General features: G+C 39.0%; 2 protein-coding genes across 8 annotated transcripts in view; one reads left to right on the forward strand and one right to left on the reverse strand.

The window, feature by feature from the left end:
- The window catches only part of CDK1 (cyclin dependent kinase 1), a 7,495-nt gene extending 5,849 nt beyond the window's left edge, over nt 1-1,646 (forward strand). For both annotated transcript variants that reach the window (XM_021400128.1, XM_021400129.1), the window contains one exon: nt 1,354-1,646. In XM_021400128.1, the coding sequence (XP_021255803.1) occupies nt 1,354-1,470 (117 nt within the window). In that variant the 3' untranslated portion in view covers nt 1,471-1,646. The remainder of the gene's footprint in view (nt 1-1,353) is intronic.
- RHOBTB1 (Rho related BTB domain containing 1) lies at nt 24,392-73,258 on the reverse strand. 6 transcript variants are annotated; one of them, XM_021398872.1, is made up of 12 exons: nt 73,071-73,247; nt 68,876-68,970; nt 47,217-47,418; nt 46,728-46,831; nt 35,952-36,137; nt 33,280-34,247; nt 32,749-32,867; nt 30,474-30,624; nt 28,717-28,805; nt 27,153-27,258; nt 26,462-26,670; nt 24,392-25,006 (listed from the first exon to the last, which is right to left on the reverse strand). In XM_021398872.1, the coding sequence occupies exons 3-11, from the start codon at nt 47,406-47,408 to the stop codon at nt 26,501-26,503; spliced, it is 2,085 nt and encodes a 694-aa protein (XP_021254547.1). In that variant the 5' UTR covers nt 47,409-47,418; nt 68,876-68,970; nt 73,071-73,247; the 3' UTR covers nt 24,392-25,006; nt 26,462-26,500. The 6 variants fall into 6 exon arrangements, with proteins under 6 accessions (XP_021254547.1, XP_021254545.1, XP_021254544.1 ...); XM_021398870.1 differs by lacking the exon at nt 73,071-73,247 and adding exons at nt 70,906-71,057; nt 71,132-71,304 and having other exon boundaries at nt 24,392-26,670; XM_021398869.1 differs by having other exon boundaries at nt 24,392-26,670; nt 73,117-73,258.

Below are 144,179 nucleotides of genomic sequence, written 5' to 3' on the forward strand. Positions count from 1 at the left end.
TAATGCAGACAAAAAGTAATTGTGATTTTAACACCATACTAATCTCAAAGCATATTGAATTACGTGAAGTTTTGCCTTGAGTTAAGACTAAACTTTTATCTCCCTATAGCTGCCTACTAACAGTGGCATGGCTCCATTTTGAGGCATCTGGAATCCATTTAAATTTTCTTTAGTCCTGCTTCAGGCTTAAGTGATGTAATTTTAAAGGCAACAGAAATGAATAGCTTGCTGTTGCTTTAGGAGCATAGATATGGCAATGAAAGTGTTTGTACTTCTGTAGACTGTCAAAGATGGAAGCAATATTAAAACAGCTATTTTTAAGAAGAGGTAGTATACTCACTGATTATTTGAATTTGAAATATATTTTCCTCTAGTAAGGACAAGTAAAATGGAGAAGACAGTCTGCAGGGATTTTTGCTAGTTTTAAGTAAGCTTTTAGCATTTCAGGATATTTTAGCATGATGCCAAATAAAAACTTAAAGGGTTGTCCTAAAGCCGTGTAACCTATAAGGCTTGGAAAGAGGACTGCACGATGTCCATCTGACTTAATTATGTCTATATGCAGGCATACAGCTGTACAGTTGCATGGGGTAGCTCCATACTTGTGCAATCTGGGCAAAAAGAAGACAATATAAACTGTAGGTGCTTTTTTTTTAAATGGATAGCAAAGCAAGTCTCTTCTTTCTTCTAGAAAGTTTTGAGGGCTGTTTTAGAGGGTATGGCATCCACTGCATTTTCTCTCATTGACTTCATTATTGAGTTCTTCAGCTGAATAAAGTTACTTTTTGAAAAGAAATCCACGTTTTAGAACTGTGGGTTTCTTCAGATCCATCTGCTTTATGCATGCAAGTATGCTTCTTTCCTAACCAGGACCCTGTAGCTCAACAGTTGCTGTGTTTCAACTGTGAACAGCTGCACGAAGCTGAAGATAAGCAGCTTCACAACAGTTTCTTCAGTATCAGTGTAACAAAACAAGTGTAGGAACACTTTTCCACACTAATATTTCAGTCTTCAGCGGCCTAAGGTTTATCAGCTTCCCTTAACTGAGAAGCTGAGACTAATAATTATTGCCACTTGATAATTGGTCCTGGATTTAGTTAATCGCACACAGAAATCCTGATACAGGTGTGGGTTTAATAGAAGGATAAACAGTTTTTCACTTTGAGATGTTAGGCATTAATACCATTCTCACTTGTAGGTAGAAATAACTTCTCCTTCTATGAGATATCGTGGAACATAGGGGAAGAACTTATCTCTAGTTATCTGATTATTGCTATGGTTAAATATTTATCTACTTAACACTTACTCCCTCATGAAATGGGTACTCAACGTTTCCTTTCCTTTTTCTTCCAGAAAATGTTAATTTATGATCCTGCAAAAAGAATTTCTGGCAAAATGGCCTTGAACCATCCATACTTTGATGACTTGGACAAATCTACTCTTCCTGCTAATCTGATTAAGAAATTCTAAACCTTTGGACTAAATCAGAGGGAAATAATTGCAATTACTTTTACTATTTTCTGTCTGTAACTTTGTCTGCTTGCCTTAAAATTGTGGCTTTTTAGTTTGTTTTGGTTTGTGTTACCTAAATGTAAATATTAATCAACTAATGCGGTGAACTTTCTATAAATAAAACTTTAAATCTAGCAAAGGACTGAACTTCTTTCTACACTCCTATGAAAGGACAGTCTTTTAGAATGGGCTGGTAAGTTACTGCTCGTCCACAAAAGCAGGTAACTAAAACTACTAAAACTGTTTTTGATGCAACTTTTCTGAAGTTCAGCTGTTTAATTGCTACACACAAATGAAACGTAAGACTTATGTTATGCTGAATGTGCCAAATCTCTTCTAAAATGAGATGCTTCAGTAATGTGCAATTCAAAAAAAGGAGATAGCCAAACGCAGTCTAGGGTTTCTTTTTCCGAAGGTATTTGGATAGTCTTTATGTTTTTTCTGTTGCCATGAAGGCCCAAGGATTTATTTTGCATTGGTGTGCTAACTTGTGAGTCAGCATACTTCTAACTCCTGGAATGGTTAAGGTGTGTGCTGTTAAATTCTACAGCAGAACTGTCTATTTACCGATGTGTAGTTAACCGATGTGGCTCCTTTCAGCTGCTAGCAGTAATGCAATTCTTATCTGATTGATCTCATTAAAGGCAGGGGCCCCTAGATTATACTGAAAAAGCTGACCTCATCACATAGGAATATTCAAGTAAATGTTCATTTCATAAAGCAGTCTTGTTAAATTTAATAATCTGAGATGCTACATGTCTACAGACTCTTCCATGATTAAATGACAAGCTTTCTAAATCTCTGCAGCATTTAAATTTTACAGGTGAGTCTATTATAAGTCTCAACAAAGTTATTATAGTAATAAATTATTTCTAATTGCTACCTTTGCTCTTGGCTTTCACATACATCAGATGGAACACGATGCTAGATTGGGAGAAGAAAAGCAGTGGAAGGCTCTTGTGGATACATTGAAATCACATAGTTTGATAGACTTCACTGTAGTTCTCCTAGTGTTATAGCTGCTGTAATCTCTAGTTGTAGGACTGTACATCTGTCAAGTTTTATTGGATCTCAACACCGTGGAGCTCTTACACATGCTGACTTGCAGCCAAGTGTGGAATAGTAATGAAGGTCTCTATGTTTAAGTCAAGCATGTGAAAGGAATAATACAAACGTCACTATTTTTGAGTGGTTTGCAAATCCCGTCCTACAGATACTGAGGAGTGGGTCTTTGAAATAAAAGCAGTGGAGGCAACATTCTGTCCATCTGATGTTTACTTCCATGTATTTTTATGAGCAACTGAAAGAAATAGTGCTGGACCTAGTTTTTATTAACCAGCTGCATTTTTAGATGTAAATACCAGTTGGAGGGGTGGGGTAGTTAGCACTGTTTTCTGCAGAATGATTCTTAATCTCCGGAAGTATCTGGATATTGTCACAGTAATTGAATCTTTTGGTAGTAGTAAGTCAAGCAAGAAGGAGAGACTTCTTAAATTTCTTTCATAGGAAGTTCTTTCTTAATTGTAGGTGGAGGGGAGGAAGATTACTGTGGCTGACTAGTATTAACATCAGTGATAAGGTGTATTTTCAAGGCAAATTAGGGTAGAGGTCTCAATTGCTGTCTTTTGAGTGCAGTAATTTGACATGGGCATACAGGGATAGTATTGCTGGTGCTAATTGATTACACTAGAGTAGAAAAAGGAGAACCTGCAGAAAGCACTAGTCAGCAACTGCTCTGAAAATCAGAAGATAAATATTTGTTTAAAGAGACTATCTTAACGTTTGTCTCTCTGTAGTGGACAGACTCAAAGTTCTTTATGGGATGAGAGAAAGACTTCACCTAGGCAAACTCAGATTTTGGTACTAAAATTGCTGAAGAAAGCTTCTTTTCAAACAATAACTTGCTATGAGCCTCCAACTTCGGTGTTGTGAACCCAGGCACCGTGTTATGACTGGTGTTGTAACAACACATGCAGAGTTGCAACGGTAGCTGTTTTAGTGCTAGCAAACAGGACAGAGAAATGAACATAATATCATCCATCTCTATCTGAGGTTAGATGTAGCAGTGAGTATTACGCCCAGTGACACGCCTCATATTAATACCTGTTCTGAAATACAATGCAAATTTATTAGTCATGCTGTCTAGGCCTAATATTTAGAGGGCTTGTGATGCTTGAAGCATCCAGCTACCTGAAACTTTACACCGGTAAAAACCAGAGTTGCCTTGCCCTTCTGGGTTTTACCCCACTGTGGCTAATAACTGGTAGCTCTATTGATAGTGCTGACTGTGTAGTGAGAGAAGTGAATCGCTGCACTTCTGTCCTTCAGCTGAGGCCATTGTAGTGCTTGGCAGGATTTCACTAGTTCATAATCTTTTATTAGCGCATTTAGACAATTGAATGGTACTAAACTAACAGTTGTTGGATGTGGGCCCAACATGCAATAACCAGTATATTTTTCATTGCCACGGATAGAGTGATTACTTGAAAATAGAAAACACTGCTTTTCCTGAAGTGACTGTTTTCTTTCCCACAGAGCGTGCAGTAGTCTCCGTACTAAGTTACACAGTAGTTACTAAGTGCCAACTTGCTACTATTACAACCTAATGCAGGGCATAGATTAAAGTAACAAAGTTGAATTTGAAGTTATTTTTAAGGGCTTCTATAGTGATAGTGAGAGCCTGCTGAAGACCCATAGGTTTGCAACAGGTTTCTTCTTGCTGGAAGAAGCAAGGTGGCAGGGAGACTAAAAGAGCAGTCTGCTCTTGGTTGCAGTAGTTTCATAACCTTCTATCCATGTTACCTCTGGTACTATGGCAGCTGGCCAGTGTTTTCTCTTAGAGTGCAGTCAAATCCCAGCAGGGAATGTTACTTAACTTTCTGTTTACCTTGCTTGTATTCTAGCCTATTAAAAAGTAACATGGATCAAAAAGTAGGGGTATATAAGATTGGGATCAAATTAGCTTTATTATTATTTCTAAAGAAAACTTCTAAGTACTCTCAGGTGTTGTACTCTCCAAAACATCCAACCTATGCTACTGGATACTTACAGACTGAGCTCAGATACTTTTATTTTACTTGGATATAATAACATATCCTCACTGAAATGAATTACCTTCTTCTCCTTTGAAAATAATCGATTCTTAAAAATGGAGATTTTACCGGGAACAAAGAAAATGGCAACACTTTACTTTTTAATCCCTTGAATAGGACAATTACCATAAAGCTGCTGTACAGGGAAACCGGTACCTTTCCATGTGCAGGTGTCAGGGTCAGAAGGGTCCTTCTCGGGTCAGTTCCAGTGCTTCCTTTGTGCTGTGGTGTTCAGTGAATCCATTATCTTTAATAGGGACGGGTAGAGGAAAGTTAGCTGATAAGTCTGTGGCAGGGCATGCTTAACCTGCTTCAAACAATGCTTCATTTATATGCTGTTCTTTTTCAGTGATTTATCTCCTTGTGGCCATTTTCCTATCACAGCTTGTGTACCTTTACAGCTCCTGCAAATGGATCAGTGTCGCTAGCTATCTGTTCCGCAGATTACTGCCACCAGACATACAGAACTCATCTCTTCCTGCATTTTCCTTTTATCCAGTTTCTCTTATCACTTTTTGATCCATAGCAATTGTATTGTAAATTTGATATCCCTCTTCCTTGCTTGTTTTCTTGTCCCAAATATTTTCTGCTATCATACATCAGCTACTTCTACAGCCATGTTTGCTTTTGAAAATGCAAATCTATTTTTCTCATACAGGCTCTTATTAAAACCTGTTGGCTGTGTGTCGTGTTATACATTTTACTCTATGCCCAGTAGTTTACTATAGTAGGAGTAATTTTGTAAGGAAAGATAAAGGCAAGTCCAGGGAGATAAATACCGAGTTCTGCCTGCTCATTGGCTGGAATGCTCTGCACTAGCTTACCCCATCTCGGTATTGGTCAGGAGCGGAGGAGGAGAGAGGTCTACTGATTTAAGCCCTATGGTTCAATGGTAGTGGCTTTCTCCTCGTTTGTGAAGAGAGAAATGAAGAGTTGGAGGGATCTGAAGGAGGAAGTGTAATGAGTGAGAAAAGGGTATTTGTAAGAAAGTAGGATGCTGCTTAGAGCATGAGACAAAATAAGTGCAAGGAGCAGAGAGAACCCCAGAAAAAGAGTTGAAATCTCAGTGGGAACCAGGAAACTTCTCACAGAGGGGAAAATTCCTTTTCGCTGCTCTGAAATGCAGAAGCTCCTCAGAGTTGAGTCTGGAACTGCTGCACCAGCTTTTATTCACCAGCCTTATATTTGCTTGTCCAAGTGTGCCCCTGTGCCATCTTTACCCTCCAAGAAAGAGATGGCTGACCTCTGCTTTAACCAACTAACTTGTTCACAAAGCAATGTCTGTTTAAGTCTCGGATCTGACATGACTGTTCTAAGCATGGTCTGCAAGTTGCAGTTGATGTATTTGCAATCTGCTCTGGCTATGCCAGGCCATCTGGTAATGCCTGACTTAAAGATTTCCCCTCCTAGCTATCCTATTGGACCCAACTCAGAAACAGGAAGGCTAAGCATGCTGTCTCATCCCTACCTGTGTCCCTCAGTGTGGACTACAGTTGTACCTGGAGTGTTTGATAATCGCAGCCTTAGATAGTACAGATGTTAAACTTGTATTAGCACACATGTGATAATCTGTCAGCACTAGGAAAGGGCTATTCTCAGTTTGAGCTGTTAAAGAAACAGCTTTAACATTTTATGTAAGTACAGTAATCAGAACCAGAAGAGTGCACGTACTACAAAGCTGAATTCACTGAGACCCTGTTCAATTTGCTGGAAAACTAGAATGCTACCTGCTGCTTTATGCTGAGCTGGTTCCAAAGGGAAAAGGTATGGTAATGATTGTGTGACAAGAAGTAGTAGGCTAATGATTAAAAAGATTTTTGTTAAATGAAAATACTGTGTACTTCTGAACAATTAAAGTTAGAATGTCCCTTATGCGTAAGTCAGTTTCTGACCGAAGACTAAGGCTTCTGTTAAGTACACCAAGAGAGCAGCTCAGGGACATACCAGACTTCTAGAGGCTGAATAGGCAGTGCCTTGGGCCAGTACTGCTGGTAAATATGCATTCTGTGCAATCCTGCATTGCTAAAAAAGACATTTTGGCACTTTGTTGCTGTGTGTAGATCTGTTGTCAAAGTCTGTATAATTTTTTTTTTTCATGAGGGAGAGAAAATCAAGTTGTTTGACACCTTAAGAATAATGCAAAGTACTTCCTCTCCTATTTAGCCTTCAGAAACCTGAATTTGTACTGAGACATGCACTAAAAAAAAGGCTCCTTTGCTCCTGTAGATATTGAAGGAGGGAGTAGGCGTAAGATTTATATTGGCCTAGAGAGGACAGGAAATGCACGTGCTGGGGTCATAAACCATGTATGAGAAGGTATCTATTCAGCAAGGTTGCAGCTGCCTTTGCTGTAATTAAAATTAGACAGCAAATAAAACCTTCTTCTGTAGCAAACGGAGAATTTTGTGGCTTTCCAGAACATGGAGTTACCTCTGAAAACTCAGCTTTGAATGGCAGTATTTCCTGTGTGGTGTCCATAGGCATTCATGAAAAAGACATTGCACTGCTACTGGCTCTGCCTGATCTTACTTGGTATCAGGTTTTTCAAGGCCAAGTGAGAATAGCTTGTTATAGAGCCCATACTTCATTAAATCTGAGTCTGTTTCCATCTAAACTCCCTCACCTTACTTTCTGACAGACTGTATCAATATTTGGAGACAATGTAAACATTTCATATTACTTTGACTATCAGTTGCTCTGATTTACATCTGCTATATCAATAGCCGATTTGGGGTAATGACTCTCGGTTTTGTTTGCACTGTGTGTTCCTGTATAATGTGCTGTTTTCCTCACGCGTAAATATCAGTGGGAAACAGAGTGTTCACCTCTGTTGCCAGGTCATATTTGTCTTTGGAGTGGTCTGTTGGATATTTCAATATCTTCTCACTGTGTTCAAATCAATAGCTGCAATCTGTATTGATGCTACTGCTAATTGATTAATTGACTGATCTCAAACATACCTATCTGTTATCGGTGGCTGATTTGGAATGGAAGAAGTGGCAGTGGCAGCTGGTCTCTCCCAGCTGCTAAAATGATGAGTAAATCATATATTTGAGGATAATTAGTGGCTTAAAAGTGTTAAATTTCTCCAGTTGTTTAAGTTAGTACAATTCTTTCTGCTGATCTCTGTAGAATTTAGACTGGACTACTGGCAGAAATTGTTTAAGAAAATATTTTCCCAAACTTTTTTAAGTGGCAACCTACTCAATTGAATTTTTGCGAAGTCCTGCCTACAATTGACTAATTATCCAGTATATGTTCGGTAATGTGTTCCTGACTGAGTCAAAACTTGTGATTTTGCTACTTTCCAGCATGGATCCTTAATCCTAAAGAGACATGCTTTTCCCACAGCAGCTCAGACTCCGAATGCCGCTAAGGGAGCTCCCCTCAATTTAATTAACTCTGCATCTATTGCTTTTCTTTAAGACATTAACTGGCAATTCCGTCTTTCAGAAACATTATTTTTGCCTTTAAAAAAATGAGAGATTTTGTTCCTGTGTCATTCAAAGCCATTATTCCTATTTCTGTCCTTTCCAACTGCCTTTCAGTGCTATTTTTTCCCTGTTATCTAAGTCTATTGACTTAAGAGGTAGTAGAGATGGAGCTTTTAGAAGGCCATTCTCCTTGATGGTGATGAAAGGAAGAACACCATGGGCAAGCCAAGGGCTCTCTCTGCCTTGTTTCCAACAGAGACTCAAGATGAGGATGAGGGTTATCTACCCGAGGCGGTTTTCTCGTGTGAGCGTTTTGATCTGGTAATATCAGAGAGCTCAGGCTCTAAAATGCTCCCAGCTGGTGGCATGGAGGGATAAAAGGAAAGGTCAGTTCTCTTTACCCTGTAGCCTTTTTCTTAATGGATCATGCTGCAAACAGCTTATTGCTGTGACCTAGCAGGTCTTCAGCCACCTGTGAGGATCAGAAAGGATTTGACTAGTTGAAGGAAGGCAGGGGAAATCTTAAGGACCTGTTAGTGTCCCTCTTCATGGATCAGCTTTGATTGCTTCCCATGTGACCTGGATGTTTTTGCGTTATCTCTGTTCAGTAGCTCATCACTCAGAGAGCGAGTCCCTGAGCTTCTATGCTCCATTTCAAGCCTTGATGCGTAAACCGTGGACAGTAGTGTAAATATTTCACAATATTTACACAAATATTTCACAAATATTTCACATAGTTTGCTGAACAGTGCGTGCCCTGGGCTCTAGCATACCGAGTTCTGTGTTAGAACTGTGCCTGACACCGGCACGCTTTTCCCCTTAATGCAGGCTTCGGAAGATTCTTTCAACTCACTGGCTGGAAAAAAGCGGGGAAGGGTTCTCATCTATTAGATTTCCTTGATCTGACAGGAATTACTGCTTCTGTAAATTACCTCATCTGTCTCAAAATCTCTTCTTGAGATGTGCTGGGAGTACTGACTGGCTGGGAAGTTAATAGCTCCTCAGCAACCTTCAGGAACAAGCAAAAGTTTTACAGAAGCAGAAGTGTTTCAAAAAGCAAAACAGTGTAGAACTGGCAGACAGCGGAGGATTTGTTTTGCGTTCTCCATAAGGAAAAAAGTATGGGGAAGCCTTTCTTACAAGTTGTTTCAAATACTTCAGGTGTGACAATGACAATACATAGTAAAGTCTTGATGTGTATTTCATATAAAATTGTATTTTTACTTGAATTATTTTTATTACTCGTTTGTCTTCTTGGCCACGAGGTGGCACCATGGGACCTGAATACCAAAGCCACACTGCAGAGGGGGAGGGTAGAGAAGAAAAGCTATCGCTCTAACGGCTGCATGAAAAAATTGAAGGGTATTTATTTTCTGGTAGGCAGCCAGGCTGAAAATACTATCTGAATTGAAAGCCTTTCATGAAACATCTGGGCAGTTAAATTTTGCTAACTTCAAAGATGTCCAGTACTGCACTGACATACTGATTTCTTTCTTTAGTGAAGAACCTCATAGGCTAACACAAAAAAAAGCCTCTGTAAAACTGTTTCATGCTGAAACTAATGATCGGAATTACTTTTCTTAATAACGTGAGTACCAGAGAAATGCCAAACAATATAGTTAGGCTACACCGAGCCAATAATCAGTCTCAAAAGTCCCCAACAGTTGTCCATAGTGAGCAATTTTGCGGTGGATTTTTTTGAAACTGGCAAGCTTAATATCTAGATTTACCACTCTGTACTTTGTGTGTGCAAAATTGCCCATTTTTTGTTCTGTAGTCTGTCATTTCCTAAGCTTATAACACCGGCATTAAGGTCTTGCTTTTATTTATTTTTACAGCGTTCTCCTAAATGTAAAAGCTTGTCTAAAAACAGAACTATGGAAAATGCTACCCAGATGACTTGATCACTGAGGCACGGGATTATTCAGTCACTTGCCTGGTAAAACTGACCCCAGTATTTGTGTATGAATCACTACATCTTTTTCCTCCCACAGTGTATACATACACAACTAGCACAAGTCTGCACTAATAGTCCTGCTCACTGAGCTGCTTGAGACAGGAACGTGAGTGATAATTTGCTGGGTGTACTTTGACAGTTATCCTTGGGAATGGAAAAATACGCCGATCACTTCCCAGTTCTCATTCGTGTGCTTACAGGATGGTCTAGGTAAGCATGCATTTTACGTGTGGTCAAAGAGCAGAAATATATGTTAATATACATGTGTTTATTCTTATGAGATGTGGCCCTATCAAAGCACTTGTTATAGAAGTAGAAAAATGTTAATGATGCCTCTTTATAATGGAGCTTTTTTACTGAGAGATACATAAAAATCACATACAACATACTCATCTCCTTAACATCAGTTCTAAGGACAGAGATCGAGTGCAAAGAAAAACATAGTCTTCAGTAAAACCTGTCATTGGCTTAACTTGGACTCACCATAGATCATTCTTCAGCTCGTAGAAACCGTGCCAAAGACAGGCTGTGCAATTTAACTCTTACTGCTCATCTTTGACAACCCAGCTTATAAGCCAGGATCCTCGCCAGTAGGAACGCTGCACTGCACAGCTTTGCGTATTCAGTGAGTGACAAGTATCCTCGTTCAGAGGGCAGCGTGGTGAGGAACACAAACTCAGATTTAGGGCAGAAGTACTGCAGACGGAAATAAACAACACTGTGTTTGAGGAGCTCAAGACATTATTCAGCTTCTAACTAAAAGGCACTGAGCAAGAACTCTAAGGAAGATGGCTTGGTTTGTTTGTTGTTCATTTGCTTTTCCTCTCCTTATGCAGAAATGATGAGATGCATACTGTGTGTGCTCCTGCCACGCACAATAAAAACTAGGCTGGTCTCTTCAAAGCTGAGCAGAAGACTAGAGGAACAAGGTGTAGCTTCCTTTGCCCTCCTGTCAGTAAGAAGAGTAATGTATCAGCTCTGATCTTATGGTCTGCTACAATAGAACAAACACTTTCTATAGAACAGTAAGTTTCAACATAAAATTCTCATGTAACGCCATGTGGTATGAAAATACTTTCTTAGCTAAAAATAGACTTGGCTTAGAAAAAAAGTTTATAGATAATATTAAGCCATGCTTGTTCAAGTTTTTCCTTTTCTAGCTTTGAACAATCATCAACTGCTTTAATTAGCTCCCAACACCTCTATATTGTTATTTGAACTCAAATTACGTGTGATTATTCCCTATAGTTTATATGCCTACCGGTTATTTTAAAACATGACGGTGTTTTCAAAGCAAAACATGCTGTTTTGTAATCTCTGTGCAACCAAGCAGCATTGAAAAGTGTGTTTGTTCAGGTTCTGTTGTTTCTTTGATTTGATCTCTTTAATTTCTAAGCTAAGAGCAAAGGGATTGCAAATTTATTGAATATTTTGAAATCTGGGGAGTACTTCCCAGCTGATGAAATCAATACTCGTAGCAAATGCAAATGTGGAGAAGCCCCTTCACTTCTTGAAGATTTACCTTAGCTGTGAACTTGTCTGTCAGTATTTTTAGCGCCACTCCTCCCGTGAGCTTCACACAAATGTGCTTGTTTCCCTGCAGGCAGCCACAAGCTGGGGGAAGCTAAAGCAAAACTGCAGGCTCTGGGTCTTCTATCTGTAGACTACACGTGCCAGTTTTGCTCCTAAAATGTGATTATCACCTTTACAACACAAACCAGACCTGAAATGTCAGCACAACTGGAAACTAAGCTGTTCAGCATTACCTCCAGCAGAGAGCAAAATAAGCACATTCCTGCAGTAAGATTTACTATGGACGGATTCAAATTTCACATCAAACAAATCTACCAAGTGACAGGTCACAAGACATGCCTTCAAAATACCGGGGAAAGCAAAGCTTCTTCAAAACAGCCAGATCAAGATTTCTGGGGCTTGGTATGATTGGTTGAAGAGCCTCACAGTGTGCTATCAGTGTAGTCAAACCAGCTGCCAGGTGAGTAACTAGTCCATGTTCAGCAATGGTTATTCTTTCAGTCATCCTTTGTGTTTGATTAGGGACTGTCTTGGTGTTTATTTCTTAAGGCCTATCCTGAAAACATTCTGTTACTTCATGTATCTTGGGAAAAAAACAAAACAAAACGTGCCACTGCATTTCAGTTCTGCTTTGTTAAGATTGTGGAGGAACACAGAACACAAAACAAATACACAGACCCTCCTTTATGAAAGGCATAGTCACATGAAAAGGTTATTCTGGGACTTCCCATTACCACAAAGCAGCTGGCCTGTACTAGGTGATAAATGCCTTAAGCCTATGACAAATGAGAGGTAATCCCAGTTTAGTCCTTATCCTCCAAAATTAAAAAATAAAATAAAGTTCAAATAAAATAAAAAAACCAATCTGACATAAGTAATTGAGCCTTCAGAAAGTTCCCTGACCAGCGGGAAAGTTTCTCACCATCTGGCCCTACGATTTCAGTATGACAGGCTCACAGCATTTGCCATGATTTTGACAGTGCTTGATTTTGCTGTTGTAATAAGCTGGTTTCTAAAGCACAGTTTTTTCTGTTCAGTAAATCATCCTACAGAGGCCCAAAGGGTCTTTCACCTATTCGGAAGTTAAACTCAACTTTTTGGGTTTTACCCACATGACTGTGGAACAAGAGTGCCGTTCAGAGGAATTTCAAGCTATGCGTGCTACATGTAAGCAGGAGGAATCAGTTGTGTCAGAACTATTTGACATTAAAATAAGTAAGGGTTTATTATTACTTTATTACAATTATTTTAATGATTTCTGGCTATAAAATTATGGGCTGTGTGATCACTATTGGCCCCATAAGACTTTCTGACCAGTTACAAGAACTAAGCTAAGACACAGATACTGTCAGCTTAGTGTCCAGCAGCCACACGGGATTATCAGTGTCTCAGCTTTCATTTAAAAAGCTTCCCGTTTCATTTTAAAGTCTCCAGGTCTCACAGAGGGACCAGAAGGCCACACCGAGGATAGTAACCAACCGCACAAGCTTCTGGCTTCGCTGCCTGAATCTGCTGCCAGGACATGGTCACTACCTTGTGCTAAGTACCTCAGAACCCCAGACAGCACATGCCCAGGAACCTGCAGCCCCACACCAGCTCCGGTAGGGGCCTGGAGAGGAGGAGGGAGGTTTGGCTCGGCTGCCCCTATCTATGTGCCCTCCCAGTGCTCATGCTCTGAGGTTCCTGAGCAACCCTCTCCACGCCACTGCCTGTGACTCGCATTTGGCAGCAGTCGTAGGCACAGAGGGGCTGCCCTCTGGACAAATCCATACAGATCTCTTTCACGCATTACCAACCACCCTCACAGCTGGAGACAAGCAAAGCTACGGCATGAATGGCGTTCGCGCAGATCAGATGCCACATTATCTGTGCATCCCTAGGGCCTTCATAATGCTGAGGAAAACATAGTGCTCCAGAGCATCTCGGATGACCAGAAGATGTGGAGGTCCCTAGTGTTTTCTCCATATACTTAGTCACAAGCATACATTCCTTATGAAAACATACAATTCCTTACACTTTTAATGAATGTTGTGTGTGTGACAGATAATTAAAAGACTACTTCCCCAAGGAAGCCATGAACCTGTCACCCGTAGGATAGGTCACAGTACAATTATGAAGGGATGTTTTCATTTTTATGTTGTACAAAAACCAGTAAAACTGAAACGCTTTTTCCGCATACTTTGCCAGCTAACAGAGCCAAGAAAAAAAAGGTTATGCTTGAATAAATTCAGGAAAACTTCAGTTAGAGATTGAAGGAGAGGCAGCAGCACACAGAAAAAGATTAAACAGAACAATTTTTTCTGGTCAGCAAAATGACTGTGCCTTTTTTTCCTTAATAACTTGTTCATTATCCTCTTAGCGATCCAATCCTCAAATTTTATATAGGGCTGTAGCAGATAACAGCTTACAGAAGGATATCAAAGTTTGTGAATAGGTCTCCGCTAAGAAATAAGCTTAAAATATTTTTAATTTAAACTTTTTAAAGAAATAGCTGTTTTACGTGGCAGAACGAAAGCAAGAAAACATTAATACATTTAGCATAGCACAATTTCAGCAGATAAAGGATGTAATTAAAAAGCAATGCTACACCTGAAATAAATGTACTTTCCTAGTAGGTTAAAACCCACTGAAATAAAGGCTGGAGGAGGAGAGATAGGGAATGCTGCAAAGGTTTCTGGGGGACAGCAGGGCTATAAAAGCTGAAGTAGCAGCAGCTGTGTAGATCACTTCAAAGCTGGAGGGGATACAGCAGTACTTAGAGTACTAAAAGGTGATGCGCTTCACATTTGCCTGGTTTAAATTGATATTTTGTTCTGTTGTATAAGAAGTTTTAAGTTAAAAAGAAAAAAAGAGATATCTTATAAGGGCTACAGGAGCCCTTTTTACTTTGCGGGGGATTTTCCATTGCTAGACAGGAGGTAGTGTTTACACACAAGTAGCAATTAAGGTTGATGTTTGCTTAACCTTTCTGTTTGCTCACAGATTGAGCTAAGGATTCCTTACAGTTTCATTTGCTCTGTTTTGGCATCCAAAATTGTGGTCTGCTAGAAATCTTCTTCTGGCTTTGTTGGGGTTGGCCTTGTGCAAGTTTATGACGCTGCAGGATGCCCCTAGTAAGGAAATAATTGTAAGCTCCTGCCTTCTCTAGATTTCAGTCTCTGTTCCCTACTGCTATACTACGTCATTGTGCAAAAGAAAAAGGTATTTAAATAAGGAATGAGTAGTAAAACATCTAATAACTATAGAAATGAGTTGCTATGGGGGACAAATCATAGCTTGGCATTAATAGCCAGGAAAAAAATGTGCTGCTCAAAGATATAGAAGGTATTGTTACTGCAGCCTTGTGCAACAGCTGAAGATAAATAGGTGTAGGGATCTCTGTGCAGCTGATAGATGCTCTGAAAGTAATGCCTCCTGTTTTGCTACATTATCCCATGATTATCAGAGGCAGATATCAGTGGAAGGGAGGATGAAGTAAAGGTGTGGAATTGACTACGACCATATATGGAAAAAAATGGGACCCACTGACACTCATCAACATTTGCTGAATGCTTCTGGGAGACCAACCAGTGGATGTGAGCACAGTGAGGTGGTGGCTGGTGTGTTTCAGCAGTGGCAACAGCAATAGTGGGTCACCTCTGCTGGTGCAAACTCTTAGGAGTCCGGTATGCAGGCTGTTGTTCATTGCTGGTAAAAACACATAGCTAATGGTGGGGACTATACTGAAAAATCATGTTTTGTAGCTGAGAATTTCTCTATTGAACAGCGCTGTTGTGCACTGTACAACAATATCTGTTGTAGTTTTCATGGAGATAAATAGGAGGCATTACACTTGAAGCGACCTACACTCTTTCAATTAGCTTCTGCAGAACACATTTATCTATTGCTTTTTCCCTTTTCTGTGGTATAATCTGCCTATTTCACAAAGGTGTCACAGTGCTAAATTAATCTTAGTAAGATGCTTTTAGAGCATTATGTCATACTACAGAAATATTGCAATTAGCCACTACTATTGCTTGAATCAGACTTTCAACAATCTGTTCAGCTTTTATTTTAGTTCTTTTGATGTTGTAATGCATTATTTGACGCTTTTCCTGTCTCCTGTTTCTGGCAACCTTTAAAACCCTCTTCAGGCAGGTGAAGAACCCCAAAACATAAAAATTGAACCTTATTTATCAGGAAACGTGAATGCTCTCGTAACTACCCACAAAGCTATGCAGTAGCTAGCTATGCAAAGGTAGAATTGATGTGAGGTAGGCTCTAATATGTACAGCTCAGGAGAAAGCAAGGCCAAAAATACGCCATCTGTGTGACTGGCTTGCATCCAAATGCAATGAGTATAAAGGTTGTCCTAGCAGCTCACCTGTGATAGTGCTTAATGAGCTGCTCCAGTGCTTTTCTGCAGCTGGAGGTCAGAGGGTGGCTGTGCAAGAAGAGCTGTGTGCATGCATGAGGCTTGCAAGCACCCTTCTCAGCTAAAGCAAGTGTGAGTGAATGCAGCAGAGGTGGCAATTATGCATCGGTGGCAATTATGCATCTAAGCACAGGCCTCGGTTTCTCCTGGGGTCACCTACCACCTTCTGTTGAGCCTCACTTAAATATAAGCATTTTCCTTTTCCCTCTCCCTAGTCCAAAAGACATTGAAGTACACATCATGTTTTCAAGGGCTCAGTTTGCACTGACAGCAAGCCACTAACACAAGGCAAGGATGAAAGACACTGCTCTCCCTGAACTTTATATCCTCAGTCTATTTTTAGGAAAAACAGTGGTTTTCTTGATAACTAGCCTAGTACTGACAGAGACGATGTTTACACAAGTGTTCCCCCTAAGGCTTGGGTCTTCAATTAAAAGCTGGCGCTACACTTCTGTATGAGCACTGTTCTCAGCTGAACCTGGGTATTTCCCAAAAGGCATTTATGGTAGATGTAACAATGTGCTTTGTGTGACTGCAATCTGCTATCAGCCTATCTAGGAGTAGTTGCACCTTCTTTGTCACAGGAAAGTAAGGGCTGGCCTAGTCTGGCAGCTCTGACTGTGCCTCGCTTTGTCCTACCTGAATCTTTGCATGAGCTCTCAGCACTGACGGTAGTACTTGTTCCAAACTAAGTTTTCCCTTTACTTTGATGTGAGTGTACCCTCAGTCATCTATAATCACACACAATGCCCAAGCTTTGCTACATAGCTTAAGAAAAGCTTAAACTAAATCAGGGAGGAGGATTTATAGAGAGGGGAAAAGTGGGGGGAAAGAATCACCGCAATTTTTAAAGGCAACTGTGTACAGAGCCTAAACTGTCTTTTTAGGAAATATATTTAAATATAGATCTTTTATATAAATAAAGAGATGTAACTTCAACTAAGGACATGAAGCCAGAAAACGAAATAACTGAAGCTCTGAGGGACAGCTGCACCTTGCTGTTTGAAGGGTTCTCAGCTGCTCTGGACAGAACTGAGAAGCTTCCACTGCAGGGAGGATACCAGGCCCTCTACCATCTCTCTGAAACTGAGAATTGGAATGATGTGGCAGAAGTCAGCAGGTTTGAAGTCTCATTTCTAGGTGAAAAATTGCACTGTGAAAGCGAAAGCTACGAAAATGCTGATCCACTAGCCAGCAAAGAACTCATCAGAGACATATAAATACAACTTCACACACTTTAATGTGTGTAAACCATTCAACAAAATAAATTATGCTATACTAGCAAAGTGGTAAAAGGCCTTAAGAAAATTGAAAAAGCTTTTAATAATGAAAGATCATTCCCTGCACAATAGGAGAAACGTATATTGCACTAAGTGTCAGAGCTTTGTCAGCCTTGTGTGCGAAAAGAATGAGCAAAGTAAAACAAAGAGGGTGGGCAGAAGCAATAGCTGGACACAGCCACTGGCCTGTTCAGCAGGGTAAGCACTACACCTGAAGACACATCTCCCTGCTACTACTGCTCATCGATACTTTTTAACACGCTACTGTACAGATGTGGAATTAGAAACGGATTCATTTCCAAAAGGCAAAAGAGCCACCCAAAGAGCAGTGCAGCATAGCTGATTCTGAGTGTCACAACACCAAATCTACCATACTGCTTAGGTGCTTGGCTAGAGTTACATGATTCAAGGCGCTTTAAAATCCCTGGCAGACATCTTATTCGTACTGTGCTTTATTGTTATTTAGCATCACCCAAAATAATGACTGGCTGCAGATTGTGGGGACAGGTCTCATCATTCATTACACATACTGGGCAGGATTAGTCTACCTCTGTCCCAGGAGATGGTGCCTGGTTCTGACTCTGCTCAAAGGGGCTTATATTTTGCAGTCTTTCCATCTGTAACTGCAATCACTTTATGGATTCGGCCTCATCTAGTAAACTAATTCTTTGCACAGAACACTGCAAGAATGCAACCATCTTCCACTTACAATCCCTCTGCCTTCCCTCTTTCACCTTCACAGGCTGAGCCTATGCTTGCCATCAGCACGTAAGTGATGAGTTCCTGAACTGACACCAGTTAAAAGACCAGACTGTTCAGACACTGCCCATCGCACAGGACAGAAAGTAGCAGACAAGTATTTCTACATGGAAATAGGAGCCTCACTAGGGTGGGTCACAGGAGCAGCCACAGTAGATGAGTGCTCAGCTGTTCCCTGATAGCCTTTCCACCCTTTGTGAGTTTGGGCTTAGCCTATTTGTATTCCATCCCGGGCTGAACATTGCCCTTACTGTAATACAGATGACTGCTTTCTTAGCAGGCAAAAAAGACTTCTACCTCTTCCTGAGGAGCCCTCTGGCTTCCTAGTATATGCTACTCTGCATAGTGTCTGCAAATGTGCAGACAATTCAACACAAAAATAGCGAATTATTCATGAAATGTCAAGTGCCCAAATCAAATATTTTTTGACTTGATTAGCATTCACTCAAATGCTGTCAAATCAGAAGATGAAATTATAGCTGTGAATGGACAAGGGGAAAATGTGGCTTTATTTTATTAACAGTTAAGGCTAAAAGAGAATTCAAAGAGAAGATATCTTACATTGATAGGTCCCTGAAAGGAAATAGCAGTAGATGAAGCAGTGGAGAGGGAGCACTTAGCTTATACCTGATAATCCATTCAAGAACTGAATTGATTATCATTAGCTGTGCACCTAAAGGAGAGAGATCAGAGGTAGGTATTGCTTGTCCTGGAAAAACCACTTGTGTTTCAATTCTGCTGCTGCAAAGTAAAGAGCCAGTATGGTAAAGCTTTAGGATAAACATCCAAGAGATGAGAAGTGTGCTACAGAACAATGGACTCCCATGACTGGTGAAGAGAAGGCTGGATAGTGCCCAGTCTGCCAGGGTGTTGTGAATGAGCAATATTGCTGTTCAGTGCAGATGGTAGTAAATGCACGCTGAAGTGCTGCATGTTGACCTGCAAAAAGTGCAGGTGAGTGAAGGTTTTTTTTCCCCATATGTGCTGCCATCAGTGACACCTACATTTATTATTGGTGCTCACTGTTACACGGACTGCTGTCAGCAGTAGAGCATCAAGAGATCTAGCTTGCACCATAAACGGTTTTCTGCCAAAATGGCAGGGAAGCATCCCTTTTAGATAGCTTATTGCAAAGGACCCCGTGAATAGGTGGGGAAAGATCCCTCTGAAGCTTAAATTCCTCATCCGGTCTTCTTTTAGAGCATAGAGAATGGCAGTGCTAGGTCAGAGCAAGGATCCGTGTATCCCTTGCACTGCCTCTGAAATCTACAGAAGGAATAGCATGATTAGTTAGCAGTGCCTCTTCTGAAAACTCCCAGCATTTGTTTGACTCAGGGAACTGCTCAGTCAGGCATAGTGTCTGTGTATTTATTAGCATCAATAAATCTTTCATCCATGAACCACTCTAGATTTCCTGTGAACTTGTTTAAGATCTCTGCATCCCCAGTGTCACGTGGTGAGATCTGCAGCTTGACTGCTCTGCATGGGCAGCCTGGCTGACGAGGACTCAAAACCAGCTTAGACAGACTGGGAATGCAAAATACTAAGCTGCTGGATTTCTACTTGGTGTCTGTGTACTAAGATTTAACAGACTAAGTTTTTGAAGCTTGAGGGGAAAATGTAGCTGTAACTCAAAGGTCATCTCCCTGGTATGAGTTTAACCCATATTTAGTGGACTGGGAAGGTGAGGAATGACTCCTTGGTATTTATTCCTAGAGAAATGAAAAGCCATGGAGCTAGATGAGAACAGCAAGGTCATCAAATACTGAACCTACAGGCACTTGCTGCAAAAGCTGCAACTACCTTTTACAGGTACATGACGCATTTGCTCCTTGTACTGCTGCAGAACCTCTTCCCAGAGCCCTACAGCAAGCTCAGACCAACACCACCTATTGCAGCATCTTGCAAAGAAGTGGTAGATGGTGAATCACCTCATGATCTCTAACAGACTGTAAGGCACTGTTCTCTTTGCTCCTCTCCTCAGCAAGAGGCAGTCAGTTCTACCTAACAGTTAGGACAAGTCTGCCTAGCAATCCCAGTACTGATCTTCAAAACTTTCATTGTGGTCTAATACATGGGAGATGCCTAAGAAAAGAAAGGAAGACCTTAATTACCCAGTTAGCTTTTGATAATTACCCAATTATCTTTTAATGTAGTCATTTTTATTTTTTATTCTTCTGATCTTAAATTAGTTTCAACAAAATAAACTTTGCTGTGACTACAGCAAACAAACTCCCCATAGAATATAAAAGCTGTGAGAAGTACAGACACTGGTCCCTATGGCTCATTACCACTGCTATTCATTTTCTATCATTAGTAATCTGAGAATTAAAAGCATATTCAGCTGCGAGTACAGTTCTCCACTCAACGCAGCGACTTCTGGAGATGCGCTCTCATCTGGTGGGTCAGACATCACTTCAACGTCCTCCAACTTTTCTGCCCTTGGCCAGCTGAAATCAAATAGAAACAAAGCTAGAGTGGACCTGCCTCAGCAGGTGAGTCTGAGGGAAGCAGGAAAAGTTCTGTACCCAACCCTACTGGAAAGCAGAGATAAATCTTACTCTCCACAGATGAATACTGAGTGTGCAAGTATTTACATTTGATTGATCATGTTTTACAGAGAGCTGTGTGTTTTACTGACTGCTGGACTAGTGACCCTACGTCACATCCCTAGCAAGTCAGTGTAGCTCTTCCTGCAGAATTTGCTAGGCAGGAATAGGGACGATTCAGTTTCTCATGCGCCTGAGAGTCCCTGTGGGCTCCTCTTTATACTGCCAGTGGAAAATGCATCATCATCTAATGAACTCTTTTTTGTTACGTGAGATTTGTTAATCATCTGAAAAATAAACCCAGATGCCCCAGAATTGAAAATGCACATGTGAATCAGAATGGGAATCCACAAAACTTTGCAAGCAGGCTGTAAGCCCAACTGAGGACCCAGGACAGAAGCCTAAAGAATGACCTTTGAAATATGAAGAGCGTGAGCTAATGTTTATAAGGTGGTGGGGAATCGCATCTGATCATCTGCTCTGAATGTCCATCTTACACTTACAACAAAAATGCAATTTTAATCAGATATTCCTATGCTGCTGCTAATTATGTTTTGTTTTTTAACCCTTAAGGGTATTTTGACTGCTAAGCACTAATACCAGGAGTGCCATGTAATCTTTATTCTACAGCCTTAACTTAAAAATAATTCCCATGGGGAATAAAGCATCATCTTTTTTCTTTTTCTTTGTTTTTAAATGTTAAGGCCAATTAAAAATCCTCCTTGTGAGGTGTCATCAACTGGCTGCTTATCTAAACTTCAGAGAAGCTGGAATGGGAGCTGGGAAGAGACACTCCTCTAGTGTGGCTACTCAGGCCTGTAGAATACAGTAGGATGACACCCAGATAACTAATTATCTAATGGTGAAAGCCACTTTCCTAAAGCTGAAAATCAAAGTTGGTACCTACACGGGCTCCCCTCTTCCCCAGTCTAGAATCTTCATTTCAGGTACCATATACTCTCACACCACTGGTACCTGTGTGTTTGCAACTCACTCTCTGACTCAGAGTTTTTCAGAAGCTGGTGAATTTTTCTACCTTGAAATTCCTGAACAGGCAAATCCCTGGAGGTCATGGAACTTTGTTCTTCTGCTATGTGCTGTCCTGGTGATGGAGACCAACTGGAGATCCTTTGTATATTGGGGTAAGGACTTGCTGTTCTGGAATACTCTTTCATGAGACAAAAATAGATATCCTGGGTGGTACTGGGCTCCTTTTCAAGGCCAAAGGACAGACTGTGGGGTTTCAGTGCAGTACGGGAAAGGATTTGAGATGAATCAGCATTATAATGTTTTCACTGTAATGTGTGTACGGTGCATGCAGGACCTGTAACTGGGCACATCTACAGCTGTAAAACAGCCCAGTAGGATGTTACAGTGATTGTGACTGCTTGCAGATGAAATAGTAGGATTGAACAATTGTAAAGGAGCCATCACAACTTTGTTCTATGTTAAGTGCTCTCTCTGAATCGCATCTTAATCTTCTCACTGGACTTCCTTCAGAGTTCAGATACGTTAGCATAACTTGCACATCTCATGTTCAAGTTTCCTTCATAGACTTCTGCAGCCTTGAAAAACTTCTCATATTTCTACCAAGAAATTCAAGATTTTCATGTAAGCAGCAGGGAGAGATTTAGTTTCCCTGTATAGATATACAATAGTCTCACTACTCTGGCTGCTAATGCAAAGTGAATCTTGACACAGGTTATACTCTTTTACCTGAAGGCAAAGGCATGTGCTAGCTGACAATGAGTTATCCTGTTGCAGAGCCTGTGGGATGGTAATTATTGCTGCTAACACACTTCCATCCTGCATACAGTACACAGAGCAAATTTCAGTTAGCAGATTTTGAACAAAGACAAGTGGTAATGCGTAAATTCATTAGGTGGCAATTCAAAGCCCAAAGTGTGCTTGTAGGATAGCTCATCGATTTCAATAGGAATTTTTCCTGCAGGAGAAATAGACTCATGCAAATACTGTTATATCATTTTAATAGACCAAAAATCTAAGGGGATTCAGGAGTGGCAAGCAGCCACCTTAGGGCATCTCTGCATAGTACGTGCCTTGGACTCCAGATAAGAACCAATAAATGCTGGCTTATCTGATGACAAAAGACTGATCTGGAAAAAAAGGGACAGAATATAGACAAAAACTGTGGCTTAATCTGACAAAGTCAGCAAATCTCTTTACTAAACTGCAATCTTTTTCAGCATGGAAGAACTGAAATATTTCACCATTTCTTGGAGTTTAGATACCAAAATTAGCTCTATTTAGTACAGGAGATGGAAGACTTGGCCCTCAGAGCAGGATTACCAAGATGCCTTTAGACAGACTCTAAGTGCTTGTTACAGGAACATGGGGAAAGCCCTATATTTTACAAATCAAACACTTCAAGGTATAAATTGCTCTGTGCTTGATGGATACCTGTAGATAAGTTGGTGAAGAATTATGCCAATAAACTACAGTGCTGCTCCTCCCTTAACTCCTTTGGCACCATCATGCTTTCAGTGCTCAGAAGTTATGTCCAGGTTTCCTCTTCCATGAGGTAATCCTTTTTAATGTACCCATTTATTTTGTACTATCTTGCTTTCCTTTGCAAACCTTGAGACCTCATCTGACTAAAAGACAAGGACAATTATATCTTCAGAAAATGAAATTAGTGAGTTGCAGCTGAAGTGTGGTCAATCTTTTATTACTCACAAAATGCTTTATTTCTGGCTCCTGGTGTGCTATATGCAGGTGGGAAGCTGCAAACTCTGGCTTGTGCGGTGATACAAGTTCTCTAGGCCAGACCTTACTTGCTTGCAGAAGTTCTTGCTGTCTTAGGAAAACAAACAGAAGAATGCTGTTTCTAAGAAATAAGCTGAGTCTCTCCAGAAATAAAAGCTACACAACTTTCTCTAAATGGCTATATATAAACATGTATTTATCATTGGGGATTTTACCTATACTTTTTAAACATATTTACGTGTGTGGGGTGTGTGTGTGTGTGTGTGTGTGTGTGTGTGTGTGTGTGTGTGTACACACACATGAAAGGCCCAAAGAGCAACAATTCTGATTTGATCCTTCCATGCTACTGGTTTAGTCAGAAGCTTCATATTTTTAGTCACTGCTTCTTGTATTGAGACCATTACCTTTTCTAATGGTAAACTCAAAAGAATACAAAATTGCTTCCAAAAACATCAAATTTCTGACATTAACATTCTTATAAATTAGCACTTTAGAAAATATGTACGTGTGCTAAATGCTTCTACTTTTCAATGCCCTTTGTATTGCCTAAAAGCTTTAAGAAAAATCATAAATGCTGTTCTTTGCATTATCTTTTACCATAGTCCCATCACCTTTCTCACTAATATTGATCTTAATATCTGTATTTGGGGACACAGTTGCTGAGAGGCCACTGAGAGGTAATTAGGGATTCTGTACAATGGCTGACACCTCAGAAGCAAGAATATAGGAAAAACAATGTCTGTAGAAAACTTAAAGCATTCTGAAAACCTCATGGATTTCCTGCTGTTTACCTGCAATTTTCTCCCCCTGTCTGTCTTGACTACTTAGTTTCATATCCCTTGGGCAATATCATGGTAATTAAATAGTAGAAACCACATGGAAAAGTGGCAGGAGGTTTTTTGTTATCCTGTTGAACAGTAAGTGACAAGCACCAACCCTCCATCGTCCCTATCACATACAAACACTATAGGACTTCCCTGTCACGTTCCCAGTCATAAATCCTAATATGCCTGCAAATACCAGCTCATCAAATATCACTGAATGATAGCACAGCCAAATGCTTACAAGCAGCTCCAAAAAGCATGGTAAACTTTTTAGAAATTTAGAAAGCTTCTTCAAAAAGCTGAGAGACCATTTGTAACTAAACAGTTTATTAACTTTTTGCAAAATAAAAAACACAAAGTAACCACCAAGATTAAAGGCCATAGACAGCATTAACCAAATGAACCAGCCACTTGGTTATAGTAGCTGATAACTAGCACAACTGGATTTTATTGCATATACCTCAGGTTCACTTATATATCCTTTAGTTTGGCAAGATTACAATCATACAGTAGCTTTGGTTGTGTAAAACCTAGTAGTAATACTTACTCAAAATGGCTAATGTTTTATGACAACAAATACTTCTCTCATCTTTGCCTTGACATCTCTTTCTCATTCTTTCTTCTCCACAGTTTCCATCATCACTGACCAGGAATTAAGGAGGCTGTGTTTGCAACTATCATTTATAGCCCTTCTTTATCACCGTATGGCGATGAATCTTTTATAGGGATAGGAATCTGTCGCTTGCTTGCCTTATAGAAGTCTGTAGAGCAGCATCTCTTTCCACGCTAGGCAGCTTCTACCACCCTGCGGTAGCATCTGCCCAGAATTATTCCAATCAGAACCTAAATAGGTAGAGGTGTATATGGCTTTCAGTCCAAAGCCTTTCCTGACCTACAGCATGGGGGCGTGACTGTACTGCCTTGCCTGCGAATACAGAAAATAAAAACATAAACAGCTTTTCACATTGGTATGCTGAGATGCCAGCACAAAAAATATTAACAAACCTAAAATACAATACCTAACTTAGTTACAGAATTGTGCCTGAGACACTGTGCAGGGTTGCACGTGTAGGTTCTATAATCTATGTATTTTACTTTTGGTCTTTTAAAAATGCTTTATTCTTATGTAATCTAGTATAACACTGCAGCTTTAGAGCAATGGATGATAAAAAGTCATAAACACACAGCGTATTTGAAAACACTGGAGCCTTTCTTTTTTTTCCCCCTCACATCACTTTTTCTGCCTTCATTTTGCCCCCAGCTTTCTGAGAATATCTATTTCCAGAGGAAATACATGACCTACTTAAACAACCTAACATTTTGAGTTCTACCTGGGAAAAAGCTACAAAACAATTTGGATCAAACTGAAGTGATAGCATGTGAAGACCATTCTTCGCTTACAAAAGGCTATAATACTAGATAACTTAGTTGTTTTTGCAGCCCTTTCATATGCTTGCACCGAAGTAAATAAAATTGAATTCGGCATGAGGAATGGCTTCATGGTTAAGATCGCACTGAACAAGGTAACTGCCGTGTAGTAATTCAAATGCAAGCAGTATAACTGCTTTCTGTATTCAGATCCATACTTACAAAGATATAAATTAATAAGCCCTTCTAAATGGTTTTGGAAATATCCTCTTTGATCTAGACACTTAAAACTTGTGAATACTTAGAATCACTAGATTTCATATGGCTCGCATAGTCATAATTATTTGCGCTTACAAGGCAAACATTAGAAATACATTTGCCTGCAGTTGAACAGGTAATTATATTGCCTATTATTCAGCTGATCAAAGATCAAGCACTCCATATCTTGCAATTATTGGATCTTATTCTAACTTTTTACTTTACAAAGGAGGAATACCCATCTAATTATGTTACCAAATGCACAGTACTTAGTTAAAAAAAATGACAAAACCAACATTTATACTAGGCAGCTTGATTTTTTGTTAAGATGACTTTTTATGAGATAGATACTCTAAAAGCTGTTTCTTATGATTGAGGATTCTCTATTTCACTGTACTCCCATAGTAAAAATAGTTAAAATCTAATACAAAGCTGCTACATGGTTTTGTGGTCTGTAAAGTAAAATGATAATCCAGAATTTTATCTGAACAAAATACACTAGACAGTATAAAAATATTTCCCAATTGGATATTGAAACATTAATGCTCTATTATTATTTATATAAAAAGAAATGTAATAATGGTAGACATTTATCTTCTTACTAGCCAAAAATATACATATGACTTTGAGGAGCTGTTCCAGGCTCACTTTCAGTGGGCTTGTGCTTTTGACCCTAGCAGTAATAAATGCACAGATGTGGAACAAAGTTTCCTGAAAACTTGTACTGCGTCTTATTTCTGACAATAAGACTAACTTCTGATACTGGTTGTGAATTTCCAGTTCTGTGCTTTGTTCAGGCAACTACAGTAGAGGAATTCCAGAAGCACCACTTCCGCCTTGAATGGTGTTTATTCAGTGCAAAATCTTCCTTTTCTCTTTCTTTCTTAACTCGTTGGTAGTGATCTTCTTCCTTTAAATACCACACAGGTGGCCAGCGATGCCTCTCAAAATATTCTTGATTATCTGATTAAAAAGAAACAAAGCCCCAAACAAACCAGTAAATTACACAAATCCCAGAAATGCCTTGATTGTTTGCAGAAAGCTATGCAGCTAATCATTTATCCAGTCTCTGTGTTAGCTCGCTTATCAGAAATTCCCCTAGTTTCCTGATATGCAAGAAGAGTTTGAAAGCAGCCACACCTGAGAAGGGTCAGATCACTGAAGAAGTGTAAAAATGCAAGCCCTTTACAGAGCCTATCCTTAATTGTGAAGCCTGTAAATAACTCTGTTCCTCGTAGCATCTCTGAAATAGGTAAAGAACATAATGTTTGCCTAGGAATCAGGCTAATGACTACGACCCTTCTTTATAGATTAGAAGAACGTATAAATGCTACGCGTGATTGTGCAGAGGTTCAGTCTCCCAGCTGACCTATCTTTGTGTTGAATGGACTAGAAGGGGAAAAAGAAGGAGAGGCCTCATGAAAACTGAGAAGTGTTGCCCATACCTGAAGATTTAGCTTTGATCTCCTTGCGGAATTTGGAGCAAACACTGTTGTAATTGGTGCAGATGTAGTGCAAGCACCAAGCTGCCAGCTGGTTAGCATTGTGAAACTGTAAAGAAAAACAAGAAGCTTATTCAGTTTCCTGAGGTTATCATTCATTCTGCAGTCCCAACTAAGAACCAAAGCTAGTGTGATCCCCTGTGAATTGTATCTGGCAGTACTCTCACAAGCGTACAGGGAAGCTTTTGAGGCTGAATTCCCCTCTAGATCTTCTAGCCCTTGTCATACTTTTCTGCTGGAGCACACGGTGGCCCAAAAAGCTTATAAAGAGGTGTTTATATATGTTGCGTTTATCTCACAAACTGCATTTGGTTCCCCTGAACCTGAGGCATGCTGGACCTGACTTTTCCGTTACATTTGTAAAGATGAGTTATTACAAAGCCTGCTCTGAAGTAACTTGCTGTAAACCTAGCTTCACTAGCAGAATTCAAGCATTAAAGAAAGCTCAATACAATACCTAGTAAAAGCTTCCTATAGCCATAAGAAACAGCTATAATGCAAATCTAGCTTCATTACACATGTTGCAGTTTTGGCACTGTCTACTACGATCTCAGGTTGTAAACGCATCGCAGTTGCATGTACACGGCAGCGAGGATATCCTAACAGTAGTTAAACTTCCTATTTTTTTTTTCCTTTCTTGAAGACAGAAAACACCCTTCCTAAAACTAAGTGAAGTAAACTGCCTTTTCCTGAAAGAGGTTCAGTGTTGGTTTTGCAGCAGTACTAAAAGGTATTGCCAGAGAGGCATTTGAAAGCAGCTGCAGAAATCTTGCATGGTGGCCAGCTTCTGCTGTATTTCAGTGCATCTTAAATTCCAGACTTCAAGACAAGCTGGAGCCAGACTCATCGCTAGTGTGAAATCAAGAAATAATTAAAGTTTCTTTTTAGCTTGTACTACTGTATCTGGGAGATTGCTACAGCATTCCCTTTGGAAAACAAAGGTGTGAGATTTAACTGTGAGTTGGGGGCTCTTTGTTTTCGTGGTTTCTGGGACTCAGGAAACATTGAAATGTGTCTGAACAAAAAGCAGTAATATTTGTACCCACTCTGAACGATCAGAGGACTGACTCTGAGTAGCTAGGCTAGGTGTTAAGTTGAAGAATATAAAAACTTTTGCTGCTACGCTGTAGGTCTAAACATCTACAGTAACTCAACAAACTGGAACCCAAGAACCAGCTACCATTGCTGATCTAAACTGCTCCATTACATTACATTTCAAATTGCTACGGCACAGCCATGAAAATGAAGAGCTTGGAAGCTCAATGTTCAAGAAAAACTAAAACTTTTATTTGAAACAAAATTACCCCCAAATTACTTTCATAGGTATTTCATCTCCAAACTAATGCAAAAGCCTTCTTTACAACTGAAAACAAAACTGAAATTTTACTGTCAGTCACTCTCAGACTAAGGACTTTGAGTTTCTTAAGTGTAATGGTCAGAACCAATAAGAGCTAAAACCAAGCGCTACAGTTGGCAAGAACATCTTTAAAGAACAGTGCGTACTAACCTGAGCCAATTCTAAACAGGACAGTACATCTCCATCTATTGCAATGCCGCTCATGGAGGCTTTGGTCAGCTCTTGTACTGCATGCTGTTCTGTTACAGGAGAAAACTCATTACTTACATGGGAAACAGTCACATTTTGAGGTCAGATCATCTGCCAATAATAAAGATCCAAGAAGCCATGTCCTTTCTCCTTCTAGTGTTAACTCTAGTATTGTGCAAGTGGCACATTCACTTAGGTAGCCCAAGCAACTTTAAATCTGAGCAAAGTCAAATTCTGGCCTTCACAGTTATGGCTGGAGATTCTGCATCACTTGTACAGTATCTCTTGCTACAGTAGAGCACAGTCTATATCAGTATTTCCCTCTTTGCCTCAACTGAAATAATTCATTTCTGATTTCACATACAATTGCTATCTCTTTCTTACAGAAAATGAGCCTGCAACTAATAATCACTCATAGAAGTACAAAATTCAGCAGCCACCTGTCTCCTTCTGGCAGAATGGATAGGGACAAACTTCAGTATAAATTAGAAGAATACATCAGCTGTCTCTTTTGGGTAGTACAAAAACAATAGCCAAGTTTTTGGCAACAGCATACTGGCACAGATATATTAACGAGTCTACTGACAGCACTAATGAAGAAAAATTCACATCAGACCCTCTCAGATTATTTGTTTCTGTGGATCTAAATGTGGGCTGACCTTCAAGAAGTTACTTCAGGAGACTCTCCGTAACCATTTCCTAGAAGCATAAACATCTTAGAGGCTGGAGTGTTTGCTGGGACATGTGAGCTGATTTGGCCCTTCTGGGTTAAGTTGTTGGCAAGAGTCTTTGGACTCAAAATTTTTTCAAAAAGAATTAAATAGAATGAAATATTTTTAATAGTAAATGCATGCTTATGCTTCAACCACTTAAAAGAATAATCAGGCAATAAAGACTTGGTCTGTCACAACCAATGAAGACAAGATACGCATTCCTGATGCACAACTGAAGGAAAGCTAAGATTTGGTACATGTTTAGAATTTGCTAATTTTTTTTTTTCCTATTAATACATGTAAGCTTTGCTTCACTTGTCTCTGATGGCTTTGGCCTTGGCCATGTCTTCATAACAACGTCAAGTTATACACAAAGAAAAATACATCCCAGAGGTCTGGGGTATGCACGGACTTAATTTTAAAACTAGAATAGTAACCTACTCTGTCATTTTTCTCTAAATATTGGTAGATGAGTTTCTTAGTGAAATGAAAGTTTAATACCCATGTACATAAGAAAATATCCAACACTCATGGGCAGTGAAAAGAGATACTGACAGTATTTCTAAAAAGCCCTCAACATCTTGATGATTTCTGAATCGGTTCAGTTACCCTCTTCGAACAGAAATGTATAATGGAGCAAATGGAGCACTTCATTTATTACACAACAAGAAGTTCAGGGTCCATTCTGTTTTCAGGTAAATTATTAACTACAGAGAGGATACTATAAACCACAGGCACTGTATTAAAGCAAAGGGAAGGTTTACTCTTCCCATTTTTAAAGCACAAAATGCTTCAACGAGCTGGTTTTGCACAAAACTAAAAAAGGCAAGAGGAAGACAAATACATTTTCATATGAGAAAACATGAAGTTGTACAATAATTTTCCTGTCAGGGGAAAAAAATACTTTCCTCAACATGTGAAAAAATCCTGTGCATTCCAAAATCATTAAGGCACGTTTAAGCTGTTGCAGAAGACACTGCATTGGACATGGTTGCAAGTCCTTACCTGCTAGAGCAATCAGATGAGGAAGGCAAAACCTATTTGCCAGTGCGATTAACTCAAGAGTGTCCAGTTCTTGACTGGAGGATAATTGCTTGGTGTACAAGTAATCTAAAACAGCTTGCATGGAAGTCTTATTTATGTTGGGCAGAACTACCTGGAAAAGATATACAAAAAAAATCTCCAATTGCGGATTTTTCATATGAAGGTCATATATCACTTTTGCCACTTTGCTGGACTGTCCTTTTTTCTCAAGTCATCTTAGAAACATAAGGAAAATATTTTTCAAAAAAGGAATTTGCCATTAAAGTTCAATAAGCTGCCAACCAGCAAGTTTACCTCCAGAGTCAGACCTTTTGTCAGTTTAAATACAGACAATTCCACCAATTTACTGGAATTGGCTCCATATCAAACAGTGAATCTGTGCAATGCTTTCTAGCCTGCAAATGGACAGCTTTGTTAGAAACATAAAATCTACAGAGCACTTCCCATGCCAAATCTCCCTTGGTAGACTTCTTGAGGAATGCAATCTATCTGCTACTGGCAAGGGATATTCTGGGGAATCTGAGAATAATAGAAACCAAAGGATAAGAAAGCAAGCAATCAACCAACTATCAAAAAAAGGCACAACCCCCAAATCAGAAAAAAAAACCCAAACCCAAGAACCTTCTTAGTCTGTTTCAAAATAACCAAATTATCCAAGTAAATGGCAGTTGGGAAAGGATCGAGAACTGAAGAAACGAGGCAATGAAAATGCAAACCTTTTCTGCCACACACGTAAATCAGTGTAACCACTGTGCAATGAAACTCTCAAGACTGGGACAAAAGCTATTTAATTTTTCACCAGCACAACCCTAAATCCTTGTCACCACAGGGATGCCTTAAAAGAAGAGAAATTAGAAAATTTCACTGTAACTTATCATTGTAGCATCTCAACTGCAGTTTGCATACATGGTCTTTCCCCCATGGTAAAACTGATTCTTGTGGGTCTCGAGGTTGTGGCAGTCAACACCCAAGCTAGCTGATCTCTTTAATCAGCAGTTTGTAATTTACATCTTCACAACTCAATAGATGCTGGCACTCAAGAATGCACTGTGGTATTCTGAAGATCTTGAAAGCAATCAGGACATAAATCCTGTTAGAATTGAATTAATCATTTTCATGTAGCTAGCTGTTAACTTTGGGGGCTTGGAAATTTTTCAGTCAGCTCTGTCTGGATGGGTGGGATTCAAACTCAGATTTGTTAGAGCTAATGCATGCTCTCATTCATATCAGATGCTCTGGGAAATGTTCAGTTCTCCAAGTACGAGCTAATTGTAAAACTCATTCATTATTAACATATTTTGTTAGTGCAGAGAACAGTAAATTCAGTGAATGAATTTATAGAATGTTGTGCCTCAAGTGGAGAAAAAGTAATAAGTAAAAAGTAGGTAATTTTGTTTTTGTAAACCAGTTGGAGAAGAAAATTTATACCTACATGTACTTAAAAACTTCCAAATTCATAACTGAACACTTTAAACTCTACAAAGTGGAAGCTAAATATTTTAAATTGGAAAGATGAGACAAGACTTAAGTTTATCATAAGAGTATCATGATAGAAAGGCCAAGAAAATTAAAACAAAAAACAAACCCCAAATCAAATCCTAGTTACAGTAAGACACATGGAAAAAAATGCTAGCAGAGTGTTTAGAATTTGAAAAACAGATCATGAAGACATCTGAAAATATACAGCTTCTAGGAAAAAATCTTAATTCAAAGCATTGAGATCTTTTATACTGTATAGTGTTTTACTCAAGAGAATAAGACAACACAGTAGAGAATTCGAGCTTAGCTTTCTGCCAAAGTACTGTGAAGCCAGCTCTCATTTCTAGTTTAATACTGTGTACTTTTTAACATTTTTCCTTTAATATTCAATGTCTCCTGCCCCGAGTATTCTTTGAAACGTTTCTACTTGCATAAATACATATTCACACATCTTTATTTCAACTTACTTCAAAGAAATTAGACATTCATATTTAATTTTTTCAATATTTAGTATTTTAAATAGGATTTCAGATTTTAAGCACGTGCTCCAGCATTTGGAGGAAGTCTCATGCCTTGCAAAAAATATGTCATCCTTACCTAGGCATCATAACTTAGTGCCTTAAAAAGAAAAGCATCCTTATCTTCAAGGGAAAAATAAAGAATCATTCCAGGGATTATTGTAACCATTCAAGTAACTACAGAATGATGCTTCCATTGCCCAATATCCATCAAACATTATAAAAAAGCAGACAAATACCTCACTGTTCAAGCTTTCAATAAATGATCCTCCAAACATAGCAGACATCCATTCACAGCTACAGATCAGTAGTGGCTTGTGGGCATTTATGGTTCCATCATCCAATTTAAATGTCACATCTGCCACAGAAACAAAGAAATAGGCATGCTGCAAGTCTGTTTTTAAAGTGGAAGTGCCTCAAGAATGTACATATCAATTACACACTGTTAACCAAGGACTTTTCTCCCTCCTCCAAGATAACCTTAGGGTTTTACACAGTTAAGCAAAAATAAAACCTTAAAGCCTCACTTAAAAGGGAGATACTGGGTGTGCAACACTTGGGAGAACTGAGCCACTTATTTAAAAACTTCTGAATAGACCTGAAGAAGTTAAACTACAGAATCCCAAGTTGACAAAGCTGGCTGTGAGTAACACTCTAACTTTGTTCTCATCTCTCCTCTCAGAACAACGCAAGCTTTTGAAGTCTGTGAAGAGACGGTAACATGAATAAGAGAATTAATACTTTGCCTGTTAAAGTGTGTATTTACTCACCAGAGAACGTTCCTTTGCAAAGGCACTCTTTTATCCGATTAGCTTTTCTGACATGAAATGCTTTAGTAATCTCTTGATTCATGAAGGCTTCTTTATTCATAATATTCTCCACCATCATTCGCAAATCAAATACTTCCAAGATCTCAGCAGTCTGAGCCAGTCTTGTGAGATCTTTTTCATTTTCATCCAGTTTCCCTGTGTATAAAAACTGCAGAACAGTTTTAAAAGGTCCAGCCTGCACAGAGGAATCCATTTTTACCACAGTTACAGGACACATCCTATCTGAGACAGGATTCACTTGCATTTCCTTATGCATACTAACAAATCCCTTACTCCAGGATGACAGGGATCTTGCTGCAGAAATTGTTTCACCAGGTTCGGGTTTGAGCATGTTTAAAGAATCAGTACTTTCTGGTGCGGGAATTTTAACATCAGCAGATTTCAAGGATATCTCATCACTGTCATAATTTGTCTCAAGGTGACTTGTCAGAACATCTTTACTTGTGTTTTCTTTATTGCACTGTGTTCCATCCAAGTCTGAACTTTCCTCACATTCCATTAAGAAAAGGTCATAAAACTTTGAAGAGGAGGTAGCTAGGTAAATTTTGTGAGCAAAGATGCAGTCCTGCTCCTGGAGAACAAACATAACATCTGCACACAGAGGGCTGTCCAATAAATACCCAGCTTCGTTCATGCTCGGTACAGGACATTCAGGAATTTTGATAACCGGAGGAGGGGCTTTTGGAGGTAGGAATGGAGCCTGAAGCAAAGGTTTTTGGACCTTCTTCAAATGAGATTTCCAGAACTGCAGATGTCTTCTGGAGATCAGGGCAGCTCTAATTGCATTGTCAAACACATCTTTAATTCCAAATTGGTCAAATACACTGGTTTCATAATACGGTATCCCAAGTTCCTTGGCAACCTCTCTGCCTTTTTCTGGTGGCAAAATGTCTCCTCTTTTTATCGGCCTAGGGTTAAGAAAAACAGAGCTCCTCACACTATGATCACTACAGAGTTACTCCAGAAAGCGCAGATTTTTGCAAAATGTCACAACACCAATTCTGAGACAAATATAATTCAAACAAATACACAGTATAAAAATAAGTGCACAAAACTCTTTGGAAATCTACAACCACTATACCAGAGAGTTATACAATAACATTCTGCTCAAGTTCGGTGATGTCTTTACAAGTAGCTATGCTACTAAAAATATATACAAAATCATTTTCACAAAATGGAGCAAGTCCTCTCTCTACTAATCAGAAATTCACAGTAGGAAGGGCTGAGAAAATGCTTGAGCAGTCTCACTGTTTAAATAAAAACCTCCCCAAATCCTCTTCTGCTCAGCTATTCAACCAGTATCTTTCTTTGTATTCATCCTTCAAGCTCAATGGGAAACTCTCATGACAGAGAAATGCCACAGATGTAGCTAAATACAAATAGAGAAATATTTCTTAGGCTTATGCATTTTAAAGAAAATCACAGTAGCCTACGACAAAATTACAACAGAATAAATGCACCAAGACATAGGCCCCATTTTGGCTGTAGAATCATTCTGTAGGATCTCACAGATTTCCAGAGCAGCTCTAGTACACGATACATGTAAGCAAATCCGAAAAAAATCTGGGCTAGGATCCAGTTTCCCAACAAAAAAATCCAGAAGATACGACCTCAACATTGCGTACCATATTGGACAGACAACCTGGCACAGACGTAGCATGCTCCAGACAACAGTCCACTGTTGTTGCCAGTTAATAATCAGTTCAGGTGGCAAAGTCTGTGCTAGACATGCAGAGTCCTAATTCAAACTTTATTAATAGTGAAATCTTAAAGGAGGATTAGGCTAGAATAATTTTGAGTTTTGAAAAAAATTTCCTTTCAAAGAGCCCACCTGAAAACCCAGCTCACCCACACAAAGAGGAAATCCAATTAAAAAAACAAACCTATGAAAATCTAATTGCCAAGTCAAGAATTTGAACGTAAGGCAATGTAAAGTTTTACAAGAATCCACATAATATTAATTCAGCCCTTTTATGGTAACAGGTTACAATAAATGCTTTAATTATATTATCACAGATATTATTTCCATGAATCTGGTCTCATTCAAATTCTTATAAAATAGCAAATCTAGAAGCAAGATGTGGCCTTTTTAATTTTTTTTTTTATTATTTTTTTTTTAAATCTGGGAAAAACAAAGCTTCACTAAAGAAACTCCTAACTCTCTCAATCTCCAATTTAATTTGGAGCAATTTTTTTCTGGCATGATCTAGGATTATGTTTACAAAAGAAAAACCCACTGAAAATTAAGATACATGAATAGAATCTATCTGTTTAAAACAGTATCTGACATGAAAGATAGGGTAGGACATGACACACATTTGGATGGAGAAAGACATAAGAAAACCCCCAGAAATCATTATTATCTATATTATAGTAGTGTCCAGGCACTCATGCAAGTTTGGATGTCCAATATGAAAAAATATTGCTAGAAACATATAACTGCACGTGTTAAGGAAGTAATGAGCCCTAACAACAGAATTAAGAAGAAGCAAGCACATATATTATAATTTTACAAAAAAAAGGGGGGGTGGGATGTCATGCTCTGTTTTTTCTCTTTGAAAGGTATTATATTTGATTTACATTTAAAATCCTTATTCTTGTTTAAACTTTACCTTGCCAAGGGCCGTCTGGCTCTGTTAACAGCCTCAAGATCTGCATAGCGAAGATCTAGTTGGCAGCCCACCAGAATGACAGGTGTGCGAGGACAGAAGTGCTTGATTTCTGGATACCACATCGTTTTCACATGATTCAGGGAATTAGGATTAGCAATTGAAAAGCAGAGAACAACTACATCAGACCTAGAAAGGGAACACGAAGATACCAATTAAAACCCAACAAGCACACTTTCCACTGCAACTTCACACCTATTTTCATCACTCCTGCTTGAAGCTACTCCACTCTATGCTTTGAAAAAACACGCTGACACTAAATAACAGAATACACGTTGTTCATGCAAAGGTTTGATAGAAGCTGTGCGTTTAATCACAAAAGCATGAGAGCACAAAGCCACATACTTAGGAAGCACTGCCCCTCTATGCTGAGAGGGATCTCTGCACGTGTAAACAGAGCACTAAGAAGAGAGACAGAACTTGCCGTTTTCTACTTTTACACTACAGTTGTCCACAGGCTGTCATTGCTTGCGATTGCTGACTGGATACCTAAATGCAATTCAAGATCACCAGTGCTTAGGAATTAGAAAGATGTTACACAGAACTCCAGAAAAGCCACACCAGCAGACAGACCTCTTCTGAGCTTGTCAGAGAGGAATATCTTTACTACATGCTTTTAGATAATGAGGCTGTATCCTCCGTAATGCACAGCAGTGCTTCCAACATCTTTAATAAATAACCTTTTAAAAGGATTAATTACCACAGAATTTACAACTATGGTCACTTCTACAATACAAGCAAAAATGAATGTTATGAAAGAAAGGGCAATACTGCACAGAACAAGACAGTACCTTAAATCAGTGCAAGCACAAAAACATTTGAGAGCTTTTACAGATTTTAAGAAAAGACAAAATATTTCAGTAAGTTATAAAGCACAAGTATGAGGATTAAATTTGGGAGTTCAGCCACCAAACCATTTGCCAGACCTAGCACCCTAATGCACAGAAATGCTTGAGCACTTGTCTCAGGGCATTCCTATCCTAGGGCAATTCCTTTACTTAAAAACTAGGATGGGATATTACAAAGCAGTTTTCACGCCTCTGGGTCTCTCATGAAAGAAAAACAAGAGCAACAAAAATAAAAATGAAAAAGCAATGTTGAATTGAAACTCGAAGAAAAGATTGGGGGGAAGGGACATTTTGGGGTGGTAGAGGGAACTTATTAATACAAAGCAGTCAGCAGAATAACCTCAGCAACACTATGTCTACCTCACTTCTGTTACTCTTTAATTTAGTACAAATATGTTGTGTCTGTAGCTTGCATAATATATATAGAAGGAACAATGAATCCTAGCATTTGCCTTTTGAATAATGAAATACCTCTTCAGTACTGCTGCTCTCTATATTACACAGAGGGCACAGACATACCCAGCGGGACTGCTTCTAAAAATAGCTGCAACAATACAGGTACTGCATCGAGCATAACTTTCATGCAAGAGAAATGCACCAGCTCCAGATTTGTACCTTATATAAACTACAACACGTCTGTCATATTTAGAGACAAGGCCTTTTCAAACTGGAATGTTATCTGCTAAACAGAGAGAGGTAAGTAGCCAATACATGGGTCTTCTATGTAACTGAAGCAAACACCAGTCCAATTTAAACTTGCTCTATTCAAGGTCACATAAGAATAAAACCTAGTCTCCAGAAGAAATTTGCTTAGATTCTAGGAAGGAGTAATCAATGTATAGCTACAATGAAAAATTTCTTAGACATATTCTGATCTGCTCAATTGCTAGCTCTAACTATAACTAAACAGTCTGTCTTGTGATCTTCAGAAATTGATACCTAAGCCAAGTAATTGCAGCCATGAGTACTCAACACTCCTGACTCTACAAACCACAAGATACATATCACATCTCTGCAAACCAGAAGTGAAGAGAACTCCGCAGGAGCTCCTAGGCAGGAGATGACAACAGCTGCTGCCAGCGCTGCTACTGACCGGTGCCAGGGTGGCCACAGAGCTGGGCTCCTGAGACGAGCCAAGGGTGACCTGTTTCCTTGGCCAGGACAGCCCCAGACTACTCAGCAGACCAGACCCAGCACAGACCTGTGGTTGGGGAAATTATTCTTACGGCAAAACATTCACACCAGATGTGTGCCCAGCTTGCTCTAAACATAGCTAAGGACAACGTACAGGAGACTTCTGTGGACAAAGAAAGCATGTCATAAACATTCTGGGATGCACACATCTACAAATGTAGGTATTGCTTCAATGCATTCAGTGGTACATGTTCGAATGTGAACAAGAACTTTTCATGAAAGCAACTACCCCTTTTAAACTTCAGAGAACAAAAAAAAAAACCCTCTAGAGAACCACTCCTATGGCAGGAATTAGTACATGGAGGGCTGCCATCCTGGGAGCTCCTAATGTCTGAGATACGAACTTTATCAGATGTAGAGACAGCAGTGCAAGTCACTGGAGAAAAGCAAGTACTGAAGAACAAAGATATTTTTAAATTAGCAGTGTCATGCTTCAGCAGTAGTCAAGCTACAGGTAACTACTGCACCCATCTGAAGCTTCTTAGCAATCGCTACTATCAGAAACTCCCAAGGTGGGGGAGAAAAGGCCAATATATTAGCTATGTGACAAGCCTTTCTGAAAGAGCTGTTAGAAGCAGCAGGTAAAGTAACGCTTTCTACATAAGGCTGTTTTCTGTAACAGTACTCAACTGGCTTGAGACTGATTTTTGAAGACGCATCTGCTTACATGCTAAGTATGTTCCTGAGCTGTGTAATGAGGTGCACTGCAGGTATATACCTACACATCATGCTGCTGAGTCATCTCTCAGTGACAAACTACTACATATTTTCATCTTACTTAATACTTTTATTTTAGACTGAATTTCAAGGAAACAGCAATATTAAATGGCATCTCAAATTCTCTGGCAAGTGTGCTTAAAAGTTTAACATTTTGTAGTCTGAAACTAGAGTTATAAACTATGGTGATGTCTGCAGATACTGTAATGTGGATTTATGTCTTCATTAAAAAACAGGGTGCCTTCTGAAATGTACATCCTGCATTACCTATGAAGAAGTTCCCTCTAGTTTATAATTTACAAGATACTGGGAAGAACTGCTGCATGCAAGAACTGCTGGTTGTATTTATAGGATATCATTTGTCATATAGTCATGGAATAATACTGTTTGTTTTGGAAAGAGGAAGAAATAAAGCTGAGGAATACAGGACGTGAAGAGGAGATGCATCTGATCCGGAAATAAATGCAGGGAGTGGGAAAGAAGACAGAAGAAAGGCTGAACTGAATTGCTATGCTATCTTTTTGTCTCTCTAGAAGACAAGTTAGAAGTACGCATTTTATTTTAGAGAGCTTAATTGAGACCCAAGAGTCAAATCTGACAGAATCCGTTTAAGGATAGACAAATTATATTTTGTTTGACAAGAAGGCTGTTACACCTATTTATTCAAATGAAACTTTAAGAATAGACTTGATTTTTTTTTTCCTTTATCTAGATATCAGCTTTCTCTGAGGAGAAACAAGTTCAAAATAAGGGAGTCTATTCTAAGAATTTTAAAGAGCAAGCTATATTGCAGAGGTTCATCCAAACTGCTAGAATCTTTTGACTTTACCTTAACAGCTAATCTTTACAGGTTTATGTATCAAGAAAACATTGTTTTGCAGTTGCTCCTTATGTCCTCATTTTTTTTCCCTACATGTCCCATAATTTTCCCCTGGAGTTCCTCAGAGGACCGTGCCACAGCTAAACGTATCAAATTTGAGACAGAATTGGATATTGCATAGACTTTCAGCCACATGAATGAAAAGACTGTAGGACAGCCTGAGTGCACACATCAGCTTCTGCAAACATAGTAGGTTCAGGATGTAGAAGACTAAGAATTAAATCCAGAATCTCATTTATGGCACAACAAAATCCTGCTGTATCTCCGTGTCAATCCAGATATACTTTGAAGAGAGAGATTCACTCAATTATACAACATTTTGTCATGCATGCATCTCACAGAGCTGTAAAAAAAAAAATTATGCAGACAGCTATAAGCAAGACTAATAACATGTTTTAAGTGGAACTCAGTTTTAGTAAATGCAGCTGCAGCCATCATATGAAATGAGAAGAAATTCTTTAAGTGACTGGTGAGCATAGCAAAATGACCTGAAAAACAGGACTTACGTGCACACACTGAAAACAGATGAGACAATAGGAAAGCTAAAATGCAGGGGGTGCCTAGCATGTGAAGAACTGAAGGTATCCAGGTAAGGCAGGGCAAGACCATGCAATGCCCTGGATGTGAGCAGGAGAATCAATTAGTTCCATACTTTACCGACAGCAGTGAAGCTTCTTAAGTACTGGTGTAATGTGCGAAACTGTCAAAATGCCCTGAAATATATTTAGATTTTTTGATGAGTAGCATGCATATCTATTTCTAAAATTTCTGTAGCATCATGTTTAGTAAGAAACAGAAGTCATAAGAAGACGATAAATAAACGGTTAGTAAAGTTGTATATTTCAAGGCTGTGGTTCAGAAGTGGAAAATTTTCCCAAACATTTTTTGTACATCATAATACAAATGTATTCTTAAATGTAAGCGTTTAAAAAAATCTCAATTTCCTTTGAGGTACTCATGGGAAAAGTAGTGGTGCATGTGCAATAAATGGAAAAAAACAAATGTTTCAATATCACAAAGAATTAAGATACCTTATCCTCCATGGCTGAAGCCTGTAAGAGCTATTCTTAGTGTTCAAATGTCTGAGCAGCAATAGTGCTAAAAAGAATGGCAAAGTTGTTTGGAACAATGTAACAAAGGGAAAGCAACTGAATTTTTAAATTAAAAGTACCTCTTAGAGAGCCTGGGGATTTGGATAATTTTATTGTTGGCTATAAGAAGTAAATTTACCTATAAATCCAGTTCATCATTTGCATAAAATACCATCTTAGTGCTAAATAGAAATCTGTAGATGAAATAGGCCGACTGCAAACTACCTTAGTACTATTCTGGGCCAAATTTTGCCAGTTTCAACTCAGTAAAGTTCTCCTCGGAATACGGTATTTTTGTACTATACATATCCAAAACATATACTGTGCACATCCACAGGAACAGAGATACTGATTACTTCATTCCTAACAGAGGAATAAAAATTCCATGATAAATAGAATTATAGAGATAGTTAATTGGAGTCTGAAATTCTTAATTTGCAAAATCAATGTTTATAAAAGTAAGACACAAAGCCTGAACACCAAATCAAGGGAGAAGGCTGGAAAAAAAAACAACCAGCAATATCATAAAAAAAAAAAGGAACTGATAAGGATTTAGCTAATAATGTTTCTGTCAATTGACTGCTGCCTTCGGATGGAAGATTAAACAATACAAACTCACAAAACAATGAACAAATCAGACACAGAGGGAAAGATGAGATTTGCAAGCTTATTTAGTTATTTTCTGTTATATTTTCTCTAAGTAGGCAGCTTGCAGATGAGAACTACATGCTATTTGTCTATGGAGAATCAACAACTTCTGTCAAGGATGCTGCAGCAAAATAACAGCAAGAACAAATGAACCCCTTCTTTACTCCCACACCATCCTCTTTAAAAATACCAGGAAATAATGCTCTGTTAGAAAAAATACCAAGTCTAAAGGAGGTAAGAAGAGATTTTGCTGAAATATTATTTGAATCAATGAAATGTAAAAGAAAAAAACCCCTAAGGATAGGGAATGGATGTGAGTATAGAAAACAAACAGAAAAATAAAGATCCAAAGCAAGATCCTAACATTCAGTAAAACTGATTTTTTACAAGTGCTAACAAAGAGCAGCAACAGAAAGCCCAGGACAAAGACAGGCGAAAAGTTTAGAGAAGAGAGAATTACAGGGTCTGGTTTGCATCCAGTATGAGAGTACCTTCTGAAGTCATGGAAGACATGAAAATTGAACATTAACAGATGCTAGTCAGACCTTTATCTCTCTGGAGAGAAAATACTTTTTTTTTTTTTGCTTTCTTTGAGCTGTCACCAAAATCAGCATGTTATTTATTACTTAAAGAAAAAACACACAACAACAACAAAAAAACCCATAAAAAAAAACAGTAACAGTTGTTGTCAGGAAGTTTAAACTTGCAAGCTGATGTCAAGAAGTTATTGATAAGTAAAATCCATTTAAAATATTTATACCTGGTTGTGCAAGTGGTTTCCACATTCTGACATATGTATACAGAGATTCAGACTAAGCACCTTGGAGTAGAACTCTATCTAGTAAATATTCACAAAGAAATAATTCACAGAGATCTAGATTTCTGCAGAGTCACTTAGCAGGTTTAGCATTTCTCAAAGATTTTGCTTCTGCATTGCAGTCCTTAGGATACAGCCCAAATACCCTCTTCCCATTCCCTCCCCCAGACAGTGATTTATGAGAGCAAGGATAAAACGGAAAGATACGTAAGACAGCAAGTAATATTTGATACACACCTTTTTACTCCAGTCAAGGAGAGACTTGAAAGCTTTGAAGCATTACGGGTTTTTCTCTACTCCAGATATGTATGTCAAACTGAGCCTCAGACCCTACTAAAAGTTCATTTGGTACACATCCTCTTAAGGAAAGGAGGACTCCTAACAGCAACTCCAAGCTCTTTCTACTCACAGTACAGAGCCACGGTGGTATGCAGAGAAGACAACTAGTAGATCTGTACTGATTTTACTGCTTTAGGTACATAAAGCAAATACTTTTATGTTGAGTGGAAAAGCCTCAAACGTTAGCGTACATAATGAAAAAGAAAAAAAAATAGAGCATATATACTCCATATCAAAATAAAATCCCTTGAAAATGTGATCTGTCTATGAAACTCTAATTATAGTGTTTCTCAGGCTGATCAAACTCAAAAGAAAAAATATTTTGTATCAAATATCAAAAATTTTCTTTACAGTTCTTCAGAACTACTTGATGAAGAACCTGAATAGCCTATAAATCACTGTAAAGTACAGCAGAGGTTCAAAATTTTGGTAATTGAAGATGATTTGAAGATACAGCACGTCATTTTTTAATGGCAGCTAAATATTACAAAAGGAAGCAGTTAAGGCAAAAAAAACAAAACAAAACAACCACATATCTGAAAACAAGTGGATTCTACACCAGCTGACCCTTTGTCAACAAAGCAAAAGTCTTTTCTAAGTGCTACTCTTGCAAAGACGCATCTCTGCGGCTCCCCTCCAGCCCCTGCCAGTAAAAGACCAGGAAAACGTACGTGGAAATAGGATCATTATTCTACCATAAAAACAAGGATAGCAGAATTCCTTGTCTTGAGAAAAGTGTGGGCTTTTATTCAAAGCATTTCTGAAACTTTACTCCTCTGAGCAAAGTAGAGGAGCTGCTGGCTCATTCCCAGCTTAGGCACAGACAGCGAGTAACAGATGATCGAACTGATCTAACTAAAGGCACCGTTACATGCAGTGAAGACACCTTCACTCTAATCTTGCCAAATTTCCTGAATGCAAATAACATTTTACATCAAAGCTACCTGAGCTTTGTTGTTACAGAAATGCTATAATCACTGCTTTTTTAAGAAAAACAAAAAACAACAACAGCAACAAAACCCAGAAAACAAATTAACCCTTAAAGAGATTGGCAGAAATCTTCAAGTATCACTGATAAACACCTACTCTCATGGACTCATTTCAGCAGTGATCAAAATGTGTATTTCTATGGATTCAATTACATGGAAGTAACCTGCTAAGGAAACTGTAACCACAGAGGAAAAGATGAATGCACGTGTACCTCTGGATATATACAATATCCACAAAGCTTATGAAATCCATTCACAACAGAGGAAATACTCTGAACATATTTTAAGAAGCTCTGTCAGTAGTTTCACAGAAAGGCTCATTCACATTTGTAAGTCACGAGGAAAAAGCCATTTGCTGCCCAATCTGTATGAACAGATTTTGTTTGGTCTACAGCTCATACTTAAGTTGCAAGTAAATAAATCATCCGGGCTGCATTAGCTGACAAACCACACTCGTAGTATTGAGAATAAATATTTGATCAAGACGGAATTAACTCTTGATTATACAAATGAGATTTGTGCTCATGTTTACACATACTAGAGCTGCATGTATCAAAAAACTTTGTAAGTTATTAATCCAAAATGTGCTTGAGTATGTTTACATGAGGGGGGAAAAAAGTGCAAGCCAATCTTTTTCCTGTTTTGCTTTTAGAACTAATTTGAACACAGCAACAAGTTGACATCTATTGAAAATCAGACTGGACAGGATAGAAAGAGAACCCTGACAAACTGAAAGAAGTGTAAATAAAGATGTTTTCTTGTCTTTAAACATGCAGTTTTGTGTCTCCCAGGGACACTGGTAAATAATAGCAACCTCCCTTCCCCTCCTGTAATTTGCCAGGATCTGTTTCCCAAAGCTCCTGTAGGACTGTGATTTCTATACTAAACACCACACAGTAGAGCACAGACTGGATCTCAGTCTCCACAATTTTATTTTAAAGGATGACACTGTAAATATTAACTATTCCATCCTTGGTGGTATTGAAATATGTTTCTTTCTTTCTCTCTCTCACACACAAAAATAGTTGAAAAACATTCCTTTTGCCAATCTTCTTTCACGTTTCTATCTGAAAAATAAAGAATTAAGAAGGATTTATCTTTGCCCTAAGTCCTCTTAACCATTTGCCATCATTTATAGCATACCTATTTATGTAACATTTTGCAAAACTGTATGGAACAATCTTTTCCGACGTGCAGCAAGTGAATTAATGACCTGCTGGTTCTTGTTACACCATGTTTAGAACAATTAGAGGTCTTAGTTGAGTGCTTGGCTGAAATAAATCTTCCCTTGCACAAGGAGCACATGCATAAAATGGTTTTGTAGGGAACTGAAGGTCTATCTCATTAAATAATCTTTCAGACAGTCAAACACTGAGTACCTCTAGGTGTAGCCTTGAGCAGTTTGGCATAAACTGTTTACTGCAAGATTTGACTCAGCTATGAGTAGACTGTGGTTCAATGTAAGTTGACTTAAAATGAATTCCTATAAACATGGATATTCAGTATTTTTATTGAATGGTTAAATGTTTAGAAATGCCAAAATAGATAAAATGTTAAACAGCTGATTTAAAATGAAACACTGGTATGTGTATACATTTTTCAAGTCCTTGATCAGTGTTTACAACTGCGAAACTTTAGAACTGAAATTACATTTATAAGATAGCTTGTTTAGAGTTTCCAGTGATTTACTACATTGTGAGACTAGCAAAACCACTAAAGGCACAGTAAGTTTTCAGAACAGTCTTTTGAAGCTGATCAGGTATAACAAACCTGACTCTACATACGCTTAGTTCTGCTACCATCACAAATGAATCCCTGCGTTCATATGCTTAATCACATGAGATCTCCAGTTGTTCATGTCTTCCTTGGTGTTTGCAGGATTAGACACTAAGTATGCTGTTTTTCCCCTCTCCCATCCTGTCAGCAAACACTGGATCAGAGTTCAGAACATGCCTGATTTTGTTCTCTTAATCTCTAGTAATCTTCTCAGTGGCACAGTATCTGTTGCAGAATATCAGGAGGCCACACCAAAGAGGAACGTCAGAGGAATCATTCAGTTAAACCCATATTTATCAAAGTAGGCTCCATACACCGCCAAATGTTAAAACATTATCTACCCACATACTGGAGCAGCACTGCGTATTCAATCAGGGCTAACCTTAAAGTCATACACAGACCTTATTGACAAATGGTATGGGTTCTGTACCCATGTACTGCTGTGGTGCTGCACCTTAGCTCCTTACGTAAACAAAATTCAAGCTAATTCATGAAAGCACACTACTAACATAGCGCTATGTACAAAGGATTGTTTGTACCAACTGCTATACAGTTTTGTACTGTGAAAATTTAACCACTGAATTCAACCAGCAGAACCCTTCTGCAGTGATTCTGAGGGATGAAGACAAGACCATAATCTCCCATAGGTGCTCATTTCATCAGGTAGTGAAGGAAAAGTAAGAATGTTTTGACAAAATGGAATATAAAGATAGAACAGACACTCTACAAAGGGCATTCCCAGTCATTTAAAAAAAAAAAAAAGAAGGAAGTTAGAGAAGGTGAAAAATCATGCGAGGATTGAGACCTTGTTCAAATGTTAGTTAAGGAAAAAAACAAAACTATTCAGATTCCATCTTCTTCAGCTAAATATTTGCCCCATGGAGGTAGTCTGTTGTCATTATATATGCATACAGAAGTACCTCACCTTTCGTGGAATGGTCTCTGCTCATTTGGTGTGAGCTGTCCATTTCATGTGAGCTGTTCAATCAGCGTGGCAGGTTTTGTTACAAGAAATACTCCAATGAATCCTAGCAATGGTTCCCAATATCTCTGCTTGTTATTTCAGCAGTAAGTAGGCAATTGCATCATATGCTGCTTAAACAGGCAGGAAATGCTGATGTTCAATTTTGTAAAACCATGATCTTACTTTTGGAAATGTTCTTTAAAAATTGAAACAGGACATTTGTTTACAGAGCTTAGGAGGTGTTTCAAGGAAATATTTTGTAGTAAAACTATGCTGCTTTTAAAATATTTACCTGTTTTTAATCCTTGTGGTATATAATCCTCTTTGCAGTAGGCAGGAATAGGAATACCCTTGATTGTTTTTAAGTCCTTGCTTTTCAAAAATCAAGATCTGCAAATTTTTATGCTCTAGATTTTAAATACTCCTTGTAGTAAAGTTTAGCTTGGATCAACTTACCTTCCATAAGCAAAGCGCCTGTCTTTGTGGTGGTCCCCAAATGTATCCCACAGCCTGAGAGAAACACTCACTTCATCCACAACATCTCGTGAGCGTTCAAGGACCTAGAACAGAACACATCTTAAGTTCTCTTCCTCCATCGACAAGTACATTTCTAATTTGCCTTGTAAGGAGATTCAAAACATGCTTCATCAAGAGTCTATCACGTGGTTTTCAGTGAATGCTACATTCCATAAAACACAAGCAGTACATGTATCTTCTAAAAATAGTTTTAATTAAAGAAAACAAAAAACAAAAAAACCTCACACTTTAGAATGACAGACAGGGAGATGGCAGCCCTCCTTGCCTTCCAGACCATGGCTGCAGCAGAGACCACATATGTAGTATTTCTGAGCACACTGCTGCATTTTGACAGAGATAGGCTAGCCAGTAAATATTGGTGCAACCTCGCAGCATATGCTCCTTATTCTGTAAACCTGTAGTCCTTACCTCTTGGCAGACACGGTACTGATCAATGGCCCAGACCGTCGGTACATGAGTTGCCAGCAGCTGATACTGAGTCAGGGTTGTATTGCATGCTCTTGCACAAATTAGACGAGTCTTCCCCACTGCGTTATCTCCAACCACCACACACTTGATAGTTTCAACGTTGGGTCTTTCGTAGTCCATGTCAATGTCCATTTACCAAAAACTGAAACAAGACAGTTAAAATTGTTTTCTACCACTGCACAAATAGTGTTATTTAGAACCAGACCCTTCTACTTCTTCAGAGATATCTGAGGGAGACTAAGTCTCAAGGAAATGTCTGTAGTAAGCTGTACCACAGCAAGCCAGCCGATCCTTTAAATACTGCACAGTTATGCAAATGCAGGACTATTTTGACCACAGTCAGTTTGTGCTGTTCACATGCTATTTTCACTTTGGTTTCTGTAAACAAAGCCTGTTTGCAGAAGCCAGATCTTGGTGAAACAAGGACAGCTAGCACAAACTTACCTCTTGCTAATACTTTTTATGCTAAGAAGGAGGAAAGACTGGATATCAGTGGATTTAACCTGAAAGATTCTAGTACAAACCTGCCTTCTGTAATCTTGCCCATTTGGGATTTGATTTAGGACTCTCCAAACAATATTGCTAAGACCAAGTCACACAGATGGTTTTAGTTTTATGCACACAATAAAATTGACTTTGTAAGATTACTCCGGAGACTCTGTTCTCTACAAACCACAACTCCTATTAATTCCTGCATGTATTACATGCTTTTAATTTTCCAAGGAAGTTTGTAAAGATGGGGGAATCTAATGAAAGCAAACAGTCCTGTAGGAACTTGCAAATGTACTCACATATACCAATAAACTTTTTTACATGATACTGGAAAGTAAAGAGAATGAGGTTTTTGAAGATACAATCCCGATTCTGATAGGTATTACCGAAAACATTTACTTAAATATTCTTTGGCAATTTATTGATTAAATGCTTGGGTATGAATGTAAGATGGAACAGAAGAATATTTGAAAGACTAAAATTAACGCTGCCTGTTTTCTACAGCAGTCTGTCATTTTCAAATAAAGGGATGCAAGATCAGTTTTTGATTTTCCAATGTTTAATTGTCTCTCTTCAGCAATCTGGTCTCTGCTGGGGAATGTATTCAAGGAGGAGGAAAAGGGAAAGTACAAGGCACAAATATGTTCAAAAAGACTTGCCTAAAAGCTATTTCAGCAATGAAACCTGCAGCAGTTTAACTGACAAAACACAGGTCACCATCTGGAGTGATGATGTCTTTTTTTTCCTGAGAGGAAAAAGTACAACAGATAAATTACTGTGTGTCTTTGTTTCAACAGCTTTTTTAATACTCGTATCTCATTTGTTCCTAAATATAAAATACATATTAACTGTTAGGCTACTTAAAATATGAGCTAGAAACTGTTTTTGTGGTCATTTTTCATTGTGTCAGAGGCACTATGTTCTGACTTAAGAAAAATCATGTTTACTAGTTAGGAATCAAACACTAATTTTAAATGTATTCTTTCATTTAAGTAAGCAGAGAAACAAAAGTCAGTGTTAGGACTAAATGTTATCCAAACGTTTAAAGTTTTAAGCACGGACTGCAAAAGAAACCATATAATGGCTATGACATGGTTATTTTAATCAGTATTTATGTGGCTGTGGGGAATTTGAGATTGCAGTGACAGCTGTACAAGAGTGGGTTTATGCCACTGTGGTGTCACTGCAATATGTTTTCACAGACATGGAATGCTTCAGGAAAAGCCGTAGCATTGACCAGCTCATAAGAATACATTTTAGAGAGTTGTCCTATACTAGTCTGCAACACAGGCCCAGAAACACTAGAGCAGATCATGTGGTTTCAAGCATACATGCACAGTATCCACTTCATGTAAAACCTAATGGCCTTGTGATACTATGCTATGTTGGCTCAGAAGTTTTAGCTGATAAGGAATGAAAGCTATTAAGATACTGTCTTTATCCCTTCTTTTGAGTTGTGACCTGCATCCTGAAAGGTGAATAGCCAGGGGTTAAAGGACTACAGAGACTTTCCAATTACTTTTGCCATCCAACCACAGCTGCTTGCTGCATGCAAATCCTCATGAGGCTGACACCTGGGATGGATCATGGGCTTTGTATGATCACAATGAATCCAAGTATAAGAAACCTAGAATGAGAGAACTCCTTTTTCCTTCCACCCATCCCTTCCAAGTATACAGCTACGATATAAACAAAAGAACAAATAATATGGTGTTTTCCACATTACAGAAAATGACATTATTTGTACACTGCTGCCTGAAAGCCAGGGCCCTGAATGAGTAGCAAAAAACCCTGAGAGGTTTCAATATGCAATCTAAAATAGTTTCATTTCACATCTGAGAATAGAGAATAATCCCCAACATAATATATGGTATTAAATTACTTCATATTTTATTCATGTATGGACTAGACATCACAGATGGAATGCGTTTACAAGGCTGGAAAACAAAATGAAGGCACATGGCTAGCCAGTGTGTCTAGCTGGTTTTAAACTACCAAGCAGAGAGATGCCCAAGCAATTTTTCCTCTAACCCAATACTCCATTAAAAGGCTGTTATTCCAGTTAGCTTTCTGTAAGAATCTGATTTTAAAATTCTTCAGGAATTTTAAATGGCAGTTCTGCAAAATTACACTACAGTTGGGCACAAAATATGTATGAAGTACAGAGTTGGGAAAGCAATTTAAAGTAGGAAAATCTTAATGAAGATAACAAGAGAAATCAATGCACTTATTTGAGAATCCTAGAAAAGTGACACACAAAAAAAGAAATTTAAAAATGAGTTGTTGTTTTTTTTTAATTTCTGATATACTTACTTATTTAATAAAAGCAAAGTTATCATAGAACTCCGACACAGCACGCCTGAATGCCCTGTTGTAGATCAATGGCAGTCTAACGAAGATATTTTTAGTGTGACTCAATAGTGCACGGGACAGAGATTAAAATAAACTGGGAATAAAAACAATACTAAAGCTTTGTGGCTCTGCTAAGAAAAGCTCTTAAAACCACTCCAGTCGATATGGAGTACCTCATACTGAAAATGAAGATCATTTTTAATATTGTTCAGTAGTTTTCAAAAGGTGAACAGAAAACAGGAAAACAGGAAAGAACTCCTGAAGAGACTAACGGAAATAAAGCTGACCAGAATCTCCTGGGGTACAGGAATGGTCATAGACAGGAGTATGTACAAGACCTTAAAGATACAGCCACGGTCAGTTTGGTTTGTTGTGTTTTTAAGATATCCTCTAGGTTGGGCTTATGTTAAACCTATTATATAACCATCCTGATTAAAAATGCTAAACATGTATTCGCAAAACTTAAAAATAAGTAAATCTAGAATGAGCTCTGAAAGGCTGGTAACATCTGAGAAAACCAACTGGAGCTAAAACAAAACTGGTTAGGCGAGAGCAATCAAGCTTACATGAAGCTTAAGAAAAAAAACAGCGTAACATTCCAATGAAACACTAGTCAAAACCAACCTGCAACCTGCAATAGTTCAGTTTACCAACAAAAGAAAATAGGATAAAGGAAGAGGAAAGTTACTGGAAGTGTGACCGGTCTCACAGAGGACACTGGCAAAAAAGCCACAGAAAAACTGAAAGATGAGGAGCACAGAGAAACCTAAAAGGGGAACCACCAGATAAAACACAGCTGTTCCAACAAGGAAAACAACAAGGAAAGCAGTGAAAGATTCTACTCCTTAAGCTAGTTCTAAAGAAAGATGAGAAGATGGATGGAAATGAAAAAAGATACCCACAAGAATAACATAGGTTCACTAAAACCTCTTAGGATGTTTCTGTTTTTACACTGTCACCTGTGATTATTTGTGTATCATGGGAGACAGAGGCAGCCAAAAATCGGCAGATGTGAGCAGACTCAGGATCTGAGATCAAACCATTTAATTAGTTAACTTCATTAGCAGGAAAGAACTATTCTAAATAAAGCTGATTTATTTCCAAAGAAGTGTAAGGTTACTGTCCTGGACAAAGAGGACAAACACTTACGGACACTAATTGCTTCCTCTGTTGCTCCACTCAAATTGCTGAAGGGTACTTGCTTTTTTGTTTAATTTTTCTCACTGTTGAGCCAGTTGCTTTTATCATTAAATACAGTTATGGTTATTATGGCAAGCAGATCCTTCTGGCTAGTTAGCCCCAGTAAAGAAATACTGTTTTCTAGAGAAATTTTCTAAAAATTCTCCATCTGTAGATGAAGCCTATCAGTTGATCAGCTAGCGTACTGGGGACACAACAGACACACATCAGCAAATCTCTCTCTCTCTCTCTGTAAGCATGAATTTAAAGTATATTTATGTACAAACTATAACTAGACCTTAATCATGAACCTGTCTTGATTTACAAGTATAGTTTAATATATTTAAAGCTATAATTACATTTTTCTCTGCTGGAAAGGAAGTGGATGACAATCCAAATCCAATAGCAAGTTCCCTGTAAGCCAGCCCTATAAAACCCTATGTGGGATCAGGAATCCACCCGTACGGATCTCACTACCTATGCAGCTAACTGCCCACTTTGAAATATCTGGATGTTTTACATCATCACTTAACTCATATAAAACATAGCCAAGATTGAAAGAACAGTAGCTAATTATCAGCTGTTTTTAGCAAAACATCACAGATAAATCACCAAAAGTATCTGCAGTAATCAGTGATTATAGAGTGACTCTGCAGATGTTTACTTCTTAGCTCTGTGCTTAAGCACGTCCAGTAAGACTGAGACAGCATCTGAAAACAAGCAAGCATGTTACTTAGCTCTCACATTAAGAGTAAGCTCTTAAGCTGAAGGTTCAGAGTGACAGCATTCAGGACCGTGACTACTCAGTAAAGTTTTAAAGTCATTCCATGGGAAAAATAAAAATCAGTAATTCCAACCTGGCTCAAGTAAACTAACCAAACATGCAAAACAGAAAGGCCTTTACACAAACGGGTGGTCAATCAAAACTACACCATCATAATTACTACAGGAATCTAAAAGAAAGAGACACTGAAATCTACACCACTTAATGTGGATAGTGTAAGTGAAAATTATTTGAAAAACTCAGGCCAATGGAAAGGTGGTAAATCCACCAACATTTATTCCTGAAAAATAGACTTTTCTGAAAACACTTCCATATTTCAGCCAAGTCTAAAGACATATTTTTGAACACACTTTTGAAGTGACTCCCTCACAGAGTCATTACATAACAAAAGGAGTATCAAAAAATTCACAACAGTAAGCAATGATCTCCATCCTCAAGTTACAAAGTTACTCCTGTAACCATCAAAACTGGAACAGGGGAAGCAAAAAGGAAAGTTCTTCAAGCAGCGAAGTCACTACCTTACAGTGTAGAACCTCAAGGCGCCAGCATGTTGGCAAGGATCAAAGAGCGCCTGAGCTTGAGCAAGCAAGTGGAATGTATGTTCTCAGAAAATAACCTGCCATGTGTTGTTTCAGAATATAAATGGATTAACACGCATATGTCATGGGAAAAATCAGGGATATTTACTGTTCATTTCTGCAAGGGCATACCATTCACAAACAGCACTGATCGGGAAAGAGTAGGGGGCAAAAAGGATGGTTTGTGGCTTGGTTCAATTTAATAATGAGGTGAGGGCCTCATCAAGTATATTGGCAAAATAAATCACAACATGATATGAGATACAAGACACGTTATAGCAGCTGCTGAAAGATTATCACAAAACATTCTTAACAAGGTATAAATATTACTAAATTGCAGATGAACCAAAGGAGCAACTGCTAAACCAAACACAGGAAACCTCTGTATCATTTCAGCATCAGGGAACCAAATGGTGACAAAGGGTAACAAGATTCAAGGTGAGATCAGATAACTAGGTCACCAGGGGACATTATTCTCATCCAGGATGATGAAGCATTGCCCTGTTCCATTATTTGAAGTTCTGTCAATTTACCTTGAAGGTGCTCAAAGAATAAACTGAGAAAGAACAAACTGATATGGGAGCAAGAAATTCATGACTAAATGCTGATTAGGGCCCTTTATCAAACCCAAAATACTTGTGATAACGCAACACCTTTTAAGCACTTTCTTGGATAACCAAAAAACAGTGATATTCGTGAGTCCCCTGAAATGTGCAGTTCACGAAGGACTTGTCTGTGTGTTATACTCACAGACATTCAAAGACAATATAGAACCAAATGCAAAGCTCAGCATCAGACTTGAACTGTGTCAGTCTTCTAACAAGTTCTGGAAGACTTGAAGTGCAAAGTCAACAAGCTGATTACTCTGAGCAGATTACGTATTACTTTGACCTGTGACATACATTGCAATATCCTCTGCGAAGAGATCATCTCTCTAGAAACTAATCCATACAGCAGGTGAAGGACACTTAGTCATTTCAGAAGGCAGGTATCTGGGATGATACTATGCTGTGGATGAGTATGCAATAGCGCTACCCCTCCTTTCACCAATTCTTCCCAGTCTACCTCAAGAACAGGCCACGACGGGGAACAGTGCCTTACTGCCCTTTTGTTTCTTCCGCTTTACTATGCAGAGATGTAAGGAAGGGTGACCACACTGGACCCAACCCTGTAAAGAGGGAAATAGCTGATATACTATTGATTAATGCCTCTCACATAGTCTTACAAATGCATTTTGTCAGGATTCAGGATACACCTAGCTCCAACTGACTGCTCTTTCCCTTTACCAGAGATTACAGCAGCAGATGTAGGCAGTGTCCAACATCTAGCACTGCTGTGGGTCCTGCATAATATGGCATATTAACACAAACTGAAGTCAGCTGCAGCTAATGTGATTGAAAGTGCATGAGAACTGAATAACTGAAGAGCAGACAATACCCATTCGGACCAGGTGGTAACCACCACCAAAAAGCTGTTACCTCATAGAGCAGCCACATATAAAATACTGCTGTGCACTAAATCCCTAGGCTATTCCTCCTTCTGCAGCAAAAGATTATGTTTCAGAAGCAGATTAAGGGTGCACCTCCACTAGCACTTTAGTTCAGACAAGAAAACATTTCTGAAGCAAACATCCCAGGCATTGTCATTATGGCTAGGTTTACATCAGGAGCAGCCAGAGTACACAAACTGAATTCATTTCAGATTAATCTGAAATGGAAGATAAGCTGCCCACCACTAACAAGTAAGCATTCAGTTCCCACCTGACAAAAGGTAATCTGAAGCAACCTGTTGTTGTCCTTGAAACATGTGCTGCATGGACACTGGGTCCTCGGCACCAACATTTTCATCTCCAGATCCCCAGCTACCACACTACTTGACCCCTTAATACAGATAGAGCATCAGATGCCCTGGCTCCTTGTTTGGTGTTTGGACCAGTATTTGGGGCAAAGCTGCAGCTGAATACTCAGCAGCTACAATGCTCAAGAGTACCTGGGATAAAATATAAAAATCGGGATTAAAGGGAGAAGCGTCACTGAAGAAGCCTGATTCAACACTACTGGTTTTCATGAACAGCATGAAATCCCTGGTTTTACTCTTATGTACTTAAGAGCATTAAACTACAGATACTGTATTAAGGTTACTACTGATTTTACACATTATAAAGACAGGTGCTGACACTGTATGCTCTCTTTGTTATGTTAATCTGAGCAGTGCTCCCAACAGGGAAGAAGGGGGAAAAACAACAAAATAACTAACTCGAAAGAGAGACATTCTCCCAACTTTTGTACATTTCTATGGGGAAGTATTTATCATGTTTTGCTAGAACTACAAAGAAAAATATTCCAGAGATGCTGGTGACTTTCTACCACAGGAAGCTGTACAAGAACTCACTTCCTGTGATTTTTTCCTTCCAAAAGAGAATCGTGCTCTCATTCCTTGAACTTTAGGTGGCATTTCTCATATGTTTTGTTAATCAGTGATATTTTGGAAAGATATTTTTTGTGATTTTATTCACTCTCTCATGTGATTGCTACAAGGAAACTATAAAAGGTGAATGAAATCTCTAGATGACACTCTCTCTTTCACTTTCTCTCCACCTAACCACCGATTAGAAAAGTAAATTCTTCCAGATAGGAGACTTTCAGATAAATACCACTTTCAGATCCTGGCTCAAGTTCTGAATTTACATCTCAAATGCAAATCCCATGAAACTCACTGAACCGTGATGGAAGCAAGTGTGAAGTTTACTTGTAACATCTAGCGCAGTACAGAGACTCATATGCCTTTTTTTTTTCGTAAAGAAGATAAAAATGCCATATTGTGTCTTTTACGTCAGACAGAGAGGACAGGAAAGAAGACAGACAATGGTATTAGAAGGGAACCAAAGGGAATCCACAGTTTAATTTCACAAACCTACCCCTAGTAAGAAAGGGTACAACTATCACCACATGTAACCCAGCCTGCACCAATTCCAGCTCGCACACTGTACCATCACCCACTCTTAGCACAAGGTTTTGAGCTTTTTTAGGTAAACCTAACGAATGACCCAAGGATGCTTTCACACTGATCTGACTAGCTTCAGTCTCAGTGATGCCTTGCTGTGAGTGCTATAACTGCTGTGTGCAGCAATGACTGTTCTGCCTTCCTTTTCCCCCCTCTAATGTGCTCTGGTTGGGAGAGAGTCCAAAGTACATACGCTCTACAGCATTTGTGTACTCTTCCAGCAGAAAAGGTGGGAGCAAGGGAAGGACACGCCAAACACCTGTTGCTCCTTTGCTTTCCTAATTCAAGGCTTCTCTGTCCTTTCAGCTCCTTCAGCACAGAGCAACATCTGGATGCAGGACTTAAGGATTTTTCCAGAGAACAAAATCTATTAGCAAAGAGTCAAACACTGGGATTTACTGGTCAAACGATCAGCTCTTCCTCTCAGTATAATACTCTACAGTATTTGTGAAGCTTGGGAGTTTTAAAAGGGAAGGAGATTTAGAAAGCTGTCCAGAGTTAAAACTGTTGTTTATTTCTTCTTGGATAAAAATACTCCTACACATCTGAGCATGTCCCAGATCTTACGCTCTGTAAGTAAAATGTCTCTTAGATAAAGAGTCCTAGTGTAAATATTCAGCTCATCAAGTTATTTTTCCTGTGAATGGATACATCACAGACCTGATACATAACATCAGGCATACAAATCCAAGGTGAATAAAAGAAAAATGTAACCTAACGAGAGAGGGCCTCGGAAAACTATTAAATTGAGCCACTCTGTTTACAGATACCGTGATGTCCAACCCTGAAGTATAGCCTGTATACAGATATATCCCATTTAGTTGCTACTTACACTGAACAGCCATACAGCAACAATGTCTGTAGGTCATAACGACGGTGTTTTCCTCTCTACACACTTAATTTTTGCCTAGAAATAGTGCTGGCTTAATAACTCCCCTTGAACACACTGAACAAACTAATTTCTACCCCAGCTTCTCTTACAGCTCAAGCTGAATATTTGGCTTTGAGTCAGCTGCGTGTCCTGAAATAGTACACAAACTGAGGATGAACAAAGTCATTGAGAATATTCTGGCATCACTTCCTTGCTCTCACTGTGACCATATGTAGAGCTTCAAGGGCTTTTTAAAATTGTTACTACCACTGTTAAACAAGAATATCGATGACTTTAGCAGCCTGTGTAGTGCTTTGACCAGCAGAAGGCAACCCCGAGCTCTCTCACTAGTCCGACTCAGTCCTTCAGCGACTGACTTCCTTTCGCCCTAGGTATTGGATGACACAATATCCACTGCAGGTTGACTTAACAAATCAACGTCTCCTCCCGTTTTCCTTTGCAGCCCCCTTCCATAGTCCTCAGATGGGTCCAAGCCGACAGACACCTGATAATCTGTGTGCCGCGAGCCCCCCGCAGCAGTCACTGCTGTTGTCACAGCAACCCACAACAGACTCCACAGACAAAGCAGGAGAAAAGAAGGGGGAAATAAAGAGGGAGAAAGAAATCTTTCCAAACCTTCAGGTTTTTAATAAATGACACTCAGAAGTGCCAAGCATCAGGAGGTTTCTGCTTCTCACACGCATCATCTATTTTTGTCTCGCACCTTGTGGCCTCTCTGGAAGAGGAAGCCAGAGAGATCAGCTTCATCAAGGACTCAGCCCTCTCTCACCTCGGGGGAGGAGAGAGCGCACCTGCAGGGACAGGGACCGCGCGGGGTGCCGCCAGCCGCGGCACCAGCCCTACCCGGCCCCGCGTCCGCAGTCCGATCGCGCCCGGGCGACGCGGGACCTACCCGGGAGAGCGGGATGCCCGGCAGCCAGGAGCCGGGGCTCGTGCAGCGGGACCGGCCCCCCGGCGGGACACGGGACGGGGGCGGCAGCAGCCGCCGCGCCCCTTCCCGCCGCTCCTTAGAGCGAGGGGGCGAGGCCGGGCGCCGGCCCGACTCGGCAGGGAGGCGGCATACCGCCGGCGGCGCTGCGCCCGCCCGGCCCGCGGCGCTGACTCGGGCGGCGACGGGGCCGGCGGGAGCCGCGCGCGCTGTGACGTCTGCGGCCCCGCGCTCTATTTATAGCGCGGCGATTGGATTTCATTCATGAAACCGGGGCCGCGCGTAAAGGGGGCGGCGGCGGCGGTGTGAGCCGGTCCTGCGCCAGCGCCCGGCGTGCGAGCAGCCAGCTGAGAGCCGCGCCCTGCTCTGCCGCCTGCGGAGGTCCGCACGCACCTACAGCCCCAGAGAAAGGAAGGGATGTGCACACATGTCCACGCATGTACACACATGTACACACACTCCGCAAACACCACACACGTACACAGCGCAAAGGTCTTGAAGGCCTCACTGGATGGCCCCCTAAATGGGGTGCACGATGCCCCATACAGGCATTTCGTTTTTAAATGACTTCTGTCCTTTTTCATTAGTATATGAAACAGACATAAAATTAAACCACAAAAACACCTTCTCTGAGCTGACACTTCTGCCCTGGGAGTTTTCTATCTGGTAGAAATGGCCAAAGCGCTGTACGTGGGAAAAGAGCTCAAATCCAGAGCAGGCTGCCTGCTAGAAATGCTGCTCTCAGACTCTTCTTACCGCTCGATGTCAATAAAATGCAACTAACCCTTCAGCACGGGGAAGGGAACGGGCACCACTGCTGTGGCTAAGGGAACTCTTCTGACGCATCAGTGACTTGAAATGAAATTGTTCTCTTACAGCAGGCTGAACTCACAGTGCACAGTCTTATAGCAATAACAGTCACTGTTTGGAAAAAAAGATATAAAGTTGTTTAAGGAGCACCTCCTTCAAGTAACAGTGACCAGTACCAGTAATAGAATAATGATATCCGACTGCATTTTGCTTACAGTGAACCATTTTTTAAATACCCAGAAGCCAAACTCACATTAGCCAGGTCAGACCGCAACACTTTTCAGTTGAGCACAGCTACGTCCAGAAAAATTACAGTTTGCAATATCACCAGAGGCAATTAGGTGCAGGAGAACAATTCCTGTCATTGCAAATATTAAGAATTACTTTTTTTTTTTTTTTTTTTTAAATTTCATGCTCTGCATGAGCAGCTTTTTTTCTACTGAGGTTTTTTAAAACTTTTCATTCTCTGTAAGAACAAAAAACCCTCTGTATTCACTCATTTCCAGAACACACAACATTTCGGGAAACAATAAGGGCCAGGTTCATCCCACGTAACTTAGGGGCTGGGGCAAAGCAGGATGATAAAAAATGGCTGAGTGATACAGAGGGTATTAATCTTGCTCTTTCAGTATGCCAAGCCTTAATTCTGTATGGTCACTTTTGTTTTACAGTCCAAACACTTTCTGAAGACAAATCACAAAGTTATAACCCATGTCTCTGTTAAAGACACCCAGTCTGCCACTACTGCAGAGAGAATCTTGTTGCGGTTCCAACAGGTAAGTTAGCGTCACCTGGGAGAAAACTGCTGCAAAGCAACCAGACTTGTTCTAATAATGACTCAAGAAGTGTCCAGACTGCAATAAAAATAATATTATCTCTGCTTGCAAGCATCGTACAGAGTTGTCCTACAGGCATAAAGGAAGAGGGCAGGACAAGGGAGAAAGTGTTAGTTTTAGTGCACAACAGTAAAAATAACAGAATCCAGCAATGACAGAGATTAGTTATGTGGTTAAAGTGGGGGGAGGGGGGGGGCGGAGTTAGGCTTAGGGCTTTGCTTTTGATGGGCTCAAGGAAAGGTCTGAAGTTTCCCTTTTTTTTTTCTGTCTCATCAAAGGGTATCCAAAGCCTGAAGGCTTATGCAGCTGTGGAAATAGCTGCAAGCTACTAAGGAGTTTCCACGTTAATGACCATCTAAAGCAACTTTTACCATTCAGGGCTTCCCCATCACAAATGTATGACTTCTTATAGAATTCAGATTGCATCTTCTCCAATAAAGTATAAAACAAATAACCCAGGACATGTCTTATAATCCTAACATCACATAATCAACAGTATTTACATTTTTCTAAACATTTAAATGAACAGTGGAGTACTGACCATAAACTTGAGTGATGTACGTTCAGAAGTGGCTGGAATGCATCTCTAATAGAGTGTACAGCAACTGGCAGTTTCTAGGCTTTGATACAAGAAAGGACAGCAATAAACTCCAGGCGTTCCTCCTGAGTTAGCATAAGCATTAAAAAATGTATGAGCATTAAAACTTTACTCAATTAGATGTGTAAGCATTCCAGGACCGGTTTTGACTTTGCTCCCAGATAATGATAATGATAAGACAAGAGGGAATGGCCTTAAGTTGTGCCAGGATATTAGGAAGAATTTCTTCTCCGAAAGAATGGTCAGGCATTGGCATAGGCTGCTCAGAGAGGTGGTGGAGTCATCGTCCCTGGAGGTGTTTAAGGAAAGGGTAGATGTGGCACTTAGGGACACGGCTTAGTGGGCAACATTGGTGGAAGATGGACAGTTGGACTGGATGATCTTAGAGGTCTTTTCCAATCTGAATGACTCTACCATTCTAAAGCAGATCTGACATCATAGAGGCAGCCTGAGGCAGTGCAAGAATCAAAGTCAGTAGCATAGGATAAACTGGAGTTCTCTCTCCTTTACTCCTGAATGCTGGGGCACTTAGTATGAGAAAAGCTCTTAAGAGCATGCTGAGATTAAAAAGCTGTTAGCCAAAATAAATATTAATTTTACAATGGATTCGGTAAAATGGAGTAAGCTAAATTATCCTGTATGGGTATGGACTGTACGTTGCATCTGGTAGTCTCGCAGGGACAGAAGGTACAATCTACAAAACCTGCCTTCAACAATAAAAAAGAACATGAATGAATGACGTACAACCAAAATAAGGAGACACGGTGCATCAACTACAATGGGAGGATGGCAAAGTCCGTATGTGGGATATATAGTCTCAGCGAACTGGCAGTATGTGAATTAGAATACCAGAATTACCCAGCTCCCATCATTGAAGCCTACTTTTTCCCCACAATTAGGCTTAGAGGCTTTAATTATGTGGCTACATCAAAATCACTTCTAACTACTTTTGTAATGGATTGGTATATACTCCATTAGATTTTATCCATAAAAAAATCATAAAGAGAAAAAATACACTGGAAAAACTACATAAATGTGTATTGAATTAAAATTCAAATTGAATTAAAATTCAAGTCATTTCCTGTCAATATATTTTTTTGTATTAATGGGTTTGCATTCAGAACTATACTATTCCCATGCCAAATGCATTTGCATTCACAACCGTCTTTCTTTTCAAAACTACTGTATATTTGCAGTACTTTAGCAATGTGATTTTTTTTTTGTCTAAAAAGGACAGAATTTAAGAGTTTGAGATGAGGTACTTCTACCTAGTGATCTCAGCATCTGTTCTCAGCCAATTGTGACATAAAGCAAATCAAATAGGTCAGCTGCATCCCTTTTCACAGTACCCACCCAATTCTGCTGCAGTTCTCAGAGATGGAGATGTTATGTATACAATGGTATGTTCACTGTATGCATTACAGACACTCTAACACAGACTATCATGCATTTACTTTTTTTTTCATTAATTCAATGAATGCTAAACACAGTGCAAGACCATTAATCCTTTAGAAGCCTGTAATGCATGAAATTTTATTGAGCCATTCTATAAATGAGATATAGCAACAATTGATTGCTGTGTGAATTGCATTTCTACATTCTTTTTCCCTGTTGGAGAGAGAAAAAATGCTTAATATACGCACATATTTTACATAGTCCTTTTACTGTGGAGCTTTGAGAAGAGTCTACTTGTTTCCCAATAGCCCTTTGATAGATACCTGAAGGTACTAAGCACCTCTTAGCCTTCTCTTCTTCTCCTCCAGATAAACATAGTTCCTTCAGTCTCTCCACGTACATCTTGCTTTTCAGGCTCCTAACTAAATTACTTCAGCTGCAGCTTCACAAGTTCCTGAGATGAAGGGAATAATCACTTCATTGACCTCCTTGCTATGCTCTTCCCAGCTCAGCCCAGAATGTGGCTAAGCCTTAATTTCTAGAAGAGTGCTCTGCTGACTCAGGTAAGTGTCAGTTCTGCTCATAAAACCATGCAAAACTCTATTACTGCCTTTAAAACTGCACTTCTCTTCTGCACAGGCTTCACAGTCTGGTCTTTAAAAGGGGTGGATTCACATGAGTCGTCCCAGTTTGCAAAGTTAGGTCTACCAAGATAGAATTAAGCAAAACAAAATTTAATCTTAATAAGAAGGACAGCAAGAGGAACAGCTGATTGCTTATATAATCGTCTCCCAAGGGAAGAAGCGGAAGAGCTACAGCTCACTGAATTCACAACCCAAAGAGGACAAGGCAATATTAAGTATTTGCTGCATAGCTCAGTTTTGTATTAAATAGGGGATTATTTTTGTAAAGGTAGAATGTTTGCAACAGCTTGCTTTGGTTATATTCCCTGCTTCTAGATCCTGAAAATTACAACATTGTAAGAAAGATTTAATCAGTATATATACAGCTCCAAACCAAAACTAAATGAGAAAAACTGACTAGCAGGAGGATTTCTTCCACAAGGGAAGAAAACTAGAAATATGGTTACATTGAGGTGTCATAAGACTTTTCCAACCACCCAGAGTATGCCAGGTTTATCAACTATTTCCAGTATTTAAGGGGTTTTCTGAAGTAGAGGAGGCTCATCTTTAAAATCAATGGTTTGCTCTGCGTGACAATATTGGAGCACGTAGCGGAAATGCTAAGTCACGGCCTGAACCAGTGACTGAGAACCTGGTGGGAAGGCAGGGCCAACCCAGGGGAGCTCAGGTGCAAGCAATGCAGCTGAGTGACTGGAAGGGCTGGAGCCAGGATCCACCCCTTCCAAGACCTTATTTAAGGGTTGGCAGTGAAGACAAGGGTATCTTGCTGGAGATCCCTGTGTACCTGAGGGCTTCTGGAGGTAAGCAGTGTCTTTCTTTTATTTTTGTACCTATGGCTCTTGCATTTGAGCAAATCCTTGCTTGCTACAGTCTAGGACCTTGCTATTCTGATGTCATTACTGCACTTTCCATTGTGTTACAGGAGCATTATAAAATATAATGCTCACTAACAAAACAAATGCTAATACAGCAGTGAAAGCTTAACTAATGCAAGAATTCTCAAATCTTGAGAATTTTGTCCATAGCTACTGCCTTCCTTCACAAGGTAGGAACGTGTCAGAAACACATCTTTCAGTCCAGAAGAACTCTTTATTGCTGCCTCAATAAGAAAACATTCACACATATATGAAAGACTAACCCTAGGAGCAAATCCTCACCTTGAAAAAATTATTTCATGTTGGTACTACATTATCCATTTATCTCACCTGTAGTGCTAATATCTGCATAACTGTTAAAAATTCATCGTAACCTTTCTGCTATCCAGTCAGATGTTAATGGAACAGTAAGAACATCTTTGGGGAATGAAATAAGTCATAGCAAACAGTCAGCTGGGGAAAATTTTCTGTCTGACCTTCTGGCTGGCTGTTGGTTTCAGTCTCTTTTCTATACAGATCAGTCAAAATGCACTTCTGAGTACTGAGTTTTAAACAGCAAGTGATAGCTGGGAACTATAATAAGAGGCTTTCAATGGCAAACACTGTCTTTGCTTCTCCCTCTTGATCTGAGCTATTGGGCTTTAAAAGCCAGACATAAATAGATCTTCTCTCATTCTCTAAAGTGTTATAAATGTTCTGCCTGCCTTTTGAGGCCTGTGAAAGTCACCTAATGTATTAAAAGTCTAGTAGCTTTGTAAGTAGAAGGATACAAAATGCAGATCAAATTTTAAAAGCTGAAATATTGTTCAAAGACTGCCACTTCTACAGAACAATATATAAATAGAAAACTCTGCACCTACATGCAATTGCTGCTCCAAGCTGTTTATACTATAAAGAGATCACATAGGCAAATCTTGAACAAAGATATCTAGTTACAGGAATGGGAAAGTGTAGGTTAGAGGTGGCAGGAGGAAGAGAGTGGAAGCATATTTTCTCTCCTTTTCCCAGTAGTCGAAGACTAGTATAGGACTTTGAATTGCTGCTTACATTATAACAACAGCATCCAAAAGCCATATTCTGTTCTTTCCAGGCTGGAAAACAAAAGAGCTGAATTAAATAGTAGAATCAAGGGCAGCTTAATTTCACCACCATTAATCTTTGAAACAGCCTTGTTAAATATGATTTACTCTTGCATCTCTGTTCTATAGGTAGCTATATTAATCCTACTGAAAGTGATGAGTAAAACTTTCCACTTGACCCCTGTAGGCTTCAGTTTAGGTGGTAGTTCAAAACAAAAACAATCTGCAGAATTAGTTGCAACATGCAGGTCCTGGAATAAAGCAGAAAGCCATCAAGTAGCTAAAACAAAACAGTGCTGAATAAAACACCTATCACTTCGCTGTTTTTTCACTAGGCTGTTCAAAGAATGTATTACTTTAGATTACATTTTTTCTAAGATTACAGTAAAATTCTTCAATTATTTTGACTAGTACGATTGTGCACATGGCTTTTGTAATTCAAGATCCAAATTCAGTGTTACTTTCTCTACATCTTCTGCTTCTGAAACATTCATTATTTTTAAAGAGGAAAACTTTGCTGGGAATGTAAAACCTTTTGTCTCTTGCAGCTATCTGCACCAGTTTATTAATTAACTAAATCATGTAATTATAATTATGCTAGGCACAGACTCCCACATAAAGACTGTATTTCTGCAAAACAAACTTAAATTCAATAATTAGCCTAGATTATATCAACACAAGGTTTACACTGCCCAAACACTGCTCATCTGTTTTAGTAGTTTACTTCAATATGCCTAAACAAATCTAGCTGCCACAGTTTTTACTTCCCTAATGAGTCAAGACCTTCGATCACATGCAGAAAGTTTACTGGGGCTGTTCCTGGCTGACATTGTTCTCCCTTTGAAACATTTTATATAAGTTTTAAGAAAATTGTGTAGCAGAAGGATAACAGTAACTCCAGGATTTGCAGAGAAATGCACTGAAGAGATCCACTGTCATATCTTGAGGAAAAAGCCTCAGAAGCAGTAAATGATGGTTTGCATGCTTCCCTGCAGGCTATCTGAGAAGTCTTTTCCAAACTGTTTTTACCAGGAATAGTTATCTTAAAAGATTTTCTTCCTTATTTACAGATTAAAAGCCACCACCTGTGAAAGCATACCCTTGTTATACATATCTTCCATGCACTCTGTAAAAATTGCATACGCTACCTCCAGGAGCTGTCAAACAATCACTGTTACACATTTGAAAAACAAGTTAGGTAAAAGAAGAGCTTAAAGGTTTCAAGTTACTGTGTATATTGTGTGATTTGTAAAACATGAAGAAAAAGCCATCATTTTCCAATTATGCATACACAAACGGATAACCACCGTATTTAAATATGCCAGTGTCAGAATTTAATACTGTACAAATTAAAACTAATGCTGACTGTTTTAGTTAGGTTTTTAACTTAATCCAGCACTTGGGAAGCTCTAATGAAGTCAAAAGCGCTCCACTGCCTTGAAATTTACTGTGCACTCACTTCTTGGAAGTTATATTAACCAGACGTCTTGAACTCTTTCACAGACGCATTTTTCTTTTTTAAACAAGGCAGCGAGGCATGTAGGTTTTTTATTTTTAGAGAACATTTTATACTATTTTCTGAGTTAGGACAAGAGTTCTTTTTCCTAGTAAGAGTGGAAGAGAAGAATAACAGAGTTATTAAGCTTATGTATGCCCATACCTATTGGCTAAAGTGCTACAGCAAAGTGCAGTTCATAGCATTTTAGAAGTTGCCAGTGAATGCCTCCTCCAACTTGTCTCGAAAATCTTTAGGTAGGGAAAAAGTACAAATTATTTGTCAAACAATATCTGTTACAGGAGATAAACATTTTTCCATCATTACAATTTAAAATGTTGTTAATAACAAAATACCCATTCTTCATGCTAGGTATCTAGTTGAAATTCAAAACAACAGCAAAAATACATTATTACTCTAAGAGAAACGTTACCAGTTCCTTAATTACGGAATTACCAATGGCAACCTCTGTTGCAAGCACACAAGGAAAAGAGGATTAAAGGAATCTGACTCAAACCTGAAGAAATTCTAATGGAACCAGCTGCATCACCTCAAAGCCTGTTCCACAATTTCCCTTAGTGGAAATTATTTGTAGAAATACTCCTTATTTAGCGATCAAGAATCCACAAATATGTCTAAGCACGCATGAATAGTGAAAAACATGCATCTGAAAGAAAGCCACATTTAAAAAGCATTAAGCAATAGCTGTAAATCATGAACTAAAATACACAGTCAAGAGAGCCACCACGTACTGTTTCATGTCTAAATGGTACTACTGCTCAGAACAATTACTGGAATACTTGTCCATTTCTGAGCCCAGGTCCTTCTTGTTGTTGATAAAGCAGTGAAAACAAGCAAGTAACTAAAACTCAAGTATTGCTATCATGCTCAGCATGTTTTTATTGCCGGTAACCCTCATCTGGAGAGTGCAAAAGCCTTGCTTCTGGAAGTGGGAGACAGATAATTCCAGTTGGCAACTGGATGCTCTGGAGTAACAACGTTGTTTATATATATCACCACTTAAATAACAAGGTACCCAGCACAAGAAATTTAAGTGCCCTGGATTAATGGATGCTTTCAGTACTACAGCATTTCTTTCCTGGTTTCCCACCTAATAATAACAGGTAATTGTTTCCTGGTTCTGCATAAGTACTATGAGAATTAGTCATTCTTTATGAAAGCACAGAAATTAGAAATGTGCATTGTACAGGATTTCAACAGTCTCAAAAACACCGCTAGAGAATGTAAACTTAATTCTTGGGACTAAAAGCTACAAACACAGCAACACTGCCTCTTCCCTCTACACGCTAGCAAAAACCATGCAGCAGTTCCCTAATGTTCACATTCTCTAGTCACAAGCGATCACTGGGAAGAACTGGTTCAAGTAATATTAGGATTTGATATTACCTATTCTACATTTAGTTCCACTGCTGGTTACTGTGTCACATGCACATACGCCTCTCTGTTGGTTTTGCGCAGAGCATGGTTTTTATCAACCTGAATTGGCAACCAAATTAAATTGCTGGAGTCTGCATTACTGTGTGCAGTAACATACATACCCATTTTAGTTTACTGACTCTGGAGAAAGTAATCTCTGAGACAGCAGTAGCTTCTTTAGCCAGAGAGCTAAGTTTACTACTAGTTGTCTTGTAATTCCTCAAGTGGCACAGAAGCCCCCAAGCAAATAAGTTGTGACTGGGATATTAAGGAGCGAATAATTCTACGCATACGTGTCTTCCACAGATGTAGCATTTTTCTGAGTCACATATGTGATATATGTAAGCTAATTTCTGTACACGCCTGCAGATTAAGTTCTTTCAAGAAGTGGCAAGCGCAACTTGACACTGGGAATGAGGGTAGGGCAATACTGGAGTTCCTGGATGTGCCATTTTGTGCTAATACATCCATGATGCTGAAATCTCTCTTATTGTATATTAAATAATAACATCACAACTTGCATACATGTAATATTATACACTGGCTTTCAGGAACTGCACCGCCTATGATTCTATTTTTGTTCACTATATATGTTTGTTATTGATGATGTGCTGGAGGGGGCTCATCAAATTACTAATGCAACTATTAAAGCTATCCAATTACCAGTTTTGAGGGATCAATTCAAAGCATGTTAAGATAAGCAGAAATCCAAAGTAAACGAGGACATGTTTCTTCCCTTCAATAAATCTCCTAACAAGCTTCAAATGCTGAACTCTATTCCTCCTGACAATATTAACCCCTTCTGTGGATGACCCTCACTGGCCAATACACTTAAGTAGCTATTTCAAGGGCTCACTAAACATTCTGTTTTGTAGTATGGATTTGCAAGGGTGGATGGAGCGGGTGTGGGAGGGGAAGGTGAGGAAGAGCACTGGGTTTGTTTATTTTGAGAGACGGGGGGAGAGATTGCTTCCTGATAATATGCTTATTTTCATTCACATTGTCACTATGTTTTCCCATGAACAAATATTTATACTTCAGAGGAAATGTTTCAGAAACATATCAGGATAAGAAAAGTGTTCACTTCCTTTCCCTTTATTATGAGAAAGCAATTTGGTTACATGAGAAAGTAAATAAATAGATTCCTTAGAGATGTCTGGGGGGGGGGGGAAAGGGGTCAGTCTAGCAGGGAACGCATTCTCAAAAATATTTGCAGCATTTCTTTGTGTTAGATGATCTCTAGAAGCTTCATATGTGACTACAAGAAATGAATACATCAGAGATTTATTGTTTTCTTCGTTCAGAAAAAAAATTACATTCACATTTTGTAATCCTTTAAAATATTTTCCCTTCAACAAATCTTAGTAGCATGTTATGTTCCTATCTGCATTATTATAATGTACATTTGATACATAAGGCAAAATACAAATTCATTTTTTTCTTACTGTTTTTGAACATACAACATTCATTTTAATTCACTGGCCTTTTTAGTTTGGATTTCACTGACTACTGGAAAACTTGAGCAGGAGGTTGGACTACGTGACATCTCAAGGTTCCTTACAACCTGAATTTTCCTTTGATCCTAAATTCAGGGGATGTTTGGTTTTTTCACTTATTCTTCTTTAGGAAACAGCAGAGATCTAGCTCAGCACAGAAGAAGCTGGGTATGCAATTTGGCAAAAGTGTTATTAATATGTGTCTGTAATTCAGGCTACCAACAGCCCAACCTATATCCAGACTGCACAAGCCAGAAAGGAGGGATGACTGATTGCATTTAAAAATATATAAAAGTGATAAACTCTTTCTTCACCTTAGGATTTCATTCATTACCTCTGTCTGCAGTTACTCTGGGTAAGTATTCATTATTAAAAATTTGACTTAGCAGCTTCTATTTCCCCGATGCTTTGTCAAAAATCTGGATGTTAGGTCAAATGCTACTGTGTGTTGAAGCTGCCCATTACACCAATTCTGGAACAACACAGATCCCTTATACACTTGTTTTTTATCTAGGGGCATATCAGAATGAAGTTCAGTAATCCTGTAAGCGAAAGGATTAATCCTAGGACTTCTCAGTTAATACTTTTTATGCAAAGTTCTCAAAGTTACAGGTGTTATAACTTGAAAACACGTGAACAAAAGCAGCTGGACAGAACAACAGCGGTGACAGCAATACTAAGCAAAGGGAATCAGTTTTTCTTTAGTTTCTTTTTAAGAATACTTACCTCACTAGAGAAAATAATATTCATATCCATTTTTAACTGCTTGATCAGGATCAGAATTCCACTGAAGATATTTCATGTCTTTTACTGTGGCTCTCCTGAAGGGAAAAGTAGAGAGAGAAAATGAAAGACCATCAATTTTACAGTTTTCAACCTATAGTTGTAAAAAATACAATACCAAAGACATCATATTTTATATGGTAAAGCAAGATCACTTAGTCAACAAAACAGCCATTCAAAGTTTCAAACGTAGGTAAACTGAGTATCTGCACTAGAACACAAACTTTTCACTCCACTGCATTGCAGAAATCATGGGTACAGATAAGATTTTGAGCGTACCTGGCAATTGATAGACCTCTGTTTCAAAAACAAGCTTTTTTTTTAATAGTTTTCTTCCAGATGTAGATATAAAAAGGACTCTATGCATTAGAACCAAACACTGCTGTATCAGGTTCTTCATAGGTCAGCTAACAGACTGACTGCCTTCCTGTTACCACCTTCCACAAGGTAACAAGATTGTCTTAAATATGAAGCAGTAGCCTGATTTTTTTTTATCGCTTCTACCTTTAGTCTCAAAGGAAATTAATTAGAGAAGTGTTATGTTGGGTGGTAAATATCTGCATTATTGTGCTGAGGTTCTCATGCAGGAGCAATGTTGAGGTTTTCCAAGAACCTAAGGTAGGAGCAACCTAAGGTAGGATTTTACCCCTGATGCTACCCTGAAAGCAAAGCTCAATGAGCCAAGCAGCTTTAAAGGTTCTGTGCTAGCTTGAAAAGCAGAAGTAAAATGCAGATTCTTCAGCTAAAGAGAGGAGTGGCCTGCTTAGCTTTCCTCCTTATGAAAATAATCAGAGTTGAATTCAGGGCTGGAATCAGCTTCCCACAGAAATTCCCACCTTCTGTAGATACTACCCTGCACAAGAAAACAGTGGGAGCAAGCACAGAAAATGAGGCACCACCTGATTCCACACTTACACTAGCATCAAGGGCACGATCTTTATATCCTTCCAAAAGTACTTCTACTGCCCTAGAAGGAGTATCTTTGCAAGTCAGCCCTAAGTATTTTAGTTACTAAGACCACGTTAGTCTTAGCGCTGTTTCATGCAGCTATGATTGTTAAGAATCTTCTCAGCATGTTATCTATTGTCTTCACCCTGACTTCCACTAGGGCAGGCCCGAACAGCATCCACATGTCAACCCTAGCAATCACAGCCTTATCCCACAATGGAACAAATAGCAAATAATGAACAAAAGAGTGACATTAGCACACAAGGACTGTCAAACTGTTTAAATACCTATTCATGTGATACTGCAACATTCATAACTGTTTTGTTTCTAAGTACTGATGCCAGATTCAAAGTTATTTGCGCATTTTTTCACAACATCTCTATTAAAAAAAGAATTTGATGCATCTGATCGTAAACTCACAGCTCCCTCTCTTTTCATTTCACTGAGATCTCAGGCATCTCAACCAGTGTTTCTCCGCTTTGCTCTCATTAAAATCCACAGTTACTGCCTCCAATGATAATTAAGATCTTCCTCACTTTCAAGCAGACATGCAAAGCTTTTCCACTAGCTCATTCATAATTCTTCTTCAGAAATCATTAATTATTTACACCGCTGTCCTGTTAAAGGCCACAGTGAGACTCTCCAGACTGCTGGAAGATTTTTTTAATTGTGTATGGACAGAATGTAGTTAAACCTGATTTTCGTCATTACTATGGAAAAGACTGAAAGTTCCACTTCACTTGAAAAAAAGAAAAGAAAAAAGATTCTGGTCTCCCTCCCCTCGCCCCTTAATCTTACTTCTACTTTCTGGTTTTGAGGGTAGCTGAAGCCATAAAAGAAAAGTTCTCTTAATTAGCACTATGTTTCCTAATTACACCTCTAACTTAGCAAAGATCTTTGCTATCATGGTAGTGGGGGCAGATCACTATCACAGAAATAGAGCAGCTAAATCATGCATTTAAACTTCCTTATCTGAGTCTTAAGGAGCTCACAGCTGAAGAGACCTGGATTGAAGCATCTCTTACCCTGCACTTCTGCGCTACAGAGCATCCATTCTGACTGTGCCAGTGTAGTTCCTTCTCTACCTAATGTGCTCCTCACTCAGGCAGGAAGCAGGCTGCCACCTGGACTGATGCTCACACAATACATAGGTGTTGCAGGATCGCTATGTTGCTGCCTGCAGTACAGACATCATGAATTGAGGGAAAATAAAGCCAGCTGGAACAAACAAAAATTCAGTGAGGGATGTACCTTTATTGTCTACTTCTCTAAGGTGGTGAATTTTCATTAAACTGTTGGGAAGCAAAGGAGCAGGAGGCTGTTGCAGAGGGCTGGCAGGCAATACAGCTGCAGCACAAGCCAGGCCCAACAGGAACACAAATGAGACCATGTGGAACGCTAGGCTCCCTGGATGGATCCTCAGGGCCAGTGCCTCTTCTGCTGCAGAGGAGTCATTTCCCTAATGACACCGGAGAAAACTCACGGAGAATTCAGTCAAATTTACTCCTTGAATGCTCTCAGTTGCACCTTTGGGTTGTTCAGTAGCTTATGCTGATACAACCTCTTTTTCTTCTCCAATTTTTATTTTTAAAAAGATTATTACCAAACAAACAATACTGCAGAACTTTATCCTCTCAAACTACATAAAAGCTTATTTCCATCAGCCTGTCACTTCTATTTACTTCGTGTTTCTATAACATCAAATATTTTCAGTACATCTGCCTGAAATCTCTTCACCAAGCATGAAGACATTATGTGCAAGAAAAATAACAGCTTATAAATACGATGTTTCTGCTTTAATACACTTCAAACTTTTGCCTTTAAGATTGCCAGTATGGAAAGAGTTCACACACAACAAAGAGCAGAACCTCAGTTCGCTGTTACAATCTCTGCTATGACACACCTCGCTTACTGTACATTACATGGTTGAACAGACACCAGAAATCTTACTTCCCATTGATACCTAAGCCAACATTTTATCCGAACACATCTTCAAGCCTTTAAAGCTCCAGAACCCTGGTACAATGTGAATGTTTCACCTTTCCTACATCAGTTTTTACAAATATGTCTTTACCCAAGGTCTCCTTTGAGATGAAGTAACTGATCACGTGTGATCTAAATACTTTTACACAACTTGGCAGGCAGGCTCTAAAATGGGGTACCATCAATGCCACTAACATGCTTCATGAGCAGCATCTGCAGCGACTCGGTCAAATAAGCGCTCAACAAAAGCATAAGCATTCAGCATGCTGAAGCTCTAATTTCCTACACTCCCCAGTTGGAGAAAGCATTGCCCTTTTCTCATTCCTCTTTAGAGAGCTGTAGAATTACTGGGGGGTGCAGCCCACACTGCTCCCCCAGTGGTGGTCCTCCTGCTGCACCTTCCGGGGCTGACCTGCACAACCAGCTCCTCTTACTTGCTTACTGGGGATCTGCTTCCCCACACGTTTGCACTCTGTACCCACTCCAAATTTTGTTTGTGTAATGCACAGATCCATTAACAATTTAAGATTAAAAAGGAACCCAGGGGCAGGAACATTCAATTTTTGCTCACGCGATAGATGCTATTTCTCTGGTACGTCAACTCCTGTTATCTCTGTGCATGCTACGTTAATTCAGTAAATGGCTTTTCAAACAAAGTCCATTCACAAAGTGCCCAGAGAATCTATTTGAGAAGAAAGTTTAGTTTTTGCAGTAAATGTGCCAGATCGATATTCAGAGAGGAAAACGGGAGCAGATTTAAACTTTGCCCATCAAGTTTTCAAAACCAGGGAAGCGGCCACAGCGAAGCCCCCTTCACGAACAAATGAAAGTCAGATCAGACGGACCATGAAACGCCCCAGTGCACTACTGACACCGTGCTCGCCCAGTGAAATAACGTAAAAAAAATACCTATAACAGTATTTAGTAGACCGGCAGCGCGGCAGCGGGACCGCCGGCACGCTGAGAAGAGAGGAGCGCTGCGAGGGAAGGGCGCGGGACCGGCGGTGCGGCCGGGCAGGTGCCGCTCCCCTCGGGCCCTGCCCCCGCCTGGGGCCGCGGCGCTCTCCCCGCCGCCGGGCAGCCCCTCACCCGCCTCAACCGCTCCTTCCCCCGCAGCGGCTCCCGCCTCATTCCCGGGCTCCAGCGCAGCACAGCCGCCGCCCGACCTCCCCCGAGCCCCCTGGGCGCACCCGAGCGCGGCACGTACCTGCCCGCCTACCCCGCGGGAGAGCAACCGGGCTCGCGCGTCTCACCTGAGAGGGAAGCGCGAGGGGAAGTGACAACCGCCACCACCCGCAGCGCCGTGCTCGGTGCGGCGCGGCACAGCCCGCCCTCAGCGGAGCAGAGCGGCCCAACCAACCAACCAGCCTCCTGGGGCGGGCTGCCCCGCGCCGTCACGTGAGCGCGCTCGAGCACGCGGAGCCGTTACGGCCGTTGCAGTCGTTGGGGCGCGCGGCGCTTCTACGCTCTGATCGGCCGTAGCGCAGCGCTCAGCGGGTGTAACACAGCCCTGAGCGGGCGTTTTGTCCACTCACGCCGAGGGCAGCGCCTCGCCTCCTTCCTGCCTCGCTTCCAGCAATTGAGGGGCTGTCCAGGCGGGAAATCCTGACCCGAGCCATGCCTGATTTTCATGCTGAATCTCAGCTGAAGACCGATTATAAGTCTGTTTTCCTGCATTTTCCTCAGAGCATCTGGTTCCTGATCCATAACGTACTAGCTACAGGGGAACTACAGGCCTGTCAGCCTGACCTCGGTGCCAGGGAAAGTTATGGAGCAGATTGTCCTGAGGGAGATCACGCGGCATTTGTGGGACATCCAGGGGATCAGGCCCAGCCAGCATGGGTTTGTGAAGGGCAGGTCCTGCTTGACCAACCTGATCTCCTTCTATGATCGAGTGACCCGCCTGGTGGATGAGGGAAAGGCTGTTGATGTGGTCTACCTAGACTTCAGCAAAGCCTTTGACACTGTCTCCCACTGTATTCTCCTGGAGAAGCTGGCAGCCCATGGCTTGGACAGGTACACCCTTTTCTGGGTAAGGAGCTGGCTGGAGGCCCGGGCCCAGAGAGTGGTGGTGAATGGAATTAAATCCAGCTGGTGACCGATCACGAGTGGTGTTCCCCAGGGGTCGGTGCTGAGGCCTGTCCTTTTCAATATCTTTCTTGATGACCTGGATGAGGGCATTGAGAGCACCTTCAGTAAGTTTGCAGACAACACCAAGCTGGCAGGAAGTGTTGCTCTGCCTGGGGATAGCAAGGCACTACAGAGGGATCTGGACAGACTGGATCTCTGGGCTGAAGCCAGTGGGATGAGGTTCAACAAGACCAAGTGCTGGATTCTGCACATCGGCCACAACAACCCTAGGCAACGCTACAAGCTTGGGGCAGAGTGGCTGCAAGATTATGTAGTGGAAACAGACCTTGGGCTGTTGGTCGATGCTCGGCTGAGCATGAGCCAGCAGTGTGCCCAGGTGGCCAAGAAGGCCAATGGCATCCTGGCTTGTCTCAGAAGTAGTGTTGCCAGTAGGAGTAGGGAGGTAATTGTGCCTCTGTACTCAGCACTGGTGAGGCCCCACCTCGAGTACTGTGTCCAGTTTTGGACCCTTCACTGCAAGAAAGACATTGAGGCCCTGGAGCGTGTTCAGAGGAGGGCGATGAAGCTGGTGAGGGGTCTGGAGCACAGGCCTTATGAGGAGCGGCTGAGGGATCTGGGATTGTTCAGTCTGGAGAAGAGGAGGCTCAGGGGAGAGCTTATTGCTCTCTATAACTACCTGAAGGGAGGTTGTAGTGAGCTGGGGGTTGGCCTCTTCTCTCTTGTAACTAGTGACAGGACGAGGGGGAATGGCCTCAAGTTGCACCAGGGGAAATTTAGACTGGACATTAGGAAATTCTACTTATCTGAAAGAGTGGTCAGGCGCTGGAATGGGCTGCCCAGGGGGGCGGTTGAGTCACCATCCCTGGAGGTGTTCAAGTAACATTTAGATATAGTGTTGAGAGATATGGTTTAGTGGGGTTATTGGTGGTAGGTGGATGGTTGGACTGGATGATCTTGTAGGTCTTTTCCAACCTAGCTAATTCTATGATTCTATAACAGATCTCAAGGAGAGCAGTGCAGGCAAGCCCTAAGTAACTTTGTATAGTCTTTAAGGAGATTGTAGTGCATATTGCTAACATGCGTAAAGCTCAGGGCATGGATGAGAGTTCTGGTACAGAAGGAACTTTCTCCATTTGCTTGATGTCTCTTTTGTCAGCCCCAGATCTGTGTGTGGTTCGGGGGCAGTTTGGAGGAGCAGAAGTGCTCAGCCCTGGTGCACCTGCAGAAGCTTCACCTGCCACCGTGACATTGGTATTGATTGTGGAGGGTCACTGACAGCACAGCTCAGCTAGACTGAGAAAGACCTGATACAGGGCTTGGAGACAACTCAAGCTAGCAGTATGATGGAGAAGTGCCCTGCTGTCAAATTGCTCTTCTGTTTGAATGGCAGAACTTAGCCAGGATTCTATTCAGAACTAAAGAATCTAGCCCCCAAACCATGTAAATGAGAGTGAAAGTTGAGTTCATTGAATTTACTCTGCTTTTGATGCTTTCTGTTTCATGTGCTTTCCTGTGGAGTCATGAAGGCCTGGAAGGCCGTACCTGCTGTATAAGTGTCAAGCATGCTGTGTCAACATGCTACTCTGTGCAGCAGGGTAGGTTGGCCTGTATGGAGCTCCAGGCAGCTTTGGCTAGTCTGCCTGCAACACATATATCATTGCCTTAGGGTAGTGGCAAGCACTAGCATACACAGTGCTTTAACTGTGAGAAAAATGTAGGAGGATAATCATAGAATTCTAGGAACTGGGCCTTGAAAATAAATGACACTTGTTACTGTGAGCCCCTCACTATGGGAACAGAAAGAAAAGGCGTTAGTAAGTTGGTTATATTTTAAGGTTTTGAATAAATGCTGAAAGCAAAGGACCTTTGTTGGATGTGTGGTATTAAGGGAAGAGAGAGGTTGTTTGGCCAGACTTACTCTCTAGGATGGAAGGATTCTTTTGCTTCGTAAGAGTTCATTCAGAGTTCTGGTAGCCCGAGTAAGGAAGCATACCCTGTGCTTCCACAGCCATCTGAGAGCAGAAGTGTATAGTTGTGCAATTTCAATTAGTACAAACTCTGTCTAAATTCCTGTAACTCATACTGAAAACACAATATCACTTGCAAGGCAATTGGAGCAGACAGCTGAGCTCACAAGGTTATCGTCTGTGTCTGTTCAGAAGATGGCCTCAAACCTTGTATTGGCTAATATTTTTAGCTCTGCTAGGAAAACCCATGCAAGATAAAAGTCATGCAACGGGTGATATAGTTTGCTTTAAATCAGCTGCTTTTTGTGAATGCTGAAGAACTTGTGTCTCTTTCATTTCTTTTCTTAGCACTTCAAAATGAATTTAGGCTGTGTGAGAGGTGCTTGACTGACAGTTCTGAAAATTGAACTCCTGTGTTTAATCCCAGATTAGGTCCAGCACAAGCAAGCAGGGTTCACAGTGCTACCAGGGAGGACACTTTGCTAGGTTGGTAGTTCATTCATTTACACCAGCAAAGGTGGGATTTCTGGGGACTACGACTGACTGTTCACTTTAAGTCTTAATGGGAAAAGATAGCTACATCAAGTAACTTGATGAATATTTCAAAAAACAGTGTAAATTGCAGAAACCAGCAAAGAAAATCTTACTATTTGGGCCTGTCCATCAACTGCTATGAAAGCTCTCTATTTTTGCAAAAGACTTTGGATCATAGGGACGAAGTAAGAGACAGTATAATTTAAGTAATTATAGAAGATGCTTAAAGAGTACATTATAAGCTTAAAAAATGATTTCTTAATCACTGATTGCGTGATATATCAGGATATAGTGATAAATACATGGGTTGCTCCAAAAGTAATGCCTCCTATTTATTTCCATGAAAACTACAACAAATACAAAGAGCACAATAACACTGTTTGATAGAGCAAATTCTCACCTACAGAACTAGTCACAGCCATTAGCTATGCTTTTTGTCAGCAACGAACAAGAGGCTGTGTGCCACGCTTGTGAAAATCTGCACCAGTTGAGGTGACCCACTGTCATTGTTTTGGTTGCTGAAACACAGTACCTCACTGTGCTCACGTCCACTGGTTGGTCTCCATAAATGTTCAGCAAGTGCTAAGAAATGTCAGTAGGTTACATTTTTTTTCCACATGGAAGAATTCAGTTCCACCCCTTTGCTTCATCTGCGGTTCCATGTCAGATGCCATTTGTCAGACTGCCCTTCTGCTGCCATCTGTCACATGGCAACAAAATGTAACAGAAATTGGCGGGAAGATTCAACCTCTACTGTCATAGAACCAACATTTGCTTCTGAAACTGTGGGCCAACAGAATAAAATAGAAGACGTTACTTTCAGAGCAATCCTTGTAGTGGTAGGTATTGTCTTTCAAGGCACACCAGCTTTTCATGGGTGTTGAAGGTAATCTAATTTGATATGTTACCGATAATTCCCTCAAATATTAGGCAAACTCTCAGTTTATTACAAAAGAAAGCTAAATATATTTTGATACCACAATGTCAAGTTGCCAGAAGTTTGCTAGATTGTTCTAGCTAACAGAAATGCAAAGATTATGAGGAGGAAGCTTTGGAATCTTTATTTGCCTATCAATTAATGGAAAAAAAAATTTTGTAAGGTGTCAGAAACTGGCATTGCAGGGAGGCATGGAGAGTGTGATACTATCCTTCAAAATAGGCATGGAATAGATGAGCAGAAGCCGTGTAAATTCTACATTTCCAGGAATGGATTACTAAGTATTTTATTAAATTTGCTGTCAAGAATAATTGTTGGCTGACAGTTGTGTAACTTTTATGACAGTATCTCTTGAACTCAGACACAAGACAAACTGATACCAGTCATGATGTCAAGACTGTGATTACATTGCTCCCCATTCACAGCAGATACTGTGTGACAAAAATATTTATGGTTCTGAGTCTTTTCATTGCTGCACCATTGTAGATGAACTGCAGTTACGTTATTCTGACTGCAGTAGCTTCAGATGACTCATGTTTTCCATTATAAATTTGAGATAATAGTTTTGAGAGAGGTTTTTGTTCTGTAAAAAAGTGATATAAAGTCTGTTCTGTGTGATTGGTGCATTTGTCCTCTTCTTCAGCACCCACTAAGCAAATAGGATGGATCTACACTGCCTAAACTAACAGCTGTGTTCAAACAGTGCCCAGAAGCATGGTATCTCACAAAGTTAACAAAGCATAGCCCTTTGTGCTGTGGTGGAATAGGAGGAATAGGAGTGCTCATTTACTCAGTTCTGCAGACTGGGCTGTGGTAACTGGGGAGGTCATATGGGAGGTAATGATGAGCTGGTTAGGGAAGTAGAGCCCCCAGCTTTTCCAGCTAGACTTGGAAGACAATGGCTCATTGTGCTACAATTCACTGAGAAGCTTTTAATATTTTACTCTCTATTACCACAAAGGTACTCTAAGAATTATGGCTGTGGTCAACATAGCCGTTTACTACCGTATCAGTAATAGGCTTCAGGTAGTGGTATTGAGCGTTCTCTGACTCTGCCCATAGCATCTCACAGGCTGTGCTCAGCTCTGGCTTACATTTCCATCCTCTGTTATTTGATGTTAGGGTAGGTAGAATTTCTGCTCTCCACATCTCTGTGCGGTAAAGATTGTGCTGGCCATAAGTCCCAAAAGACATCAGAGTCACAGTGATTCATCTACTCGTGACTTTCAGAGCCTTTTTTAGAAAGCCTTCTGATGTCTTAAAGCTGTAATTTAACAAATCATTCCAGAGAAGTGAAAGAAGTTAGATCTTTCTTATGAGGTTTTGCATTGTTTGGTGGGAATTGTGAGCAGACCAACAGCTGAATGAAACGTCAGAAGGCATGTTATAAAATTTTGCTGAAGGTTTAGTCATATTTATAGGCTGATATAAACATAATATTCTAACGCTGAAGCAATGACCACAGTGAATCATTTTGTGATTGTACCAGAAAAGTCTGTGTAAGCCTGGAAGAGGTTTGTCTGGATAAAGATACTGGCTTGAAAACTACATAAGAAGGAAAAAAAAAATATTGGCAGATTGTTGTAACAGTGAAATATTTTAACCTGAGCAGAAATACTAGTTAGGTTGGGGAAATGCCAAATCTATAATACACAAAGTCATGCAGAGGAGATCCATCCCTAATTTTGGCAAGCTTACCTGAATCTCCCATTGCTTTACGTCTCAGAAGTGGAAGGATTGAAGTGACAGCAGAATTCCTGAAGTCTAGTGGTTCTTACAAATAAAATTCTACTAGCTCTGGTTTGACAGATGGTTTCTGTTTATCCAGCATCACTCAAAGTGATGTTTTCTTACAGCTCTTTCTTGTTCAGTAAAAAAAGCTTATAACCGAGTTGGACAATCCTATGAAGAATACACTCCAAAGAACACTGGAAAGAACAATGGTGTTATGGAAGAAGATTAGAGAGATAAACCCTTTCCTTCGTTAATTTTTGTGGTTTAATAAAACATGATCAGTGAATACATTTAGGCACACCTAACTAGTCTACTGGAAAGCATGAAATTTAGCAAGTAAAGCCTACATGACTTCATTAGAAAACCCAGCTGATTCAGGAAAAGAAGAATCGTAAAATAACGTAAAGTGTTAGATTGTCTGAAGATTATCCATCCTTGAGTTCATATGTAAAGCCAAGATTAAGAACTGATAAAAAAGTCCTGCCCTGCCCTGCCCTATCCTATCCTATCCTATCCTATCCTATCCTTTTTTCCTACACTGTAAATGCAGAGCTCAGGGGTGGATTTAATATGGGGAAGGAGAAGGGACTTAGAGTCCCTCCATTTGTGTGGGTCTTTGTATTCCTGCAACATTTGGTAAAAGCACTGTGTCCAAAGAGTCTGCCTATGCAGAATTTAACATCTGCTTGAAACCACTGTGGATTATAACAGTGTACAATGTGTCAGTTGTTGGCTCTGCCAATACAGAGGATTTGCACCACTGTAGCTGTGTTCCTTGCAAGTCCCAAGTATAACAAGCCAAGGCCTGTAATACTACCTGGGCTTGGTTCTCAGAAACATTTCACCATAACCTTTCACCTTGCAGAGAGTGTGAAATGCTACCAAACCAGAACAGCATGGTTTTACTCTGCTTTACAAAGAATAAACAATCAAATGCAACCAATGGGAAGTAGATCCATTGTGAATTAAATGCTGGTTGGCTGAAAACTAACATTGAGATTAATCAAATTACTTGTTTGCTTGCGCATACTATTCCAGGGACCAGTCAGTTTCAAAGAAAAATATAGTTTTATCTCTCTTCCTAGGTTTAGCGTGATACAAATGTCAAACTGCTTTGTGTGCCTTCACTCCTGATCTGGGACAAATGGGGAAGATGAGAATTGCCTCTAATCCCTATTACCAAGGACCAAACCTCCCTTCTGTAGAATGCATGGGAGTCTCTCATAAAGGTATTACTCTAACAAAAGCATCGTTTTTCTAGTGACTGTACATGTCAGTTCAAGTACTGCTTGCTGTAAAAGAGCTCTGGAACACATATTGGAGCTGCCATGCTTGCTCCCCTGTGCTCCCATTTATCCTGTTCGTTAGTTAAAACAAACAATTAAGGATGTGAAATGTGATTTTGTTTCTGTCCTGATAAATACCTCTCACAGTTCCAAAGAATTTTGGCCAAAACAAGCCAAGTTTTTTCAGTACAAGAGTACTGGAAAAACAGTACCATCCGGTATCTCAGGGTATGATATGAACGAAAATGGATACAGATATCTGAAAGGACAGCACTGCTAATTCTACTTTGTTTTTGCAATGTCCTGGTTTTTGTTAGCAAATAATTACTGAGGGCATATGTCACTGAACTCAACAAAGTTCTCTATTGTTTTTTATGAGATCAGTCACTGTGCAAGCCCCATCAGTGTTTCTAGTTATTGGTTACTACTCTGCTAGAACTTCCAGGAAGCACCACAGTGCTTGAAGAATTATTTTTTGAAATATTCCAGGAAAATTCAGGCACTTTGAATTTAAAGAAAAGCACGGGACAGTTAGCATAAGCAGTGTTCTTGTTATTTGACAGCCATGCTCTTCTCATGCACTGACGTACACTTTTGACACTTTGTGAAGAGTTTATATATTTACTCATAAGTACATGGTTCAACCTTAATAATTATAATTATTGATGATAGTACTTTTTTTTGTCCATAAAAAGCTTAAAATGTATATTCATTATTTATTGAACTTTTGAATGTTATGTTTATACTTCTGTATAGTTCAGAAATCATGAAATAGTTTGTGTTTTTTTAAGTATTCTATAAATTTATTGATGCATTTCTGAAATATTTTTGCTCATTTAATTATAGTCTGTTGTGAATGTTAAATTTCTTTGTTCCTTGTTCAGTAGGCCTCCAAGCACAAATGTTTTCATTTGACTAATATACACAGTTTAGAAATATTTTCTAAGGGGAGGGGAGTTTGTAGAACTAAATCTGGCTTCAAATTCTGAAAAAGCGAAGTAACATAGGAGTGCACTGCCAGTGCACTCGTGACTAGAGTTGCTAAGAGTGGTTGTTACAAGTTATCTTCATAAACCTCAGTTATTCCCAATTTTCTCTAAGTAGAAATTCTGATATGTGAGACCAGGGTGGTTAGGGTCACCCGTGAATCTTCAAGAAAGCAGTTAGGCTTCAGGGTTGAAGGTCTGGTATAGCAGAAATGCAAAGTCATGGCTTGAAACAGCAATTGAGCACCTGGTGGGAAGGCAGGGCCAGCCCAGAGGAGCTCGGGTGCAAGCAATGCACCTGAGTGACCAGAAGGGGGTGGAGCCAGGATCCCCTTCCCAGATGTCATGTAAGGGTTGGCAGTGGGAGTAAGGGTATTTTGTTGGAGATCCCTGCCTACTGGGGGTCTTTCCTTTGTCTCTGTGTCCATGGCTGCTGCACTTGGGCTTATCCTTACTTGCTGCATCCTGGGACTTTGCCATCCCACTATTATTGCTGTTTTCCATTGCACTATAATGTTACATCTGGCAACCCTGATACTTCAGCAGAGCCTACAGGATATCGATATTCTGTGCTATAAAAAGGTATTTGAGCTTACAGCTGTGCACCGACAGACATCTGTGCCAGGCATGGAGAAGGAGCAATTCTGTAATATGGTCTTTGAGACTTTTCTTCTCATCAGCTGGTCATACACTACATTACTGAGAGCAAAGCATTTACAAGGAATTAATCTGGCAAGTAAGACAAAAGTAGGAAATCAACATCAGTACTTCTGGCTGTAGAAAGTTTCCTCTACTCTCTTTCCATTCCTGAATCTATTTTGGCTCTCTGAAATATAATATAGCAATCCATCCTGTAATCTATTCTGTTACATTGCTTGTACTGTTATGTATTGTGACTCCTAAGAACAGAAAATATAGTGAAAAAGGTGTCAAAATCCAGAGTCAGAAGCCAGGTTCTTTTTAAATTTCAAGCTTGTTTTGTGGGAATTATATCTTTTTCATTTTTTACTCTGAATTTGGTCTATGAGGATATAAAAACCCCCCCAAAACCTGTAGCTTTATTGACATGATTGGCTTTTTGCGTTATTTGGCAAGTGCCTAATATGGTATTAATCTGGGCTGTTAGAAAGAGAACTAAGAAATATTTTGACTGGCCATAGTAACAATGATTAATGAAGCATATAGATTCATCTGGAAATATTTCAGTTTTTACTCTGTGTTTTTGGACTTTCAAGCACTCTTTAATTATTCATTGATAATTGATCCCGCTGAGAAGTAAAAGCAAAGAGCACTGCTGACTGTATAGTGATAGTAATATAGATTCATATCTACTTTTTAGTAGCAGAATGAGGCAATGAAAACAAAAAAAGCCCATGACAGAAATCAGTGGAAATCTGAGAAATTGTGAAGTACAGTGATTTTTTTTGTATGAAATGAGTATTTTTGATTGTTTTTGTCTTCAGTAGACACTGTATCACAGCTCTGGATAATAAGGCTGCTGTTTTTGTAATTAGAAGGCTACCAGGAAAGAAGTAAGTGAGCACTTCTGTGACTCTGCTAGGGCACCTTGTCTGTTTATGTCTGTTGAATTCTGTGAGTAGTAGAACTGAGAAAGATCCAAGTTTGCAATAGCATTTTGTGGAGATCTAACAGCATCTGCAATGTGACCAAAATTTCCCTTGCAGTTTAGATCTTCAGTAATTGACATTTGCTAGACATTAGAATGAGACTGGGTGTGTGTATGTAAAAGAAATTGTAATGCCCTAAGACCAATTGGTTTTCAAGGGATTCTTTTCTCACTAGCCTGCTTTCTGGTAAAATACACTGTGTCTTTCATTTCCACTGTGTTAACAGATTAGGGCTTCTGAGCGAAAGCCCAGTTTTTGCTGCCTGCTGCAATGCAGCAGCGGCCTCCCAGATAGTTTAGGTTATCAGCAACAATATTTCCATGAACTTATTAGCTTAAATGCTTTCTTGTGCTGATGTGGTTACGCTGCTTTCAGTTCTGGAGCAGTGTGGGGGCTTTCTGGTTATGTGTGGTACAGACCTCTCCATGTTCTGTGGGAATAGCTGTCCCATTGTTAGTGTCTTCTTTATGCTGACGCACAATTACAGGCATTTTCTCAGCCTTAACAGATTTTGCAGGACAGCATCCCTAACAAAGGGTTTGCCAGTGTGGATAAATAAAGACTCTGGATTTCTAAGAATTTAGAAATGAGGTAGAATTAAGTCACTTTGGGTTGAAGGTAGAATAAGGTGTATTGTAAACAAGGACTTTGCTGTTTACCAGTGCCTGCATACAGAACAGTTCAGTTCAATACGTTTTAAGCCCATTACTTTGCTGCCATACCAGTCACTTTTCCCCTACTTGCAAATCGTAGAGTGACTGTTTGAAGAAGATCATGTGTCTCAGAGTGTGTGGGTGAATGGAAGGTTAAACATTTTGATTGGTATTCAGGTGAATCTTGTGCAATCAATCCCAGTGATATCCTACTCACTCAAAAGAGTTGCCAGTTGGGGGGGGGGGAAGGAAGGGGGAAGGTGAAGGAGAGGCTGTTAAATATGTCTTTAATGTTACACTGGAGAAAAAAGAAAAAGACTTGGGATTTGATTCTTGTCTGCAGCTGGGTCCCTAGCAGATATGTGGATATGAGTTTCAGTAGGGCCAAGTGTTGGGTCCTGCATTTTGGTCACAACAACCCCAGGCAGCCCTACTGGCTTGGGGAGGAGTGGCTGGAATGCTGCCTGATGGAAAGGGACCTTGGTGTGCTGATGGACAGTCGGCTGAATATGAGCCAGCAGTGTGCCCAGGTGGCCAAGAAGGCCAATGGCATCCTGGCTTGGATCAGGAATGGGGTGGTGAGCGGGACTAGGGAAGTCATCCTGCCCCTGTACTCGGCATTGGTGAGGCCCCACCTTGAGTACTGTGTTCAGTTTTGGGCACCTCAATACAGAAAGGACATTGAGGTGCTGGAGCCCGCCCAAAGAAGGGCAACAAAGCTGGTGAAGGGCTTGGAGAATATGCCCTATGAGGAGAGACTAAAGGAACTGGGGCTGTTTAGTCTGGGGAAGAGGAGGCTGAGGAGAGACCTCACTGCTCTCTTCAAATACTTGAAAGGTGATTGCAGTGAGAGCGGGGCTGGTCTCTTCTCACTGGTGAGAGGACAAGGGGAAATGGCCTCAAGTTGCACCAGGGGAGGTTTAGGTTGGATGTCAGGAAAAACTTCTTTACGGAAAGTGTTGTTAAGCACTGGAACAGGCTCCCCAGGGAGGCGGTTGAGTCACCATCCCTGAATGTGTTTAAAAACCGTTTGGATGTGGTGCTCAGGGGCATGATTTAGCGGTGGGTTGTAGTATGGTTGTAGTATGGTAGTATGTAGTAGGGTAATACAGTTAGGTTGTGGTTGGACTTGATGATCTTGAAGGTCTTTTCCAACCTGAGCAATTCTATGATTCTTTGATTCTATATTATACTTGCATAACAAAGCAAGAGACTTTAACAGGAAGGGAATCCTGGTGCTTTCCCTGCAGAAAGATGCTGAAATGGGTCCAGAGCTGTGATGTCCATAAATAATATAGCCAATGTTTTGATGATCCAAAGATGATAATTATGACTGATTTAAAAATTCTTTTCTAAATGGAGCTTAGGGCTTAATTGATCAGAAGGTATTTTTTGTTGGTCCTTTATGGTCAGTCCTACCAATTGTCTGCACAGATATCACTGTACAGTAGCCAAAAGAAATGGGTTTAAACCATAAGCTGAGAGACAGGGAAGCTTTTTACATTCTTATATTCATTGAATTTCTAGGCTATTGCATATGATAAAAGGATGTCTATTATCAAAGGGCAGGAATTGCATGTTTTGTCAGATTTGGAGATAGCTGGATACAGAGTTCCTTTTGAACATCTAGGATATATGATGCTTGTGCAGCTGGGCACAGCTTAAAAAAAAAAAAAAAAAAAAAGAGGAGCAAATCCAGTAGTTTTATACAACAGTCAACAAATGTATACATAACTGGAAAAAAATATCTTTTTGTGGAAGTGGGAGTAGTGCAGGGAGTTAATAGGAAGGGCACAGGACAGGAAACTTCATGTCTGTAGGCTTTTGGAGGGATTCCTGCATTCCTAAGCAGTTCTGCAGTTCTGTGTGCAGAGGAAGAGGTACAAAAAGAAAAGCACAGAGGCAAAGGGATGTATAATCTGGTACATTATCCTCCTAAAAGTGAAGGGTAGCCTGGCACTTTGCTTTCTAGCACGCTGCAGCACAGAACACAGCTACCTGAGTACTTTTGCTTTCACGACTGACAGTCACTGAGAGAACAGTAAGGCTCCAAGGTCATTGCACACCAGACGCCGTGTAAATGTAAATGCAATTTATCTTAGAAAGACATTAAGGTGGTTTGCACCTCTTAACCTGCCCTGCCCTTCTCCACCCTCCAATAAACCACCTACCTTTTTAGCAACTTTGACATCACAGAGGAAGGCCTCTGATTACATTTTTTTAATTTAGTTGCATACAATATGTGGGTGCAGCATAGCAGAAATCGGCTATAAACTGACTAGGAGAATAACATTATCTCCCTACGTACAGATCTAGTGACATCTGCTATAGTTGTTGCTGTACTCTAAGGCAGCTCTGTTGGACACAGAAATGGAGAGTGTTTCCTCTGTATACAGAAGCTTCCAGCCACCAATAAAGGTATCTTATGTAAAATTTAATTTAGGATTTCATAGCCATCCGTTTCTTTACAGCTGCCTCTTCCTGTACTATCATTAAAAACACACATGTTCTGCAGATGCTGGCAGGTTTTTCAAATGCATTGTGCAAAATCTCCTTTTGGGACATTTTCCCTTAATGTAAATAATCCTCCTTCTTGGAGTAAAGCACATTTTCCAAGATTTACTGACTCATTGCCTTTACTGGTACTCATGGAGCCTTCTTTCTGAAGAGTGTGGAACACCTGTCCTTTTAAAACCCAGTCTTTTCAAGATGTTTCAAATTTGGTATCAAAATTAAGGCACTGTAAATTCATAACCAGTCTTTTGAATTCTGCTATAGCCTTTACTTAGTCCAGGTGACCCCATTTTTCATGTTGGGAATTTTTTTATAATGAATTTCTCATTAAGCCTTAAATCTCTCTCTGGTGGAGCTGTTACTATTGCTCTACCCCACATGAAAATATAAAACACACCAGCACTGCCAAAGCTAAGGCAGTTCTGGTGAATCCAGAATGAACATGGCAATTTGACTCCATAGGCTTGAAATTACATTCCAAATCCATTTTTTTTCTGCAAATGGTACTCTATAAAACAGCATGTAATTTGATTATGCCTTACTTACACATTTTGTACTTTGTGATCCTGGCAGAAAAAAATCTTACCTAGAAAGAACCTACCTGAAAGCGATGAGGAAAGAACTGTTGCAGTAATAGGTCAGAAATCACTTGTGGCTATTGGGATCTCTTATCAGCCTTATTTTTTCTCAATGTTATTGGTCTAGATAAAGCTAAGTAAATATCTTAGACATGCTGGACTTGCATAGCAACACGCTTATGTTCTGTACCTTTGGTAGCCTTACCTAGCCCCTCTCTTGTGTAATTATTAATGCTAAAGCATAATCCTTCAGTTAGACTCACAAAGACCATTTCTATATGAAAAATGTGATTACTTTGACAGAGTGAGTGGAATACCATCTTACCCTAGTAAATTATTGTCTTTGGGATCCAAGGAGTAGCAGGAACATAAGGCTGAGAAGAAGAAAGCGTATGCTTTTGTTGAGTTTCAGGTGTTGCGTCTAATTCTTTTAAGACTTAAGATGACAATCTTTTTTTCTCTGACCTAGTGAACAGGCAGTTTGAAAGAATGTTAATGTGGTCATATCACTTGCTTTCACCCTAGGGCCTGGCAGTGTGATCCTGATACTAATACAGTCATTAACTTCTGGCTGTGATTCTGAGGTTTTATCCTATGTGTCTGTCTCTGTCAGTCTTTATATATGAACATACATGCATGTGTATGATAGTACAGTTCTAGATCTGCTAGCCTGGAATATCCTGCTGTATTAATTTGTATTTCCACTACATATTCTTTCATGTACATGTAGATGTACCAGAAGATCACAACTACATTAAGGCTTTAAGGGAAATGATAGGGAAAATCATAGGTCAGTGAGCTACACAGTCAGATCAGAATTTGTGTTTTGTGAAATAGAGTGTGTAGCTGCAGCTGGCAACTTCAGCCACAACACTGCATTTGAAGTAACTATGTAAAGGAAAATCAGATTCACCCACAGACTCAGTTGCTTCCTGGAAAAAACACTAGCAATAGCACACTTTTCATGTGTAGATTTCTATCACTGTATTCTGTTAATCCCACCTACCTCGATTAACATCAGCTGGGTATAAAGCAGACCTGGTCATTGTCATCTTAACACAAATGCTGCAGCAGAATAAGCCTACAGTCAAGTTGAGGCTAGTAGAAACTCCACTTTGTGGCTTCCAACCTGTGGCCATCCCATATCAGGCTGGGCACCAGTACACGTGGTAATAGCCTTAGTCATTGGGATCTGTACATGCTGGGAGTTCATGCTGCCACTTGCAATAGAAGAGGGCCATTGAAGGAGATGGCAAAAGAAGCTACCGTGGCAGATCCACGCTTTCTGAGAATTTCCTCTGTACAACAAAGATCACTTATATAGTCAAATTCAGAAGACTTGAGGATGCTTTGAGCATCCCAGAGAGCAAATTGGTCAGTGACCCATTTCTTCCATTTCATTGGATTGCTTTATTGAGCCATAATTCCTGATGCCAAGGGAGACCCTGGGGTCTGATAAGTCTGATGTGAAAAGAGATGTCTGTATTAAGCATTTTATGGATGAAGAGGGCACAGTGGCTCAAAACTGCTTTGGCTATTCTTGTTTCCATTAAAATACTGTGGTAGTATTTGGAGTCTGCCTGCAGGTTTTAAATGGAAAGATCTAGTTTGTGTGGTGTTTAATATGTATTATATACTAGACATAACATACTGTTATGTGTAAATCATCTTTTGTATGCAGAGCTAAATAAAATAAGTCCTCAATGCCATCATGTTTGTGGCATCCAAAAATTAAGAGCACAGACTTGTGAGAGAAAAGTGACTGTAAGAATGTGTTCTCCAATGGATAGGATTTGAGAATTGTTCAAGTATTTCAAGAGAAGTGAATGACAAAGCTTTGCACTTGTATTTGTGATGCCCATATTTACTGAAAGGTTTGTTTACTGGGTTTGTTTCTGATGGCAGATATTTGTGTCATCTTAACCTAGTCCTCAAACCATGGTTTGTTCTTCATTTGTCCATCAACAATCTTCTATTGAAAAGACACTCTGAAAACCTCTGATATAACTGTTGCATTTAGCAGATTTTGTTTTTCTTTTGTCTACCTCTGTTTGCACTCTGTCCTTGCGCTCAATTCCAGTAAGTGTTGATTGTTGCTGGTATGCTTAGGAAGTGGTTACAATATTATGAATGTCAGTGAAAACTGCTGGTTTGAATGAAATCCTCATTCAAATGCATGAGAAACCTTATGTGTGTAAGATAAAAGTAGTCCCACTTAAGGGGAAAATGAGAAGTCATAGGAGATAATAATCTAGTGAGGTCATACACACATAGGAAATTACTTACGTGGTTAAATCTGGTCATGATCATGCTGAACCCCAGCTTTGTCAGATATTCATCATTCTGCTGTCAAAAGCTATGAGTGCATCCATAGTAACTTTCTGGAGCAAGCATTAACAAGGTCAGCAGTTTACAAGAAATTTGGCTGGAAGACCCATTGTGCATTTTAGGAATGTGAGAGGTTATATCAGTTTGAAGGTTTCTGATGATTATACTTAACAGCTGGAAACAAAGATTAATACCAACTCACATCACAAGCAAACATTGTTGTCATGCTGCCCTATGTATTGTTTACAGCTTCCTCTAATTCTTCAGGACTTACTCATGGATGACTTTTAACTCACATTGGAATGAATACCATGTATGGCAAATTATGTAAGAAGATTGCACAAGGTGCCTCTCCTGTGATGTAACTTACATTAAATTGTTAATCATAAACCTAGGACTTCTCAGCTTCTAATAGCTCATACAGCTGTTATACAGCCAGGTCATCGTCTGCAGTCTGGTGAAGTTGTTCAGTTTTTACTAGTATTTGTTGGAAGCCATATCTACATGTAAACCAAGAAGAAAGTAAAACCTTGCTTCAAAAATGAAAGCCTAGTGTATGTGTAGGATGCTGAATTTGGAAAAATTAGTTTATTTTAGCAAAGACATGTATTTGTTTGTTCTTTTCTGGACACATGACAAATCCTAACCCCAAGGGAAATTATTTGCTACGGCTCAGTGGTGTGTTGTATTATTCTCTGATGAGATTTGTTTGCTATGTCAGTTTTAAGAGCAGTTTATAAACCACTCATGTTGATCAAAACCAGAAGAGCTAAAAGGTTCTTAAACATTCATTACAAGAGATGTTTTTGCCTTTAAACACAGCCTCGTTCCTTTTTGTTAGCTTGACTTTCATGAACTTCTCCTATACAGATGACTGAAAGAAAATAGTAATCTTTTAAGCTGAAGTTGCGCATGTCAGCTGACATGTACCATTCCCATAGTACTCGTTCCCATAGTTATTAACCATAAGCTGGTCTATAAAACAATACTAGGCATCTCTGCATAAGGTATGCTAACTCGCTTTCAATTTCACTGTTTTTTAGCCTAGCTTATGTTGTCCAGTTATATAAGTCTTCAAGGAAAGTCTATTTCATTCCAAGAAATGTTTAACACATCTTTTGGTTTATTAAATCATATTTTTTTCTTCTCCTCTGACATTCTTTTCCTACTAGAGATAGCTGTTATGCCATGTTTATAGGAAAAAAATGAACAAGGCTCCAGGTTTCTTTCATTACAATATAGGGAATTCTGAGGAATGAATAGGAGTGGTCTGTATGTGCCCATGTGAAGCTTGTGTATTTGGGCTTCACCAAAGCTAAAAGTGCTTTTTCTTATGCTGGTCAGGAAAGGACCAGGTCTGGTTGCAGAAGTGTTGTTCTGTGTATACTCTCTTTAAACACAGTGGCTGTGCATGCTTTCTGCTTTTGTAAGGTGAGGAACAAGGTTTGTCATTTGCATCATGCTATGCCTGTAGGCTTAGGACCATGCTAGGCTGAGAAGAGGGCCAAAGTGGCAGGCTGTTAAAGAGCCTTGTGTTATGACATTTTGTTTCAGTCTTATAAGGCAAGAAGACATGCTGGATGTAGGGAAAGAAAAAGAAAAAAAAAAAAAAAGTGGATTAACAAAATAACATTTTAAGTCCACAGACCCCATGTATTGCCAATTGCCAGTGAAAATTAAATGCAGTGCAAAACAGTTACACTATTTTCTATGATACTCATGACTATGATGATGCTGTATTCATAATTCACGCAGAATTATACTGAAGAAAATGTGTCACGTGTTTCAGTAATTGGCATAACCTTTTAAGAAAGGAAGAGGGTTTATAACATAATGATACCTTATTTGTAACTGCTGTGCAAGCTTTGAGTCACTAAATAGGCAAAAATGTGAACCTACCCCTGTGGAGTTTATATTTGCAAGGACCGGGTTCTCCAGTCCATATGCTTCATGATGCTTTAATGGAAAGATTGCAGGTTGAAATTTCTTGCTACTGCGAATTTTCTAGAATGTCCCTTTATTTTATACAGTAGCTCTTCCCAAGCTTCTCTTTCTATCCCTACAAGGACTGCAGGAATTTGTTCAAAGTAGTCCATGGACAAAATCTCTCCTGACGTATTTGTCTAGAGAAATACTGCTGTTTGAGCAGTAAATTTTTACTAAAGAACCACATGTGCCCTCCTGTGCTTTGCAATGCCTGGTAGAGAACTTGGAATTCTGGTCTCTACTTCCGAATAAAGGCAAGGGGAGTGGGATATGCCACCTCTGTGCTCACTTGATCAGGCAGAATTGAGCACAGTTCCCTTTCTGTGCTTGGGGTACCCAAGCTAGCTAGATTCAGAAATGAAGGATTCTAGAGTTACTAGAAACTCCTGTGCAGCAAAAATGTTTGAAGAATCAATTAATGAGGGGAGCACCTTCCTTTCCTGTCTGGGTGTGAAGTCGTCTTTGCTGGCACACCCTTACCTACCAGTTGTTTGCCCAAATAGCTTAGATAGTGCTGAGTCAGAGGTGAGCTGGTAAGTCCATGTTTGTTTGGGGTTGTTCTTTGAGCTTCAGCCTCCTTTGGCTGGCAATGGCGTATTTTGATGGGCTGCTGGTTGCTGAACTCTGTACTTGATAACATTCTGGAAACATGCTTAAAATGTTGCAGTAGGTGCAAAAGTCAATGTGCCTGTGATTAGTTTACATCAGTGTAGTAATATGGCATGCCACTGTTTTCCTCCACTGCAGGCCATATATAGCCTTCTACACTTGAATCTGCTCAGCAAAACAGAATGAATTCCTTTGTCTCTAAACAGCAGCTGGGTGAAAGGGCAGTGGAGCCTGAAGGTATTTGACAGACTAGCGCTAACTTTGAACATATGGGTTGTTCTTTTGATAGTGAATATGTGTACTGCCAATGTCAGTTTGGTCTATACTCATTACTTCTAGAGTGCAGTTGTGGTCTGGACCAATCTGCTCTGATTTCAACTAGGGAAGAAAATGTGGCCTGGCTTTAACTGGTGTGGTGTGCCTTCCAGTGACCATGAAAGAATGCAATGCATTTAATGACAAAAAAGACTACCCTTGTTCTTGGAAAAAAGGGCAATCACATTCTTTGACAGGTAGCTTGCATTTCCTGTTACTTTTGAATTTGGATCTTCACATTCACCTGTATGAATGGAACTGTTTTGTACCATTCATCACACGCAAAGCTGACTTGAAATGAGCATGTGGAGGCATATAAAAGGCTTATATTGAAGTTGAATGTCTCTAAGAGCCAGGGAGGACCAGCCAATTAAGAATAAATAGTTTGATTTTTTAAGACAACTCTTTTTGAACTGGGACAAGTATCATGAAGTGTGGAAGACAGTGTCATCTTTTCTGGTGTCACTCTATATTTTCTAAGCAAGTGGTCATAATTCATACCCAATTAATGTACTATTGCCTCTTGCATTTACACATGAGATTAGACCTTTGTATTTAATCCATAGCCAAAACAAATTATCTTGGCTCCTTGTGTGGTCAGAGAAGTGAGAGGCTGACTTTCAGATAATGACTGTGCATACCCATCTTAGACACCTGAACAAGCCAGTTATCCCCTCAAATTATTTGTCTCTTGCTCTACTAGATTGTCCAAGTGATAAGGTAAGTTTAAGACCCTAGTTCTGGAATGGTGGGAGTTACAATAAATCTTGTCCCTTGTAAACAGAAAAACAGAGAAATTATGGACTTCTAAATATAAAGAGCTTAATAGTGCTGCTGAAATTTATCATTTATAGATGAATTGTAGGAAGTCCTGAGGACGAAACTGGCTGGAACTCATAGAATCAGGGAATAAACTGAGTTGGAAGGGACCCATAAGGATCACTGAGTCCAATTCCTGACTCCGCACAGGACCACCCAAAACTCAAACCATATGTCTGAAAATTAGTTCATCATATGAATTCATATGAACTCATGAACTCTTCTGAATTAATTCATTCAATTTTTCAGTTGTGCCTTTGGTACTGAAGTAAATACAGAAAGGCTTTTATTTGGTATATTCCATCTATTAAAAATGTTTAATCAACCAGGGGAACTTAACGATGTTACTAAAAATGTGTACATCTTTTAGCAATAAGCCATTCCTCTCAGTTTCAAACTGTCTTGTTAACTCTCACGTCTGAAGTAGGTTTGTTGCAGATGTAATGGAGGGAGGGTACAAATAAAGTATGATTTTTGAGTGGTAACATATAATATATTTTATTAGTATTCTCCTACTCTAGCAGGAGAAAACAGAAGAGTATTCATCGCACAATCCACTCCTTTAGGTTTGACAAGCTTCTCTGTTTTCTTCCAATAACTTCAGAACAGCTATTTTAAGATATTACTCCCCATACAAGACTAGCCCCATTTATTACTTAAGGAATGCAAATCTATTAATAGTGGAAATGAGGTAAGGAGGTCAGAACTACAAACAGAACACAGAGTATAACTTTTGGAGTTGTCCCTGTCTCACTTCAATTTGACTCAAAATGATAAAATGGTTAGTTTGACATTCTAAAGCAGTGTGGGAAATGTGGCAGTGAAGTTCAGTGTCATACAGTTTCCAGTGCCATTTGAATGCCTGCGGCATGATTGTGAGGCTTGGCAAAGTTATTCACCACAAAGCTCCAAGAGGGAGGAAAGGACTATGTATGTCCCTATCCTATATCCCAGTGGATTCACGCAGGATGTGGGGTGAACACACATATCGTGTGCCAGAGAACTTGCCTTGTAATGCAAGTGGAGGGTAGTGAAGAGCATAGTATAATAAAATCTCAAATTGAAACTTGCCTATTTATAGAAATATAACTTCCTGCCTAATTATATGTCACCTGTTAGCTCCTTTAAACATTTAGTCACCATTACTGATAAGAGTCCCTCATAGTAGTTTCAGGGGATTCTGTCACTTTGGAACAAGTACTTTTCTTAGCTTTGAATTTAAAAACCTAGAACCATTATTATTACTTTTAGTAGGAGGTAAATGACCAGCTTTTTAGGTTAGATCTGCCAGTAACGGTTTTGTCACTGAAAAGGCACTGAAGGCGTCACCTGGTGATCATGATCCTACAACAGTGGAAAAGCCTATGCAAAGTCATCTCAGGATATTAGACCTTAAAATGGAGTTTAATCAGGGTATAAGTGGCTAATTAACTGTCAGTTGGGCTTGGTCTCTTAAGTGATTTCCTTATTCGTAGTATTTTTGCACACTTATGTTTTAAGTATTTTAAGTATATGCAGTAATATTCTAATATTGTTCCCTTGGTACTGGAAAATCTTTGGTGGAATGACCACAAGGTGCTGAACTCTGAATATTTACTCTATTTGTTTCTTCCCTGAGTTTCTTTATTTGCTTCATTGCGTGTGTAGGAGTATATATGCATAGTATCTTTGGATTTCTTTTGTGTTCTTTTCACTGACTACTTTATGGTGGGGTTTGGTCTGTTGGTGATCTCTGGCCCACAGGGTGAAACACATCTGCTCCAGAAAGGCTAGAAAACAGAATTTGTTTTGTTAAAATGAACTTATGACAACATTTGCTAGGATTTATTAATAAGGTGTCAAAGTGTGAAAAGTAATTAACAGATGAGATATACAATCTGCTGGAAATGTCTCATCTGAAGACTTTGAGGATTTTATGCCATATTCTCTATTGGGGTAATAGTGATGAGGCTAGGTAAGAGATCATCTATTGTAGAGACTGTATGGCCTGAAGAAATAGGAATAAAAGGAATAAAACATCTATAGAAACCCCTGAAACTCACTTCATTGCTGAAGTGAAACAGTAATTGTGAAAGACGCTGGTGACTGCACAGAATCACTCTTTCAGGAGGCTCTTTTGCATCCCAGGACCCTGTGTCCTTAACTGACTATTGTAGAGAGAAGGTTAACTGTAGTCCCTTATTTTAAAGGTTCACTTGGGAATGCTGAATTAATTAACCATCAAAGCAGCATGATGTTCCTAGCCATGCTAAGCAAAATAACTTGATTAATGTTTGTTTCCATTGTAGATCTCAATCTGAAGGGCTTGTATAATGCGTGATCCAGCAATGTATGTTACTAGTAAGATATATGGTAATTTCCTGATTAAAAATTTTTTTTCAATCATTTTTCATTATCTAGCAAAGTGTTTTAGTAATACAGATGTTTTGTCAGCTCTGAATCTGCAGAGATCTTGAGATGTCCTCACAAAACAGTATATTAGATATGAATTGCCTACTTTCTGCTTCCCAATGTGCTAATTTTTTTACCATGAAATTAATACAATCTGATATTACATGTACTGATATTTCTGACATTCAACGTTCTTTGAAAGCTAAGTTAGCAAAAAATAACAGATGATAAATTATTTGTTGTAACTTTTTTTCTGGAAACAAATAGACAAGTTAAAAAATTGAAACAGATTTCATTCAGACCTCTCAAAAAATTCATAGCATTCTGATTTCATTTAGAGCATTAAAAAGAGCATGTCCAGCAAGTTGAGGGAGGGGGTTCTCCCCCTCTACTCTGTCCTGCTGAGGCCACACTTAGAATACTGTGTCCAGATCTGGGCTTCCCTGTTGAAGAAAGACAGGGATTTCCTAGGAGGAGTCCAGCAGAGGGTCACAAAGATGATAAAAGGCCTGGAGTTATCTCCCGTATGAGTAACCTGGGTCTGTTCAGCCTAGGGAAAAGAAGACTGAGAGAGGATCTGATTAATTTTTATAAATATCTAAAGGGAGATAGAAGGTAAATGGATGAGGCCAGGCTCTTCTTGGTGGTGCATAGCGATAGAGCGAGGAGTGATGGCCTAAAACTTGAACATAGGACGTTCTGTACTAACATGCAGAAGAATGTCTTTACAGTAAGGGTGATGGAGAACTGAAACAGGCTGCCCAGAGATATTGTGGAGTCTTGTTCTATGGAGATATTCAAGACCTGTCTGGATGCCCACCTGTGCGACCTATTGTAGGGTACCTGCTTTAGCTGTAAGGTTGCACATGATGATCTCTTGATGTCCCTTCCAAGCCTTGTACTCTGTGATTCTGCGAAGTACCTGACTTTTTAAATGTCAGTGAATGAAATGACCTTAGCCTTATTCAGCTAGTCTTTTAAAGAAAAGTTAATATTTCAGGAAATTGCAACATTACAAATATGCGTGTGCAAATTATTTGAGGAATGTGATGTTCTGAGGGTTTCAGTAAAGCATGTTCTCACATTTCAGAAACTGTGGATTAGAGCTCTGTATTTCATGCTCTATCTTCATATCATAGTTCTTTCAGTTTATTATCATTTGAAGATTTTTTTCCCTGTCATTTTCTACATTCAAATACTGCAGCTGAAAAACTATTTAAAAACATAAAAGCAAACTTAGAGAGGTTGCAGAAGCCTGATGGATTGATTCTGTTAAGGCTGAGGTTCAGATTAACTTCTGTTATGGAAAAGTTTGCTAATGTTTAGAAAAGAGATCAAATATAAAATTACTTCAGGTCTGCCCATGAGAAATTCAGAGATTGCTCTGAAATATATTAAAAACTGTAATAATTTCCATGTTAAAGAATGAGAGTATGAGATTGCCTAATGGACTTTGAGGGCAGTAGAAAGAGGCAGTTGAGAAGACAATACATAGCGTGGCAGGGAAAATGTTACTTCTCTAAAATTTTCCCTAGAATGAAACATCATTTTTTTTATCTGGCTGTGTACATGGCTGTTTCTGTTTATGTATATTACTGTTTCCATAGAAGAGAGCTTGTCATCACATCTGAAATATAACCCCTAAGGAATAAACTCTGCTGTGGAAAAGTTTTAAGAAAAGTAATATATCTTTAAGATGTAACATTTTCAGATGAGACCAGTGCTCTACATCTGAAATGTGTTACAAATCCATTAAGAACAGTACTATATGAAAATATTTCAGGTGCAGTAATATGTAGTATTTTGAATGATAAAATCATGATGCATATTTTCTGGTCTTGTTGTTACTTCCATGCTTCCTGAGGCCAGGACATCTGATCTCATTGAATTTTCAAAGAATCTTCTTTTGCTAGTGAAGTCTCTCCTTCAGCATGTAGCTAGAGTGCTTCAAGACATCAGGAAATATTAGGTCTAGTCATGAGAGTTTACATGCTCTAATAGGTCACTTGCGAAAAAAATTCTGTGTAGCATGCGTTGGTAAAGAGCGTAGTGCAGACTTGCTGTGGCAGCAAGAGATTTCCCACTGAGTGGTGATTGCCCTCATGCAGTTTCTTATAAAAGCCAGTAAGTTTTGACAGAAGAACAGTATGACTAGTTGTGTTATGTGTATATACCTAAGCATGTACATATACCTATACATATATATAGCATAACTGTGGAAAATCTGCTGTATCTGAATGTGTGAACAAACGTATGCACAAACCTTTGCTTACCCAGTGATTTTAGTCAGATAAAAAACAGTGAAATCTGCAGAAATATTGACATGAGTCATGTATTGTTTAAGTAATGATTGCTGTCTTTGGGAGAAGGTTATAAATTTGACCAGTGGTCAAATTATTCTAACTTGCTTATAGCCTCTGAGAGAGCTGTGTGAGTACTTGATGTAATGCACTTTTCTTCTCATCCACAGTCCTGCTTAAAATAGTGAAGCTGAGCAGAAGGTTTAAGTTTCTGCAGAATCAGACCTTTATCATGCAACTAATGTTTTTCATGCGTGTGTATTCAAAGTCATATATAGAAATGTGCATGTGTAAGTTATTGAAATTCTTGAAACATGCGATGGCTTATATAAATATAGTGGCCACTAATACTTTTTATATCTGTTGACAAAAAGATGATCTTTAATTCTTATTGCAATTTCTTCGTAGCAAATGTGTCCATTAAAACCTGGAAATCTTCAACAAGGTCCTATTCCTGGAAGATGAGAAAAAAATGTATTTCTCTGATCTACTAACAGTAGAAGATAACAGTGACACTAACACTGTTCTTATCCACAATTGTTGTTGAAGTCTAATGAGTAAAGATGGAAGAGTTAATGACTTGGTAAGCTGAATACAAACTTCCAGAGTGAGAGTGAGCCAGTTATAGTAAAAGACTAAATAAATGATGGCTTCTTTACTTCTTGGGATTCTTAAGCCTTCTAGAAAATATTTAGACAAAAAACAGCATAGACATTGATGTAGAGATAGGTTTGGAAACAGTATGATGTTTATTTCCGAGACCATATTAAGTGATCTTTGACCCTTGCAGTCATTATTTATGAACATTGTATGTATCAGGTCAAGGAGAAAGTTAAAACTTATCGTGGCTATTTTTGTCTGTATTGCTACATGTAAAATGCATGTGACTTGGTGCTTCAAGGCCATAAAATTATAAAAGTAACCAAAGGACTGAAAGCATTCAGAACCACACCAGCTCTTCACTTAAGAGTTCTGTGGTAGTCCTAGATGCCTGCCAGTGATCACTGCACAGTGCAGCAAGAGTAGATATGAGAAATGGAATTGGGCGTAGTATGCCTCTTCATTCATGTTGCAGGAAGGTATACATCTAGGCTATCTTCCAGGGTAGAACAGGACACAGCATACTTGGAGCTCACTGAAATTATATGGATTGGAGGGAAGCTTAAGCTGAGATCTGGATTCAAAGTGGAACTCATCCCCCAAATACAGTGTAAATGTGTAATATGTAGTTGTGGGTTCTGGAGAACCTGCAGTGCTAGACCATCTGTGATGAAATATTACAGCCCAGGATTTACAAACCATTGCCAGGCATTACTTTTCAGAGTAAAAAAAATAATAGATTCCAAGTAATATTACTTAAGCTGTTTCCACACTTTATAGTAGATCATTTTATTGTTGGACTTTCACATTGTGAATAGGTGTTCCCTGCTTAGATAGCTATTGCAAGAATCAGCTACATGCAGATCAAACAATGACTGTCCTATATAACTACTAAATTGAAAACAAACGTAGCTCAGCTAAACAGCATTTCCATAGAAGACGATATTAATGTTGGCCTTTTATTTATTTATTTTTTACCAAGAGACTGCACATCAGAGAGGTTCCATTCATGTGCCATCTGTTTCTTTGCAATTGGGAATGATAGAATAATTTTCTGAAGAATTGCTGATAAGATATGGCAGGAGAACGGTAGTCCATAAGGATGATATTTCTCATTAAAGTCACTCTGCTTGTCTGTGATACAGCAAGCTCTTGATTTACACTGGCCACCTCTGGAGCAGGGAGGACAGTGACTGGTAAGTAATATTTTTTTATTGCGCAGGCTAATGTTGAGGTTCTTGACAGTATCTGGGATTGCTGTCAGATCAGTTTTCGTGTTTTCAGTTTCAGTTTTCAGTCCATTTAGTTAATCAAGATTATTCCAGTTGAATAGTTTATCATGATAACAGTTGTGGCCATAGATATCTCTTGACCTTAGTTACTTCATTATGTCTTAATGTTGTTTGGCTATTGTCATATCGTTCCTTAGGCTCTTGCTAGGAAGGGCAGGTGGACTGCACAAGGACCTTCCTGAATTACAGCAGAGCTCACTTTTGTTTTGACCTTGTGGTAGAGATCTCAGATTTTTTTCTCCATGATGGCTCTTGGCCTTCTCTTGAAAACAGAGCCCGAGTACAGATCGCTGCTTCTGCTTTTGTCAGTTTATGGCATGTTGGCACAGCTGGACATGTCAGCTTGCTGACAATAGTTGCAAAAAGACGAAGGAAATTGCTCTAGGACAACTTAAAAATTAATTATCTACCATAAATGTTTGGTGAAGTTGAGAGAGCAAAGACTAATAATATGATAGAAATGAGACATAAAGTAACAGACATTGTGCTTGGAAGGAATTCTGTGAGTCATCTAGTCCAGCATCTTGCTTAAAGCAGCACTACATACCTTGGAGGGCTGAGAGAATAGGGAAAAATACATAGGTAATGAGTATACCTGGACTAAAAGAGAAACATGTTCTCCTCTAGTCCAGGAACCTTCTCTTTCCACAGTAAAATGGAAGCTACTTCTAAGTTATGATCAGCTCTTCCCCGCCCCTGCCTACTGTTTTCTGTACATTAGTATTTCACAACATTAGTATTTCACAACAAATGCCAGCTGTCTTTTCAAGAGAATACTCAAAGTACTTGAAAGTACAGAGTAAGCTAAGCCTCAGAGGAATCTATGATTATTGTGTAAATAATTTGCTGGAATAAAGGAGTTATTTCTCCTTCTCTGATAAAGGGTAGCTGTTGTGTTTGTTTTTTGTTCTTAGTGTATAAGGAGCCTTGGGACAGATATGTTTTCCTTCCTTACACAAATAAATGTAAAGAAGTATAAAAACTAGTCAACTTTCAAGCAGAATCATGTTTACTCTTGAGCTGCCAGTATTACCAGATGAATTTCAGTTCTGAAAGTCTGTATTCTTTCTGGCCTATGCCTTGTTAACATTGTTAACAAATGAAAAATCTAAAGCAGGAGTTTCCATCCTAACCTTTAACAGTCCAAATGATGTGTTTATTTTAATGTAAAAATTATAGTCAGTTGAGTGCAGTTTAGGATTCCAGCTGAACTTAGGTATATGCAGGAGCACTGCCTTAATTATCCATGCCAATGGTTGGTGATAGGATGCCACACAGGAGTAACCATGGCTATTCTGCCACTCATCTGACCTGACAGATCTGAAAAACAGTTTTTAATAATGTTTCACTTGAAGCTTTGCTTCTAACAGTGGTTATTCTTCCCCTTCCTTCTCCTGTCTGCTCAAAGGAAAATGTGGTAACATGACTGGACACGGAAAGAAAATCAAGATCACAGCACAAGGTAGAATAAGTAATCGCAGTAGCTGTTCGGTAGACAATGAGTTACATGTCTTCAAGCAATGAGAACCCTAGCTCTGTCCTGAGGATAGTGGATCTGCCCACATAAAGGTGTTCTGCTTTGCTTTCTGGCAGTGCGCACTTCCTTTTGGTTTTTTCTTGCAGGCTGTGTATTTGGGGTCCACTGGAAATATGAGCCTGAAGGAACAGCATGATTGGCTTGAAAGATTATTTTGTTGCGATTGCTAAACCAGCTGCACTCTTCCACCAGCTCACCATGTCAGATTGACATAAGCATGCTCCAGTGAGCATTTTCACTTTAACATGTTAAGTTCATCCAACCATCTCTTTGATCCTCAGGGGCTGAGATAAAGAGGAGAGTAAGTGGCAGATACTGGAGGAAGAGGCTAGCAGATCACAGAAGGCCAGCCTATCTGCTGAGTTCCAAGTCACATAGAACCACTTAGTACTGCCATAATAATTCAGTAAGGCCAAGAACTTTATGAGCTGGGTGAACAGAAATTGAAGATTACTGAATAGTGACCCCAATGCCCCTGTTGCAGATATGAAACATTAGTGTAAAACTGGATTGCATAATTCAGTGTAACTCCTAATGAAGCAGGTTAAGGAGGTGTTGCCTGACAAAGTTCTACAGTCCAGCTATTTTGTAGCGTGTTCTTTCTTACATGATCATTACTGCCTGTCTGTTTCTTGGCAACCCATCCTCCAGAAGACCATCTACATATATTTGAAGCCTTGGCTTAGAGTTGTTATCTGGAATGTCAGATCCTTGAATTGAGGCTTGTTACTCTCTTACAAAGTAATAACTCAAAACATCTGATTTAGACCAACAACTTAGCTTGGCTAGTATCATGCTGACAGAAAGAGCCATTTCTGTTGATTGCAGAGTTGGCATGGTTCATTAGTTAGTACACAGACACATTAATATGCTAGTAATGTGCAGCTTTGAATGGTGATTTTCTGAAACAAAAAAATGTAAAACTGTATGGGAAGATGAAAGATGCATGGTTTAAATTGAAACCTATAGAAGTAACACTGGAAATTAAGTTAGTATGTCTCAAGAATGGAGTAGTAGCAAATTATTTTTGCCAACTTTTTGTTTGTCTTTTCTCTGAAGTAGAAGGTATAACTAGCTATTTACAAATACAAACTTCTAGCTTGTACTTAAATGCAGTAGCTGCCTATGTAAATTACATATAAATGGCTTAAAACCTGTTTTGTTTTTTTTTGTATTGTCATTCACTTGCATTTGCAATCCTCAGTATTTCCAGTGAGTCTGCTAAGTAAACCTCTATCCTGAAAGGATATACTGCCTATAATCAAACTCATAATTGCAAAGTAAAAATAAATTTTAAAATGGTCTATACTCTGAATTTTAACAATCTTTAGATTTCTTTCATCGTGTACACAGTTTGAGAAGTTACATCAGGTCTCAGCAGCCTTGAAATTGTCATGTGGGTGAAACTATAAGAATAAAGCAGTGGTCACTGACAGTGTATCACCATGGGTCCTTCTGCTGTTTCTTACTTGTCTTGCCATAAGCAATGAAGAGGTTGAGAAAAGCAGGTGGTGATTTCATCTTTATGCCTGGGCCCCTTGTTGTGACAGAATCCTTACTACACAGAAGGAGGGGAGGCCGCCCCTCTTTAAATGTGCTCTATAAATTAGACTGGTGCTTTCATTCAAAAAAAATATTTGCCTGTGTTTGGATATTTTTCTTGATTTTTTTTTTTGCCATCTGTGTTTGTGGATGCATACATGCAAATACATGTGAGGCTTACATGCACTTAGGCAAAACCTCAAAAATGCAAAGCATACACAGTTTATGAAGGTAGGTAGTAGTCCCTTATTTGACACTAAATATTTAGATACATACTGATAAGCAAGGCATTCACATTGCCTTTGATCTATATACACATAGCTTATTTGCCCTATGATTTGTGAAGACCATCAGATTAGAACAAAATAAAGACAAATGTCTGCTTTCTGAGACCATGCTGAAAAACTGATGAAAGAAAAGGTATTCTCGAAAAAGGATTTTCAACTGAAAGGTTACATGGCAGTATGGCAACTTGTTTAATGTACAACTTATTGGCAACTTGTTTAATGTAGTAAGATCATTTAACTTGCTTCTCAAGGCTTCTGAGCAAAGGCGTTTTGTTCCTCTGTGCATGGGAATGCCTTGTGACTTGGCGTTGTATTTGTAGGCCTTTTTAAAATACACAAAGACCCGGCATCATTTAAACAAAACTGTTTGGTCCTGTTGCTAATCAGTAAGATGACTCAGATGGTAAACTGAAAATTAGTGTCAGAAACTGACATTGGAGAAAGGAGTTCTAGCTTTTTATCTTTTCCACAGCTGGAGAATTCTGAATGTTACCTTTGGTCCTTGCCAAGGTGCTGGCTGTCTGCCACTTTGATACCCTAGGCAACAATGAAGAAATGTTTCCTTTGCTGAGGTTTTGCTTAGATTAGCCAAATCCTTCAGATTACAGAAAGGAGTTGTAAAGAGAATCAGTTTGCTTTTTTTTTTTTTGGAACTTTGTAGTATTTTCTTCTTAGTTGTTCCACTGGGTGGCACAACTTCTTCACTGCCTTTTCAAAAATATCACTCAATATTTGGATATATTAAATTATTTACACTATTATTTTTTGTCTATGCTGACAGCTACAGCCTTGAGTTCTGGTCACATTTCCTAGCTGGATGAAATGGAGTCTTAAGTTAAATGGGAGACAAATGTCATTTTATTTTCTCTAATCCAAGACGAAACATAACATGCTCCCTCCCCACCAGCCACTGCCCCGGGAAACACGTGCCTCCTTCAAAATGTGGCTATCTGGGTTGAAACAAAATATAATGTGCTAGTAAAATATGTAGCTGAGGACTTTAGAGCAATGAAAGTTTTCAGCAAGCAAAGCACTTCTGTTTCCTGAAAGAAAACAGTGTCTACTCCCTTTATATAAACTACTTGGTGACAAGTATTTTAAAAAATTCTTCAGAGATCCTCACCTTTCCCAGGGTCACTTAAGGAGGATCCACATACAATCTTTACTGAATACTTTTTAGTGACAAGCAAGAAGTCTGGACCTCCAAATCCTGTTTACTCAGAGAAATGTCAGTTAGCAACTCCATGTAGTTGCCTTGCTGTTGACAAGAATCTAGTTTTGGGCTTTAGTATTATAAAATGCTCAGACTAATAAGACTCAACTGCTTCAAAGGTCCCACAGTTGTTATTTATTCCCCAGACGTTCATCTCTTTAATGCTTTTCCCTTTAAAAAAAAAAAAAAAAAAGAATTGCCATATTCCCTACCAACTCTTCTCTGAAAGGTAATTGATCCCACTGTGATCCTCATTTCAAAACCTTTGAAGACCTTCAAATATTAGAGCTCGTTGACTCCTGATGTCACAAGGCTATACTGTTACTTCAGCTTATCTTTAGGCAGAGGGCATATGGTGACAATAACAGCAGAAACATCTCCTTTTAAGTTCCAGGTTTGCCATCTCATGTATAACTATGATTAAAGAAATAGGTTGTTTGCTTTTTAAGTGAAGTGTTTTGTTATAGTGACAGAGACTCTGAGGTTTTTCCAGATGTTATTTTTTTTATTTGTAAGTCTGGTGCCTAGAGAAAACCCTTGCACAATTGCAGCGGTTCTCTCTCTATCAGTTCTGCCACTATCTCCATTTACTTTTGAACCTAGGGGTTAATTTCAGTGAAACATGAAGGGGGAATAGAACTCACAGAAATGTTTAAATGGGTACAAAATCTGGGAGAACTGACATGTGACTAGAGGAGAACCAAACATGCAAAGATTCCCCCTCAGAGAACTCCAGGATTATGTGAAACATTTGGTTGTAGTTAATCATTTGAATTGTGCTTGACCATCCAGTTAGCATTTATGCATTGTCGGATTAGCTACAACTGCTTTCTAGCTGTCTTTTGCAGGATGCAGCTGGAAATACTTGCTACAGGAATTGGGTCATGACAGAGGGGACAAACTTATAAGAAAACCAGTCCATTAGTTGTACTATTCATGTAACAACTAATTTTAAGCCAAGTAAATGTCTCAGAAGTCAGATTCATGCAAATCTTTCATGTGGGACTCTTACGCTTTTATCTTTCAATACCCTTTGTTTTTTATTTATCAAATGTATTTACTTTTTGTAGATTCATTTCTCTTTTGCTAATATATGTCTAGGTTTAGCTCACTTTTAACTATAAAAGGAAAAAGGCAGTAAGGGTAGTCTGTATGGCAAATGTCAGATCCAGAGCAGTAAATCAGGATATTTTTTTAAAAGAGCTAATTAATTTGTCCACATAAGCAAACTTGTACACCTCATTTTTGTGACTAGTGCTTCAGCTTTTCTGCTTTAGACACATGGGATAAATTCCCCTTGACTTGAATGTGGTTATACCAGACAGAAATTTTGCTTCTGGCTTTTTTTAGGACTTAAATTGTGTGTGCTGCAAGAAAATGTCAGATTAGGCTCAGGAGAAAAAGAAATATAAAAAAATACCTGTGTGTCTAAACTATGGCCAGAAAAAAGTTTTTCTATACTTAGTTCTTTTCCTCTTGTTGGGAAGTTTCAAGGGGCAACTTTAACTTCCTTTGACAGAATAATATGCTACAAATTTGAAATAGCCTGCAAAATAACTTTGATTTCTTAATTGTTTATTGGTGTTGTTTCTGCAGTTCTACTTGTGTTGATGTATGCCAATGTGTGTAAAACAACATCCTCCTTGCTAGGACTTTCGTTATTAGTTCCCCAGTTCTGTAGCTAAAGTGCGTCTGCTGAAGGCATTTGATTAGCTTGCCCTTGCAGATGGCCATGGAGAAATGAGGCTCTGAGGAGGGGGAAGTGACAGAAATGAAGTTGTTAGCACACACCTGTCTGTGTAGTGGTGGATAATGAAAGAATGAGTATGGGGTAATGTGGATGACATTCTGACTCATATTGCATGCTTTTCAAATAGTAGCTGGGCTGGGCTGCTAGGGGAATGTGTTAAGGAGAAGAGCATTTTCCCTGTGGGCACTTGGAAGCTGTAGATACTCTGCACATCCTTGTTCTTCATTGGAAAGCAAAATCTGTAATTCAACAAGGATGTTTGCTTGAATAGGTGAGGTTCAAAGCTAGGCTCTGTATGAAAGAGAACCTACAGGTAAGGTGAGAACATAAATGCTCATGCTAGGGAACAGTGAAAACAGGAGGCTTGTCTCACTTTTCTTTTCTGTTCTTTTTTCTATTTCTGTTCTTTTTTCTTTTTTCTCAGAGAGGACAGACCTTCTTACCCTTTGACCTGTGTTTTGTAAAACATGTTTTTCACACTGGCTGAGTATGGTTGTATCAGGAAAAACCTTTTAGTGATGCATTTTCTCACTCTGTTTGGGAAATAGATGGAAGGTATGGCCAAAACACTTTTTCCAGGTGATAGTGCGTTTCTGCTAACTTCAATCCCCAAGAATTTCCACCATCAGCTTAATTTCTTCTTTTAAAATCTCTGTTGGTTTTGGAAGAAGAGTAATAAGGCAGCTGGTTACTGGATGCAGCAATCCCAGCGTTTGTCTGGGCTCTGTATGCTTCTTTTGAACTTTAAACTTTCTCTTAAGAAAATGAGACATTTTGTATTATTTACTAGCCAGGACATTTTCTTTATGAACTATTATCTAAAAATAACCTCTACGTTATCCAACAGGACAGCACTGAATGCTTATAAAACGAAGTGGCACAAAGTGTGGCTTCTCATTAAGGTGTGAATCTAAACCTCTAAACTGTAAATTATTGATTTATTTCTTTCAAGCTGTTTTTCTAGCTCTGATACCAGCCCACCTAGCTAGATGCATAATTGGTTTCAACATCCGAAGGACTTCAAATAGAACAGTGCTGTGAACTGAGTGGTCTGGTTCCTTTCAAGTGCTTACCTACTGCAAAATAGTTAGATGTAGAAAGATGTTAGGTTTTTTTAGTGGTGGTGAGTTTCTTGTTGTTGTTGTTGCTGTTTTTTCAGTCTTTCAGTTTTACACCCCTACTGACACAGGTAGCTTTGGTATAGAATTAAAAGAGAAAAAGTAATGGACTTTTTTTCAGAGAAAATTACAAAGCATGAAACACTTTTTAGAAGTCATCAAACTGCTTTTAGTAGCTAGTTCCAGGTAAGCAATACTAAAGAGGGGAATTTCTATTAGTTACAGATGATTAGGAAACAGAAATTTCATACAAGAACAACTGATTGTAGAGAATTTTCTGGTCTAAAGTGAATCATTAGCTTCCTGGTAATCTCTCAGGCTTTTCTAGTGTTCTCTGTATGGAGCGGGCCTTGGGTTTAAGAACGTCTGTCATTAAAAGTGACCATTTGGGGTACATCTCTATGGTATGGCGGGGTTTGCCCTTGGTGTGTATAAATTCCTGCTGTTGGGTCACTAATAACATTCTTTGATCTATCCAGCTGAAAGCTTGTGCAGATAGTTTTATCTGCACTGTGTATTTGAGTGCATACATTTCCAAACAGAAAGTTTGTTTCTCTGCAATAACAGAAGATATATAAATAAGTGGAAACATAAAAGCAAGGAAGACAGAGAGGGGCATGATTAACCTTGAAATAAATCCAGTGTCTGTTGCAGCCAGCTATTAGCATTTAGCTCTCTGTCTGTTATATTATACAGGATGTTTTTAAGGACTGCAGTTTAGCAGAATACATAATGAAGACAGAAGCAAGACCTGTGGTAAAAACTCCAGCAAACAAACAGTAGAGGATAACGCTAGCCATAAAGGATAAGGAATATGGAGACTGTAGTAATTCAGATCATATAAGAACTTGAAGGCAGAGATATAGGAAGGAACTTTACAAACATCAAGGGACAGAATTTACAGAAGAGAAATTAAGGCATGAATGATGAATTTGATATTACTGAGCTGAGAGAGCAGAATCATTTTGCTTTTCCTGTAGAATTGGTTTGCACAGTGGTGTCTTTTTTATTCTTTTTAATTAAAAAGATAAATAAAAGTATGAGGAATGTTGAGAAAGCAGACTGACATGGTAAGATCTTTCCTGATTGCCTGGGGAATAGTTCCTAAGACAGTATTTCAAGAGACATCTTTATTGAGGTACATTTTTTACATGGATGTTGCCCCCAAAGTACTTGCATTGGATTCTGTTTACTCACAAAGAGTTAAAAAATTCCAGACTGCTGAAGGACTCAAGGATGACTTCAAGAAAACTAGTAAAATACAGATCAGTCTCTGGAGGAAAAGGTAGTAGGTGAAAGGAGACAAAACTCAAGAATTTTGTGCTGGAATTAACTCTTCCATTCCAGCAGTTAGTCACGTAATTGGTGCTGTATGCAGTAGTTTTCCTGTATATATCAGCTTTCAAGTATGAATGATGTGAATGATCTAATGCCCATCTTATATTTCAGTATGTTCACATCAGTTTAACTATGCAGTAATTTGCAGGAAGTTTTTCTCCAGTGTTGTTTCCCACAACATGGCATGATGACACATGACATTTGATGTACAAAGTAATATCTTTTTGTATCTCTGTATGAAGTAAACCTCCTTCTTTGTTTAGACAGGGAAAAGTATAAATGAAAGAACCATGAAATCAAGATCTTAAGGTTAATGGGTCAAAATCTTACCTAAATAAAACTCTCAAGGAGAGTTTTGCCTGAGCGAGGGCTGTGGGATTTAGGCTTAAGAGAATTAACAAGGTACATCAGGTCTCTTCACTCTTCTGATTGCTATAAACCTGTCTGGACTGTGTCCAGATACACATTCTCAATCGCAGCAGGTTAAAGAAGCTAATACAGGAAATGATGTGTACTGTTTCGTACCGTCTATTCTGCATCTATGTAAACGAGTAAAGTAATAGCTACACAAAGAAAATGAGAGGAAAAAAAAACAGATTATTTTAATCTGCTTATGTTTTCCTCATCTACCTCTTTTCTGTGAAAGTTATTATTTTCACATGATTGTAAGCTGAGTTTTAAAGATTCTGTTATAGGTTTTTTTTTGTTTGTTTGTTTGTTTGTTTGCCTTGGAAATACTTTTTGATCTTTTAAAGTTATTGTGGATCCCTCCTCTGTGGGGAAAAAAAAAGTCTCATTAAATGTTTGCAAGTCTTGTTTATATTGCCGTAACATTTTTCATTACGCTATGACAGCTTCACTGAAAAATTATTTTAATTATCTCAAAATGAATCCCACAAAGAGTGAATATGAAAATATAAATCTTGTGTCTGACTGTACTTTAATTGCTTTAGCTAATGGAAGAGGTGTGAGATAATCTGTACAATGCAAAAGCTAAATTGCATGAACAATATAACCAGTATTAGAAATATGCTGAATCTGTAGTATTCACTCTCTTTCAATGGGAAGATATGGAGACTGTACCTGTTCTGCAGTGCTTGCTTTCTGCTACTGATTTGACAAGCTAATTTCATTGGGAAATGGTGTTGAAAATACCTATTAATTATCTCTCCTCTTCTCTAGGTCAGCACCATTAGTGACCAAAACAGTAAATTTATGTTCCTGAAGCTGGGATTCCTCTCCTGCCAACCTAACCACCAAGAGTTCTGTTATGTGAGTAGTTCATATGTGGCAGAGTAATGGGAGCCTATGTCTTGTATATGTTATTAAAGCAAAATCTCCATTGATTGTAGTAAGAAGTAACATGATCCTGCAAACTTGTCAATAAAACGAGACAAAAATGTGAACCAGCAGACAACAGAATGATTTTAAATACATATACGTGTAAGAAATCATATCTGTTGGCTTAATTTGGTACTGTGTTTTTCCACAGTAGAAATCCATGCTTCATCTGCTCCTAACCTTGTGATCTTTGACTGAATTTTATTCAAGACATTGCAAACATGTGTTTTACTTGTACAGTCTTCTGAATTTTCAGCTGTTTAGGAGCTATTGGTTGAAGGTGGCGAATTCGACAAAGAACAAGGGTCTGATGGAAAACTGGTGCTAGAACTGTTAATTTGTCAGTTACTTTTCCATCAACATAATGCAGGAGTGCTGCAGGGTTGTTAACCAACAAATCTCTCCTCTGTAGTCTAAGAATATCTCCCAACTGGGTGCCTCAGTAAAATGCCATGCGTTATAAATGGCAAAGCTGATTTTGAACTTACAAGGATAGTAAGGAAGGACTGCTAGAGCTTTGATATTTAGCGGGGTGGTAACAGACATGTTGCCATACACAGAGCTATCCCTCAGTAATTGCTTTTCCCCCACAGATTAGATGCTTCTTATCTTGTACTAATGTCATAACTCAAAATCATGCCATTTTTTACAATTGTCTTCACAAGGTTTGTGTATACCTTTTTAATTATTCATTTATTCTGTTTTGAGATAATGATCTTAAATAATCTTTAAATCTCAGAGGGTTTTTCCTTGGTTCACAAATATAGTACCAAGTTGCAAATGTGTGATTAGTGATAGGCATTAATGTGAACTCGCTGACTCAGGAAATTAGTAGTGATTAGGAGAGGCTTTCACTTGGGTCAAATCAGCAGTGACAGGAAGTTTTTGCCATCTGATGGCTATTTAAGGTTCTTACTGGCTGTAGATTCTTTGAATTTGTATAGCACATTGCATCTTCTGCTAGTATGTTTTACTTTCTGTATTTAACAATAACAGTTTTACTGAGTGTAGCAGTGGGTCAGATTTGTCACTGGTATAAATCAGAGTGATATTGCTGTCCTTTATGCCAGCAGTTCATCTGGTTCAGTGTATCTCTAATAACATGGCATGGGGGCGTGAAGCCAAAATTGTGAGACTTAAACTTTTTCTGGAAATGTTTTGCATGGGAGGAGTGATTTAGATGCTTGCTATTAATGCTTTCTTCTAACATGCAAAGAAACCATGCAGGATGATCTCAGATTATTGCTGGATATAAGTTACCATTGTATAATATGTGTCAAGAGTATAAAGCATTTTCACATCCAGCTTCATTATTTCAAACTCTTAAATACTTTTCCCCTAACAATGTATTTTCCATCTAAGATTTCTTTGTCTTTACTTACCACCTTGCAGTTCAACTTTCTGTCACTTCCCTGTGTTACATTAACCTGTGTTGGGCAGTGCGATAATTTGACTCTGCCAATGTGAGCCCCCTTGCTGCAGTGGGCATCATTAGCTTCCTCTCTTCCATGGTGATCTGATCTCTGGGGTGTAGCTTCTCACGCATTATTGAAGCTCTGCTGCAGTTGCTGGTGGATTTTCATGGTATTTTGCTGGTTAAAAAATAGTAAAAAATTCCAGGTATTGTAAATGGAGATAGTATACATAGAAGTTAAATGAACAGACAACAATTTCAGGACGTTTTTTTTGCAGACACCCTTTACACACACATATCAGAAACACCAGTTGAATTTTTACAATGTTTTTGCATGAGAATGCGTAGGTTTTCTTCATTTGAACATATACCAGGCTGAATTTGTTCCAGGCTGTAGATTCACCTAAGGAATGTCCCACTAGGGAGCAGCACCATCTATATTCTTCTTTCTCAATATTTAAACAAACTACATATTATTTCATACTTGTCAAACCTTTCAAGGCATTATAGTCTTTCTGTACTGTTATTTGGAACTAGTAGTTTGAAATCTATTGTACTGTGCTTTTGCTACTAAATCTATTTCACCATAAATGATGTGTTTACTTAGCTCCCTCCAGTGACTTGATGAGCAAACAAGTCCATGGCATGCTATCATTCTAGATACTGCAAAACAAGTTAACACTAATAGCAAGTTCAGTTCTTTAGATGAAATTTTTTTGTAGCATTCTGCAGCATAATGACTAAATACTATGTGCTCAAGCCATAGTAACTTATAGTATTCAGCAGTGGCTGAGATTTTCCACTTATTTTTACTTTTATTTATTAATAATATTTTCTTACCAGAATTAATGAGTGAATTTGAACATTAAATGGGAGTGAAAAAGGCCCATACTTCTAAACGAGCATTAATATATTTAGGAGAGAAAAGAGTGGATTCAGAATCTGAATTAATTTTCTGAGTTATGTTGAAGATGCTACTTCAATATTTATGATGATATGCAGAAAAACACTAGCTATAATCAACTTTGGAAGCAAACATGCATTGTATCCTGAGGAAAATCTATATGCCTTTACTGGTGGTAGAATGAATTGAACTGAAATAAGGTACATTTGTGAATATTTTTCCATTTTTGAGATATGTATCAAGAACAACAAAATTACAGTTGTCTGTGAGCTAAATTGAATCAGAAAATTCTCTTCAAGCTGAAGAAATATGGAAAATGATGTGCAGATAAATTGCTGTAGTATTCGTAATAGGAAAAGGAAGAATTACATTACAAAGAAAATTGATTAGATAATCAGAGTGAACTTTTGGTCTCATTGAAGTAAAAGAAAGTTTTGCAGCTGATTTCAGCTGTACCATGGTTTAAATATATCAGTATGAAGCTTTGAGGAAGGTGTATCCATCACTGAAAATACATTGCTGAGGACTTTAATTTTAGAGGATTGCATCTGCAGTGTAAAGACTTAATTTTTAATTTCTAATAACCCACCTCGTGTGACAGCAAACTTAAATTGTCATATTGAAATTATAGAAAGATGTCAAAATTGCTAAGAAGAAGAAATAATGTTTCCACAGAAACATGAACTGAGGAAAAACACATTTTTAAAGCAACTCCAATGCATAGAGATTGATCTATAAGAACAAGCCTCATTTGCACGGCTGTGGAGCTAGTGTTGTTGTGGTTCCGAGCCTGGTGACACAAACCAGGCAGAGCAAGGGCTTCTACCTGGCCACCTAGAAAGAAAACTTTCTCCACTATGATTGAAAGTTACCAGTACGAGTACAAAGCCAGCTTTCCATGATAGAAAATGTTAGCGAGCATATTCTACAAAAAGTGCATATTCTGCACTTTCTTATGAAGAGCTGATAAAGCAAATTCAAAACTATACTGGAAAAAGAATCCTTATTGAGGAAATAGAATGTCTTGAAATCTTAGGACCAGATTGTTGTTTCTTAACATTTGTTTCATTCATGTTAACACTGTGAATGTTAACACGTTCTGTTGGATTTTCTTCTGTTCGTTGCTGTATGGAGGATGTTGTGCGTGTGTATGTATTTGTCTATAAACTGACCTCTAGTTCTGCTGGGAATGTACTTAGTCATTGTGTAAGGTATTCCAGTATAATTGCTGTGGGCTTGCATCATTTTTACCCAAACTGATACTTCTCTGTCATTTCTTGTTTAGGCAATCTGTGGAAAATTAAGCAGGAAAAGTTGGGTCAGAGAATTTGGCTTTGCTATGTTCTGAATATGGTGGCAGTGCTGCTCATTTGTAGCTCTGATTCAACAGTGATCATTCTGTGTTTTTTATTCATTTACTGCTCTCAGAGCTAAAGAGGCACTGCAATAATACCAAGTTGAATGATGCAGCTTATACAACAGAACAAAGGAATGCCATCCAGAGGAACCTGGACAGGCTTGAAAAGTGGGCACACATGAACCTGATGATGTTCAATGAGGCCAAGTGCAAGATGTTGCAGTTGAATCAGGGTAATAACAGATATGAGTACAGACTGGGAGAAGAACTCATTGAGAGCAGCCCTGCAGAGAAAGGCTTGAGGGTCCTGGTGGCTGAAAAGCTGAACATGACCCAGCAGTGTGCACTGGCGGCCTGCAGAGCCAACAGTGTCCCAGGCTGCATCGAAAGAGGGGTGGCCAGCAGGACAAGAGAGGGGGATTGTCCCCCTCTACTTTGACCTTGCGAAGCCCCATCTGGAGTACTGCATCCAGTCCTGGGGCCCTCAGCGCATGAAGAATGTTGGAGCAGGTCCAGAGAAGGGCCATGAAGAAGGGCCATGCGGCATTTGCAGGATAACCAGGGGATCAGGCCCAGCCAGCATGGGTTTGTGAAGGGCAGGTCCTGCTTGACCAACCTGGTCTCCTTCTATGATCGAGTGACCCGTCTGGTGGATGAGGGAAAGGCTGTTGATGTGGTCTACCTAGACTTCAGCAAAGCCTTTGACACTGTCTCCCACTGTATTCTCCTGGAGAAACTGGCAGCCTGTGGCTTGGACAGGTACACCCTTTGCTGGGTAAGGAGCTGGCTAGAGGGCCGGGCCCAGAGAGTGGTGGTTAATGGAGTTAAATCCAGCTGGCGACCGGTCACGAGTGGTATTCCCCAGGGGTCGGTGCTGGGGCCTGTCCTCTTCAATATCTTTATTGCTGACCTGGATGAGGGCATTGAGAGCACCCTCAGTAAGTTTGCAGACGACACCAAGCTGGCAGGAAGTGTCGATCTGCCTGGGGGTAGAGAGGCCCTACAGAGGGATCTGGACAGGCTGGATCTCTGGGCTGAAGCCAATGGGATGAGGTTCAACAAGACCAAGTGCCGGGTCCTGTATTTTGGCCACAACAACCCTAGGCAACGCTACAGGCTCAGGGCAGAGTGGCTGCAAGATTATGTAGTGGAAACAGACCTTGGGCTGTTGGTCGATTCTCGGCTGAGCATGAGCCAGCAGTGTGCCCAGGTGGCCAAGAAGGCCAATGGCATCCTGGCTTGTATCAGAAATAGTGTTGCCAGCAGGAGTAGGGAAGTCATTCTCCCTCTGTACTCAGCCCTAGTGAGGCCCCACCTCGAGTACTGTGTCCAGTTTTGGGCCCCTCACTGTAAAAAAGACGTTGAGGCCTTGGAGCATGTTCAGAGGAGGGCGACGAAGCTGGTGAGGGGTCTGGAGCACAGGCCTTATGAGGAGCGGCTGAGGGAGCTGGGATTGTTCAGTCTGGAGAAGAGGAGGCTCAGGGGAGAGCTTATTGCTCTCTATAACTACCTGAAGGGAGGTTGTAGTGAGCTGGGGGTTGGCCTCTTCTCTCTTACAACCAGTGACAGGACGAGGGGGAATGGCTTCAAGTTGCACCAGGGGAGGTTTAGGCTGGACATTAGGAAATACTACTTATCTGAAAGAGTGGTCAGGCGCTGGAATGGGCTGCCCAGGGAGGTGGTTGAGTCACCGTCCCTGGAGGTGTTCAAGAAACGTTTAGATATAGCGTTGGGAGACATGGTTTAGTGGGGTTGTTGGTGGTAGGTGGATGGTTGGACTAGGTGATCTTGTAGGTCTTTTCCAACCTAGCTAATTCTATGATTCTATGTTTAGAGAGCTAGAGCACCTCTCTTATGAAGAAAGGTTGAGGGAGCTGGGCTTGTTTAGCTTGGAGAAGAGAAGGCTTAGGGTAGGTCTTATTGTAGCTTTCCTGTACTTACAGGAAGTTTATAAAAAAAGATGGAGAGTGACTTTTTACGTGGGCAGATAGTGATAAGACAAGAGGGAATGGGTTTAAACTAAAAGAGGAGATATATAGATTAGATGTTAGGAGGAAATTTTTTACTCGGAGTGTGCTGAGACGCTGGCACAGGCTGCCCAAAGAAGCTGTGGATGCCCCTACGAACACCTGGAGGTGTTCAAGGCCTGGTTGTTTGGAGCCCTGGGCAGCCTGATGTAGTGAGTGGCATCCCTGCCCACGGCAGGGAATTAGAACGAGATTAACTTTAAGGTCCCTTCCCACTTATGCCATTCTATGATTCAGTAACCTGAATATTTTTTGTCTTTTAACTCCTTACAGTTGCTGTTTCTGCAGCTCAGTCTCCCCTACTGGCCATTAACAGCCACTGCCAGTGGGATCTCGGCACATTTGTTGCTATTTGGTATAGTTTAGGGAAATGTCAAGGACCTCTTTCTCCTTGGTCTGCTGGCTCCTTTTCTTTTCCGGTCAATTTAATTCTTCAAGCAAGACACAGCTGATGCTGAAGGGTGGCAGGCTATTCCAAAGAGGGCTCAGAAATACAGAGGTAAAAGATAGTTAATATGGCTTTCTAATCCATGAGGAACTATTCTGAAAATCATGTTAATGACAAAGTAGCAATGGTCTATGGGTCAAGAGTGGAGCAATTCTTTGCTACCTCACACTTCAGCCCCAGGACCGGTGGTCTTATGCTTGGGTAGTGTGAAGAAGCTCTGTGGGTGGGAAAACCCATTTTGTATAGCCAAGTCTGGATCAGATGATGTGGGATTATAGCTTCTAACCAGCAAGTGAAGAAAAATAAAAATGGATATCTAATAGCAGAGCAGACTACCTCTTATGTCTGGAAAATGGCATAAATGTGTTAGTATTTTAGTCAGTTATTTAGAAGAATTGTTTATATTGGTGTTACAGAGAAGTGTTTAGGTCTGTTTTTCAATGTAGTCAAATCAGCGATGTCACCCATCTGGAGCACTACGTTTTGATTACCAAGTCAGAATATTGGAGACTTTTTCCTAGGTCCTCTGAAATTAGAATGCTTACACAGGTCCTAGTCTAGGTCTCTGAATCTGGGTTTGTGGTGCTTATGTTATTGTTTGCTCATGATTAATAAAATATTAAGTCTCCCTTCCTGGGCAGAAATGAACAGATGGGGGAATCAGCTGATCTGATGAACTCAGTGCGTACATATACAGAGTCAACAAAAAATCATAAAAACAGGAAAGATCACATTTGGCTCTTACCTATTTAAAAATATTTATAAAACCACAAACTAAATATACTGCCAGAAAGGCAGATTGACTAAGGAAAGTTTATTAATGTATGCATTATTTATCTGCTGTTTCATTTATAATGGGTTTAATTTGAAACTGCATTTTTTTTTCAAATATTTATTCAGGATGTTGTTATTAAATGTAAATGTGGCATTTTACGTAACGTCACTGTTAACATTCTGAATTAGAATTTTAAAAAGCGGTAAACAAATCGTAAGTATTTCTTAGGAAGCTTGTATGTGTTTCTCATTTCAATAACACCAAGTCAGCTGGCGAAATGTGTAGAAAATAAGTATCTTTGTGAGGTAAGAAAAAGCTCTGAAGCATATACAGAATCTCTTTGGCATGTTTAGGATTGCAAAACACAGCAAACCCTTCACATAAAAGTAGCCTGAGCTCGACAAAAGACAATACACTCTTGAACTGGTAAAGTAAACCTGCATAATTACCCAGCTTACCCTTTTCACACGCAGTGACTCATGCCAATGTTAAGGTAAGATATGTCACAGAGCAGTCCAGCTCCTGGAGCAGGGCCGCTAGTCTTGGGGAATGTGAATGAGCCCAAGGGATGCTAGGAATTACATATTCCCAGTCATATCTCCCAGACCAGAAATGACAGTTGTTAATCCTGGGTAGCTCTCATGTAAGCAGGGGCACAATTGGTGTGTCTGTACTGAGGAAACAGGCCCAGACAGGGTTTCTGAGAATATGAAGTAAGGAGTAGATGCCCAATGGAGTCAAAGAGAACAATGCTATAACAATACTGCAGCTCACATCATTTTCTGTGGATGTTCCCAGTTCAGTACTGCCCCTTAAGTACCCCAGATGCTGTGAGTGGCAGGTCTGAAACTTGACCTTGTGTAGGTCATTGGGATGCAACTCTTGCAGCCTTATTGAGTACTCAGTAGTATACTAGGCACATGTCCATTAGAAAATACGTATTTCTGTGCGTCACTGCTGAAAGCATGTTTGGAGGAATAAAGGAAGGTTGTCTTCAGAGGACAGTTGTAATAATGGAATTCATACAACCCAAACTGCATGTGAAGTTGCTTCCTAAACTTGAGAAGGACCACCCCCAATTGATTGAACATTGAACAAGGCTGGAGACATGTAAAAGACATTTTTCCTTATCAGTTTTTCTAACTATTTTATCAGCCTAGCAGTCTTTTACTGAAAGGTGATTTCCCTACTGAATGACAATCAGACTACATCACTATTAATAGAAGAAGTACACATCTGCTCTACCCTCCCCTCTTGCTGTCAAGGCTAAGCTGAGCACCTAGGAGACAGCAAATGTTTCTGTTTGCTAATGGAAAAGTACCTGGACAGACCTCACTTGCCCCGAGAGGGCCACAGGCACTTTCCAGATTTAAAAAAAAAAAAAAAAAAAAAAAAAAAAAAAAAGGCTAGATAGGAGGCAGGCAAAAAACAGCAATACAGGAAATTTTTCTGTTATCTCTCTTCATCCCTATGAATTCCAGCCAACTTTCAGGACTGCTTCATTGTCTAAGGTAGTCCTTCCCACCAGAAGTCTTGTGATGGAAGAAATTTACAGTTTTTCCAGACTCTGACCTTATAGCAAGACAACAGTTTCTGGGTTTGGGAAGCTGTCTTTCTGGGACTGAGAGCCTGCCTCTCTCCAGATAACCTCTGCACTAAACAAACCCAGTTCATTGATAGGGCACCTGATTTTGTGTATTCAGAGAGACAGAAGCTGTGTGGAAGAGTGTGGTATAACAAAAATGAAATATAATTTTGAAAGAAATATCTAGTCCTTCAATAACTTTTTTTAGAAGTAGTGTTCAGAGCATGTAATGAGTGAGATAATTTTGTGGAGAAGGCTACTGAGGCACTATTTTGCAATGCCTTCACAGAAAATTTTAAGTGAAATCACAAAGGTGACGTTAAACAATACCATGCATGAGAATTACAGTTCGTTTTTCACTTCCTGAGAGCCAGTGATGGGCAGATCATTGCCTGTGTCTCTGCAAACACTTAGTGAATTTACAAGTGCCTTTTGAATGTAGTATACACAATGATTTAGTTTAAGGGCATTTTAAAGGTTTTACCAGCTTCTTCAGCAGTCTTGGCTAAAGGTTCTTTGACCTTCCTAGGATAGGTAGGATGGCAAAGAAAGGAGTTAAATTTAAAATGTCAGAAAACATTTAATGAGAATATTATCCAGAACGTTGTTACTGTGTCTCATTTGGATGGAAAAGTTTCCGTTCAATACGTAGACAGTCTCTTAGAGGGCCCAGGTTTTGTTAAAGAGTAAAAGAAAGTAGAAGAATCCTTTAACTAAAATGCTTCAATTAGCTGCATCTCAAGTATGCTTTATTAGTCTACAGATTGTTTTTTTACTGTATTAATAAAAGCTGGTCAAACCTCAATCTCATCTTTCTGAATATTAGCGTAGCTCTAGGCAGTTCTATGCTGGGAAACTCCTCTAGCTTTCAGGCAAAATGTGATCCAATGAGTTTCTAAGTACCTTTGAACAGATCTGGTGGCCCAGTATCTAGCCTCTGTATAAAGTACCTTAGTACTGTCATAACTCTTGCTTTTCTAATTGCTTTTAAATATGTGTGGTGAATATTACAATAGTGAGAGATTAGATTTGTTGAAATGTGAATTTTCCTTTGCTACACAGAAGCAGTTTACTTTCAGTCTTGTTACATTTGCCTTTGTGGAGCCACAAAATGTCTGGCCATTTTGACTTCCTAAACAGCAAAAGAAACACGCTTTGATAAAAACTTTATGGTATCATATCTTAGAATACTTAAATGCAGCTTAAACTGTGCTCATATGAGGCTACTATTTCCTTGGTACTGGACTTGGGCACTGCACCTTTTGGCAGAGTACAAGATGGAAAGGTTTTATTTCCTCATTGGCTCCATGATTTGTGGTCAGTCGTTTGGGCCAGATGGTATCTGTGATTGCTTTTCACTGCTTCTGATTGTTGGGTAAGAACCATTAGACAGAATTCCCAGAAGCCAAATATTACCAAGTGCTCAAAAAGATCTTAGGGTATGGGAATGACTCCAGTCCTTCTATGAACTTGTGCTTGCACTTTGAACAGATACTTCAGTATTTTCAGCACGTTGCTGAGAAACAGAATCCTTGAAATAGCTGGAATGGTGCCTGCGCATTCAGGAAATGTCTCCTTCTCTAGATGACATATCCTAGACTCTGGAAACAATACTCAGTACTGTAGTAATCAGCTTAGTGCATCCCAAAACAAGTGTCAAGTCCCTGTAAATTAAGAGTATAAGGGCTATTATTTCCCATATTCCCCATGGGCAAAGTATACTTCGCATGTAGCATTATTTTAAAGATAATCTCTTATTTTGTTCCTTAACAAGGGAGCAAAAAGTTGGAAATTATCAGAGTGGTTAAATATCTCTCCTTGATCATTCATATGAATGCTTATGTTGATTCTTCATTTCATTTTACACTAATAGTTTACACTCCCAGAGTAAATTGTTTGCAGCCATATTTTCAACGTTTGCTGTCTTTCAAGGACTAATTTCTTACACACAGCTGTTCTAAGGTGGAGGTGAGAGAGGAATGAAAGGAGAACAACTTCTGTAACAGTTTAGAGTAAAAGAAATACTTGTGGAAAATCGTAGGAATTACTCAAGTCTTCCCTTTTGCCCACTAGGCTGAGTGGCAGCTGTTCTGCCAGATTGACTCATCTTGGAAACATTTGTATTTGAGTAATTTTCCCAGTATTTATAAATCTTTCTGTGCAAAAATTTTGTAGCTTGTGTTACAGTACTCATTCCTTGTAGTATACTCTGATTTTTACAATTTTAAATGAGAGTGGAATCAAGCTTAGTGAGAATGTTACAATGCTCTTTATCAGGCTGTTGAAGATGAGCGTTGTTGCTGTCAGGGATTACATCACTGTTTTAGGGAAATTCTTCCAGATGTTCTGCTCATTGGGAAAGTGAGTCTTTTTAGAAGAATACAACAAAGTAATTCTTTATAAACCATGGTGGATTGGCAGACAATTAATGTAGTTCTACATGTAAATATCATTAAATTTGCAGTTCCTGGACCGGATAGAAAAGGGGAAATTAAAGGAAAAATCCATTTTTAATAGACACCTATCCAGAAAGAAATTGAACACTACATCTCTATTTGTTCTTACTTGAATCTGGGCAGTCTTTTCTCAATGGGGGAAAAAATCCTTTAGAAGAGAGTTTGTCTATCCTTTGCATCACTAATTAGAATTTGTTCAGTACAAACACAGCATCAGGTTTTGTAAGGATGATGCTGAACAGATGCCTCTGAGATCAGAACTCGCTGCGCATCACAGAGAAAGACAAGCCTTAGAATCATTCAAATGTCTGAATGACCTCACTGAAGTTAAAATGCTCTATGAGCAAAGGTATTAAAATTCAGCTCAAAGAATTCTACAAATGAGAACCCTATTCATTTAAGTCCCACTGTGCAGTGCAGTATTGTTTCTCAAAATACTTGCAAACATGTTTTCCTTTTGAAACATTTAGCATCTGTTAGAAATGTTTTGAACAACTGTAGTTTAATGTACTCAAATTCTTAAATAGTACAATGGATTGCCACAATTGAACATGAATACTCTCCTCAGCTATTCACCAAGAAGAGCTGTTCTTAAAGAATATGCTTTAGTGATGACACTTCTGTCCAGACACACCCTTGGTTATACCAAAGCTATCATGAATGTTTACAACTTCCAGTTAACAGAAACAAACCATTTCCCCAAATAACTATCTTACTCCAGTTACAGGTCTTACAAGATTGCCAGGTTGCAGGCCCTATGAACGTGAGTAGCCCCTTCTACAGAATATAAGACTTTGATAGAGGACCATATTAAATACTGCATGTTTTACTAGGAAGAAAAGAATACTGAAACTTTCTGTTTATGCTGAAAATCTTTTATGTTACTTTAGTTTGACATTCTCACAGTTGCTTGTATGCCTAGAAAATATTTGTGCTTTTGAGTCTTTTTCAGAATCAATTGTGTGACATTTCAGATTATGAATTTCATGTAATGCATTTTAGTTGCTTGTTTTCAGGCATGCAGGTCCTAATGTTCAATTCTGTATGTTTTTTTAATCATAAATAGTTTTTCATGAAAATTTTTTTCTTTCTTTCTTTCTCTCTCTCTCTCTCTCTCTTTTTTTTTTTTTTTTTTTTTTTTTTTTTTTTTACCAGCCTGAGATACTAGTTAAGCTTTTGGTGGACTAGAACAAACAATAGATAATGAACAAATGTGTGACAGAGATACAGAGAAAGCAGAGAGAAATTATTTGTGATCAATAAAGTTTTGTTTTCTGGTAAGAAAGGGAGAGGTAAAGGGGGGTGGAAAAAAGGAAAAGAGAAAACAAAAAGAGAGGTTTCTCTTGTGAGCAACAAACATAGAAGAAGAAGAAGAAAGAAATCATATAATCTATCTTTGGAAGCCAAAGTTTCTTTCCTTAATTTGCAGTGATTTTTTGCCATATATAATAAGACTACAAGTCTTTTCCTGGTATATGCAGAGACACATAAATGCTGGTTTTAATTTTGACAAGACTTTAATAAAGTGAAAATGAAATCCAACCTCAGAACAATACTAGGATCTGACATCCCTGGAGGGGTGGATTCCATGGGCTAAAACCAGATTTTGAGAAGCAATATGATCAGAGTGAGTGAGGTGCCTTGATGCTATTGAATGTTTGTAACCCTCAGAACCCAGACATCTGGCCCTCATTGTGTGCAGAGCAACTAGCGTTATTTATTATGGTGAGATCAGTGACGCCTGTGAGAGTTCCAGGAATGTTTAACACATTTCAGAATCTGAATGTTCAATGTCATTTATCCTTAAGGTACTGAAAGAGTAATGAAAAAATCAGTGCACTGTGTGGAGCTATGCTTCTTTTATACATTCTACACTTAAAGATGTTAATTCCTGCTGAATTCCTGTCAGCAGATATAAAAGCAGATATTTCAGATAGCAGAAGAAATACCTCAACAGATATTTCAATTACGAAGTTGAACTCGGAGGATAATAGCTTTGGTGTATTTTCTGCTTAGTGAAGAAATGCTCTTGTGAGATGGCTAATTGTTGCAGTAGGCCTCTCTCTGCTCAAAGAGATTTCTCTCTGCTCTCCTTCTGCATTCAGCTTGGTGGTACCTCAGCTTCCTGAAGTCTAAGATGTTACTTTCCTTTTGTGAGCTGTGATCATAATGAGGGTAATTGTTACATGTTACTTAGCACTGATTATTAGTAACAGGCCCTGCATTGCAAGTATTCTCTGCACGATCCCTACTGACGTTAATGAGGTTGTAGGGAGTTTGTTGAGTAACACTCAGAGTTAAATAGAGGGTCTGATCTTGCTTACAGCGAGATTAAAGGTTGAATTTCCTTTCCATTTGTTGGGAGCAGAGCATGGAAGATGTAGCGGTCATATTGCTGCTGTTGTGATGAAAGCAACAACTGTGCATAGACAGTGTATTCTGTTGTAGTGCCGTACACAAACTAAATTAGGTAATCAGAGCAGTTTCTTACCAGTGCTCTGGTTTACATAGTGAATAAAGAGTGGATGTAAGAGATTTCTCAAGACCTGTGGGTTATAGTCTGCACTCATGTTAAAATATCACGATCAGATCAGCTGAAGAGAGAGAGATATATATGGTATATATGCATGTGTATAGGTAGGTGATGAAGTAGGTGAAACAGTCTTATTTTAAGCATACTACATTCCTGTTGGGCTTTGAATTCATATTAAGCTATAGATGAAATGGCATATTCATTTCTGTTCTGCTCTTTCCCAGTACCTTCTAGGCAACCACAATAACTGAATGCTTAAAACAAACATTGGAAGTATTTATTGAGCTGAATCAGTTCCACAATTAAGGCTTTTCTACAGAATATTCCAAACTGAATGCTAGAAAATGACATTTATGTAAATTAGCAAATCACATTCCTTTGACAGGTGGTCAGGGGTCAATCTCATTATGGAATTTAGATTGAATCCAGTTGAGATTGGTCTCAGAAGAAAAAAGGAGAAGTTTGAAGTACATTTCAAGAAAATTAACTCCCATCTTTTCCTGTTTTAATTTGAGTTGGTGCATTTTTGGAGAGTTTTACTGATGCCGGTAGTCACCTCCAATGACTTCTGATGGCATGAGAAGCCTTGTTTGATTACACGGCTAAAGAGTCAATGCCACTTTCACTTTGATTCAGAATCACAGAATCATGGAATGGTTTGTGTTGGAAGGGACCTCAAGGATCATCTGGTTCCAACCCCCTGCTAATTGCAAGCCGTAGTAATACATGTTTGTGAATTGTGAGCTGGATCATTGCAGTTTACCATGGCTTTAGAAATTTCACTGAAGATGAAAACAATGTGTTCTTTTATTTGGCAAGTAAAACTACTGTATACTCCAATGCTGTATGCATTTTAGATTATGTAGACACTTGGAATCATTTTTCCAAGGGATAATCTGCCACATCTCCTCAACAACCCAATTCTCTGGAAATTGGGAGACTTGTCCTAGTGAGATGTTTGGCTTCCATAGAAGTGAGCATCATGGGAATGTGCAAGGGTGATTTTTCCTCCTCTTCCTGACCCGCTCGTATCAACCCTCAAAACAAAAATGGAAATCTGGTCACAGCAAAGTGTAGAAAAATAAGTAAAGAAAGAAACCTGTGCTTAAATGACCTATAAAGGATCTATAATGAATAAACATGCACATTCAGGATCCAAAATATGTATTGTAGAATGTGTAAAGAGAGACTGGATAACAAAATAGCTGTAAAAAAACTAATTTGGTTTTCTTACCATCTGCCCCTTGTTTAATTCTGGCGATCATCACATACTCTATATTTCCATATCAATGCATTATTTAATGATAAAGGGAGTCTGGTGAAAGAGAGGAAGACAGTTTCACTTGGACAGCAATCAGAGAGAATTTCTGTAAACATCTGGTTCTGTTTAAGACGGTTTTTACAGCATTTAATGTAAAAGGCTATTAGAAGGTAGCAAAATGAACACAGAGTGTTCTCACTTGTAAGCAATGTGTTTTTTCCTCCTGGAAGTTTGTGTATCATTGAACTTGAGTCAGGCTTGTAGATAGATTTCATGAAGATAACCTTGCATTATCTAGCTTAAGTGAAAGAGACATGTAAGAACAACAGTTTAAAGTCATTAAAAACCTCTCTAAAAAGAAGTTCAAAAGATGATAAAGCACAACTGGATACATTTCAACCAGCTGGATTTCAGTAATTGAATGAACACAGTTTAACACATAGTTAGAGATGAAAAGAGTAGTGAATAAAAACGGAAACAACGGAAAATTCATGGCACAATGGTCTAGTCTTTTTCTCATTTGGACAGGACTCAGTAGATAACTTGGAGATTTGCCTTTGTCTTTGATATTCATATATGAAGTGGTAGATATACTCAGGTGATAACACCGGAGTATGTTCTTAGCACAATTCATTATTAGTACCATGTTTTTATTGTCTTTAAATACTTCAATTACATATTTTGTTCACTAAAAATAAATGCTCATAAATATATAAGTAGGATTAATTGCACAGATGCAAGTAAATGTGTGTGATTTAGAGATTATATCATTTAATCCTAAATGAAGGTCCAGCTTGCAGATCTACTGATGCTGGTGAAATTGCACTTCAGGAATAACCAGATGCTTCCTATTTAGCTAGCTTGAAGGTGGAGTTTTGCTGTCAACATACAGTCTCAGCCATTGGCCATATTTTCTTAGCACTTTGTCTTCTAATTTAATTGAAGTTTTCTTGCACGTTTACTCAGAGTCTGAAGTGCCATATCAGGACTAGATAACACAGTTCAGAAGTGAACAAGGAAACAGCTGCAATATATGTTAGAAGAGAATTCAGCTCAAACAAAAAAAGGAAAAGACAAAAGAAAATTTGAATTCCAAGCCTCAAAACATAAACACATTACAACTGTCTTCTCTTTACAAGATCACTGAGTTTTTTCAGGGTATTTATATAAGAGAGTAACACCATCTTAAACTATGTAGAAATGTATACTTGTTCTAGAGGCAGGAAATTTCACTTGCACCACCTGTTAAATTCACAGTGCATATGGTGGATACTAACAGAATCAAAGAAAGCTGAGTAAGAGGAGGGCTGAAAATAAACCACTCCTTCCTGCACTAGCCCTGTACTTGTATTACCACAGAGTGTGGTACAGCATCTGTCTTAAGAATGCCACCCTTAGATTTGAGCCTAGCTTTGCCCAGGGCTCTGTTTTGAAGCTGAGATTGGTGACGTAAACAGGCAGTGTTTGACACACAGTTTTGCATTAGACATGTGGCATTGTGATTGTTCAAAAGCCTAAGAGGGACTGTTACCTGTCTTACAAATGGGGAACAAGAGCTCAGAAGTGATGTAAATTCGCTATCTCTTATGAAGAGAGCCTTGGTCCATGGACCAGTTCACATGGATCGGCTCATTTCACACTGCCCAAGTTCTGACAAAAGAACTTGTCGAAGCTATACCATACTTGCCTGCGATCCTCATGGAGTCTGATGGGGCATACATCTGACTCTTTGTGGATTTGTCCTTTCTTGGTGTTCTTCTCTTTGAAGGGCTCAAAGACTCAAAGGCATCTGCTGTGGCAGGTCTAGTATACAACACCATCCTTCTTGCCTACCTTTGTAACCAGGTAACAGTTTTTGCCTCTTCCCAGTGCTTCTGAAGTATACTATTGCTATCAGTAAGATCCTCTCTTCTTAGAAGGTAAGATAAGTTAGAAGAAGCCAGAAAATAGACATGCCTGAGTGCTATTTACTGACAATTTAGAACTGTTGCATATTATATGAAAGATGTTGTGCCAAACTGATATTTGAACTTTTACCAAGATGTGCTCAGAGAAGTGAGATGGCCCAAGCAATGTTCCCCAGGACCTGTTATTCCTCATTTCTGAGTGCTCATATTCACTCTTTTTTTTTTCCCCTAGGAAATAATCAAACAAAGCGTAGGGCTGAATGATGACTGTCCAGAAAGGTATTTGAAGCATAAAGGAGCACTCTGGACAGACTACATTTTTTGTTGGATTGTAATGCTTACCATGTGGGAAGCCTGACAACTTAAAAAATTGACCATTTACTTACCCTAGGTGAAGGAAATGCAAGGTATATAAATTGTGATACTCTGTAACTGCAAGATTTGTGATTGCCCAACATCTCTTGTACCACTGCTGTGGTAGTTATTTGTAAGTTTTTCAGAAGTGACAGAAAGGATTTACAAGACTACTGCTACATTTCAAATTCCTAACTAAAATTATTTTAAGTAAATATGAGGATAATGTTGCAATTTAAAGGCACAGTCAACTTCTCTTTCAAACCATATATTGTGGTTTTCTTCTCAAACTGTGATGGGGGCTGATCTTGAATTTAATTCTGTGAGGACCAAGCACACTTCATGGCTATGTTATTTGCTTGTTGTAATAATAAGTTTAACTGAAGAAAAATTGTGCATCTGAGTACTAGGTATCAAGCGATGCCATGGAAAGAAGATTAAGGGAATGCAACATACACAGTGAATTCTGTCACCATTATGGTAGTCTGTAGATATCTTCAAAACAAACTGGCTAGGCAAGGGGACTACAAAGTAGGTCATGCGTGAGAAACTTAGTATTTTCCTTATGATTGTATTCTCCATTGCCTACTGCTTGCAAGGAGATGGTACCATCACAGTAGCCTTTTCCTAAAAAAGAAATGCTGAACAGATAAAACTAGAAATGGTTTTTCTATTTCTAGTTGTCTGGATCCATATAGGTAAGTTATCCCTGCAGGAAAATACACAAAAAACAATGATGTCCCTCATTTTCATAACTCTGATCTTGTAGAGACAACTGCCTAACCTATAAGAACACAGATAGATGGCTCTTGAGCTGAACACAGTGATAACCCTGTTGCAGTTACAACTTCATTATCTGTGCTTGGCTCTCAGTAAAGAAAAAGACCAGCATCTGTCCTCCTGGATGTACTGTGAAATTTATTCTTGATTACATGCACTCTAGAGTTTACTAATTGCAAGGGATATTAAAGAAGCTTATTAACACTTTCAAGCAGTTTTTAAATGTATTACATGGATACACATTCTGCTGCTTTATACATCAGTGTAAATACATCAATTTTAAAAAAACTTCAACAGCATAGAGAATTACCCAATGGCAGCAGTTATTAGAACAGGAACACATTTCTTTTTTCTTTTTTTATTTAGAAGACTTTCTTCAAATAATTATAGATTCATAGTTTCATTTAATGTTGTAAAAGGAGTAAGGTACCATGCATGGTTGGGTTTGAGAAAGGAAAATGGATCTGACTTCTCTAGCATTTGTGGCTGCTGGATTATCATGTGAACAGGCAAATAAATAAATAGAAAAGTGTTTATTTTCTATTTAAGTCTATTCCCCATCAGACTCTATTCAGCTTTTCCCTACAGATCATGTATACCTCAAAGTTTTAACAGGTCAAGACATGATGTTTTGAAAATAAAATATACCAGAAATATTTTGGAAGACATCATGAATATGATTAGTCAATATCTGATATTCTTCTCAGAATTCTGTGTTTGGGAGACCGATCTCTCATTGAATTTTGGAAACTTTTTGAAACTGTGACCTCTGTAATTCTGTGTAGTCTACTTAAAAGGTGTTACAGAATCTGGGCTGTGAACTTCAAGGTTGTACTGAGGAGCAAGGAGAGTGAAAGTCTTAAACTTCTTGAGATGGTTAGGAGGCTTAGCCCACGTGTCTGTGAGCTTTGTGACAGTGAACTTGGAAGCCTCACCTCTGCAGCTGTCCTGGAGCACACACCAGAAAGATTTGGTGTCCCCAACAGCCTGATGCAGTCCTATGCAGGATTTGTAGGAACTCTGAATTTGATTTGCCAGAAATTTGAATATCACTCTAATCATGTTTAGAGAAAATCACTACGTTTTCAGCTTTTTGTTAGTACTTTGATGAGACTATTTGCTGAACGTTTTCTGATATTTCTAATATTTCTAGTAAATTCACTAGCATGACTGAGAAATGTCTGTGGCCCCTACTTTCCTCTCTCCACCCAAGGCTGCCCCATACTATGCCAGATGGGTGTGAACTGCTTTCTGTCATGATTAGGTTGTGATTTTGCAGTACTTTCACTCATACTGGTTCTGCACCTCTGTGGTTTAATTCCTTAATATTTAATGTCTCAGAAATACTTTCCGGTTTAACTCTGTTCCTTGAGGGTCCCCTTGTTTGAAGGCAAATAGAGTAAATCTTTGTTTTTTTGTAGTACAAGATGAGGATATATTTCACAGCACTGTATAGACTTCAATCAGAGACAGAGAGTCCTGAAAAGCTAAATTAAATAACTACAACTCATTCTTTTTTTAGAGTCTGACTGCCAGACAGTCTGCCAAAGTCTTGGTCCTACAAAAACCTCATGTATCCCTTCAGCCATGAAGTATTTGCAATGGAATAGGCTTGCTGTCAACAGCCAGCCTTTGATGGCAGAGAAGAATAGTATTTTCTCTATTTGGTTCAAAACCCACAGGTTTCTGTAGGAGCTACAAGAGAATCTTTGATTTTATTTATTTATTGGTGGGTGGATGGATTGATTGCTGGCACTCTCAGCTTGAAACCACTTGAACTTTATTATAGTTCTGTTATTTGAAACAATAGCTAATCATTCATCAGAACTTGCTGCAACTAGTTTTGTATAGCTTCTAAAAATGTTTATTACATTTTAACTATTTTCTAATCTAATTTTCACATCCTGTTTTCTTGCAAAACTTATCTGCTTCAGTGAAATTGTTCAAGAGAATCCCGTAATCATTAACTGTCTGTCTGCATTTCCACAATGACTCTTCTTCCCTAGAAATGGAAAGAGAGTGGCAAAATTAATTAGATGCTGAGAGCTTCTCATTTTTTTTGGCTACAGAAATCTGTATAGAAACATAAACATTAGTACTGGTATGTGCCACACAGGAAAGAAAACAACAGTGTCAGCACATTTCTAGTTTATCCCTAACTTCCTTGATACTTGCTTTTGTTTCTGCTCCCAAAATGGAATGGAACAGACTTCAGAATTGCATCTCACAGATACAGCATGGCATTTGTATCGCACTGTCATCTCAGGGATGATATATTGATAATGGCAAATAAGAATAGCAGATAATGTTGCTTAGCAGCTGTAACTATAACTCATGCGAGCTAGCCTCCAAGTCTATTTCAAAAAAGGCAAATTGTTACCTTTTTAGCACGGTAGAGCAGTACTCAGAAGAGCCAGAAAAGCCATGGAGAGTTTATTTTCACATAGTTACCACTCATTTCTTTTGGTCTTTCATCTAGCTCTTTCCTCCTTTCCACTGGCTGACCTATGCTCTTGTTTCTGGTTCAGATGTGGGAAGTTCTGCATGTGGAAATGTTGGGCTGCTAAATTCACAGGAAATTCCTCTATTTGTTACCTATTCATAAAACTGATGAAGATCAAGTGTTACAAAATGTTGTTTCTAATCATGGAAATAAATAGTTCCCCCCTTAAGACTAAAATACCGTAAAGAAAAAAGATTTTCTCTCCTTTTAATAAAGATTATGATGATTATATTACTATTGGTTCATGCTAAGACTTTTTTGTTAAGCTGTGTATAACCATATACAACATTTTAGAGAGAAAAAAGGTTCTGTTAGATCTTACAACTGACACAAGAATATTAGATTCAGAACAGAAACTGAAATAAATTTAATTTTATTTAGTATACAAAAGGTCACCCTTCATGGTGACCCTTCACGGTTCCTGTTCATGGAGTAACTGGAGCAAATAAGATGTGGCTATGCTAAGGTTCTCATTTGAAATGTTTTTATAGTAAGTAATGACATTAAGTAAAATCAGACTTTTTTTGCAAGGCATTTTTGATATTAATCTTTAACAATACTGTAACTCTTACAGTCTAATGTAAACATGATGTCAACCAATAAAATAAAAATACTGAGTATACTGTGAAGTATGCTTGACTAATATTTACAAATGAACATTAAGAATTATCTACTTTGAAATTATTTTTGGCTGAGATATCTTTCTTACTTCTGTTTCGTATCCAAAGAGGCAGAGAAAAAGATTAAAAGAACAGGTAAGGCTTTGCTTTGACTTGAAGGCATATGAAACAAATGAACCTAAAGGGCATTTAGCAGGTATGTCTCATTGATTTTACTGTGAAAATAACTGATCTTTCCTATAACAATTTCCACTTAATGCTTTACACTGATGAATGAATTAAACAGGCATTTGAATGGAGCCTTTATCCAAAAGCTTATAGGTGAAGGATGGGTTTTGAAAGCTTGCATATTCTCCAAAGCATACGTTGGGAATTATATAAAATTTATAAATAAGAACGAGCTTCATCATTCTAGTTTCTGAAACTGTTCTCAATGTATAGTAATGCAAATTGTAAATGTATCAAATGTCAGTTGAGTCAGTTTTAACAAATGAAGCCTTACAGAGTTTGAAATAGCAATTACTTGGTTTTCCAGTTGACTAGTCTGTCCATTCAAGAGTAAACAGAAACAAAGGTGTTATTAAAAGGGAATAATTTAGACAAAGAGCTAACAATGTTGGATACATTTATTTTTCACTTCATAAACTCCAAGCTGGCATATTTTAACAAGAGATTTCTGTGTTATTCTAGTTACAGTGAGTTTAAAATTAATCTAACTGTTGCTAAAACAAACAAACTCCCCTGTAAAAATCACTGCATTTGTTCCGTGCTGATGTATTAGCTACTATTGGTATAACTAGTCTCAGTATGGTCTACTTGTTACCACATAGGCAGTTTTCGCTTGGATGTAGTTGCAGCACTGGATTTATGGCTTATATTTTCTCCTGGGGAAGAGCAGAGTTTCTTATACATTTGTTGATAATCTGAGGTGAAAGAGCAGGGCTGGATTTGCAGTGTTTTGCAGCATTGTCAGCACTGGATACACCTGGAAAGATGACAAATCTTAAAAATAGGACCTGGAATTCTTAGCCTTTATCTTTTATTTGGTGTAGACAAAATGATTGCTGCTTTTCTTATGTGCACTTTCTATCTTTGGAGATACCTTAAAGAGTCTTCCTTGGTAATTCAAGGTTTCCCTTCAAAAACTAGATGATTTTCCCAGGTTTGTTCTCTGGAGAAATAGGATCTTAGCTTTTATACTTTAAAAAAAAGAAAAAATAAATAAAAATGCTGATCATAGAAATTTAGATCGTTCCTGGGTTCCACTGGATCATCTTTCAGAGTAGAAAAAGTATGCAGTGTTACTACTCTGTAATGGACTTGTTTTGTTATTCATATTATCAAGATTTTTAAACTGTTTTCACTCAGAGCTGAAGTTACTGAAATATCACTTGAAGTCAGAAGTTCCTGGGAATGCCACCAGAGATTTTGTGTTATTCTGGATGTAGATACTTCACAGGTCAAAACAAGCTAGAGTAGCTTCTGTGGCCAAGACGTGGCACCGATCTATTTGTTTCAGAGTGTAAGTTTGTTCTTTCCACAACTTTTGATACAGGTCAGTGATTCCATTAATGTCACCTGATAAGCATGGCCTCTATAAATTAATGATCACATGCCCTTGGAAACCAAGTGCTTGTTTTAGTTTAAAACAGAAGTTCTTATTTGTGGGGGGTGGGTTCCATCAATCTCAAAGTAATCAACTACATATTATCTTCATGCCGCAGCAGTTCCTGAATACATCCTGGAAAAGATTGAAGTTTTGTGTTAATTGTTGGTATGATATATTTAAACATTTTATTGTGTCTTTTGGGGTGGAAATGTATAGTACATTCTTCCACAAATAAATAAAAGACAATAAACACATGAAGAACAAGAGCATTAGAGTTTCTCTTTCAGAACAACTCTGCTAGTACATTCAGTAGTAAAACTGCCCCTTTTTCCCTATTTTTCTTCATATTTTATCACATATACTGATTGAACTGGAAAGATATTACTACCTAAGAAAATATAAATATCATTCTTTTTCTCCATTATTTAAAACATATTTTTATGTGCTCCATCTTCTCAGAAGAATTAGTAGCTTTGCTAAACTCTACCAAAGCATGTGTCTACCACTGTGCTTGAGGTGTACTTGAGCCTTGCTAAACTTATCTGATCTTAATGAAGGAACAATATAAGGCTGCTTTAAAGGAAAAACTTACATAATAATATGTGATTTCATTTTCAAATATAAAACTTCAATTCCTTAGTGACTAGGGGGAAATGATTTTCCTTAGCCTTAGCTTTTCCTTTTGTATAAAGAGACAGTTAAGCCATATAACAGGCTGGGAAGTGAAGTGAATGTTTTTAGCAAGAAAACTTTGACACAGAGATTTTCCCACTCATGTCATATAGAAATAGAGTGAGATTTTTAGGTCTATTTTGCACGGACATGCAGTGTACAAGGCACTGCCTCAAACCCAAAGAACTGATTGATTTGGACGCAATTTACAAAAGGATAAGGAAGGCTGCACCTGTGCAATCTGGTCTAGGGAGACTGCTTTGGCAGGGCAGTTGGACTAAATGATAACTAGAGGTCCCTTCCAGCCCTTACAATTTTGTGATGGGTCAGATTTGAATGTTTGCTACCAACTGTAAGAATTGTTGAACTTGGTAGGTGTCATGTCTGTACATGGTATGAGTGGAGCATAATACTGAGAGCTATTGGGTGCCCTGAGCTTACTCTGAAGTGAGGTTACTCTAGGACACTCAGCATCTGCCTGTCAGATTCTTAGTCTATGTTACAAATAATCATAAATGGTCATTACGAGAACGCTTTAGCTGAACAGTTGCCAGAGACTGTAAAAACCAGCGCATGAACATGAATCCCATCCTGACTTCTTCAGGATATGGTGGTGCTAACTTAATCTTCCCTGAAGTGGAAGATTTTGAGTTCAATTTATTTTTTTACTTCCAGTTAGTGAGGGGACAAGGAACATTTATCTTTCTGATTTGCAATGAAGTTTTTGAGGACATTAAAAAGGTTTTGTAGAGACAGACCCCTCTTCCTCCTTTTTTATTTCTTTCTTACTGTCTTTATTTTAATTATTTTTCTTTTTCCAGGGGTTTTATGACTGGTAAGATAGGGGGTAATGCAACTTCTTGTTGTCTATGTCATCTTCTGCTCAGTATGACTTAATCAAAAGGAAGTAGCGATATGCAGCTGGATTAATCTGTTGGCTTTTTCTGGCTGCAGTGTTCAGCATCGTGGACAATGCTAAAATTTTCCTAAATTGCATTCATTTTGCTAATTGTATGTGAAAAATGGGCATCATGTGAGCTGAAGGTGCTTATATGCTTCCCAGCTTGAAGATTTAAGTAATATTCTATGTTTACAGGCTCATTAAAAAAAAAAATAATAATAATCCCAAACAGATCTGAGAATAGAACAAACTTGAGAATAAAATGATGGCTCTCATGCTTTCCAAGTTAGCCTTATATTTACTTAAGGGACTTTCTATGCTTTCATGTTATCCATATCTATGCTTACCTATGCTTGATGATATTTTATGAAAAATTTGAACAGTACTTGAGTTAGTCTCATGCCATAAATCTACTCTGTAAGCAAAGGAGTGAGTTAAACAGGCAAGGATAAAAAGGGATGCAAAACCAAGCATGTACAACTCTTTCCAAGTGCTGAACCTGACTGCCCATTATAAAACATCAAGTCTCATATCAAAGAAATGAGATGCAAAATATTCCTTCTTATGAAGCAGCTTGGCCCTTACTACAGTTATGGTCCTCATCACAACTGATCCTGTGAGGTGCACACACTTCTTAGATTTCACAGAAGCTGAGCTCTGAATACCTTGTACAATGGGGCACTACAAAGATGCTTTCATACAGTGCAAGTGAGTTCAGAGTACAGTTCTTAACAGCAGTTTCCTCTGTAAGGCATTGATGAGACAATAGATCCATTTATGAGGCTACTGAAGTGAGCAACTGATCACATTATATTTAATAAATCCCTTGACACTCTGTTGAAAGGACCTATGTTTAGCTGAAGTCTTGGCATGAATATACTACCAGAGGTTTAATGACCTTTCACTTTTTGAGGTGTTTTTTATTTAAACTAATGAAATTGAGCTCCATTTAAAAGGCTTTTAAATGCTGATTAAAAATTAAATCAGCTGTTCATTATCCCCAGGTGGCCTTGTTCTAAGAGCAGTAATTCAGAGAGAGTCAAACAAGTAGTCTTTTAATGGGGCTAGATCTTGGAATACGAGGGCTTTGTAGAGCTGTTTATTAATCACAAAACTTTCAACTTATATGCAAATGTCTCTACTAACACAAACCTTCTCCCCTTCATTTGTGCCTCCTGCTTGTAAGAAATGTGGAAGAAATTCAAACTCATTGCTAAAGATCCCTTGTGGCACGTACAGCAGAAATGTAAACAGCTGGCGTGTTTTGCAAGCAAACAAAATATTTACCTATCATCACAATAATAGTAATAAAATGAGAAATTAGCTTAGAAGGCCTCACTTTATTTACTGTTTGCTCTAGAGTTGGTTAAGTTTCAGAAGCATTTATAGTACAAATCAGAACAAACAATTTAGCCAGTGGATTATCAGGCTATATTCATTATGGGTGGTGAGAGCGCTGGCCTGGGATTTAAACTGTTAATAATTATTTAAAATGCTAAGAGAACAAAACTCTCAAACTTGTCAACTATTATTTATTTGAAAGGCAGACTCACTGCTTGAACACCAAGATTGCTTTACAGAATTTTTAGTGTACTTCTAAGTAACAAAATTTCACTCTATGATAGAGTACTTCCTAATCCTGAAATACAAGCTTAACCTAGGAAGAGAGATATTTGGACATAGCAAAGAATTCATGATCACATTGTGAAAAGATAAGGCAATGCATTTTTGAGAAAGTTTAGGCAAAAGAAGAACGGAGACAGTGTTATACCATGAGGTCCACCACAGATAACCCTTTCCTTCTTTTTTTTTTTTTTTTTTCTACAGGGTACATGGCTCTTTGCTCTTGGTTATTTGTGGTAAAATGAGTGCCGAGAGGTTTTTGGGTGAAATATGCTGCAGAGTATTAGGGGAGCTATGGAGCTATGCACTAATGTTACCTTGTTTCTGCTGCAGCAGAAAGGGTGAGAAAAGTGAAGCCTTGTGGCCCAAACGGTTTGAAATTGTCTGCCCTTAACAGAGGCTTGGGCATTCCCTCCTATTCCTGCTGACTATTAACTAGGAATGCACCAGAAGCACATCCTTGTATTTTCATGTTATTTGTTGGAAAAGTCTAGCAGATGAGATATCCCACTGGCTCAGTACTAGTAGCTTGCTGTTACTTCTCCAGCTCTTCAGTGCCTTGCAAGTAAAACTTGTTAGTGACCAGGACTCTTACTCCCAGGTTGATGAACGGGAGAAGAAACTGCACTGGTGATGTCATGAAGATAGGTCTGCAGAGACATGAATGTGTCCTGCTGGCTTGTGGATGGATTGTGTAGTCACACTCATGTGCCTTTTACCTCGTGACTTTCTAATGAGTTTTGGAATTGGGCATGTGACACCAGGGAGTGCAGCATGTGTGTCAGAGGTAATAAGCAAACATCCCTAAATAGAGTTCCTAGCTGGAATGCTATTCGGACTTTGGTCAGTGAAACTTTAATTTCCCTCTTGCCTCACAGGTTAAAAAGAAGCTCTTTTTTTTTTTTTTCCATATTCTTTTTCTCCAGCCCTTGCTGGAATAATAATAATATAATCTTTTGTGAATTCGGTTTTAAATGTCAACGTCTAGGTATCTTGTCTGCTCCAGTGTTAATACAGAACAGATTGCAATGCAGTGGTAACTGCATGTCTAAAATACTGAAAACACCAATGTTTTGAAGAATGTCCTTGGCTGATAGCTGTATTTAATTATGTAAAGTAATTGGAACAATATTACTTCCCAAGGTAATGAGTATCCTTCCTAAAAAGTCCTGCTGTTCGTACTGATACAGTCTTTACTGTGGAAGAAATGTGTTTGTAGAAGGGGTGGTGTTTTGAATGGAAAAAGCAAAAATCTGTGGATATATTAAAAGCTATGTGGATGCTAGCTGTCTGCATATGATAGAATTGCATGTGGTGTTGTACTTGCAGCAGAGTTAGGATTCCATTCTTCTACCAGTTATGTGGTGTTACTACTTTTTAGTATATGTGTAGGAGCCTACAGGAAGACATATTACTTTTGGGAAAACTATACAGAAATTGCAGATATGTACACACTAATAAATAAAGAGCATGGCATTGCAATTTCACCTTGAAGTCCACTGCTTCCTCCCTGACTGCTTTTAGCTGCATAAAAAACGTGCAAGTTTTTAGCCTTTTTTTTTTTTCAAGGAAGAAAAACCCCACAAAACAATGAAATAATGTTTTGAGTGAGTATAAGAAATTAGCACTTTCTGTTGTTCAAAAAAACACTTTGTATTCCCTCTACCTTCTCTGGAAGCAAAATGATTATTTTCCAAGTGAAAGAATATCTCTTTGGAGGTTGGAACTGCATTATCAGGAAAATGGGATTGAACAGGCTCAGAAAGACTGGGTACAAGAAAATATTATCACACAGACTTATGTTTTGGATAGCACATCTCTAGTCTCAAACAAAGGTATGATATTCTTCCCGCTGATCTGCAGCTTTTTTTTTTTCACAACTGGGAGACACTGTTGTTCTCATTGTTAGCAATATGCTAGAAAAATAACTGTACAAATGGAGAAATCCCTGCAAAAACAGATTTTTTTTCCCCAGTGATCAAGACTTTTGTAGTTATTTGCAGTGTGCATTCTTTACTTTCCTACATGTGAGCATGGCTAAATTAAAATAATTCCTGGGCCTCTGGCTAGGTCCAAAGGTCTTGTGTTTTCAAGCGCTTGTTCCTGCTGTGTCCTGCTCTGATGCGCCTTGTTTGCTTACAGGAATAAATCACTGGCTCCTCTGAAGCATGTCAGCTCTCTAGATGATGTATCAGGGCAGTAAGGAGCTGGTCATATTTCAATTTACTGTACTGTCAACCTATATAGAGCGTTCTCAGTCTCATTTAGATGTCAGAAACAATCTAGTCAAAATAACAAGGGTCTGTTTAGATTTATTCATCCTTCGATACAGAGCAGATTAGTCCAGTTGAAATGTGGTTTTGCCCTTCGAACAGTTTAAGCTGGGCCCGAGTGTTTACCTGGACAATTGTTACAAACCAACAGGTGCAGGGCCAGTTACAACAGCTATGCTGACAAGTGGTGATTTGCTTAGTGACTGTGACTTTACTGCTTGCAACTGAACATCTCTTATAGTTTAAGCCTAAAATATGATGTTGTATTTTGCATAAAGCTAGCATATTTTCTTACTTTGTTCTGCTCTTCTGAGCATATTCAGAGCTTATATTGGAGTCGTTTTTGCATGGAAACAATTTCGTTTAAAAGCACATTCTTGATTTTCGGGTTATATCTTCATTTAATCAGTGTCAACATTCCTCCGTGTAAAAATAATTTAACTTAAAAAGCAGATGGAATTATCAGAGCCTTAGAATAATTATTTGTTTCAGAGAAGAGACCAGACTGAGACTTAACTGTAGTCAAGCCTTCTGGTTTCTATTGTTCCTACTTTGGGCAGAATGCAAATTTAACTTCATTTAGCAGCCTTTTGGGAAATGCCACAAACATGAGCAATATTCATAAGCGGTAAGATCTACAGTTATAGTTTTGATTTTGCTGAAAGAGATGTAAAATTTTACGTATCTGAGTTCTCTGGGGCCTCAGCAGACTCCTGGATAAAAAAAACCTATTGTTTCCACAGACCATTTTGTCTTAATCTCCATAGAATGACCATGGGTCAGACTCTTTCGGAAGGCAGTTTTAGAAGAATAGATTAATTTTGCCAAAGCGGTCTATTCGATCTCAAACCACTGATATTTGTTGGGTTTTGCCACTACCAGCATGGAAGATAAAAGCCTTATTGAGGAATTAATTGGCCTTTTAAAAAACACATTCTTATAGCACTGAGAGGCAATCTTGTGAAGAAACTCCCAAGTGAAGATGCAAGCAGTTGTGCCTGGATGAACAGAAGAATGGTATTTGAAATATGTCAGGCTATTTATATAGCCAGTAGGCAAAAACACCCTGAAGTTTTCCTCTGGGAAACGACAGAACACTGGATCTTGTTGCTGTAGAACAAGTTCAGTCTCATGAAGTAATTATGAAGACAAACTCAGGACACTGTAAACAAAGAGGGCGTAAAAGGAAGCTGCAAGCTTCATTCTTCAGAGAGGAGAATGGATAAGATAATGTTGACTGGATGAACAAGATAAATACAGGTTGTTTGACACTGTCAGGCCTAGATCACTCTCCAGCTTTTCCTAGTCATTCCAGGTTACATTGAACTAGTCTCTTAGTTTGGAACAGGAGTATGACTTTGAAGCTAATCTCCCACTTTATAGCACTTAATGTGCATCACAGACCAGTCTCAAAGCTTGCAAGTTGATTGTCTGTCAGGTGAAATTAAGCAGGGGGATGTGTCCAATACGCTCCAAGCACTAACTTCCTTTAGGCCACACAAACAAACTAGAACTTGGCAAAATTATTTTAGCCATAGTACACAATCTGTGGTCATCAAGTCCTGAGCACTGCTTTGTTCTTCCCTTCAGTCTTGGTTTATGTAGATGTGGCTTGAGATACTTTATCAGGATGGCAAAGAGTCATGTGCCTGGGGGAGGTATTCTTCTCCTTACCTGAGCATTTTAATACAAACCTGGAGTGCTCCTGCAGGCTACAGTGAGTGACTTACTGTCACTTTTGGCTTCTTCTATGCATGTATGATCAATGGGAACTGAAGAAGGACTTAGTAAATAATCTTTTCTGTCTATCTATCCTTGCTAATGGAGGAATGTTCCACCAGTGTTTGGAAGGGAAGGTCCAGCCCATGTCCTCCAGGATCAGATTCCAGCCGTGCTGTAAAGCCAGCTAATGGACAAGATGCAATAAATATCCTGCATTTCAGCCAATCCACAGTTTGATTTCAGCTTATGCTACAAAACCTGTACTTCTTTCTTTAAACTCATGGGATTAATTCATTCAGGCACCGACTTGTTTGCTGTCTTTCCATTTGCTACTCAGTCAGTGTCAATATAAATTTCCAATACTGCTGTAGAAGCATCTATAAAACATCCTATAAATGTACAAGAATGAATCACTAAATAATATTCTTTCATCCATCAACTTGTGGTAGGTTCAGAAGATAGACTGCTGGTATCTTAGGTGTTGTCAAGGTATTATTTTCATGAGGAAATCATTCCTGTCACATGTCAAATGTTAGAATACAATATGTCTGTACAAATGCGATAGGGAGCTTTGTTATGAGAGAGTAAAAAAGTCATATGGATGAGTAATTAATCACTTGAAGACTCTAATTCATTTTGTTGCTCAATCAAAGCATTCAAAGCAAAAACCTGGAGAATCAGCCAACCTTAAAGACTGTTCAGTGTCAAAGAAGCAAGAGTATAGGTGAAAAGTTTACCCCTCCCTCTTTATCAGCTTGGAGATGTGCTGGCAGCTGAGATATAATCAACAAGTCCTTTCACACTCCAGACTTTTACCAGAACATTTTAAGCCAATGTATCATTTCTGTTTTCTGCTAAATAATTTGGCTTCTTAGGCTAGGTGCATACCTTTAGGACTGAACCCTGATCTCGTCTCCCTTTTTGGTGCTGCAGTGGCTGATGCTCCTTTCTGTTTTAGTCAGCTGGCACATGCAGACCAAGAAAGCCAGAGGTATAAGGGCATGTGGATGCTCACGTCCCTCATCTCCGGAATGATCTACCATTGAGGGCATGCAATGGAGATTTCTGCAACTGCTTAGGTATAGGCAGAAATCATAGTGTTCTTGATTTCGTGGAAGATGAGGAGAGATACTAATTAATGGCTCATTATTTTCTAGCGTGTGAATGTTCTTTAGGTATGAAAAATCACAACATGTCTTTTTTTTTAAAGAAAGAATTAGATTTTCTCAAACTCTTGCAAATGTTGTGGAATTTAAAAGTAATTCTAAGCAGTGCTGAACACACTTGTTTTAGACTTCTTAGCTGAAATTTATTACACTAAATTTATCACCTCTTAAACATGATGTAAGAGTCTAGGCCTGCATAATTAGAGAGGCATAGTGTTAATGCTCAAATATTAAAAACATCTGCACCTAAACTATAGGAAAATAACATTAAAGTAATAACTTTGCCTCAATCTTCCAAGATGCTTAAAGCTCCCTGTACTCTAGTAACAAAATGTAAACTCGTGTGTTCAATCAAAGGTCTGTCAAGATGTGGTTTCACAGTAGTTTCTAACATATCATAGCAAGTAAATGTAACTTTCTTAAATCTCCATTGAAAGTTCTTCCTGTAGTTAGATTCCCTGACCCTTAGTCACCTGGCCTTCTTCTCTTAAAGCAGATGATTTCTATGGAACCGAGTTCTTTCTCCCTCCCGTTGGTGGCTAATATTTTGGCTTCAGACATATTCCCCCTTCCACATTCACCTGGTGCCTATCTACAATAAACAGAAATTGAGGCTGAGGAACTCATTTGGAAAGGAAAGCAAAGAACATGCAAAGCATTAGCTTAACTTTGGGGGTGATCTGGGTCCGCTAGTGCTTCCCTATTGCAGAACCTTGCAGAAAGGTTCTGATTCCTACCATCTACTCTACTCATTCAAGCAATTAACACACTAGATGTTTATCTTCTCTCACATTAATTATTTAAGTTGCTGCTTCATGTGAATGTTGAGACCATTAATGTACTGGCAATGTTAATATTTAATGATCTAAGGCATAGGGAGTAGGAGGGAAGCCAATATTTTTGCAGTGTTTTTCTTTCTCTTAAGAAAGCCATAAAAAATTTGGTCTCTTCTATAAAGCCATGGATAGTGCTTGGTTCTGAAATTGTGTTTTGCTTCATAGTTATTTAATTCTAGCTATTCCTACTGCTAGATGAAAACCAGAGGCTGCCCAACTTCTTTAACAAAGACATGTTGAAAAAAATTCTTCTCTGAAAAAGACTAAGTGTTTCTCTTATGAAGTTTTCTGGTCTTGATAAATTCTTAAGTCTCTGGGGATTAAACTGTCTGGACTTCAAGGATTGGAATGACATGTGTTTCAGGAAAATCAGTTTTAAAAGCTGTGGAAGAAAGAGGATAGAAATCCAGCAACAAGCCGGGAACTCTTGAGGATGAAATCCATTGGGTCTATTTTCAGCAATGCTGTACAATTACTGATCAGCTTTGAGAACAGTCTGCAGTTTGTTTCTTCATACACTCCACTTTCCAGTAACTAGTTGTACACCAAGACCTCTCTTCCAGGTCATAAGAATTCATAGTACATAGCAAGCTGGATGCACATGGACTTTGTTTTCCTTTTAGTCCTGAGGAACCTTGGAGTTAAGTTGGGATTAAATGTCTTTGAATATACTGCTTTCTAGTAAGTGGGAATGGGAACAGATTCCATCACTTGACAAAGCAAAAAATCAATGAACATTTGTCTTTACAGCATTGTTTTGGGCGTCTTTAGGCTAGGAATGATCTCCAAAGTAAAAAGGAAGTTATTTTTCCAGCTACTGTAATCTTTGTAAATAATGAGCATAAATGTCAGAACAACTAAAGAAGGAGACCATCATCTAGCTGCTATTCTCTGTGGATTAACAGTCTGCATGAAAGAGATGTGGTTGTGTGTAACTTGGTACCAAAATGCCACAAATGTCCATGAGATTGCAGGTAATGAAAAAAAAAAAACAGAGAAAAACCTACTATTTTAAAGGAACTTATGGAAAAAAAAAATTATAATCTGAAGGAACTGCCAATCAGAGAATTGGCTGAAAAGGTCCCTAATTTATAAAAAATCCTACAAAGCTGTGAAGGCAGTCATCCTGTTAAGCTAATTTGAATTCTTCTTTGCTGCAGTTCACAGTCAGAAGACTTATATCTCATTGCCTATTTAATATCTACAATGCTAGTGGAACAGCTTTGGGGCAAGCCATTATCTGGTTTCTGCTTTCTGGATTTGGAGAATTCTGAATAAGGACTGACTTAATCAGGACACTTGTGGGAAGTCAGCCAAAGTCTGTGGAAAAGGTACTCAAATACTTCCATGGGCCAGATTTACAGACACCAGCTGGAGCGTGTTTGTTGATACTCTTTTATTTTATGACGAATTGGTGTGGCCAAGAGCTACTACACTGTACACCAGTGGTAGGTTTGTTTCTATAACAATTGCATTCAGAAAGGCTCTAATGCATCCTTTAAAACTTAAGTGTTAATATTCCTCGTAATAAAAATAGAAGGTTAATATTTAAAAGAAAAAGTGATTCAAGGTGGTATTGGAGAGGGTTATGCTGTAGTGGAGCAGCAATATTTGTTCTGACCAGAGTTGGTCAATTATTCTGAGTACTACTGTGTCAGCATTACATTGCTGCAATAGATGTGGAGCTGGATTATTCTTTGCCTTCTTCGTAGAAAAGTTAACTTGCCCAAAAGATCAGTTTTAGTGTCATCACATCTTGGGCATACTGGGAATCCTTAGTCAGTGGTTCTCTATTTCCCTCTCAAAGCAGGACAGAAAAGTCAGATGTTGAAAGAAAATATTTTGCAATTTAGGAAACAATATATTTTGATTCTGTGTTTTACTTCTCTGTAATACCAGTAGGGCTTGCCAAAGATCTTGTGTCCGCTGGCCTATTAGTCTGGACCTTGCCTTTATATCTCTGTGGAATGGTTCTCACATGTTGCTGTGTAGTTTTCCAGTAACCTTTATAAAAGCAATCTGATGTTTCCATCAGTCTTTTCTCAGAGTCACTGTCTTCATTTCCCAACTACACTGTTGCCTGCTCAGAAATTGCTTTTTGTTGCAAATGATTGGACCTGTGACATGGGTATGACATCTTGGATGATGCTTATAAAAATTCTGAATAGCAGCATTTAGGAAATGGCTTTTTTCTCATTATGCTGAGTCTGTGATTAAATTCCATAGGAATATTTCTTGTTCTTTTAAAATATATCTGGTTGCTTTTTGGGGGCATCTGACTTTGCTTCATGGAAGCAATCAAGTATCACAGAATGATTAAAAAGTTACCTCCTTGATTTTCCAATGTATATGATGAGACTGAACTGAGTAATTGGGCCTCACACCCAAGAAATACTTTTAGTTAGAAAATTATCTTTATAGAGGACACAGCTTCTATATCAGATTTCCTCTCACCTTAAGAAAATCGACAATCTATACCACGGTTTGTAACCTACATGTCAAGTTTTTCAGTGACTTTCTTGCTGAGCTGATTTGAGAAGAGGAGGTGACAATATATGAATTCCTAATCTTTTTCACTGGGACACTGTTGGAGGATTGTTGGAGGAAGGAAATTGAGTGTAGTGAGTATTAATGAAATGGAAGCCAGGCTGAAGGGCACTTGCAAGCATCTTTTGTTCCTGAGTCCCAATTTCCTTAAAGTAGTTTTCATGGGTACAGAGAGGGACAGTTGTCCAATGAGGCAAGATCCAACATAAATCCTTCATAAATTCCTAGTAAAAAGATTTCTCTAGAAGACACTTGTGAGAATAAGGAATAGAAATATGTGTTAGGTGCTAGCTGTCATCAGACCACTGGCAGTTGCATCATCTACATGTTGGACAGGCAGTAAACAGTGAGGTGGCTAAGTTACCTACA

Source organism: Numida meleagris, chromosome 5 (genome assembly GCF_002078875.1).
Source record: "Numida meleagris isolate 19003 breed g44 Domestic line chromosome 5, NumMel1.0, whole genome shotgun sequence".
NCBI classification, from domain to species: domain Eukaryota; kingdom Metazoa; phylum Chordata; class Aves; order Galliformes; family Numididae; genus Numida; species Numida meleagris.

Bases quoted from the DNA above. Each gene is read 5' to 3' on its own strand.
- RHOBTB1 (XM_021398869.1), bottom strand. From the start codon at position 47,408: ATGGACATTGACATGGACTACGAAAGACCCAACGTTGAAACTATCAAG. The intron at 28,806-30,473 runs GTAAGGACTTGC...CTCCTGTAACAG, and splicing joins TCATCTGATTGCTCTAGCAG to AACAGCATGCAGTACAAGAG. The intron at 26,671-27,152 runs GTATGGGCAACA...CTTTTTAATCAG, and splicing joins GATCAAAGCTAAATCTTCAG to ATAATCAAGAATATTTTGAG.